Source organism: Uranotaenia lowii, chromosome 2 (genome assembly GCF_029784155.1).
Source record: "Uranotaenia lowii strain MFRU-FL chromosome 2, ASM2978415v1, whole genome shotgun sequence".
In the NCBI taxonomy this organism is placed as follows: domain Eukaryota; kingdom Metazoa; phylum Arthropoda; class Insecta; order Diptera; family Culicidae; genus Uranotaenia; species Uranotaenia lowii.
This window is the reverse complement of record NC_073692.1, coordinates 234,246,136-234,376,457: the sequence shown is the minus strand read 5'-3', so window position 1 is coordinate 234,376,457 and position 130,322 is coordinate 234,246,136. Positions and strand designations below refer to the sequence as shown.

The following is a 130,322-nucleotide window of genomic DNA, read 5'->3' as shown; positions in this document are numbered from 1 at the left end:
ACAACACACGGAAAAAAATATGTTTGTTACTATATGATTATTCATTTTTAAGTACTCATTAATAGTTTTCGTATGAAATCGTAACTTTAGAGAAGGCACAAATGCCACAAGGATGGTATAGTGCCATTAATAAAACCTTTAAAAAGTAACCTCTAGAAACAAAATATAAAATTTGCTTCTATCGATGGTCAAAATTTTTGAGCTTGTTTAAAACTCTGGTAGATAAAAGTTATTTGATTTGAGCATAAAATAAGCTCTTACCTTGAATTTCTTAAATTAATTTCTCAAATCAAACAAGCCTTTTCTTCTAAACTCTTTCACAAATTCCAAGATTCTAACTTTTGATGAAAATAAATAAAATTTTCCACCAAAAAAAAACAGTTAGAGATAAAAAAATTTTGGATCAAATTTGTTTGATACAAACTTGAACTAAACTTATGATTTTCTTTTGAAATTTGGCTTTAAAAAAAATGCAATTTTAATAATGTTAAATCAAACACTGAGAAAATAAAGACTTGTGTGCAGATTTTTAGGCGAAGATCAGATACATGTTTTTTTAACAGGGAACATTTTTCATGAAAAATCAATAACATAATAAAAATCCTGCGGATGTTTTTTTTTAAATATAATTTGGGATATTAGGCATGAATCAAAACCTAGAAAATTTACTCAAATTCTACTTTATATTTGTGATTTTCAGCTGAATTGTATGTACAAATTAATTCTGATTTAAAAAAATGAAATCTGGAAAATGAGTTGACAAGCAAATTTTAAAGTTTATGTTCTTTTGAATTTTTCAACAATTTTATGTTGACTGAAAAACTCATCCACAAGCAAAATCCTTTTCTGAATTTAAATCTGAATTCTAAACCTGAGCTCAAAAATTGAACTTTGAGTTTGTTCCGATTTTTTATAAGATTGCTGAAATGTACAAAAATACGATTTGAGAATCTTAATTCCAGATTAGAATTTTAGGAGGCAAGTCTTTGAGCCCTCATTCATGAATCTATTACATAAATTTTGTATTGCTGGTTTAAGCTTAATTCATTATTTTAATTATTTGACTTTAATCAGTTTTTTGAATCTGATAAAATGTGAATTTCAAATGATGAATCTGAATCTGAGTTTTCATTTTTTGGATCGCCATTTAGAAGTTTAAAATGCTAAAATTTTGTGTTGCAATAAAATTTGGGAACTTCGAATTTGAATATTAAACAAAATTCTTGTTTTTTTTTACATTTTGAAAACTATTGAAAATGCATGTGATTTTCGAAAAACATTATTCAATGTTAATATGAAATGCAGAACCGAATTTGAACAAGGATTTCAAATCAGCTTTTCATTCCTAATTTTTTATGATTATTCGAACTGAAAATCAAGAATCCTAAACTGGACAAAATCAGAAATACGAAAATATGTTGAAATTCAATTTTGGTTATGAGAATATGGAACCAGAACCTTCAAAATGGGTTTAATTTAAAATTTAATTTTCAGAACGGAATTTTTATGATAAGGTTGCAAGATTGCTTGGTTTTAACCGCATTGATCCGGATATTCAATAGAAAATTTGGGAAAAGTCCGATCCTACCCGGTTGCCCGGATTTCATTGGAAAAGTCTGGATTTTACCCGGGTTTGTTCTAATGTTCATTCTTAAATCAAACTTAAAAATACATATTGAGTTGAATTTTTTTTTCCTTGGTTTTGACCAAAATTGCCCAGTATTAACTGGATTTTGGTCGACAATTTTGATATCAAATATCCGGATCTTGCCAGGTTTTTATTTAAAACAGCCCGAATTTGTCCGACCCGGATACGTGCTGAAAAAATCTGACAACTTTATTCTATGAAGAAGTGAGAAAATTTTGAAAAACTATAGCAGAATTTTCAACTTAGGATGGGTTTTTGAAATTTTTGCATTAGTTTTAAAATTTTGAGTCTAGTGTAGAATATTTCGCTTGCTTTTCTGGACCCTCATGGGGGGGGTTTAACCCCCAAAACCCCCCCCGTTCCTACGGCCATGTATATATATATATATATATATATATATATATATATATATATATATATATATATATATATATATATATATATATATATATATATATATATATATATATATATATATATATATATATATATATATATATATATATATATATATATATATATATATATATATATATATATATATATATATATATATATATATATATATATATATATATATATATATATATATATATATATATATATATATATATATATATATATATATATATATATATATATATATATATATATATATATATATATATATATATATATATACATATATATATATATATATATATATATATATATATATATATATATATATATATATATATATATATATATATATATATAGTTTTTTTAATTTTTTTCCATGAAAACGAATTGAAGATTAGTTACCTTCACAAAATTCTGTTACCAATCCAAAGATAGAAGGGACTGAACACTTGTCCATTATAAGGAAAATACACTAATTTTGCGCTTGACGTAACAGATATAACTGATGTAATTTAGATCATACTCTTCTATGATTTCAAATCGGTTAATATTAACAGATAGCCAAAAGCAATGGGACCGTAAGCGATGCGTTTGCGATTCACATTTGAACACTTGTGAAGAGATTTTATTGAACGGAGTTACTAGGAGAGCAAAGAGATTGTTTAAATGAAAAAGCATATTCCTCCAAATTGGTAAAACGAGAAAATATGGAAGAATACAGCTTGTGCAAATGCATGTACTACATATGCACTATTGGCATACCCTTCTCGAGAGAAAATACGTACAAAGGTTAAAAAATGCTAGCAAGAATTTGAAACTGATTCAGATTCAAAACATTTTCTTCCAATGTTTTGAACTTGAAAAACTTCTGAACTCTGCATACAATAATTGACCTTGGCCTATTTTCTCCCCCGCCCAGATACAGCCTCATTGATATCCAATAGACAGAAATATGAGATAAACGTATCTGGGAAGTACCGGATAAGTCGCCTCGTACGACATGGACCAGTATCCCAGTGGCAGTATTTTTTAGGCCGCTGCCACACAGCCGACTTTCCAGTTACTCCAAAAATGTGTCGGATGATCGATACATCTACAGCTACATGATAGTGATGATCAAGCTATTTTCAGGGAGGTACCTGGTGAGATTATTCGCTCACCCTCTTTTGTTGATTTTAATCTTCGATTTTTTATTTTATTCTAGTATTTCATTCAGTGGTAATTTATTATAAATTAATTAAGACTGCTTACATCATCAATATAATAAGCCTAAATGAAACGCATTACTAGACATTTATTATTTGAAACATACGAAAATAACAAAAGATATAAGAAGAATCAGAATGGGGGTAGACTTAATAGCGGCACGTTATCCAAACATACGGGAAAATTGTGCCTATTTACCTGTTTTTTGTTGGATCACAAATTTCACAAAAGATATACTTAAATTGTTGGATTCCTCCAGAGGTATTTCCACAAAAAAAGAATTCATCAAAAACAAGTGTTTCATTAGTGTTCATTCATAATTCTCAATTATACAGTGAAGTAGTTATGAACAAGGCATTTCCAGATCACTTGATGCAACTTAAAAAAATAAGCCGATAATTCTAAAATGATCAGGGGGAACCATACATTCTTATTTAATTTTGTTCTTGAACATGAGTTAAAGTCTTTTTTGAGCTTAAAATAGAAAACAGCAGAGTTATTTTGTTCAAAATTACCCCTCTCGACCCTATTAAGTTGAAATCATATAAACAAAAGTTCAAATGGATGAAGATAAATGCACCAATAAAATATGCATGTTTAAATTTCTTTAAAGATCTTTGGAACACTTAATCTTAACTAAACTACCATCCGGTACTTCAAATGTTCACTTTAGTGTGTGAGATCAAATTAAGCTTATATCTCAAACCAAAATTAACAGTTAAAACCTTTCATTCAAGTAGCAAATAGAATCATGCAAATGTAACCTAGAATCAAGTTCTAATATAAATAAGTTCCTGTTCAGTGGCCACCCGTCCCGAAACACCTGAACACACAGTTCAGCGGGTACGATAATAATAATAATATAACTAATTTAATCAATTCCTAAACTGGTTGATTGGGGCGCTGCCTGACTGCCAAGTTCCTGGGGCAACGCCACGAAGCACCGCGGACAGAACATAAAATAACTGACAAGAACCTTGGGCCAACTCCTTTCAAATATTTGTAAGTGTTCAACGCTCCCCAACCCTCTCTCTGTTTCTTTTCCCCTGTAGAGTTTGCTGCGTACACAGCATCATACGAGTTGGCCCCAATGAGATTGGCCCGGTATAAGGCTGGCCGGCCTTAAGATTTCCGATAACTTACTGGACTACACTTGGGAGTTAGATTTGCGAGAGACAGACGGACAGAAACAGAGGGTGGTTGGTGTTTATTAACTCACTCTCGACATGCTGACTGTAAATGCTATGCGTCGCTAAAGTGATCTAGATTGTGGGGCTTTGGTGCGTTGCTGTTTGGCATTTAGCTAATCTTGAACGGTGTGGCGGAAAAAAGAAATCCATGGACGGACGAGGCTTACAGAACGCCAATTCCACTCACCGCGACCACGAGAGTCTTGTTGGATGTCCGCAAGCAATGTTTGGCATATACCCAACAGACGACGTGAGGCTTCGTCTCTAAGAGTGTCCCGCCCGAGCAAATCTGAACCACGGAAATGTTCTTTCTGCTTAGTCGAGAATATGTTTAATGCCAATCCTTCCAAATTGGCCTGAAGCATTGACTCATAAAGTATGCGTTAATTGTTGTTCTGAAACCCATTATTAAACTGCAGCTGAACAGAATGTACAATTAAGATAATAAATTAGTTATCTAAGATGTTGATTGTGGATTATCTTTGTATAGCGGTTGAATAAGTAAGTACCTTTTTATGATTCAAGGTCATCTTATTCTATGAGGTATTGATTGGGGTTAGTTATTGTTCCTTTTATGTTCATGGATGTACTAAATACGATAGTATTTAGAAAAAGTTAAGGCTTATTTTCTGTTGGTATGATTTCTGGGTTCTTATCACAAGAAAAAAAATCACTCTTTAAAAAAACTATTTTCCATTTGATCCCTTCTCGAAACTCATCTGATGATTAAGCCAATGATATCAATTTAATAAAGTTTAACAGAATTAAAAGTTCTTAATTAAAATCAGTGCCAAATATTTCAGTTTTGCTAATATGGCATTTTAAAGATTGTCAATTGAATGGAATTGATGAGAATTAGTCCGTGAAAAAGTTAAGCAAATTGGATACTGATCAAAATCTGATTTTAAATTAATTTAATATCTTTTGTTCAAATCAAGTGTCAGTTAATGTCTTAAATTTACAATTTTTAACTGATGTCAAGAATTTAAGTGCTGATTTTGGCTTATTTGGGGACGCTAAATTAAATTGGGCAATCAGTTCTACTCTACACCTTCTACTTTTTCAGATTCAGTTAGTTTAATCCCTTCATTGCGTAAATTAAAAAATTTGGATCAATTATTTAAAGCTGTTAAAAGTTCTGCATTCTGCATTTTCGTTAATTTTATAGATTTTTGCTGAGCTAGAACAAATAAAAATGTCGACAATTGGCCGTTAGAACACGTTGCGAATGCATTAGGAAGAAAAGCTCGAGAACTCAAAGATTTTGAGGTTTTATGTTGTCTAGTTCCAATTCAATTCCAATAGGTAAACTTGAATAAAATTGAATTTTCCAATTTCAATGCACCCAAACGACTTCGAAAAACGTTCATTGGCAAACACTCTGCATCGAATCATGTAGAATTAGTCCATACCGATGACAAACATCCACTATATAACGAGTTCAATTAGCGCAGTTGGCAGAGGCAAGCCATGAGTAAGACCGGATGGTAATTGGATAAGTTCGAATCTCTCCTTCCTTCGGGTGTTTGTATTCGCATTTTCATTTAGGATTCTTTTTTTCCTGTAGGGGAGAGCCCACTGCGACCAGTAGTTGATTTTTTTTTGTTTCGATTATAGTCGTTTTACCATCATTATGGCATTCGCGACTTTATCAACGTTGCAGTTGGCGGATCGTTATTGAAAAACTTATCCGGTACAACTGTGTTCGATGTTTACTCTTGGGCTCAAACTCGCGGACATCGGCTCAAGCCAAGTAGTTGATCTATTGTGGTATTTACCCCGCGTTACTATATGCTGTCAGGTTCACCTGCACTATTGATTGGAGAGACAGTTGATTGCTGACTAAGCATTTTATCCCAATCGGGTATGATATCAAAGATGTATGATATAGCCTTCTTAGGGCTGATATGCAAACATATGTCTTTTGCGCTTATTGACTTTGCCCCAAGTACACGCTCTCTCCTATTTAGGAGGGCGCAGCAGTTGCATAGAAGATGCTCTGCAGTTTCTTTCTCGAACGCGCAGAACCGACAGTCATCGTTTTGAATTATGTTTATCTTTTTGAGATGCTGTTTTGTTGGACAATGTCCGGTCAAGAGACCTGTGTAAGTACTTAATTCGTGCTTACTTAAATTCAACATGTTTTTGGAGAGTCGTGCGCTTGGTTCAATGAATCTTTCTTGCCTGAGTTGCTCCCTCCGCTGTTTTCCAGTTGGAAACAATAGTGGTGCTTTCCCAGTTCTTGAGTTCCATAGTCAAGGCACTTCTCGATACTCCGCAGAAAGGTTCAGGTCCAATCAACAGTCCCTGAGATCCTTCCCTAGCTAGTTGGTCTGCTTCTTCGTTCCCTAGGATACCGCAGTGGCCTGGTACCCAGATTCTTAGTAGTAGTCGTATTTTTTCAATATTTTTAAAGGCTTTTTTACTCTGTAGACAGTTCACTTTTCTCATATACATAATGTATATTTTTCATTGAAACATCAACATGAAGATGTAACAACGGGATATTTGAACGAAATAAAGATGTTATTTCGCGGATCTTGTGACCTGTTTGTTTTACCCGTAGTTTAGCTTTTGACACGCAATCAGACTAGGATAAGACAGCTTGTCAGTCTTCCATAAATGCTGTTTTCAAGCCAAGAAATAATCAATATCAGAGAATTTTCAACTCAAAATAGTTAGGATTGTGCTTAGGACATCATCTGTACCTTACAGTATTTTGTATTCAATAATAGCTCAAATAAAAACAATTAAATAGCTTGCATGATAATTTTCTATTAGCACAACATAGAATATTTAAAAACTGAGATCGAACCAGTTTTCGTAGTACCGCTACAAATAAACATACCGCTGCTGCAGAATTTCGACGGGGCCCCGGATTGCTTTCGTTGGAATCTCAAGCGGGCCATAGACTACACAAATGGCCTGTACAAATTCGATGATTCCACGACGATTGTTTGATCTGTGCTCACCCACACACTATACAAACATATTTCACGCGAACACAAACGATTGCTGACGAAAACAGCAACAGCAACAAAAAAAACCATCTCCACCCCGGCTGGGAGGGTGGTTTGTACAAAATATTTCGATCCCGACCGATTTTACTCCAACCGTTTGGGCGCTCATTCAAGCAGTGCCATACACTATGCAAATCGTGTTTACAGCGACAAAATTTCATCGAATTTCATCGCATTTGTACAAATGTTGTGTAGTCTGTGGCCCGCTTCACTCACATTCACTGGCCACTACAGGGAGCAATCGTTGGTGTAACTATCTCCTTCCCCATGTGCCGTTCACAAAAAACACTGATACTTTTCTTTTTCATACGGTGGAGAGGTGTGAGTGAGTGTTTCACAACAATTCTTACTGGTCCTCCTCTACATACACTTACTCCAGCCGTTCGAACTTGATGTACTTTGGTCATCCAACGCCCTTTAGGCGTTTTCTGTGGAAATCAGAACCTAAAAGTCCCTGAAGAGCGATTTTTAGTATGATTTTTTCGTGAATCATCTTTTTAGCGATGCATCATACCTCTGTTGAGGTACTTTCCTGGGTATTCTGAATTTACCGATTCCCCTCTACGTGATGTCGATGGCTGGAGCGATTAGTTAACCACTCCGAAGTCAACCTCTTAGAAGAATATTCAGGCACTTAATTCCCTTGATACTGTGCTACCTATTCGAAACAGCTGATTTGATTCACTTGGAGGCGGGGTAAATCGATGTGTCCCGGAATTCAAAGAACCTTTTGCCCTGCGCAAGAGCTTGAACTTCGATTTGCTCAAGGGATCGTTCTGGAAGGACACACGCTAGACATTCTCGTCAATGTCAGGCAATTCTCACAGTCCATTCCTGTTCTAGTCAACAGTGGTACTTTAGATTACTGGGGTCGATTGACTGACAATTTTGATCCCAAAACGGTCTTGGTTTCACCAAAGCTTTCTAGTACACAAATTTAGCGGCACATATAGTCAGGCTTTACAGTTTGACTTTTCCGTTCTTGAGCGAAACCGGTTGTGACCGATTTGTCAGTTGTAGAGCTCAAGTGTGTGAGTGCTTTGTCGCAGTACAGTAGTTATTCGATTTTTATGCTGAACACGAATGTTTCTCTTTACTGAAAATGCTGCTAATTGATACTCAATCAGAAGTGATGTAATAATCTTCGGTAATCAGATGAAGCCTCTGGTCCCAACAGTGTCCGATTAGCGAATTTTAATGATGACACTTGAGGAATAATGTGTTCATTATGTATCAATATGCAAATTATAGATCAAGATGATGAATCGATTTTAAGTTTATTTTCCAGAGTTCCGAAATTAATTTTTTTTCATCGCCTTGATATTGGAGACAAGTTGGGCTTTAGATTTGACACTCAATCGGATCTCTTCCTTTTCTCCCTTCACCACCAGGCGGTGCGCCATAGAAACAAGCCGCTTTCCATTCTATGGCGCACCGCCTGTACAATATCCCAATGGAAAAGGCAGAATTTGAAGAGGAAAAGCATAAAATCCTTGAGGCGGGTGTTTTGAACGGTTTTGACAACGAATTTGTCCTCAAAATTCTCCGGAAACATGCCAGAAAAAAGTACCGAAGTGATGCCACCACCTTTAGGCCAGAGAAAGAAGAGCCCTATAGAGTTAGCCTGCCGTTCCACCCTAAACTAACTAATGGGATAACAAAAATCCTTTCTCAACATGGCCTGAAATCAGCATACAAGAGCGGCAACACCCTTAAGGATCGGTTGGTCTCCTTGAAGGATAAGATCCCGCAAGATGAGAGATCCGGAATTTATGAAATTCCCTGTGAGAGTTGCTCAGCTGTATACATTGGCCAAACTCGTCGTAAATTTAAAGTTCGACTTAAAGAACACAGAAACGCTGTAGACAACAACAGGGCCAATGAATCTAGCGTAGCTACCCACGCAACGGAAATGGGTCACTCCATTAACTGGGAAAAAGTGACCTATAAGAAATGTGTAAGAAAAGCCTCACATTTGAACGCATGGGAGTCTATGTTTATTAGCACTTCAGAGAAACCGCTAATGAATGAAGATGACCCACCAATTATGTCGCCGCTTTTCACCTTCACCAAAAGAAAAATTTAAAAAGGAACCATCCTTCGACGAATACTATGACACTCGTAGTACGATCCTGCCAGTAATTTCTTCGTGTGATCAGTCGGACATCGTCCTGTAGATGGGCAACATCGAGCCCGAAACCGGTCGACAAAAAAGGTAATTTTGAATCCTTTTTTCCGTTTGTAAGAACGTTAAGTGTCGTGTCCTGTAATACGTCGTGTGTTAATTGTGAACCTCATTCCAACTGAGGATTTGACCTATTGATAAAGTGACGGTGACTAGCTTCTGCTCATCTTGTTAAAGTTGTTTCCCATCACTCAGCTTTAGTGGTCTCACTCGATGTCACTAGAGTTAACGCTCCTACAGAGGAAACCGCTCCCTTCTACCAGGACTTCAAAAACGTCGACTACGAAGCTATCTCACTCGTCCTGGATTCTATCGAATGGGAGAACGAGCTCGATATGTCTAATCTCGATGCAGCCGCTGCGACTTTTTCAAATATACTGAACTATATAATTGACCGTAATGTTCCGAAACGTAGCTTACCCTCCAACCCACGACTCCCTGGGTCACTAATCAATTGCAACATCTGAAGACGGCAAAAAACCGTGCTCTTCGAAACTTCAGCAAGCACAAGTCCCTCTGCACAAAGGAAGAATACCGCAAGCTGAACACGGCGTACAAAAAAACAGTAGGCGTTGCTACCAGAACTATCTCAACCGGCTACAGTGTAATTTCAAGACCAATCTGAGATCTTTCTGGAAGTACGTCAAAAATCAGCGGAAAGAATCCGGGCTTCCTTCTCAAATGTATTTGAACGGCCATACAGCGAACACCGATCTTGAAATATGCAACCTCTTTGCTGAGAAATTTTCTAGCGTTTTCACAACTGGTCCCATTTCCTCAGAGCAACTGGATATGGCTGTAGGAAATATCACACCTCTAGACTCTTCCTTAAACGGTATGCCTTCGATGACGCAGCCATTTTAAAGCCGACAGCAAAGCTTAAAAATTCATCATCTACGGGTCCGGACGGGACACCAGTTATCTTCTTGAAACGTTTCATGCAACATTTGCTACATACATACATCCAAATAACATAAAATTAGATAAAAGATGTAATCATCTCTCAGTTGATCATCGATTAACGTTTCAAATTAGCGATCGCTAACATTGACTCAATAAGCGATCCAATTAGGGCGCTAAGTTTAAGTTGGCGATGCCGGACACCGGATATTGTATGATGATATTCTTAACTTTGAATTAATCCTTGTAGCTCAACTTCAAGCCTGGATACATGATAACGTGCAAAAAAATAACATATTCACGTAATTTTTACTCGTTGACATAAATATTAATTTAATGCTTCGTTTACATGCTCTTAATCATACATGATTGAAATTTATCTCGTCCCTAAAAACCCTTTAATCGAAACCTAATGGAGCAATTTATGTTGATTCGAGTACGAATGACTTCGCTGCCAAGACTCATCTGCCCACACGCTCGATGATCATTCAATTAAAGCGCCATAAAACACCAAATGGACGACGAGGGCCGCCACAAACAATCATCAACACCTGGAACCGGCAAACGAGAGACGAACAAGAAGCACCGAAAAGCCCATGCAGGATTAAACGACTACGAAAACCAATAAAAAATATCAACAAGCGTCGAAAAGGCACCAAAGAATGACAAAAAAGCGCTCATCTTCACCTCGACGACCGGTAGCCACCAAATGACTTGAAGTGGCTTGTGATTTGTCACCAGCACACCAATCGCCACACGACGATGACACAGTGCTGAGGAGCCTTCTTAACTTTTGAGGATGAAAAGGTTGAAGCGAAAAAAAATCAAGCAGCAAATCGGTCGGATGCCATCTTCATTTGCATATATGAATTCACAAAATAGCGACACGACATGAGCACGAGTGGTTTTTGGAGAAAAAAAAATACAAATTTACTTTGGGGATCTTTGGTGTAAAAAGCTCTATTGAATTTATTTGTAAGGAAAGGTTTGTAAAAAAAACCCTTTATTTCTATTCCTAAATTCTAGCGAGACCTTGCTAAAACCTTCCTAAAAGATGGTATCAATATTTCTCACTTTGAAAGAATTTCACAAAATCCCTTCATTGACTAATCCTTTGTATGAATCTGATCGTTTGAGCTCCACTACCCATACTTTCCATATTGATTTTTATCAAGAAACCACTATCTGTCTACTTAAACTAAGCTTGAATAAACGTTTCTTAGCACCAAAATTGACCCCCTAAAAAAACTCTCTAAAGACGATTTCCATCATCGAAATGAAGCTATTAATTTTTATCACCTGCCATCGCCGCTGCTTCTTCTTGGGAGGAGGATAAACAGTGACTCTTGACTCCACTCAAGAAAAAAATAACAACAACAGTACGGTGTGGCGCTAAGCTAAGGTAGCCATAATCATCACCCGAAAGTTGAATGAATAGCAGCAGCTCGTTAAAGAGTGTCGGACCTCCGCACATATCAATAAATTAATGATGCTGCTCATAGCCAATTTGGGCAGTTTCGTTTGCTTGATGATATCCAGCACACGACACAGGGGGTGGTTTTGTTTTCTTCTCAAACTTAGCTCTAGGGTTAGTTCAGCAGGCTAAGTGGATGCGCGATCAAAGATCAACAACAGAAATCAATACCTAGCTTGGTTTGACCCGAAGCGACTTGAACACTCTTGCCAAGGTGGGTGAGGTCGATCGTCTTCGAGGAGATGATCATCGGAGCTTCTTCTATCAGGCACCAATCCGAGTGAATGGTGGCGATGAGTTGTTTGTTGTTTGGGTTTTTTTTCTTCTGTCTACCCATTCTGCTTGACATCTGTTTTGCATTAATGGGTGCTAATCGAGCACTTTGAATAGACAAATTGGCTATTTCTGTCGGTCGACAAATTGGGTGGATCGCCGATTTGGCTTTGGTTTAAATTAATGAAATGTCTTTATCGGTAGGAAAATTATGCATTTTATGGTGATCCATCTTCGGATGATCAAAATATTGATTCTTCATTCACCATTCACCAAACAAGTTCATCTTAGGGAGTTGTAGTACAACATGTATAGTGCACTGGAATGAGTCGATTTGGGGCAATTTCTCAGTTCTTAAAGTTTTAAAAGATCCATTTTGATTCCAAAATTATCCATGGTTTTTTTTTGCAAAATTTTTAAGTTATGTTTACCCAAATGAGTAAACTTTAACTTTTAGGATTGCATGGGAAAATAGAATATTCTGTACTGAAAACTCAACATCATTTTTGTTTCTTCTGTAGAACCAACCCTGGTTTTTGTGCCAATTTATAAATTCTATAGAAAAGTTTCCGCTGATCAACTTTGTGCAAGACCGTAATTAGCTTCGTATCTTATAAGCCAAAAAAGGTATTGGCTTTTTAACAGGGGTATGTCTTTTGGCATTAAAAAACAATAATTTTTATTGAAATAACTGCTGGGTGCTTAGCGAGATATTATATGGCAATTTTTCCCATACAAACCTAAAGGCTCAAATTTTCTCATATATCTAAACATTATTTAAAAAATTAGTAAAAAAATCATGGATAGATTTGGAATCAAAATGATGCTTTTAAAACCACAGTGTTTTAGAAATTAAAAAATGACACCAAATGGACTCGGTCTAATGAAACAAGTAAATGTTCAGGTAAATCTTGCTTTACTCGGCATAAGTGAAGAAAATGCGACTTGAAAACGTAGCGTCGGTTTTCCTGTTGACACTGCAAACAAATGTTGGCTTCAAAACGAAAGGGAAATCGAAGCTACATTAACACTTAAATGCTCAAGGTTGGAAAAAGTCGGCTCTTCAAACTCAAATAATTCTCTGGGCTGAATTTCACCAAACTACTTATATTGAGATACTTAAAGTGTTGATATTGAACTTGTTGACCATTTATCAACCACACATTTTGGAATTCTGAGCAACGTAATGAAAAGTAAAGTGACTATTTTTTTTTTGGAAAATTATCACTACTTTGCCCCTGTTTGCTTGAATTCATCACGAGCAAATGGTTATTAATTTTGTATTTGCTTCAATTTCTATGATTCCTTATCCTTTATTTTCTTTTGAATTTCAATAATATATAAAATTAAAATAAATCATATAAATGAATAATATTTTAAGGCTGAAAAACTTTGATTTTTTTACTGATGCCATGAATTGCCATGGTATAGGCAATCAGTATCAGTATCTTTTTAATTCGCTTAGATTGAAGAAAACGATATGTTCGTAAATTACTTTTGTATAAACGGAATCATATGATTTGCCATTTTTTTTTTCAATTTAAAAAATTTCTACCGTGTACCATCAACAGATCTTGGGGCTTCCAAAAAGTCAAAAAGCCGTTGGACCTTTATGTGTTAAAAATACGGTTTGCAACCTTTTCATGTTCCAGTCAGAAATACATTAACCGAAATATACCACTTAACGAGAAAACAGGAGACACGAATAGGGCTATCTGGCGGCAGAAATGGAAGTATTACTCAGTTATTATTTTCGAAGCTTTGTCAGAGGTGCCAGGCGCGCTGATTTATCAGGATTTGTCCTGATTTTCGAGAAACCGTCCTGGTCTTTGAAAATCTCTCGAATTATCCTGAATTTTGAAAATGGGTCTTTAAAATGTCCTGAGTTGTTCTGGTTTTCAAAAAAAAAAAATTAAATCGTAGTTAAGTTAGGAGAACATCGAATAAGTCTGCAATAAAATATTTAAACCCCCGAATGCCTGGCAGTTGTGCCGTTGCCTGTATTTTTGGCGAGAATTTGTAAATTTTTGCTACCTATAGTGGCTTACCTAACTCGGATAATTTGCGGGAGGGAAGCGATACACATTTATCAATCGAAAACGTTCACTGAAGAAGATAGTAAGTCGCTATCGAAATACCAGTATCTGAGCATTTCTTATACCGTGGTTGAATTAAAGGAAATTTTTCGATTGCTTTGATTCTATAGAATTACTTATCCAAGTAAGCTCACATCAAATATTTGAGTTAAACCCATTTAACCGATAGTAATCTGCGGATCAGATGATATTTGAATGATGTATTTCAATATGAACTGCAGTCCAGCCAAGAAGATGCTCGCATTCGTGGCATATATTAAGGCGTCTACATGACCTATTTATACTTTGCTTATGCAATTGAGTATTATCTTGAATAAATCTTACTTTTTTTTTCGCGGTGTTTTTTTTCTTGTCAAAACCACCTGACACCTTTGGTCTGGGTTGCCAGGTGCCCAGATTTGTCTGTAAAACATAGACTTTTGACCCTTCGTCCAGATATTGGTCAGACACAGATTTTGCCCAGATTGTTGCTCAGAATGCCCAGATTTTACAGACTTTCAAAATTGAGTGATCAAACCAATATTCATGTAGCGGATATGATCCGTAAGTGCCAGATGATCCTAAAAATCTCGCTTGTATGTATTGTTATTTCACCAAACATCCATTAAAACTTAATTTAAAAAAAAAAAAAGATCGGCGTGGCACGTGGTTGAAATCAGTGTGTTATTTAGTTCTCAACTCGAAATTAAATCGAATAAAATACAAACCCCACCAGCCTTTCAACTTATTCAAAAGTCTTATGTTTGAAGTATCTCAAATCTACACTCAAGATTCATAAATCCACAATCATAAAGAATACATGAAAATTATCAGCAATTTATTTTATGTAGAATTGTTAGCTTTTTGTTTTTTTTTCTCGGCAACCATTTGTGAGCATTAAATTGTTGTACATGGTATAAAAATTAGAAACATTGAAAAAAAACTGTCATCGTCTATGACAGAATGTTAGAATTTTATTTCTTTTCTATTTGAAAAATGTTTTTAATAAATTTTTTTGCCCTTTTAACCAACACACCCTTTAAATTTTAACATACCTTGATTCACCATAGACTTTTTGATTAGGTTTAACTAACTTGTCAACTAGTATAGAAAAAGTGGTGATACGTAGGGGAGATAAGGTTTCTACGAGAAATTTCCCAGCAAAAAAGAAATCCACTTTTCATCTTTACAGAAATATAAAAAAAACAACTAGATTCACAAGTGCATAAGCACTCAAAAATAGCCCTTAAGCAACACTATATGCGACATAGCGGGCGGAATGAATGCTATCACAACATAGCCTTTAATAAGCAATACAAATGCTGAACTAGAGCACCATCAAAACGTCATTTTTCGCCAGCCGGATAAAGGCATTAACTATGCATACTTAGAAAATCTTTTAATTATTCAATTGATTGATCATGATTGATGTGAAACGGAAATTCAAAATGGGAAATTATTCTTTGATTAATTAAAATGAACAAAAATTAAAAAATAAAATCATTATCTACAAAATCAATCAACCTGCTGAATGAAGGATTATGCCTGCTTAATGAAAGGTTCTTTGAAATAATTGAAATCAATGGAGCGATTAAAATTTAATTACGAATTACTTTGATGAGTCTCGAACCAAGAATCCCGCAGCAGCCTTTATCATTCCTTGCGCCTTTACCATTTCGACCACTCTTGATGCTGATAAGGTAGGTGAAAAAATCCGTACTTCAAGTACTGTTCGGGTCACACCACTTCAAGCTTTATAAAAGCTTAATAAAAGCATTTACAGGAAGTTTTAGTGCTACAGTCTTATTGATTGTTGACTTTATATAGTAGCTCTATATGTGCATATCGTGCTTTCATAAGTGCTAATTTTTTTTGAATTGCTTCTATGCATTAATAATGCTTATATGAAACTTAAAAGCATTATGAATGTAGATACAGACCCCGTTCGTTTTTGGCAACACGCTCGTAAATTTTATGTTGCCAAAATCGAATGTTGCCAAAATCAAACGGTTTTTTTTTGTCACTTTTTTATTTTTGATTTTCATTTCAAATTATTCAAAATTGATGTAAAACCTTATATTAGCATAGCATTTTACAATTAGGCTCAATTATATTAGTTTTAAGCAGTAAAACATGGAAAAATTGTACGTGTACATGTACGTCTCGGTGGTCGAGTGATTAGCGTGGTAAGACGGTAATCGCTGGTCCACTGATGACATGGGTTCGATTCCCATCTCGGTACTGGGTGTTAAATGTTAATCTTAAGTTGTCCACGTCATTTATTCAGTCTGTAAAGCCTTAATCGGCTAAGACGGTGTATGTCTTTTTAAAATTGATGTTTTAACTGTGTAAAACTATTATAATTAAACCAAATTGAAAAATTTCAAGCTAATATTACGTTTTACATGAATTTTGATTAATTTGAAATGAAAATAAAAAATAAAAAAGTAACAAAAAAAACCGTCTTTTTTGGATGTTGCCAAAAACGAACGGTTTTTGCTCGGATGTTGCCAAAATCGAACGGGGTCTGTATAATGCTAACATGCATTAGAAATGTTGATTTAATGCTGATTAAGGGTTATGGCTTAATGCTTATGGTTACTTGGGTTATGATCGTTAAATTATTCTGATCCATAATGTACGCACTGCACACACTGCACTGTACACATTGTTCCTCAATTTTTACCATCATTAAATTTTTGATTTTTCACTAAAATCAATTTAAAAACGCGTTTTTACTTCAACTTGTTGCCTCGGTGCGAACAGAGCACCATTTATCGGGATACAATAAGCATTTTTGCCGTTGAACCAAGCAGCGAATTTAACTCGATGAAGTTGAGGGGATGAATAACACGAGAGAGTTAAAATCCCTGAAAAACAAAAAAAACAAAAACTCGGTCGGAGGTCGGAGAGATAATCAGGAGACTCGAGATCGATTCCTGGTCAAGTGATTTTTTCATCAACTATTCATGATCGATCCGCCAAACAAAGCATCAAAAATATAATGTATGAGTGTGTGTGAATTGTTTGTATTCTCTGAACAGACAAACATTATTTTGTTATTGCTTTGTTTGATATATCTACGACTCACCGTTTAGTGCAAAATGCATCGGGCGTGAATGCTAAATGAAAAAAAAAAATCGACTCGACCAGGAATCGAACTCCAGTCCTCTGATTAGCTCTCCGACGCCTTTATATTTGGCCAAATCGTCAGACGAAACAAGTTAAGCTGTAGCTCTAAAATTTAGTTGACTTTATCGAGTTGCATTCGCTGCAAGATTCTACGGCAGAAAACGCTCCGAATTTAGGTTCTCATTATGCCCCTACAGTGACTGATTTTCTGCTTTCAACAAAATATTTTAAACAGCATTTTTAAACTTTTTATTCACTTTTTTAATTTTTGCCAGTTTGGAAAAAGACTTTTTTAGTTTATGAACACGAAACAATGATGTAACTCATATATTTTATCTGATTTCTATGGTTAAATTAGCGTCCTTCTTAAGGTGGCCTAATTTGCTCCGATATTGTCCGGTTTTGATTGACAATTTTAAAATCAAATTCCAGGATTTTGATAGGTTTTCAAAAAAAAAAAGTCCGAATTTACTCGGCCCGGATACGTGCCATCAAAATTCCCGCAACTTTATTATAAATACATGTATGAAATGCAGAAATGCCTCTCTGTGTGGGGCAACATCTTCCTAAGGCATGATGAGCATTCTTACACGCAAACATACATTTACCCGATATTTCTGTTCAATATTATTTACTATTTACATTTACATTTACATAAAAAGTGGTGATACAGGAATTTTCTTATTCAACGATTTTCAATAAACATAACTACTTTGGCTATATCTCATGATCATTGACGTTATCGTGGATAAACGAGTGCAGAATACCTAAACTTGTCTCATACTAAACCGTATTTCCTCGTATTTTGTAAAAATATCCAAAAATAGGTGCATGATAACAGAATCTCACTTCAGCGGTGATCATTATAGTGAAGGATGGAGTTTTTTCATCATTAATTATGTGCTTATGTTACTTTTGTTAGATTTACGTTGAAAAATCATGGGTCCAATAGTTATAATAAAGCACATTTTTCATGAAAATACATGATTTACATATATGAAGGAGGAACTTGAGGAACAATGTGAACATCATGATATAGTAACGTGGTACGGGATGAATTGATGAGTAATGAATTGAGCCATTTATTCATAAAATCCCTTGGGTGCTCGATTCTCCTCCTGTACTCCTGTTCTCTTTCTTAGAATAAACAGATCTGAATAAATCTTTGATATCATTTTTCAAACATGCGCCTTGGCGTCCCCTGGTCATAACTTTGGATTTTTTAAAATACTGTTTTGTTAACATCGTATTATTATGACATGTTTCAAAAGCTATTCATAGGGAAGCTTCAAGTGGTGCGTTGGACCTCTGGAAGTAACTTTGGAAGTAACAAAAAATGTTACACAAACTTCAATGTTATTAAGTTTAAGTTATTTCCTTTTTTAAAAACCTAAATTGAAAGTTTTCTTTTAAACCATCAACCAAATCACTTGGCAATAGTGGTCTGAAAAAGCAGCAGCAGTCCTCGAAATCTGCTGAGGCATGTGATGTCGATCGATTAAAGTCGAGCACGTGGGGGATTGTATGTTGTTGTAGCCTAAGTGTGACTTATCTTAGGCAGGGCACTCGTTTAATGGCAAGGCAAACCGGGTAAACCTTTAAGCTGAACAAGAATGGAGAGCGAGAAAAAATCGACAACAACTACGAGCACCACTCCAAACAGCCACCGCAGCCACACGCTAGTTGTCATTATATATTTTATGCTTTTGTTGAGCCCTTACTTCCAATGACTCGAGTTGACTATTCTAGTTTTTTTTAGTCTGTTGAAGTCCTGTGTTACCGCGCTCAAGAACATGAACCTCGACAAACTCGAGCACCAATCGATGATTAAGCACAGATAACCTTTTGGTGGACTACTGGGGTCGTAAATGTTAATTTTTTTTGCGAAGGTTGGGTTTCTTATCCTCTAGATTTTTAATGTTTTGGGAATTACTGACAGTTGTTGAAAAAAAATTCAAAAACTGTAAATTTTCAAATTTTAAGTCTCCTATTTTGGAAAAGAGTCATCAAAAGGTTGAAAACCGTTCGATCTGGTCCAACCATAAACCTGATCCGAAAGTTGATATATTCATCTACTTGTTGAAGCCACAGAATCCGAAAGGGGGGAGGCCTCTAGGAACTGTGTTCTACAGCTATAACTCAAATGACAGGGGCCGTTTTGTAGCAGCTCTAAACTGTAAACTACTTCTTAGTTCCTCTTGCCTCATCCCGCAGCATTTCCAGCTAGAGTAACTACAGAAATTCATGTGATTTTAAACTAGCACAAAGCACCGGGGTGTGGTAATTCAACTTAACAAGTCACGGCAACGACGGTTCCTTGTACAAGTTCTAGTGCTGCAACCTGATTGTTTTACATTCTACACGCCTAAGCAAGTTCGAACCTAGGAACTGTTCGAAGGAGCGAAATAGAAAACGTAACCGACCTGTACAAAGTGCCGCATGGGATTGGATTTATCCTAACGTATATTTACTTGTTCTGTAAGGTTGACATTGTTGAACTGTGCTAGATATAAACGTGTTCTGTTCACAAGTTACTAGTTTCAAACACTTCAAGTAACTTTCAAGTGAATAGTTTAGTTCAAATTACAATGAATAGTACAAGTTTTTTTAGTATTAAGTCTTAAATTTGAATTTGATGTTTCTCAATTCCTCATAAAGCACCAATTGCAGTTATTTATATTTTTTTCGAAATAAATTTTATATTTTTTTAAGGAAAAGGCATACGGGCGCTGCATACATTTAGGGGTAAAAATACTAAAAAGTTCTACTGGCTGAAATAATATAAAAATAATGTTTGGATGGATGAAATTTTGAAATAAAAATTAAAAGGTGAATCGTTGATTTGCATTTAATGCATTTTAGCCCAGAATGGTAGCTCAATTATAAAAATATTTATAATATTTTTAATATCCATACTGATAGAATTCATATTATGTTGTACGATATGAATTCTATCCCGAGTGAATGATCTGAGAATAAGAGAAAATGTGATCTTCGAATGATTGGCAGTATTTTAAGCCTTTTTTCAAGCCTCTAAAATACTACACACACACGGTGTGATTTTCAGAACAATTTCAAGACGAAAATAGTTGACATCTCTGAAAATTTGTTACATTTTAGAGAAGACTGTCTCCTATCCAACGCACCATTTAGAGAAAAAAATCGATCGGAGGGTCTAGGGCAACTTTATCTTACAATATTTGCGAAAAAGATACTCGAGCATTATTTTCAAGTTTTCACTATATTTTTTTCTATAAAACTTCACATTTCCATGTGGAAAAAGTCATTCAAAAAGAAATATTAATTTCAAAATTTTAATACAAATCATTTCTATTCATAAACTTTGGTAAGAATGGTAAAATTCGAAGAAAATTTGAAAATAAACAATAAAATTCACAGGGTCGCTAGCAAACAGAGAAATCCCTGAAAAATTTTGGAATTTCATCGCGTCACCGGGAAACCGGAAAAAAAATCGGGAATTTTGGCACCTCACCGGGAAAATTGTCGTGTTCAAATTTTTTTACGGAATTTAATTCAAATTCAAAAGCAAATGTTTGAATTTTAATTCTTCCAACGTTAAACTTTTGCTTAACGTTTCCTGCGCTGTAATGACTTTTGTAAAAATTGTATCGAAAACAAGCTCCTGTAGAATTCTAAGGTCTGTACACTGATACAAAATAGTATCTTACATTCAAACGATTAAAGTTCAGCCCTGTTTTATGCACGATTTTCTATATTTTCAAGAATCTTTATTTCAAATGACTAGGGCACTACTAAGGTTATTCATTGTTTTGTATTTAAAAAAATAACATTTTTTTCCAAAACATGTCTTTGGATTTGTACAAAAAAATTTGCAATCTGCTGATTTCAAGTTTTGTAAGACAAATCCTAATTCAAGTTGACAAGCTGATTTGGTATTATGTATGTTTCGATGTTTTTTTTTAAACATTTTTCCATACAAACTACACAATTTTTTCTAGAACCTAATAAATATTCTAGAATATTTCGCAGTGGCTGAGATCAATTGGCCCGAACTTATTTTTACGAAATTGTTGAAATTGTGGAGCAAAACTACAAAGATGCTAATTTCTTTAGGTTCGTTTGTAAAAAATCTTGAAAACCGTCAATTTTATACGAAAACACTACGTGTTAAAAGACGCCGAGATATTTGTCATGATTTCTAACCAGTTAACATTTGGGGTTGGGATACAATTGTTTGAAATTTGAGGCCATTTCAATTGAATTTTTTGTTCACCATGATTGTATGTTAAAAATGGGTATGAGAAATGGGAAAATCATCATTTATAACTGGGATAAACAGGAATAGAATCTGAAAAAACTTAGGAATTTCAAAACGAAAAATCGCTAGCAACCCTGAATTTATCTTGAATTTGCCTTAAAATGATATGACGACACTGCAGAAAATTAACAAGAGCATGGTAAATGGTAATAAAGGCATATTTTCTATGATTATTTCTTCCGGAAGACAGAATTTTGTTTTGAATTCAGCGAAGAAAATTACAATTCAATCATTCAACACTATATTCTCACTGTTGTAATAATAACCGTGCTCTTTCTCATTTGCTACACTGCTGCCAGTTTATTTTAATGCTAACTATAGATAGTTTTTATTGTAAATGTCAGTTCTTTTTAAATTTTTGTCAAAATTTTTGATTTTAAATAATTTTTATCAAAATTTTTGAGGTTATGATTTATGTATGAAGAAATTTTTACACATCTAAGCTCAGAATGAAACATTTCAAGTTCTCAGGAAGTCCTAGCTTCGGCTGGACATATACTAAAATTGGAACGATACAGAGAAGGTTAGCATGGCCCCTGCGCAAGGATGACACGCAAAATCGTGAAGCGTTCCACATTTTTATTCATCTCGAACTTTTTATCCAATCGAACTTTTCAAGTTGTTGTGGTATGAGCCTACTTGGTTGAATGATTCAACTGAATCAAAGCAATCGAAAGATTCCATTTAATTCAACCACGGTAAATGAAAAGTTCATATACCAGTATTTCGATAGCAACTTACTACCTTCTTCAGTGAACGTTTTCGATTGATGAGTGTGTATCGTTTCCCTCCCTTATATTGTTCGGGTTAGGTTTTCAAGTTGTGGTTGGGGAATCCTTCTCTTCAATCAAACGTGAAGAAAACGGTGTACCACAAGGATCAGTATTGGCAGTTACCCTTTTCTTGATCGCAATGAACTCGCTTTTCTCTGTCTTGAATAAAGGGGTCAATGTTTTCGTATACGCATATGACATTCTAGTTATTGTCACAGGAAAAAGTTTGAAAATAAACCAGCGAAAATTACAAATAGCAGTGAATCGAATTTCGAAATGGGCCAAATCGGTAGGGTATTCTATGTTTGCTGAAAACAAGTTCCAGAAGTTACATTTGCCTAGGTAACCACCGTCCGTGGAAATTCAAAATAGAAATTGACGGAAAAGCATTCCCTACCGGAAAGAACCGAAAATTCTCGGCATAACGTTTGACCGTAGATTTTCTTTCGAACTGCACTGTAGACGAGTGAAATCAGATATTTCAAGCCGCTCGAGTTTGATAAAGACTATCAGCAATCGTCACAAAGTAAACAATCGCCGCACGATTCTCAAGATCGGTAACTGTGTAGTTACAAGTAATCTGCTATATGGGCTGGAGATCACATGTAGAGCATTCGATAAACTTGTGGACATTTTGAGTCCTGTTTATAACACAATGATCAGAAATGTCGGAGGCCTTTTACCCGGTTCACCAGAACTAGCTGCCTGCACAGAAGCTGGAGTTCTACCATTTTATTTTATAGTGGCTCTAAATATAATAAAAAAAGCCATTAGTATATCCGAAAAATCGCTGGAAATTCAAGAGGAACACGCGTTGTACATTCATGCAAAAGACATTTTTCAAAGATACACGGGTTTGGAACTACCGAGTACAGCATGTCTAGAACGTTTAGGTGACCAACGTTGGGACGCAGACAATCTCAAGATAGATTTGAAAATAAAAAGAAAGATTCGCGCTGGGGACCCTCATAAAAAAGTGATCGCTCATTACAATTCAATTGTTGAACAGATTTTTTTCTTTTTCGAAAAACTCTTCACCGATGGCTCCAAATTGTCAGACAAAGTCGGAATTTGCCTGTACGGCCCTTCAGTGACCATCGCAAAAAACTTACCAAGCCAAGCTTCTGTATTTTCTGCTGAAGTCGCCGCACTACTTGCAATTCGTCACCACAGTACATCTGGTGGAAATACCGTAGTTTTCACAGACTCTGCCAGTGCTTTAAGTGCCTTGCAAAACCCAAGAAATCGGCATCCTTGGATTCAAAAAATACAAAAACTTAATCCACCGAAAATCACTTTCTGCTGGATACCAGGCCACGCTGGAATTCGTGGCAACGAGGAAGCAGATAGACTAGCATCTGTTGGCAGAGACGCACAACCTCGCCCATTGAACATTCCTGCTTCTAACCTTCATTTGTGGGTAAAAAATATGATCTGGCGAGCATGGACAAATATCTGGGCATCAAACCGAAATCTTTTTTTTTGGCAAAAATCAAGGGAAATTCAAACATCTGGACTGATATAAAAATAGGAAAGACCAAACCATATTATCACGACTTCGAGTTGGACACAACAGGCTTACGCACCGATACACCGTTGAAGGAGGATCCGCACCGATTTGTGAGCAGTGCAATATGAGACTTTCTGTACAACATCTAATCACACAATGCCCCGGTTTCCATGACTTTAGTGAAAAGTACGATATAGACCAATCTATCCGCAACGCACTTTCCAATGACCCAGTTAGTGAAAACAAAATGTTAGAATTCCTTAAAGAAGCAGGTTTATATTTCTTCTTCAAATATCTTGGCGTAGTCAATTTTTTATAATTTATTGTTGACTGAGAGGGGGAAATGAATATAATTAATACTTTTTTTTGAAACCATATGCAACATGCTGATTAAGCTTTCCCCTGTTCATTATTTTAAATATGCCTTATTAATCCGTTGCAAAAAATGACTTTTTACTTACATATGTTTTTTTGATGTCTTTTGGGTCACCAAGCATCAGTGTAAAATTTGTTGGTTCCTTGATTAGCGCAACGCGCTTTAGTTTTGTATGGATTTCATGCTTTGGTAACATGATAAGAAGCTAAGTCTATCACGAAAAACGTTATAACCATTTCAAATTAAATAATCTGAAAACAATGACAATGATATAAAAATATCAGGTTTTGCTGACTAGAGCTTTCACAAATTCCAAGCAATGTTTTTGTAAATGATAAATAAGTCAAAAAATTCATTGGCTATTAAAAGCAGTTTTTTGTGTTTTCTATTTTCATCCTTCGGGTCAACAGCTTTGAAATAAACAGTCAACAAACGCTAAAAATTAAAAAAAAAATGTTATGAATTTTATTTTTGCCTAACATCAAATATCTTTTTTGGGATAAAAGTTAGGTTTAAGGTTTGTTTACATCAAATGTACTGCAACTACCAAGAAATATTAAAAATCCAATGATATGTTATTCTAAACTTTCAGTACATTTCTGGTGTTTTTTGAATGAAAATTTTTATTGTCTCATAAGAATTTCCATACAAAATAAAAACTCGTTTCGATTATTCAGGAGTAAATGAATCACTTCTAGAATTTTTATTGCTATTTGTGGCGGTGAAAACAACCAAAATTAGTTATGGGGGGTGTAAAAATGTTTCAATTTGAAATTTTCATACAAAGCTTGCAGCTGTTCGATATTCCTCATCACGCATGAAATGTTCAAATTATTTTTTTTCCAAAACGATCAATTCCATCTTAAATTTTGAAAATTTTCTTGTTTAATTTATTCTAATACGTTTTGAATTTTCTGTACAGTCCAAATGTCATTATATCAGTTTGTTTTTGATTTATGATGCTAAATCGTGAATTCAGACGCTTGTTTTCATTCTTTATATATTTTCTTCGGGATTGTTGTTCCCAAGGATGCTTCAACCCTGTCACATGAATTTGGCGTATTTTAATATGCCTGGTCAAATAAAGTTTTTGAAGTATATGGATAAATATGAGTTTCAAAAAATTATTGTCATTTGTGAAAAAACTTATCTTTTATGAATAAACTCGATTTTGTTGAATATTTTTTTGAACTCTATTTCAAATCTTTATAGCTTTAATCATGCCAAACGTAATTCGTATAAGCAGCTAGAGCTAATTTATTTATGAGCATGATCAAGCATTATCGTTTTTTTTTTTAATTTATTAAATAGATTAGATATTTTCTTTTGGTCTTACAAAGTTAGAATCGCATTGCAAATCAGTAATTATTTAAAATTAACTTTTTTCGTGTATACTTTTTCACCCACAAGATTTTATTATAGCAAATTAAATTATCATTCTGCAAACAACTTTCTAATCTCAAAATTAGATTCACAGACTAAAGTTAACATATAATTAAATTTAATAAAACACATACCTTATGAAACCGACTTTTTATCAAAAAACAGCTAATTTCAGGACAATTATTTTGTGCTACATTTTTTGGCTGTTTTATTCAACTTTTTTTAAGTGAGCAATAAAAAAGACTTCTTGCTTATTTTCTCACATGACTTGTGGAATGATTGAAGGTGTTAAGAAAATTTTGGTACAGTTTTTTCTTCATGAAGAGTGTTGGATTGCGACGGATATCAATCGATAAGCAAATCCTCGATTTTGTAGGAATATAGCTAAAAGCTAAACGTAAACTTTTATTTGCAATTCTTTGTTTATATAAAAATGTCATTACTTACATTTGGTAATCTATCCGTATTTTTAACAATCCAAGCGTTTATATATTTTTTCTCACTTTGTAGGTTTTCTGATCTAATCAGAATATGGTAAACTATAAATCTACAAGTGTTAATAAAAGGTTCGACCACGATGACCACGCAAGTTTTCTCCACTCTGCCCAACGTTCTAATGATGATATGCAGTTTTTTCCTGAACGTCAGTCGTTGCCCTCACGGTGACAGTCGCTTACGTCAATAAGCCCCCACCTACTTAGGGTCGGCCATAGTCGCGGTAACCAGATTGAATGGCATTTCAATTATTAAAATATATATGAATGCTACAAATGTGACTTAGCAGATTTGTGAATTATTTTTTTCAATAAAGGTTATTCTTTTTGCTTTTTTAAGGTTTTTTAAACTGTATTCCAAAACCATCGAATTTTATCGTAAAAAATACTCTGATTAATTTTCACCGATTGTTTTTTGATTCTGGTAATATTGAAATCTTGAAAATGTTCCAATTTGACATACGATTCCGTTCGATATTGGCAACACGCCCATACATTATGTGTTGCCAAAATCGAATGTTGCCAAAATCAAAATTTGACATAATCGAATGTTGCCAAAAACGAACGGGGTCTGTATTTATATTATGATTTTAAGGAACAAACCTTTTTATATAGTGCATACTTTCGACAATTTTGTTCCATATTTATGAAGCCTAATAATTAATTATTCCATTTCTCTCTCATTGCAGGTAAAAATTTGCTTGGAAACACTAAGTCTTTGGAAAAATAGGTGGAATAATGGTAAGGCATTGCATAGTTAAATTTTTTTTTTCAATTTATTAAGAATCAGCCAAAGATGTAAAACAGATGATCAGTTTCCTTCAGATTTTTGTTGCACAATCAGCGATGTTTTGAAGAAGCTTCTGTTTAAAACATTCTCTTCTCGATTCAAATATTTTATTGATTGGTTATAAAAAGTGCCGATGAGTGAACATCGTCATTTAAAGAGACGCTGTTCGCTTTTTTAGTGTTCTCATCATTAGAGCTAATGGTCAGACTTATGCAAACAATTGCCACATTAGATAACAAACCCTAATCAGTACACGAAATTTCGCCAAACGCCGAATCATGGGTACTTTCAAATTGAACCCAAACAAACCGTAAATTAAAAATTCAACTACCCCGGCCCAAATCCATATCATTAGCCAATTAACTGGGAGAAGACAGAAGAAGACGAAAAATCGGTTCAAACTGAATGAAGAAAGACAGCAGACCAGTCGCCTGCACAATGAAGTGGTGAACTCCTGGGAAAATTTAACACCCCCTTCACCAGCTTCAAAGCTGAGGCGGTTTATTGTTATGAGATCACAAGGTTGTTACAGATTTTTTTTCGTTGGTCTCAGTCGATTCATCTTTTCAAGAGATGTTAAGTAATTGTATGCATTTTATTGTTGGTTCGAACAAATCATCATCGTACCGGCGATATTCGATAGGATCATTAGCAGCAATAGTTGCTCTTGTCATCCAAGAAGAAACGATTTTGATTCTAATTTATTAAAATTCAGATACCTATTTCGTGGAATATTACGGAATCGAATTTTCAGTAGAAATTAGTTGTTTAATATCAATTACATTTTTTTTCAAAATCAAAATTTTATTCTGAAGCTCTGAACAGAATACCGATTCGGGTTGAATTGATTGAACGCAGATCAAAGTTACGATATAAAAGATATCACAAATGCGGAAAATATCAATAACTGGTCATCAATCCTGAATTCTCAATGATGATCCATACTATTAAACTTCAGTTCCTCTTCCAAATCATGCTCAACGTAATAACAGGATTTAATTTTTCCTCTATATGGACATGAAACTTCTTCGCAACGGGTTTTCTAGCTCCTTGAACTTTGAGGGTAAGTTCAAAGCAAACTGGAAACCAGATAAGCAATAAAGAGCATCATCATGAACTGAAACAAGAGATTCCCAAAGTTGTAATGAGGAGCGAGAAAATCCGATCAATGGCGGTCACTTGCTTGCTTGCTGAAGGTTGACGCGTTAAGTTTATTGTCCCGAGTGCGTGGCATGAAGGCGCATCTGAAAAATGTCATTCGTCTCATCTGGTATGCACGCTTTGAATGACAGATTGATCTATAACTCGATGCGAAGACGAATACAACAAGTTCAATATAACATTTAAGGTGAAGAATGAAATAAATCAATATTTTGTGAAAGTCACAACAAATCACCCACAACTTGCATCATACCTTAAATTGATAACAATGATTCACTTAATACGTCACATAATGCACAACAAGAGTGTGTTAACTACACGCGATCAAAACATATTAAATTATCCTTAAAAGGGAACTTGCAGTGTTGATTAAGTCCAAAAAATAGCTACTAACTCTTCTAATGAACGCCATAAATCGCAATGTCACTAGAGCAAGTTTTTGCTCTCATTTCGTTTGGTTTTCTTTCCCATCGAACTATCTTAAGTGCACACAATGTTGCAAAGTTATTGGCAATAGACTGTATTTAAGACGAGTAAAATCGAATAAGAAAAAATTAAAAAAAAATGTTTTGAATTGTTTTCAAATGATTAAAGTTGAAATCCTGTTTAGTTGATCACGTTTTAAGAGAACATCCATATTCGTCTACACGTACGAGCAGCAAAGTTGATACTCATTTTAATTAAAACTAATTTTGAAGATTATAACATCTTAAATCAAAACTCGATGTTAGATTATGATGTTATGATACCTCTTCTCAGAAGGGAGCAGCATTGAGCGTATAGAAAGAATTTTCGATAAGTTACATGGGTCTGCTGCAAGTAGCATACTTCCGAAAATAGTCATTTTTGCTCCAGAATCTAGGTAAATTTGACATTTTTTAAGCTGCTTTACCCAAAGCTTGCTATATTTGGTAAATAAAAATTAATGAGTCCGGCTGTATGGCCGTCTAGCCCCGGCCACTTTATTTGCAAAATCAAACAAAAATCTCCTATTGAGACAATATAATGTTTATTAAATTTTGTGTACTTAAACAAAATTTTTTGAGAATTTTTAACATAACAATCAAGAACGGTTTCTGGATGCTTAAAATGCGATTCAAATCTGCTGCCGTGTTTCGATGGAAAAAAAGATTCATGTGCTTTTTTTAGTTTTGTTGAGTAGTGGTTCCTGAACATAGCCCCAATTTTTAGATAAAATAGTCCGGTTTTGAATAACTCGGATACGTGCGGGAAAAAATCTGATAACCTCAATTGAGTTTAAAAGAATTGATATATCCAAAACAACTAAACAGATAACAATGAAAAATTCCATTACTAAATCTTCTTTTCATGTTTATGGTCACACCAAGAGAACGACTTATTTTCAACTTATTTGACTGATAGTCAAAGACAATCATAAACTGATTTATTTGGTTTTTTAAAACGTTAAGAGTGTATTCGGTTGGGTTGAGAATAGAATGATATCAACACATATCAACTTTGTGATTCCTTGAGAATGTTATCAAAGAAAAAACTCAATTAGAAAATTAGGAAACGTTAGATAATCTCCATTTCGTTTTTTCATGCTTAGATGTTTAAAAACTAAACGAAATTTAGGTTTAGTTTTAGACTGAATTTTAGACTCGAGAAAAATATTATCCAAGATCCAAAAAAAAAACAAAAAACAAAATATAATCAAGATTTGCGTACATTTTTTCAATTGCGTTGCTGATTTTGAATTAAAGATCAAATTGTTAAAAAAAAGATTTTATAACTTTTGATTTTAAGTAACTGTGAGTAAAACTTCGATGAATATTTTAATGTTCTAATTGTTTTTTTGTTCAGTGCTTAAGCATTAATTTCTAAATAAATATAATAAGGTTAAATTTTTATTGAAAAATGTTATCATAAAAATCAGTGTATAAAAATGCATTAAAGAGAACGAAAATCATAATGGAATATGAAAATTTTCTCAAAAAAAAAATTGAATGAAAAAAAAAATATAGAAAATATGCAAAAAAAAGCAGAAATGGCACTTCACTACAAATAGTGAAGTGCCATGTCTGCAAATTTGGTATACAATTAAGAACACTTTTAACATGATTTTGGCGAAAAAAAAAGACAAACACACTTCAAAAACGATTCCGGCACGAAGAGGTTAACACCACAGACTGGAAAATCATTTTCAAATTTTATGTCATCATCGATGCTTTCATTCTTTTCAATTCAATTTAATTCATATTCGTTTTTTTTTGCCTCCATGCAGTTCGATGCTGTGCAATGCTGACACATCCTCAAAAAAAAAATAAACCGTAAATTTTGCAGAATGAAAGCAACAATATGCAGATGAATGATTATAATCATTGGAGCAACCAATAAAGCTCTTTTGGACGAATAACTTGTTTCCACCTTGTTCTTAAATTATCGTCATCGAAAATCATTAGCAAACTTATTTCAAATCATAAGCAAACTTTATGATGTAGAAACAGACTGACTGTCTGACCGTTTGTTTGTTCTGAGAATTCACGTTAGGCCGGAACAAATTTTAAATCCTTCTTTTGTCACTCGGAGTTGGAACATCGCGAGGGAGGGGACAATTAAAAATAATGAGAAATACAAATAAATTGGAATAAACTGCACGAAAGCTTGTATGCAACAAAATTGCATACTATATCATCGAACAAAACCTATAAATCAAGTAATTTTTTATCGAAAAATTCAATAAAATCAGGAATTCAATAGTTGAAATTCTCTTCCAAATTTTGTGTTTTAAGGTTTGTTATCTTTCGGATAATTGATTTTTTTTTTAGGAATTTCCATAAAATACTTCAAACTTTATTTATTCCCCCTTCAGATTTTTGGAAATTTCGAAGGGGGGGTGACAAAAGAAGAATTGATATTTGTTCCAGCCCTATTGCTTTATTAAAAAAAAAGTATTTTAGATACAATTCAATGAACAAATCAGTACATGAGCAACGCTTCATCACAACCCCATAGTCTGATAACTTAACCAGGTTTGTTTGCTTGTTTCATAGCTTGATCACCTAATGCTACCACTGATTTGCAATCTTTAATAAAATTTACCAACCCAACCACAATGTTCGATGAAATTGTCCAACGATATTCTGAGGGTTTGGAAAAAGGTGATAAAGTTTACTGTCATCACTACGCCTGGCTGTTTATTTACGCTTGTATAGTAAATATCATAAATTCATGGCTACCATGAATCATTTTGAAAATGCGGGGAAATGTCGAAGTTAGGATGCAGCAGGATAGCTAGATTTCTTAGCTTTACTATTCCGTTGCTTTGCATATGCATTAGTAGGCCAACCAAAACATAGTTATAGAAATTTAAAAGAAATGTATGGAAATTTTTTAAAATATTAATTTTCTAGAAAAACTACTGATTTTAAAATTCTTCAAAAAATATAAAATAAAATGTTAACGTAATTTTTACGCGGATTTTTTATTGAGTTAAAAAATTGCTTTTTGCTAAATTTCCTATAACTGTTTTTTTATTTTGTAGGATCTAAAATAAAGAAGTATTTATTACAAGTTGCAACAAGTAATTTTTTTAGCATATTTTTACAGCTACATTTGAAAAAATGCTTTCCGAAATTCAAAAATATTACAGAAATACTGCTAAATTTCTAAAGAAATACCGTCTTGTAGTCGTTCTTATTGCACTTTTTTAAACGATCGCGTATTGAATTTTCTTGAAAATGAATATGATAACCAGTTAACAAGTTTTGTCAATAAAAAGGTGTCTGTGTTTAAGTTGTTTACACCTATAGGTCCGTTTACACTTCACGTGAAAATGAACGTGAAAAGCCTTATTTCGTCAATAGATCAACAATGCGACAAAACTAGGTTTTGTAACATAGTAGGATCGATGGGAAATGGTTGAAAGATAAAATTCCAGACTCGTTTCTAGAAACCTGATAGAACTTTTTTATTCCGATTCTCCCGCCATGATAAAATTTCTGCGGTGATAACCGATATTTTGGACTTATTAGAATTAGTGATATCTTGTTATTTCATCTGATTTAATTTTAAATTTTAAGCATCCTTTTGCAACATAATCCGTATTTTGACTCGTTCATGTAGAATAACCGCTTAAGGAATTTATTACTGCTTTTCCGATCTCATTTTAAAAGCTAACCAATTATGGATTTATTGTTTAATTTCAAAAACTTTGATTTCAAACTGAAAATGACGAACTTTCAGAACAATGAATTCAACTATGTATGTTCGATCCATAAGCATCTGGAGAAAACAGCTTTTAGTGCATATTTCCCAAATAAATTTAAAAGAAGGAAAATTTTAAAATGTGAATTCAATTATTTGCGCTGTTGCAAAATATTGATAAATTTTAAAAAGATCTTTACTTTTCTTAATACAGAAAACTGTAAACGTTTAATTGTTAACTTTAAATGCTTTCCCTTTTTTGAGACGTCAATTGATTTTTTGCTACTGTTTTCGGTCGCATTTTTAATCAATTCCTTTGAAAGTAAACAAATTATTTTTTACAAAAAAGCCACATTTTTTGGCTTCAGATCGTTTTAATTGGATTGCAAAAAAAAAACCTCCACGGAGAACGGATGCCATGGACCAAGTGATTTGAAGCAATCGAACGGGAATTATTGGTGTACACTCTTCATTATTTTAACCTCTAACTGGACTAAGTCTATTTATAATTTATTTCATGAAAGCAAGAAAAATTAGATAGAATATTCATAGCCCTTTTCTTCAACTCTTAAGTGGTTCCTTCAGCCTCCATAAAATTCTTCGAAAACATCACATGAGTTTTCTATCATTTTGTTCATCTTATTTATGTCACATACTTTTTATGAATTATTAAAAAATAGGTAGAGGAAGTACGGTTAAAAATGCAACATCTTGCGTGCATCTGTGCTTCAACACTTCTTTGAGCGATTGTTTGAAAATGTTGACATAATATCTAGTGAGTTTGTGAGAGGAATCAGAGTTGAAAAGGTGACATCTTTCCGTTGAGAAATTTGTGCGGTCTTTGAATCGATTCCACATGCATAATCACGCCATGATTGTAGTTTTGAAAAAAACGTTGATAGTTTCGATAAATTATGTTATTTTTTAACAAAATTGAAAATAAAAACATATTTGATTTCAAAGAGGAAGTATTGAAGGACTGCAATTCTTGCAAAGCTTGATATTTGGTCAACTAACACTTGAATAAACGAACATTTTGTGGTGTAAAGATACGTTACGTAACTAATGATGGTGGGGGGGGACTGAATATTGAATTTCTTCGTGGTATCTATCTATACCTACTTAAATTGTTCGAAATCTAAAATTGTTATTTAAAAAAACGAGAGATTCATTAAAAAGCATCAAAATAAAAGTCAGAACCTCATCGTAGAGTAGACTGCTTACTGAATTGTACTCTTCCATATAAATTTTTAGGTACATACGTACACATTTTGGGCTTCTGATATAGCTCAGTTGGCAAGTCTGTTGTCTCCTGAGCCGATGTTCGCGAGTTCGAGCCCAAGAGCAAACATCGAACACAGTTGTACCGGATAAGTTTTCCAATAACGATCCGCCAACTGCACCGTTGATAAAGTCGCGAATGCCATAACTACTATAATCGAAACAAAAATAACGTACACATTTTTAACCCATTGAGGACCAAATAAAAAAAACTCAAAATGTATTTAATTTTTGAATCAAACTACGCTTCAAATATTGATGGAAGATTGAAAACTTTAAAAATGTATGCCTAAGATCTATGATAATTATTCCACGATTTTGTTTCACTTGATTCATTGAATCACATATGAATAAATACAATGACATTTGAAAATTCTCAGCAAATACTCATTTAAAAATTCATTGTTTGATTCGAGTTCAATCCACTGAGTAGTTGATAGTTGATACACTTCAAGATTCAAATAAACAAACAAGTGCCAATTATGAAGTTGTGAAAACAAGTTTAATTGAGTGGAGAAACATCAATTGTACTTTGAATAGAGACACCCAGCGATGATCTCTCGCGGATTGCAACTGTCTAAAGGTTTACCTACATTATAAAAGAATCATTCAGTTGCGGTTAGCTTCTTCCAATCCGCGGTCATTCAAAAGAAGATGGGAAGGTAGAAAAGAGAACCTACAACTTGCAAAAAAAAACACAAACGATAGAAAAAATCGACCCATCTGCCAAAACGCTTTTTTCCTCAGAGGTGTCCGGTGAGGAGGTTCCAACCCAGGAGGAATGGCGCTTTCCTTGGACACAGTACCTACTCGGTGAAACGACGCTTCTTTGAATGAATGAATGTATCTGACTGTGAAAATCTCACCGTGTTCTCCGTCTACTGGAGATGACCTCCGTGAATGATTTGGATACGGTTGGATGATGCGTTCGTTGATGGCCGGTAGCCGAAAGAATCAGCAGGGGAGATGACCTTATAGCAAGTGGCGATATTTGTGCCGTCCACAGCAGCCGCCGCCGGTTGGTTGGAATTTTGCATCTTCATTTGCTTCATCCGAAGAAGACGATTAGCGATTAGAGTTCCGCGGTTGAAAGATTTCGTTTAAAAACAGATTTTTTAAATTTTTAAATGCTGTTCTTCTTTGTACTGTTTTTTCCTTTAATATGAACTGACTCAAACATTTTGTCAAAAAACTATCTGCAAAGTGAAAACGTCAATCGTTGTGCGTTTTCGTTTAGTAGTAACGACCTTTCGGGGGACCCTTCAATTTATGTTTCAATTTCTCATTCATGATGGTAATAATGAATTCATAAAACAGCTGCTCGCATAAACAGAGACACTTTTGGTCGCCGTAAAGCAGCACGACATCTTGATCATTTTCCCATTATACACAAAAATTGGAAGTTTTTTTTATAGCCTGGAAGCTTTCATTCGAATTTCTATGGAGATTTCTCATTTTCTCGAGCCCCCTCTTGAGTCCGGCTAATAGTCATTGTTTCAAACGGTTAAATACTGACCCCCACCGATTAGCAAACAAATGTCGAAATGGGGAGAGAAATTCCCCGGCCCAGGTACAACATTTTTAAGCTAAATTGAACAGCGTGGAGAAAACAATTACCCCAAAATTTATCTTAACCTGCTGCTGCTGCTGCTGCAGCATGCGATGAGTCAAATTGTTGAACGGCTGCGCTGTCAGAAATTTTGTTTGTTTGCCATCCATCATGATTAAGTAATTTTCGCAAGGTTCAAAGTCAAGTTGATTTCCCCATCATTAACTATGGCCATTCGGAAACAGATTTCATTCAAACGATGACGCTGTTTGAAGAGTAAAGAAAAACTTGTTTCGGTTGCACTTGTCATGGAATCGTTAGAAAAAATTAAAATTTGTTTAAAAGTTGTAATTGTGACGACATCTATAACAACCATATAAGAAACCTACCAATTTTCGAAATTTTAGAAAATTTGGGTATGAATTGAATTGAAATACATTATACAGGTTGAAGGTTGCAAGACCAAATTTAAAAGCTTCAATCAAAACAAAAATAACAAAATTCAATTAAAATTTAAAATTAAAAAATACATAAATGACAAAAATGACAAAAATGACAAAAATGACCAAAATGACAAAAATGACAAAAATGACAAAAATGACCAAAATGACAAAAATGACAAAAATGACAAAAATGACAAAAATGACAAAAATGACAAAAATGACAAAAATGACAAAAATGACAAAAATGACAAAAATGACAAAAATGACAAAAATGACAAAAATGACAAAAATGACAAAAATGACAAAAATGACAAAAATGACAAAAATGACAAAAATGACAAAAATGACAAAAATGACAAAAATGACAAAAATGACAAAAATGACAAAAATGACAAAAATGACAAAAATGACAAAAATGACAAAAATGACAAAAATGACAAAAATGACAAAAATGACAAAAATGACAAAAATGACAAAAATGACAAAAATGACAAAAATGACAAAAATGACAAAAATGACAAAAATGACAAAAATGACAAAAATGACAAAAATGACAAAAATGACAAAAATGACAAAAATGACAAAAATGACAAAAATGACAAAAATGACAAAAATGACAAAAATGACAAAAATGACAAAAATGACAAAAATGACAAAAATGACAAAAATGACAAAAATGACAAAAATGACAAAAATGACAAAAATGACCAAAATGACAAAAATGACAAAAATGACAAAAATGACAAAAATGACAAAAATGACAAAAATGACAAAAATGACAAAAATGACAAAAATGACAAAAATGACAAAAATGACAAAAATGACAAAAATGACAAAAATGACAAAAATGACAAAAATGACAAAAATGACAAAAATGACAAAAATGACAAAAATGACAAAAATGACAAAAATGACAAAAATGACAAAAATGACAAAAATGACAAAAATGACAAAAATGACAAAAATGACAAAAATGACAAAAATCACAAAAATCACAAAAATCACAAAAATTACAAAAATTACAAAAATTACAAAATTTACAAAAATTACAAAAATTACAAAAATTACAAAAATTACAAAAATTACAAAAATTACAAAACTTGCAAAAATTATAAAAATTACAAAAATTACAAAAATTACAAAAATTACAAAAATTACAAAAATTACAAAAATTACAAAAATTACAAAAATTACAAAAATTACAAAAATTACAAAATATAACAAAATTTACAAAAATTACAAAAATTACAAAAATTTAAAAAATTAAAAAAAATTAAAAAATTACAAAAATTAATAAATTTACAAAAACGTAAAATGCAGATTACGTATAGTCCATGAATTGAAGAATCAGTTTCGAGAAAACACGTTTTTAAAGATTCTGAATTGTGCAATTTTCAAATACAGACCCCGTTCGATTTTGGCAACATGCCCGTACATTTTGTGTTGCCAAAATCAAACCGTTTTTTTTGCTCATCTTGTTTTTTAGTTGTTTTTATAAAATAACTATGATTATTATCAAAAACGTTGTTTTCAGTAAATTTTCGACCATTTGTAGAAATTGTTTTAATTTTTTCATCATGTTTTTGATGAATTTTGCACTTTTCTTGTTTTGTTTATAATATTTGTTTTCTTCTGTCACATTTGCTGTTTTTGTCATTCTTCATCATTTTTCAGTTGTTTTTTGTCATATTCAGTCTTTTTTTTTTCAATTTGTTTTTTAACTTTTTGAACTTTTCAACTTTTTGTCATTTTTGAGTACTTTATAAATTTTTTAAAAATCTTTGGTTTTTATTGTTGCATTTTATCACCATTTCACAGCATAAAAACTTATTAATGATGTTTGTCTGAATTAAACTGGTCCTGTTATAACGAAAACTAAAAGGTAATGTTGTTTCTAAAAACCGTTCGATTTTGGCGCATTTGCCAAAATCGGATGTTGCCAAAATCGAATGTTGCCAAAATCGAATGTTGCCAAAAACAAACGGGGTCTGTACTTTAAAAAAGGCAAATTTTTGAAACTTATGATTTTCGAAGAAAAATATTTAAAAAAAATAAAATTCGAAACAGTTTAAAAAACATATTGTTCCTAGACTGTTCAATTGTCCACACGGTGTCTCTGGGAGAAAACTTTATTTTTCGAAAATTAGCATCGCTAATTTTTGCACCATTCGAAAGCTGGGACTTTCCCCTTTCATTTGAGCCCAAATTTGAAATAATCCACCGGGGGGTCTAGAACATTTTATTTTTTTGAAGATTTTTTAACCTTTCTACCGGTTTTTTCAAAGTCAAAATCGTACTAATCACTGTGAAAACGGTTGTATTTCCCTTAGCGCAAATCCAACATCATATGTCAATAACATGATTTAATAGGAAATTTCCCTGGCTACAATTTTGTAGAAGACATCAAAGTGATACAAATTGAGAGAAAAGAGTTGGACTGTCACAAACAGAGTGATTATTATTTCATTTGAAAAATCTAATAAAACTTCTCACCACTGATTGTACTTAGACCAGAAAAAGTATTCAACGAGCTTAGTTATTGATTGTTGAGTGTATCAATGTTCAAAAAGGTTTATTTACATTGAAAAATCAATCTTTTACATGAAATTGATCAGGATTATCTGAAGTTATGAGCATTTCTAAATATCTTGAAAATTTAGTTATTTATATTCTGAGCTAAGTTAGATTGAATACTTTTTAAACAAATATTTGGGACTAGGAGACAAATCAGATTTACTTCTTACAGTTAAGCCCAAATTTCAAATAATTCACCTGAATTTCAAAATCAAACATCTTGGTTGAAAATCTTTCAATCTTTTTGATGATTTCTGAAGGTTTTCATACTTTTTACTTTTGATTGATTGTTAAACCTTAAACAAGGGTATCACAAGCATGATAAAGTGTCATATATAAAATTAAAAAAAAACTCAATCTATTCTTTATGTTTGATTGCAAAAATTAGTATTTTTGGAACCACTTGCACTCGTGTATGTAAGAATGTGGTCGAGTTTATGTAAGTTTTCAAGCAAAAATTCGAGATTGTTCATTTTTCTCAAACGTACAAGAACTGAACCTAATCTTTCATTACCTTGCATTGATTTTTTTTTTTGATAAAAAGGAAAAAAAGATTACAAAATCTCAACATCAACTTTGTTTTCAACAATTTTAAAAGGTTGATTTGATGTAATACTATTATCTGAAAATATTCTCTCAATTCACTTTAAGTTTTCAGATCTGAAGTCATCACATTTTTTGTCATAAACAGTATTTGAAGCAATGGCTTAAAATGCTTAAAATAATTTTTCTACATATATTTGCCCAGATTAGGAACTTATTCAAAATGTAACTTTGCTCAAAGTATGAAATGAATAACCTAATCTTAGTCAACCAGGTGACTTTTTTTTATATGGCCAGAACAAATTTGAAATCTATCTTTTGTTAGGAGTTTATTAGGAGTTGAAACATCGCGAGTAGGAGAGAAGGGGGGGATTTAAAATAGAAATTAATTCAAATTTTCAATACATTGGAAAAAAAATTGAACCAAAGCTGGCTTGCAACAAACTTGTATACAATCTACATTCCACAAAATCAAACAATCGAGAAAATTAAGATCAAACATTTAAACAAAAAAATTCTAAACGACAGGTGATATTACTCCCAGCATCTTCAGTTTGGTTTTCGCTCTTTCAACTGTTATAATTTTCGAAGAATGTATCAAAATTTTGTTTAAAATACCTTTAACATTATTTATTCCCCACTTAGGGATTTTTGGAAAAATTTGAGTGACAAAAAAAAAAGAATTTGATATTTGTTCCGGAATAATAAAACCATAAAAATGTTCATAACTTCAGATGATCCTGATCAATTTCATGTAAAAGATTGATTTTTCAATGTAAATAAACCTTTTTGAACATTGATACACTCAACAATCAATAACTAAGCTCGTTGAATACTTTTTCTGGTCTAAGTACAATCAGTGGTGAGAAGTTTTATTAGATTTTTCAAATGAAATAATAATCACTCTGTTTGTGACAGTCCAACTCTTTTCTCTCAATTTGTATCACTTTGATGTCTTCTACAAAATTGTAGCCAGGGAAATTTCCTATTAAATCATGTTATTGACATATGATGTTGGATTTGCGCTAAGGGAAATACAACCGTTTTCACAGTGATTAGTACGATTTTGACTTTGAAAAAACCGGTAGAAAAGTTAAAAAATCTTCAAAAAAATAAAATTTTCTAGACCCCCCGGTGGATTATTTCAAATTTGGGCTCAAATGAAAGGGGCAAGTCCCAGCTTTCGAATGGTGCAAAGGCTCACTCAATATTATATTTGAATGGGCCTCACTTTACCTTATCGATATAATAGATGGTTAAGTTTCGAGGAAACGAAGTAAATTTGTGTAGGGTAAACTTCTATAAATACAACTATTGAAAACTGATTGATGCAAGTACACGACTTGAGACATTAAGATTATTGATTTAAGATAATTATAAAAATAACTAGGTATGTTTTTTGTATCACCTAATTCAGAATTTAGATTTGTTTCGCTTGAGTATCGAGTGAAAGGGCACAATTAGTAGGAGAAGAAATTTGTTGCTTGACGCCTTCATTAATCCAAGATGGTGGCTTCTGCTTTTCTTATCAAAGCTTTAAATGACTGACAATCGCACGAAACATCCACAATATGGGAATTGGGCTAAATTTCGTGCGATTTTCAGTGATTTACAGCATTTTCAAGTTAAGCGGAAGTCGACTTCTGCTCGTTAACCCTCATCCGCATTAGAGTGTCATTTTGACACTATTTCAAGTTTAAATGCTTGTAACTTTTTTCAGAAGCTTCAAAAAACAAAAAATTCTTCGGGGACCCTAAATGAATTCAAAAGTTCTTTAATTTTGCATCTTTACTTAATTTATGGACGAACGCTTGAAGCCTGGACAAAAAACTCCCTTTTCCGACTTAGAGTGTCATTTTGACACTCCAAAAGTAAAATCCATTTAAGTCGTTTGAATAATTATGAACTTCAAATAAAACTTATATCAATAGAAACCTTGTAATGTCAGTAAAATATGTTTAGAACATTATATATAGCTAAAGCATCTAGTTTTCTCGTTATTCAGCATGAAAGAAAAAAAAATCCGAAAAACATGCCTCATAAAAACTGGTGTAGTTCATATATTACACGTTCAAAAAAATATTTGCCTGATACATATGAAAGCTGAAGTTAATGTCTACATCATGGAACAAAGAAATATTTTTTAAAATTTTTTTTATGAAATGGTCACAAAAAGTTAAAAAAAAAGTGGTCAGAAAAACCTACTTTTAAATTCGATTGCTAATTAATACTGTTTGAGCGATGATAGAGTTTTTTATAAAATATGACTACAAACTTTATTGAATTTCTAACATTTAGCTGTCTTTAGATTTTCGATGCAACAAAAATTGAATTTACTGGAATTTTTCTAATTTGACTACTTCGCGCAATTTTTTCACTAATTGAAATTTTATCTGTTTTTGTGGTCCACCGTCAGGTTGTACCCGGATTTTCAGTGCTTTCTCGCCGTTTGAAGCAATCAAAACTATATCCATTGAAAAGGGAATTTAATCTACTTTCTAGTGAGGTGCAACAATTTACGCTGTGAGATATCACAAAAATATGAAAATTATAAACGTAAAATCATTCCTGAATTTCTAGAACTAGAAGCAGCGCGTCCAGCAAAACGTGTTTGTTTGCTCTCCGAGTAGGTACGGTGGGTGGTGATTTGGTCAGAGAGCGAAGCCGACAGACGAAATAATGATGCGTGTCGAACGTTTCTTGGCTGGAAATTTTCTATTGATAGTAGTTTACGTCGTGACAAGCAACACGACACGCATCATTATTTCGTTTGTCGGCTTCGCTCTCTGCCCAAATCACCACCCACCGTACCTACTCGGAGAGCAAACAAACACGTTTTGCTGGACGCGCTGCTTCTAGTTCTAGAAATTCAGGAATGATTTTACGTTTATAATTTTCATATTTTTGTGAAATCTCACAGCGAGATTTGTTGCACCTCACTAGAATGTAGATTAAATTCCCTTTTCAATGGATATAGTTTTGATTGCTTCAAACGGCGAGAAAGCACTGAAAATCCGGGTACAACCTGACGGTGGACCACAAAAACAGATAAAATTTCAATTAGTGAAAAAAATGGCGCAAAGTAGTCAACTTAGAAAAATTCCAGTAAATTCAATTTTTGTTGCATCGAAAATCTAAAGACAGCTAAATGTTAGAAATTCAATAAAGTTTGTAGTCATATTTTATAAAAAACTCTATCATCGCTCAAACAGTATTAATTAGCAATCGAATTTAAAAGTAGGTTTTTCTGACCACTTTTTTTTTATTTTTTTGTGACCATTTCATAAAAAAAATTTTAAAAAATATTTCTTTGTTCCATGATGTAGACATTAACTTCAGCTTTCATATGTATCAGGCAAATATTTTTTTGAACGTGTAATATATGAACTACACCAGTTTTTATGAGGCATGTTTTTCGGATTTTTTTTTCTTTCATGCTGAATAACGAGAAAACTAGATGCTTTAGCTATATATAATGTTCAAAACATATTTTACTGACATTACAAGGTTTCTATTGATATAAGTTTCATTGTAATCGGTTAGATATAAAAAGAGACGATTTTAGCTTGGAGTGTCAAATTGACACTCCTAGTGCTGATTAGGGTAATGAAATCTAATGCGGATGAGGGTTAACACGTTCGTCGCCACGCTCATTTTGGTAGTTTTACTAGCCGGGCCCAAAGAAATTTTCAGAGAGAGAAAGCAAAGAGGGAGAAATCCCATATTTGAAACGCGTGGCGAAGCTGAGCGGTAAACTCAAGTAAGAGAGCGTCACACACTTTTTGATGTGACGGGGCCCCCCAGGAAATACATCCGTCACCCGAATATGGGTGCCGTGACGACGAACGTGTTAAGGCCTTTCATCCAATGCATTTATTCTGCGGGTTTCATGTGAGTTTAAGTCATTTACAGCACTTTAGAGTTAACCGGGGGCCGTCATTTTGGATTTCAAGCTTTTTCAAACTTGATTGATTCCTTATTCCAATTAAATACGATAAATTTTTCCACTAGATGATGCTTAATTTATTATGAATTTGCAAACAAAAAGCATTTCAAGATATTTTAAATCTATTTTTTTGTACCAGTAACTCACCTCTGAAATACACACCATCTCCAAAAGTGCCTGTTTTCCGATCAAATCATCAATTAATCAAGCTCATCAGGCCGCGTAATAGCCGGGCGTCATCATTGTCGGCAGTCAGACCCTGAAACCATTTAACCATTTTACTTGATTCATCAGGTCGCGGTCGGCTCAAGACAGACACCTCACGCCAATTAACGGATCGATTTGGGCACCCACAGCAGATCATCAACAACAAACTGACCAACAAAAAAAAAACCGCTCGCTTTATGACCATCTTCAATTGTGGAGCACTTACCAATATTGAAACCGTTAGCGCTTACAATTGTCTGACAACTTCTGTGGCCTCAGCCCAGAAAGAGGTAATGAAATTATTCAAAATGGCACATTGTTCCGCCAGCAAAAAGATTCTCCGAATGCCAAGTCCAAGGAAATCTCAAACCAAATCTCTCGTTTGGCTATCCTTGGCAAGTGGCGAACACGACTCTGCAGGAGGCTTATTTGTTCTTACTGAACAATTTCAAATTGTACACCTAAAAAAATTCAAAAAGTTCCTTTTATACAATTTTTTTCAATGTTGAAAAACGGTAATGTTCTAAGTTAATCAATTCAAAATTTCGATATTCATAAAACTTATTTTTGTTTTTATATGAATACACTTTTAAAATAAGTGTATTAACCAAAAAGTTGCATGTGGTTCGCACTTCGTGATTATTCCACTGATTATTCTTCTCCACGTGGTGCATGTAAATCAATACCACTTCAGAGTAAATAAGAGAGCAGAAGAAAAACTGGCAGTTCTTGGCAGTAATTGAAGGTGAGCCCATCGCGCGTCGTCTTCGTTGTTGATAATTGAGGAGCAGCGATTTCTGCGGCTCAACTGGGAGCGACATAATAATGATCAATTTGCACGTTCCAAATTTGGCGTTAAGCCTGCCGGCCGGCCCTGTGGAAGTACTTATCTTTGCGTGTATACATTCGTATGTACAAATGTTCATCTTCGGAAGATTGATGCCATCTGATCACTGATCATCTTAACGGGTTTAAAGCTGCCTGATGCAGATTGGATTTTGCCGTCTATGGTGGAACTAGTTATTTTTTTTACATTTGCAGCTCATTTTTTACGTCTCCTGATATCGATCAAGGAGATCTCGTTGATCGATCGATGATTGGTTGTGAGAAATGTTTTTGTAATAATCTTAGATGGATGATCATGATCCATAGATCATTTACAAAAAAAATCGAAATAAATACCTTCGTTAAGAATTTCTGAAAGGTAATAGGATGAGAGTTTAGTTAGTGTGAGAGCTACCGGGTATTACTTGTGTGGCCACAACACGTTTCTATAAATTAGAAACCGAGAAAAATGGAAAGAATTATCTTCATTTCCCCACACAAATCTATTATAACTTTATTTCAATATGTTGTATAGGTATCCTAAATTTTCTTAACAATTGGAGGAAGGTGTGCTCAAAATGTAACGAGCTTAATCTTGTGTACGGTATTCATTTCTTAATTTCTTCTCTCCTATAAATCCATCGGTCTATTTTGTGTGGGCTCAGAACATCATAATGCGGTTACCGTTATCAGCCTTTTTTCCCTTCGTGTATCCATTGAGTATCGGTTATCCTGAACTCGCATCACACACAACACACGCTTGGGACTTCTGGAGACATCTTACATGGACTTGAGAGGCTCATCCTTCGTCTAGAGCCTCTAAAGCCTTAAGATGCCGCAAATAAGCTGGGTGTATCGTTTACAACCGTGCATCGAGCCAAAACACGAGCCAGACTGTCGACTTACAAGAAGGTAGTGACTCCAAATCGCGATGATAAACAAACGACGATGCTGACGAAGTTTGACTGCGTGGTAATGGACGACGAAACCTACGTCAAAGCCGACTACAAGCAGCTTCCGGGACAGGAGTTTTATACGGCAAAATGAAGGGAAAAGGTAGCAGATATTCTCAAGCACATGAAACTGTCAAAGTTCGCGAAGAAATATCTGCTTTGGCAAGCCATCTGTACCTGTGGCTTGAAAAGCATCATTTTCATAACTTCCGCGACTGTCAACCAAAAAATTTACGTGAAAGAGTGTTTGGCCGGATTTGGCATCTTGCCATTTCGGTAAAAAGGCCATGGAGTGGTACGCCGCCAACAACGTGCAGGTGGTTCCCAAGGACAAGAACCCTCCCAACACGCCAGAGCTCCGCCCAATTGAGAAATACTGGGATATTGTCAAGCGGAACCTAAAGAAGACCAAAAAAACTGCTAAGGACGAGCAGCAGTTCAAGGCAAAGTGGCTTTCTGCGGCGAAGAAGGTGGACAAGGTGGCTGTACAAAATCTGATGGTATGGGTAGAGCTTAAGGTCCAGCAATTTGGATTTGGAAATGCGGAAGCCTAACTGAAAATTTTTCCTGAATTTTATTCTAATTAAACTTGAAAAAGAAATTCAATTTGATTTTTAAACGAATTTAACCGATTTAACCGATTTGCACGCGTTTTCTCTTGACCATATTTTGACCGTATCACCCTTTATTCTCCCAAAGTTTTTTCCCGAATACCGCTATCCTGCAAGATCCTCTTCGAAGATGGTTTAGTTATATACCCACATCTTCCTAGGAGGCCATTCTTAATCGATCGAAATTTGCTGCAGACCTTTACAGGGTCAAATGTTGATGTACTCGCACATTGCTCTACACCACATTACCAGCTGTCAAACCGAGTCCACAAGCGACACATCCCAAGCAACTAAAAGTACGGAGCTTCAAAAAGCACTTTTATCGGTGGAATCGACGTAAAATTGTCGAAAGTCTTATGAAAAAAACTTTGTTTTGAGTATTTACATACTTTGTTCTGATAAACATATAAAAAAAACGTCAAGTAAATTCGTCCCATCGTAAAAAGTCCATTCGGCCCAATCGAAAAAAAAGCATCACATGTCGTGTGGCTTGAAATATCTCGTTGCTACTGTAACAGTTTCATGTGCTGTGCAGCCTACAGTGACCTGTTCAGCAATTTATAGCATAAGGTTGCCAGATTGCCTGGTTTTATCCGGGTTTGCCCGGATATTTAATACAAACTTTTAAAAAAGTCCGGTTCGGCCCGGTTGCCCGTAATTCATTGAAAAAATGCCTGGATTTTTCCCGGATTTATTCACATTATTTAGTATATTAAACAAATAAAAGTAACAAAAAACCTCCAAAACGAAATTTTTTGAGCAAGTTTTATAAAATAATCATGGAAGGTTTCTTCGAAGCCTATAATAAGGTTCAAAATCTATTGATAAGTAATGATGAAAAAAAAAATTTTTTTCTTGATTTTTGTAGAGGCATTTTAGAGTTTCGTCAAAATTTTTCAAGATATTGCCCGGATTTATGGTCGTCAAATTGAAATCGAATGCCCGGATTTTGCCGGGTTTTTATATAAAAATTGCCCGGTTTATCCAGCCCGGATATGTGCTGAAAAAATTCTGACAACCTTATTCTAGCATGTTATCAAAAGTACAAGTAATTTTTACAAAGATCTCTACTCTCTCTTAAGTACTGTAAACCAGTTTTGGCGAAATAAACTGTTATTTGAGTTACATGGGAAGAGCTCCTTACCCACATTCCTCTTTATACCCTAAAAATAGCTTTTCTTAGCCGGGCACATCGGGGCATTTTGACCCAAAAATCTGACAAAATCGGGACCTTGGATTTAAAAATTTCAAACTAAAATACCGGGCAATATCCGTGAAAAACCGTCCGAAATCTAGGTTTTTTATTGGATGGAAAAATGTGAAAAATAAAGACATGAATAACATTTTTTTACTAAGACATATCAGCCACATTCAAATCTTATCTTATAATTTCAAAAAATGCATACGAATTTATTGAACTAACATGATCTGGAATGCTTGCCTTAGATCAGGGATGAGCAACCCGCGGCCTGCACGTGGCCTTCGAAACATGTTTGTGTGGCCCGCGAAGCTTTTCTCTAATTGAATTTGAACTTTTCTGTGAACGATAGATTTTAATCATCATTAAATGCCGGTCCTAGAAAAGGGTTCAAACCTTTTTCGAACGACAGAGAGTTGAAGGTCTTCCTGTGTTGTTCGAAAAAGATTAGCATTTCCGTTTCTAAAAAAAAAGGTAAACAAACAATATTTTTATTTGTAAGAAAAATCAGTGAAATGAAGATCGAATCGATAAAAAATTTAAATCATTCGAAAATGATCAAGATTTACATAGTTATACAGGGAGGGGGAAGTGTTCCTAAAAGCGCATGTTGGGTAATATGCGCATACAGCCGATTGACAATATGGCTGGAGATTCATCATATCTAATCAGCGCAGTTTGAGGGTAATACGCTTTTAACACATGGCATGAAAAAATCAAATTGTTATATAAAGTCGAAAAAAAATAAAAATTCAAACAAGATTTTTGTTAGTTTTGTTAAAATATATTGAACTTTAATTATCGTGCGAACAGATTCTGTGAACAAAAATTTTAATGATTTTTCTTTCTTATTCATCTGGAAATCTGAAATTCAACAAATTGAAGCTTTTGGCAAAGTTGTAAATGATAAGATATTGGAATAAGAGACAGGTTCTGAATGACCATATCAAGGCCGGTTAAATACCTATATCGAGAAAAAATAGACTAGTCTTATTTTTTTTGCTTTTTATCATTTAAACATTAAATGTACGCTCAAATCATGATCTTACAGCGAAAAAAGAAGAACTTAATACTGATCCGATAAAAATACGATATTAACAAAATATTACCATGAAATATGACCATATAGCATTCTAAACTATGTTTCATGCAAAAGAACTAGTGATGTAAATAATTTCAAAAAAAAATTCAGCCTTGACGTATGCTTAACATCCGTTTCTACCATTTTCAATTAAATAATATCAAAATATTGCAAGTGTAAATGAAATGTAGCAAAAAACATAAATATGCGCATTTAGCCCGCCAGTTTCGAAAATCGGCTATTTTGACTTTTTTATTATAAAATTATTTTTTCAAAAACTGTAAGAGATTTTAACAGAAAAATTGCTCTAACGTATATAAAACAGATGGTCGCTCATGTGTATATAGTTTTCAGACTCCTATCTATTGGAACATGGGAGAAAATGAGTGCTTTCCTTAATATGCGCATATAGCCCGCCTCTCCCCTATTTATTCAATTTTGGCTAATACTATTCACGTTTGAAGTCGGCCTTCACATATGTTTCGTCGTCCGTGATGCATCATTCAACTTTCGTCAGCATGTTGAGGTGCAACTTCCTGGCACGGGTTATGGCGAACTTGCTCTGCTTCTCGTCGCGATAAGGGGCCTTTTGTACCTTGAACGTTCGAAGCCCAGCCTTAGTTTTGGCCTTCTGGACAAAACGTCGGCTTAGGTGCAGCTTCTTAGCCACATCCCGAACGGAGGCGTTCGGGTTTCGGTTGAAGGCCCCAACTACGCGGTTGTGATTTTTGGTGTTGTACGGAATACTTTTTCCTTCACTTGCGATCGGTGGTCAATCATTGCTCGAGCCGCTTATTCACTCGAAACACCGTGGAATTCGCGATTCCTAACGTTTTAGCGATGGAAAGATGCTAGAGTTCCTTGTTCTCGTGATGAATGCGCAACAGGACTTTAAAACTTACAGGGTGTAAACAATGCACTATGAACTAAATCCACCCAAATTTCCATTAAATTCTGGCTATCGGTTAAAAAGTTAGAGCAATTTCATAGTGTGTCAATGTCATCATGGACACCTTTTATGTGTGATGTCATAATGCATAAAGCAACAACTGTAGTAATTTTTGGTTTAGTTCGAATTAAATTTTACATTTTTTACGGCATCAAAAATGTGAAAATTTGTAAATCTATTTCTCATTTTAATAATTTTCAATCAATTTTCTTCTTGAATTCTTTCTAAAAGCAGTCTTGTTTTTGGATTATGTTTTGATGAAGCATTACCCAATGCCTTCTTTTTAGAAATAAACTTAAGAAAATTGATTAATTAAATACGAACTGGGCCAAACAATCCATCTAAGGTTACAGATATCCCTGCATAACTGGTTAGATATTCAAGCTTACGTGCTGTTTAAATAATTTGCTAAGTCTTAAAACAAATCATCTCTCACGCTAAAATTCACTTGGTTTGTAAATAAAATCCATCAACTTGGACTTGGCTTTTGACTAAAAATTGGTTCCAATAGCGTTAAGTAGAAACAACAGGGTTCTCTAATCAGTTCCGTGCCTTAACTTTGCCTAAGAACAACTTTTCAAGATCAAGAATTCATGTCATTGTCAGATCGTGAACTCAACAAAAAAGACCTCAACAAGACTCTCTTCAGAACTCCACCGGACTGAAAAAAAACCCGAGACTCTCCTCGAAGCCGAAACAATTGTAACGATTGTTGGTTGGACGGCAAAAGGCGACCACACTGCGAGAGACCTCAAATCCTGCCACGACCTTCAATTCTGAAGGGTAAACAATAACAAAGGCACCACAACAAGAGCGGAGAAAAAATGCGCGATAAGTTTTGCGATGCTCTTGAACCAATTACACCGTCAATCTCCAGCAGTTTATCTCATTCATTCCGCCTAAGTAAGTACTTGGCAGCCCCAAGATTTGCTTTGAAAACGAGCCACATTTTTTCCTGGCTTCGGACCACCATTCACAAATCTCTCGATGGACCGAGCCCGCACTTTTGGCGCGGGACTTGGAATCGTTTTGTTATGCTGAGGTCCGTCAACGGAGCCGGCCAATGTCAGCAGCATATGATGCTTATCAAAGTTGGGCGAAGTTGGTAGAGACAAAAAAGTTGAAGAGTTTAAGAGTTGGAACCTTAACTTATGGTTTCCTCTGCAAACACATTTGGGCTGGCTTGGGTTCGTCGCTTTGAAAAAAAATTAGTTTGTTTGCAACAGTGAGTAAGTTAATCGAGGTTTTTTTGTGGCTACTCCATTCAACATCTTTCTCGAACTTGGATTTGGCTCGTTGTCTGCAAATCCTGAAGGTCATCGAAATTGGCCATTTTTTGGACAGCGGTAGTTAGATATAGTTTTGTCGGACATTAAATTTGACATTTGGAGGAGTGTGTTGATTTGAAGATTAATATGTCATTTTTGCCTTTTTGAAATATTCGCTAATTTTTTTTTCTCTTTATTTTCAGGTATGTTCGTGAGCTTCTGACGGAAATCAAAACGATATCAATTTGCAATATTCAACATCATAATTAGGTAGGTAGAATGGGGATGCATAATTCATAATCCAAGTCTACAAAAAAGGAAAAATGCTATGTCGTCTAACTGGGAATCTTACGTAGGTCGCGTTTCTTTGCGATGTCCTTTCTTGTGTTTTTCGATCTGAGACGGTTATTTGATAATTTCTGTAGATATTGAAATTATCCATATTTTTTACGCTATTACACTATGACGCCGCCATATTAGATAATAGAGCAGTTTGCAAGCCCTTTAAAAAAAATCAGTTCAATCGGACGTGATAAGAGAGCGCCTTTTGATCTGCGTAAATCTCCAAAATATCAAACCGTCACAAGCTTTGTATGGGAAATTTAAATTTATAAATTTTCACTCATCACATACTTTTTTTCGTTTTACTGCCAAAAAAATAATAATATTTTTGGAAGTGATCCATCCAGCTCTGAATAAGTGCAACAAGTTTAGAATTTTGTGGATATTTGAATGGGAAAACAAATATATTCGTTAAAAAATCCTCATAGATGTACTTAAATTTTCCAAAAATTAAATTTCGGATGATAAATATTCCTTGGTTTTAGCAAAAGTTTTCATGTGATCAAACTTCATACCTGACCTGTGGCCACTAAAAGATATTTACTGTTGTTCAACAGTTTTTTTTTTTTAATTTTTAGCTTCCTTCAATATTATTTTGAAAGCTGTTTAACCTAAGGTTACCAGATTGCCCGGTTTTATCCGGGGTTGCCCGAATATTTCAAATAAAAGATGGGAAAAGTCCGGTCCGGCACGGTTGTCCAAATTTATTGACTTAATTTGCCAAATAATACAAAAAAAAACAAATTGTGTTGTAAAATTTTATATTATGTGGATAAACCGAATTTTTAGGCAAGTTTTAATATGAAATTAATAAGGTATTTCGGAAGCCAGAAAACGATTTAAAATCTTCTGATGATTGAATGAAAAAAAGTGATATTTGTTTTATAATTTGTGGGTTTTGACCAAAATTTGCCGGGTATTGCCAGGAATTGTGGCCCACAATTTAGAAATCAAATGCCAGAATATTGCCAGGTTTAAAGATAAATCAACCCGAAAAATTCTGGCTACCATAGTTTAACCGTAGGATGAAAATTAAAAATCACAAACGAAACTATTGATTGTAAAAATTGCCATATTTTTTTTTAAATTTTCTAAACGATTCTGATTTTTTATGTTGATATGGTTATAACTTTTTCCCAGAAATATTCAGCTTCTTCTCATGTTTGCAAAAAATGAAGCTTAAGAAAAGACAAAAACAATAGTTAAATAGAAACTTTATAAGAGCATTTGTATCCGTGACCCAAAAAGACAGTTTAGACCCAAATTTAGACCAAAGCAACCACACTGCAGTAATAACCAAAAACATTTCCATTTAAATTCGTAAAAACGCTTTAAAAATTGTTTAAAGGTTCAAACGGTATCATCAAATATTCCCTTAAAAATACCATTCAATAGCTCGCTTGATGTTGCAACTTTCATTTGAAGACACCAAAACAGAAAATTCTTTCCTTGAGAAGATATGAAAGAATTATTAACAATCAACCTCTATTTTCTCGTTAAAATCTAAGAATTCAACAAATTGATGCCGACCGTACTCAAAAACGGGCGCGTGAAGACAAGTAGTTTCTGGCTAAGTTTGTAGAACTTGAATCATACTTCAAAATGTGGTATTTAGTATATGGATCCACTTGCCCCATTTTACCCTAGAAATTCTTGAAATTAAGGAAAAATAAAACTTGAAATTGCGATAACTTCTGAAGACAATGTCGTAGAGACTTAGGATTTAGTGCAAAATGTGCGTATTGAGTATCGCAATAAATGTTGTCATATTTATATAAGTTCAAAATTTACAATAGTTAAGTACAAAAAACAAATTTTAAGTATGTTTTAAACTAAAAGCTTTATAACTCGGCACTGAATAGAGATAGAGCTCTTATTATTTCAGCAAAGTTTCATATTTTGATGACATCTACAACTTTGTAGAACAAATTTGGTCTCTATCTCTTCAAACAAAAAAGTTATTGTTTTTATTTTTATTGTAGCAGGCTGTGACTAATTTTTGATTCTTTCACGTTATGGGAAACAATCTTACTAGTAAATGTTCTGAAGACAACTTATTGCTAAAATGATAGAGAAAAGCACCAGGAAAAAAGTTCCATTTCAGACCCTTTTGGACCACTGTGCACTGGTGGTCAATTATACCAGTTTCAACTCAACTTTTTTTTTAAACTGGTATAAGGATCGGTCCACAACTGAGCAGATTTGGATCAAATTCTATGCAGTTCTAAACCATTTGACAGTTAATAGATCACGAAAGGGGTTGCCATTTTTTCACTGGATTGTATCTTGTATAAATTAGACCCAAAAATAGACCACGGATACAGATGCTCTTACAAATGCATTTGAAATTTTGGATTAAATTACTAAGCAAAAAATTCTTTATTCAAACAAATTTCAATGAAAAAACTGAAACTCGTAGAGCTCATATTTTACAATGATGATAGGTGACCCAAAAGGTATTGAAAGAATATATATGGGAGCTAAAAATCTCTTTTGCAGCGGTCAAAAGTACATACAAGTAATCAGAAAACTGAAAATAAATTTATATCAAAAAACAATCGACTTAACACGATCTACTGTGACTTTTTGTAGACGTTTAATTACAAAACAACAAAAATATTAATCCTTTGCTACTTTGGTTCTAAAATCCCGAAAAATTTATATAGGTAATTGTATATCGTTGCCGGTGCTTACTGGAGCATCTCCCCCGAGGCCGCCAAGGGATGGGGAAACCTGTTCCGCTGCTGGAAAACATGCATTAAAATATTCCCTGCTGGTTGTCGCGCAGGCCGCCAAAGGTCAAGATCCGAGGCGTAGTCGATCTGGCGTCATCATAAAGTTTTTTTTTAAAGTGGATTTTATTGATGTATCCAACTTGTTGAAATTATTTTCAGGTTAATTGACAATCAATATGTTGTTTTATGACGTCAGTCTTTAAACTAAAAATGTTAAGCCGATTATTTGGTCAGTGAATGAAATAATTTTTTTTTATTCTTCTCCATCTGCCCCAGATTTTCAACCAGTTAAAGTTTTCAAGTGTCAATAATATACCCGTCGTTAAATCACGTTGAATAGAATAAAACGTGAATATTCAGCTACTATCCTTTTTTTAAGATGTTTTTATTAGCCTTTTGATCCAAACATTAAAGGTACCCATTTCATAGGTAAACAGTCTTCTTCATTGTTCATGTTTTAATAACTGATTTTGGAAGATTTCAGAGAATTTCAAACATTTGTCAAATTTTGTCTATCACTCCTAGTTTTAGTGATGTGACGAGTGAAAATTTTTAAATTGGTCTGTTTTGTGTAATTTCGAATTTCGATAACTGATAAACCAACAAACCTACCAGAAAACTAAAAGTTGATTTTAAATCAATGGATTATTTTTCATTCAATGAAAGATTCTGATTTGTGGAGAAATTCTCGTTTCAGATAAACATCGATAGACATCGAATTTTGAATAGATAAGAATACAACTTTCTCTGAAATCATTCAAGAAGGTCTTTGAGTATTAAATAGTAAAGACTTTAACTCATCAAACAATTTGGTTGAAAACAGCAAAACGCTTTGACTTTTGGTTTTAAAATTATCATAGATTCAATTTAGTGATTCATATGGCTGGCCATGTCAATGAAGTTTTAAATAATAGGTATTTAACCAATGCAATTGTGGAAATGGTTTTAATCAAAGTAGCCATATTTTGGAGGTAGCGTACAGTAGAAAATGTTTTTTAATGAAAATTTTCCGCCTTTGCATGAATATTTTCTTACATTCAGGGATCTTTAGGATTAAAGAGTTTTTTGGTCCACAGACCAAATTTTTTTTAGCTATTAAAACACCTGAATCCATGATGATCCATGATCCATGATGTGAAATTTTCATAAAGAAATTCATTTTCTGCTGTACGCTACCTCAAAAATATGTCTATTTAGGTGTAAATCTTGGCCGGCTATGGCTTAAATCTTATTGATAACATCATAAAGGTTCCCGTTTTTAGCACATTTTGGAGATATTACCAAAAATGACCCATCGATAACTTTTTCCCAGAAGTCAAAATCTCTCGCACTCTTCGGAATAGTTGATTATTGAGTTAAAACTGGAGATATGCTGGATATATAATAGTTAAGCTAGGTATTCTTCCGAATAGGCAAAAAAAAATATTTTTAAATTTGATATAATGACAGACTATGATAAGCTATACGATCATCATAAACTTATGGTTTCAGTAAAATATCTTAGGTGTATGTATCTTTCAACGTAGATAGATTTATATCTTTATTATCGTTTATTTATTCCATATTTTTCTGGTAGGGGAGAGGCGGACTATGTATATGCGCATATTAAGGAAAGTACTCATTTTCTCCAATTTTCCAAAAGATAGGAATCTAAAAACTCTATGCACATGAGCGGACATCTGTTTTGTACACATAAGAGCAATTTTTGGGTTAAAATCTCCTACAATTTTTGTGAAAAGTGGTAAAAACTGCCGATTTCCGAAAACAGCGGGTTGAATGTGCGTGCATATTTATGTTTTAAGCTGTATTTCATTTACGCTTGCAATGTTTTGTTACTATTTAATTGAAAATGGTAGAAACGGATGTATAGCGTACGTCAAGGCTGAAAATTTGGCGAAATTTTAGTTATTACTAGTTCTTTTGCATGAAACATAGTTAGGTATGGCATATGGCCATATTTCATGGTAATATTTTGTTCATATCGTAATTTTATCGGATCGATATTATGCTCTTCTATTTCCACTGTAAGAATGGCATAGATTTAATGTTGCAATGATAAAAAAGTCAAAAATTTTATAAGACAAATCTATTTTTTCTTGATATAGGCATTTAACCTAGGGTTACCATACGTACTCTTTTAAGAGTACATGTACTCTTTTTCGGTCGAGAAATGGGCGTACTCTTCTTTTTGTGAAATTTCATCAAATGTACTCTTTTTTTTGTTGAAAAAGATTTGATCTGAAAAATCTACGTATTTTCTCCATTTTATGAGGTTATTTCACATCTTATGCTAAAACAACGAAAGGAATACGACTTACAACAAATTACTTTAACATCTTGTTTTCAAACATGCATTTTTAGTCGTAATAAAGTCAGCTCGATAGGCGCCTTTGAGTATGCAAACAGTACTCAATATATAAACAATTTAACTAATATGCTAAAATGCGCACAAATCTCAAATATTTTTTTTTTTTTTGAAACTTTACCACCGTGTCTAATCTCAAATAATGATTGTTAAGTAAATGTACGCGTCAATAAAAAAAAAGCTCTTTTTGAAATGGATTGTTTTATAATGTTTTTTTGTGGTTTGTCAGCTTTACACCTAAATACTTCTATATTTTCGAATAATCCAATTTTGGAATTACCTCGTCAAATTAACAGAATTTGATTGAATGGAAATATCTCGGTTTCCAATTACAGTTGAACCCCGCTTGTTCGAGGTAGTTGGGGCCTCCTCAGATTATTCGAAATGTATATATCATTTTCTTCTATTTTTCATACCATCCGGGAGCAAAGCTCGATAATAAAATGGATCTGGTATCAACCTGATGGCTGGAAGCTACAAAAACCGAAGTTATATCGTTTCTCCTGACTTTTTGGGTAAATGATCTCGATGTACTCTTTTTGGTGTTGCGGGATCTGGTAACCCCAATTTAACCTGCCTGATATGAGCATTAAAAACCTGTCTCTTATTACAATATCTGATTATTTACAACTTTGTCAAAAGCTTCAATTAATAATAATAAAAAAAAGCTTCAATTTGTTGAATTTCCGATTTTCAGATAAATAAGAAAGAAAACTCGTTAGCATTTTTGTTTACAGATTCTGTAGGCGTGATATTTAAAGTGCAATATATTTTAGCATAACTCTTGTTTGAATTTTTTTAACTTTTTGGACTTTTAATAACAACAAAAATTTTTCATGCCATGGGTCAAAAGCGTATTACCCTCACACTGAACTGATTTGTTATGTTGAATCTCCAGCCATATCGTCAATCAGCTGTATGCGCATATTACCCAGTATGCGCATTTAGGAACACTTCCCTATATATTCGGACTTATCCATAAAATATATCAAATTTATTTTCTCCTAAAGTAAGAACAATACATAAACCCGTAGATGAGAAAGAAGCATTTTCGTCGTGGGAGGAAAAAAAATTAATATATTTGCAAGTTTAAGGAGACTTCATACTTTATTAAAAGAGACTTGATCCTTTATTCTAGATGCTCATGCTCTTCAATGAATCAAGCAAAGTCTAAAAATAAAAGATCCAATGACTTTTTTCGACCGATATGGTTCTAATTTCACAGATTATAAGCGTCAGCGGAAAAAGAATTCCAAAAGATTGTATACTTTACTAATGTCTTTGCATACTGAAAGGTGCAATTTTCTAATTTTTAGATGAAAACAATTTTCTGAGTCCTCTTTATCAGTCAATTATTGGATTAATTTTTAAAAATATATGCAATTTCATGCTAAGTAATGGTCAAGTCTAGTTATGATTAAAGGCTTAAGCCTAGGATCCAATAAATAGATAAATAAGGTTGTCAGAATAAGTTTGCCAGCAGTTTTCAGCACATATCCAGGCCGGACAAATCCAAGCAATTTCATCTATAAACCTGGCCAAATCCGGGTTTTTTTTATTTTAAAATTTCTAACCTAAAATCCGGGCAATACCCGGGTAAATTTGATCAAGACTCAGGAATTACTCATCATCAAAACATCAAATAGAACTTGAATAAAATGTTTTATCATCAATATTTATTAGCTGATTCTAAATCGTATTTCAGGCTTCCAAAAAACCTTTCATGATTATTTTTATGAAACTTGCTCAAAAAATTCCTTTTGGACGCATAAATAAAAAAATGCCATCACAATTTTTTTTAACTTGCTTTGAGGATGAGAATGAGAATAAACCTGAGCAAAATCCATGATTTTACAATGAAATCCAAGCAAGCGTGTCGGACCGGACTTTTCCTTACTTTTATATTGAATGTCCGGGCAAACTTAGCAACCTTACAAATAAAATTTCAAATACATCTTCCTATCATTAACACAGACAGATTCAAATTGTCGGGTATATTTTCAGTTGTTATCCATAAGCAAATAGAAGTTCATTTTCATGATTCATAGTCTAAGTTTTTTTTTTCAAAATTTTAGTAGATTTCCAAAATGAAGGACACAATAAATTGATTTTAAATTCTATTTAACACTTCATTTTTTTTATAAAATTGGTGTTGACAAATATTTTTAGTCTTAACAATTTCAAAATTAACACGATCAACAGTTTACTTTTTACATTGGTTTAAGAATTGATTTTAAGACGTCAAATTTTGAACAATTTTAATCAATATATTCCATTGAAATGTTTATTTTCAATATTTTTTCCATTGAATTCCAAGATTGTTCTCAGTTAGTTTTATCAATATTGAATATTGACTACAATGGATTTTCTATGAGTCTATAAGAAGTTTTAGACCGAAATTTTTAAATCCTCATCCGTCCGAGAAATGTTTACTCGTGACAGTCCCGTTGCAGTGTCAAATTGACACTCATGACCAAAACCACTAAATCTCTCTTGTTTCGTAACTGGTTTTTATGAATTTATAGTTTTGGAAACCTCGTAATGTAACTCAAGTAATATATCTCTCAGAAATTATTTACCTTCAACACTTCAATTTTCCGTTATTCAAAATCAAAGACAAAAAAATCCAAAAATACATGCTTCGTAAAAAGAATGTAGATAAGCTACTGAATATTATTTCTTGTAAAGTATCATCTCTACAGTATGTAACTACACCACTTGAATCGGTAGGCAATTGGCTTTCTGATGAACATAATTCATGCGGAAATCTTACGTTTAAAAACACAAAATCCAACGCAAATTTATATTTTATGCAAGAAAATCGGACAAAATTGCCAATTGACAAAAAGTTCGAAAAACAGCTACCTTTTGTAAAAAATCTGTGCTTCGTATTTTGACAATCCAAAATGCAAAAATGTGCCAAAAAACGTCAACTTTCCAAACCTTTTTCAAAATTTATTTAATGTGACTTAAAAAATTTTTACGGTTCTTTGATTAAAAGTACGGTGCTTACAGAACTTTTTTTTTAATTTTTTGTTTTAAAAAAATTTAAAAAAAATTATATACTTAACGGATAGAATTTAACTTCAGCTTTCTTGGACACTAAATGAAATTTTGTTTTGAGCATTCCGTAACTGACCTTCAGTCTTTTTCCGAAGCATGTTTTTTTGGAATGTTTTCTTAGACTTTGAATAATGGAAAACCAAAGTATTGTAAGTTAATAGGTTGTCTAAGAAAAGTATTTGAGTTACATTACGAGGTTTTCTAAACTATAAATTTGTATTTTGTAATTGGTTAAGAAACAAGATAGATAAAGCGGTTTTAAGCTAGGAGAGTCAAATTGACACTCAAGATCTGATGAGGGAGTTTTTTCCTGGGCTTCCAGCGTGCATAAAAAAGTAATGATGCAAAATTATAGATTTCTTGAATTTTTTGAGGTTCCTCGAAGATTTTTTTTTTATTTGGATTCAACCGAATAAAGTATCAAGCAGCCAAACTTCCAATAGTGTCATTATGAACCTGAAAATCATTCAATTGATTCGTTTGAGCGTTAATCATGTTTCTAAAAGGGCTGCAAATCAGCTATCAAATACTTACAAACGATTTACTTTGTATAGTACGTTTTTACCTCAGTAAGCGGAAATAAAGAACCACATTTTTTTTAATTTGTGATGCACATATGTTTTCAAATATATTACAACGCTTTAATTCTTCTTCTTCTATGATAGGGTTTTGAACCACCTTTTTCCATTTTTGATTTGATAGCTTACTTACAGCATTTATTGTGAGCAATTTTTTTCACAATTGCGAATAATTTTATAAAACATTTTTATTAAGGAATATTGTCTGAGAATTATAGATTCAAATAACATTACAGGGATTTTCAAACAATTAATAAAGTACAGATCGTATGTTTTGAGTTTCAACCAGAAGAATCAAATTGCCAAAGAAGTACTGATTAGGTATTTTTTGAGGCTATCGGGAAATATCCATTATTGAAAAAAAATTCTAAATAAATGTTTTGGATGTACCTGAAAAAAGTAACAAGTCGTCATACTTCTCATGGTGCATTTTTTTCATTCTAGACCAGCTTAGGTTCAATCAATTTAAGCTTCGCTAACTCTAGGAACTAAATGGCCAAACGGCCAAATAATCCAATTAGATTCACAGATTTCAACAGATATAATCGTAAGGTGGTTGTTTCTTAAACGCCATCCATCAATCATGCAGATTCCTAGGACCCCAAAAATCAAAAGGTCAGCTCAGCGCTAACACCTCCTCTAAACATAATTTTTCGCTGGAGCTTTTAAGAGGATCAATTTGCGCGTGAAATGTTTACTCAGAAACGCCAAAATGTCATCGTCTTCGTCTTCGGCAATCGCATTCATCAGCCCAATCAAACCTGACACAAATGGATGTGCTCTGTCATTTCGGTGCACGCCCTCCTTTGCCTTCTTTCTTGGGGTCCGAAGATCACATACCGATCATACACAGAAGCAGCTAGCCAGTAGCTTAAAGGATCGTTGCTCGGATGATTGATGATCCCCTACGAATCCGCTCAGCTGCATTCGTTCCGTCTTCGTCCACTTACTTAATCTGGTTGATCGGTTAACAACAGTTCATGACAGAACCAGATTGAAAGCTTGTTCTTGATCTGAGTCTCGATTTAGTAGGTACACGAATTGTGCTTGTTGTTCGATCATGTCATAAGGAACTACACCCGATCAGCTCGCCCCAATCCAACAAGTCACGGTCGAAGAATGACAGCTCGAGCCGGATTCCCTTCCTAAGTCCAGCGGTCAGCTAATTAAACTCTGCGGTTCCGCTTTTGGGTCCGTTGCCGGTTTAGTTTGACTTAACAGTGCCGGATTGTGCGTTACGGGTGAACTTCAATTTATGCGCGTACAACAACAATAAAAAAAAATCGAAAACTAGTCGCCATACGATTTTATTTCCTTGAAACAACTATTTCATATAGCATTGTTTTATGTTCGTCATACAAACTTACAGTGTGGTTCCACACTTGGTAACAGTTTTCTGGTCGTTGTTGCTTTTATTGTTTGTTGTCATTATTATTATTATTAGTGCCATTGTTAATGCTGCTGGTCGGGTCGAATCACGCGATCATTTGAGTGCCGATCGTTCGTCGAAAGTTGTAACGAGACGACCTTGAGGTAGGATTGGATGGCGAGCAAAAAAAAACTAGGTTTAAAGGACGCTCACTTTTACTTCCTCCATAAGCGAGTTCAACTCGGATTGGAACGAAAGAATTTATGCAAGTAGCTTTTTTTTCGAGCGCTGATGGAATGTGGAGTTGCAAAATGGTCTCTGATAAAGCTAGTTCATGATGATTTATTTCTTTGTTCTTACTGTTTATTTACTAACTGTTTCAAGATCTGAAGAAAAATAAAAAAAAGAGCAATGATGTAGAAAAACTGGTTTTAATCATGTTTAAAAAATGTTAGGTTTCAAGAAATGCTAGGTTTTCAATGACGAAAAAATATTATTTGGTACCTAGATGTTGAAAAAATATCGACTGCAGTAGGGTGATAATCAACGCCGGATTAAAAAGGCCTCCAAAGAGAAAAAAAAAAGTTTAGCTAAGGGTTGTCATCCGTCTCGCAAAAGCGGAAAATGTTCCGATTTTTGTTGAATGTCCCGCTGTCCCACTTTTCCTCTAAATGGCCAACTTTTTTCTTGGAAAATGGAAAATGAAAAATGGAAAAAGTTCACTGACCAACATTGGAAAAAAATCTAACTTCAGTCAAAATTGGTATTCATTGGTTCAACATAGAAAATCTTCAAATACGTACGGCATTACTGAATAACTCTAAAGCTCTTAGCATTACAGTAAAATTCTGATTCAGTTAAGCATTCTTGGAGCTCGTTCAAACAATATATGAAAAATATTGTTCAAGTTGCTTCCAAATAATTATAGATTACTAGCAGACCCGGTAAACTTCGTCTTACCATGTTAAACTTGGCGTCTATTTCCATTTTTTCTTCGCTGTTTAACTTCAAAAAAGCATCAAATCTTGAGTTGTCAATCGTCTCGCTTTCTTGAACATGTCCTAGTTTTTTCCCATATCCAACTTTTCTGTTTGCTCGAATCGTCCCGCTTAATTATATCGGAATCAAATCTAAGAATTTTAACTCAAATCTACGAATCTTTTCATAAATTATCGAAAAATTTGCTCCAATCAATCCTACATGCATCTTACATGAATGTTTTTCATTTACATTTCTTTGATTCGGATGCTTTTAATATTGACAAATGTATCAGATATCAGCTTCCCGTTGCAAATTCGATTTTTTCAGCACTCAACGTAACCATCAAACTTGGCAAGCCTTATGCTAAAAGAAATCAACTCTTTGTAACTTGTTCCATAAATAACATATGTTGATTATATCCATGTTTCATTTATTGTATACAATTTAGTTGATTTTCTACGCTTTGATCAAGGATGAAACCGAAATCACAAAATTTTCATTTATTGGAATATATTGCATATGAAACTTTATGGAAGAAGAATTTTGAATATCGGGACAATTTTTTGAGTATTTGCCCAATATTCTGCCTAGCGCAGCACTTTTAGCTTCCGACAGCTTTGGATGGTACATTTTTTTTAGAAATGAAGAAATAAAAAAACATTAGAGAAGATATTTTACAAACCATTTTCAAGCAGCTTGCTGTTCACTATCCTCACCCTTGGAAGCAGTGGTTATTAATATCCACATTTTCATCAAAACCACGTCAATAAAAAAAATCGCCCTTTTTTATTTGTCGGAGCAAAAATTGCAAATTTTATTCCATAAAATATTAACTCAATAAATCAAGTTTTCTTGATTTATTGGTTTAATGTTCAAAGGAATTTAATTTGGTTTTGAAAGGAGAAAAATATGTTTAATTTTTTTTGTTTTTAACTGTGTTGAAGGTGATTTACGATTTCATTTAAGATTATTTGATATTTTCAAGATTCAATAACATTTAATTGGAATGCAGGTCTAGAAAAATTAAAAACATAAAAAGAACTAATCTGTTAAGGCTACGATGATTTCATGTGTTCATTCTATTTTCTAGAAATTTTCATGTAAATTCACCTCAAAACCTTTAACATTTAAGTGTCTTTCTTTATTATACATTGTTATTTTTATTAAAGAAACATCGGGGCAAGTGCAAATGGATATCATCACAGTTCAACTTTCATATTCTTTCAAAAAGAAAAAGAAAGACTTTAAAATGAATTTAAAACATGTTCCTGTTTGTCTTTTTTATCACCTTTCATTGATATATCTGCAGTTTTTCTCCAGAATAAAATAATTTTTGGTACTTCAATTTTTCTGAATACTGTTTAACCAAAAGACCTTCATTTACAAAGACATTTATTAATTTTTGAATATCCGCTTCAGATTTAACACTCGGGATACCCTTTCTGACTATTTTAGAGAAAATTGGTAGGTATATGTTTCATGGCTAAATAGCGCGCTGCCACTTGTTTCACCGTGTGAAATGACAGGAGTTAATTTTGTTTTCAACACTTTCAGGTCATCATAAAAACTTATCAAAAAAAATTCTGCTTCTGCTATCAAAAAAATTATGCTTCTTGAATATCATTAAAAAAAGGACAGGCTTTTGTTCAGTTCATGTGTCTGTTCATTTTCAACGGATTTTGTAGTTGTTCTGTAAATTTAAAGGCGCTTGATACAACTTCAGTGAAGCACATTTGTACATGTTCGAAAAATGTTTCTAGGCGTATTGGATTATAAACCAAATCTTTCGACTTTTCTTTTTTCAAATGTCCGTGAAGAGTCATACCATGGCCGTAGGAACGGGGGGGGTTTTGGGGGTTAAACCCCCCCCCATGAGTGTCCAAAAAAGCAAGCGAGGTATTCTACTCTACACTCAAAATTTTAAATTCATACTCAAATTATGATAGTAGAGCAAAGATATTCAAGAGTAACTATCTGGAATAAAAACTAATACAAAAACCTCAAAAACCCATTTAAAGTTCAAAATTCTGCTACAGTTTTTCAAAATTTTCTCACTTGTACATAGAATAAGATTGTCAGATTTTTTTATAGCATGTATCCGGGCCGACAAATGTTTTGAATCTGTGTATTCGATTTAAAAATTGTTGATCAAATCCAGGCAAAACCGGGCAATTTTGGTCAAATCCCAGAAATTACCCAAAAAAAATCTAGAATGATTATTCTTTCAAACTTGATGCAAAAATGTTGAACACATAAAAAAAATTACAATACTGTTTGTTTTTTTCTAAGTTTCATTTGAGAATGAGAATGAGGACAATCCCGGGCAAAATCCGGGTATTTCCAATGAAATCTGGGCAATCGGGTCGGATCGGACTTTTCCCAAATTCAATAATAAATATCCGGGCCAATCTCGGCAACCTCATCATAGAAATTCAGGTCTGAATATTAAATTTTAAATTTAACCCATTTTGGAGGTTCTGGTTCCATATTCCTATAACCAGAATTGTATTTCTGCATATTTTCGTATTTCATATGGTGTATCAAGCTTGGGATTCTTGATTTTCAGTTCGAATAATCATAAGAAAGTAGGAAACCCGTATTCGATTTCGGTTTTGCATTCATATGAAATTTGAATCATGTTTTTCGAAGATCAAATGCATTTTCAATATTTTGATAATAGTTTTCCGAATATGGAAAAAGAAGAGATTTGTTCTACATTCAAATTCGAAGTTCTTAAATTTTTTCTAACACAAATTTTCAACATTAAAAGCTTCTAAGAGGCGATTCAAAATTGAAAACCAGATTTAGATTCATCATTAGAAATTCTCATTTTCAATCAGATTCATAAAACAGATTTGAAATAAATGATTGAAATAATGAATTAAGATTAAAGTAGGACTAGAGAATTTCAATAATAGATCCATGAATGAGGGCTCTAAGATTTGGCTCATGAAATTCTAATCTGGAATTAAGATTCCTAAATCGTATTTTTTGTACATTTCGAAAATCGTATAGAAATTCAGAAACAGATTCGAAGTTTAATTTTTGGATTCAGGTTTAAATTCAGATTTAAAATTCAGAAAAAGATTCAGCTTGTGAATGAGTTTTTCAATCAACATAAAATTGTTGAGAAATTCAAGAGAACATTAACTTAAAAAATTGTCAATTCAATTTCCAGATTTCAAAGTTTTTAATCAGAATTAGTATGTACACACAATTCAGCTGAAAATCACAAAAATAAAAAAGAATTTGAATCAATTTTCTAAGTTTTGATTCATGCAAAATATTCCAAATTATATTTGAAAAAAATCAAACATTTGTTCTTTGTGAAAAATATTTCCTGTTTCAGAAACAAGAACCTGAGATAACTTAAAAATCTGCACAATTTTTTTTATTTTTATGGTGTATTGTTTAACATTATTAATATAGTAGCTTTTTTAAAGCCAAATTCCAAACTAAAATCATAAACTTAGTTCAAATTGGCATCAAGCAAATTTGATTCATATTTTTTTTCTCTTCCTGTTTTTTTTTTGGAAAATTGTGTTTATTTTCATCAAAGGTTAGAATTTTGGAATTTGCAAAAGAGTTTAGAAGATTGGGCTTGTTTGATTTGAGTATTGAATAAGTTTATTTTTAAGAAATTGAGGGCTACCCTAAAAAGAACTTATTTTATGATCAAATCATACATCTTTGATCTAAAAGACTTTTAAATAAATTCAAAAAAATTATCCATCGATGGAAGCAAATTTCATATTTTGTTTTTAGAGGTTTAATAAAAAAAATAGCTCACCCTTTAGGCTAAGACCACTTTTCTAAAGCTACTTTTTTAAAGGTTTTGTCAATGACACTTTCCCATCCTTGTGGCATTCGTGTCTTTTTGAGTACTTAATAATGAATAATTATATAGTTACAAACATAATTTGTTTTAATTTTTTTTATTCCTGAGTTGTTAAGTAAAAAATCATAGGTAAACATTAGTCACCGAAACCCCCCCCATGAGTTGGTTCTTCCTACGGCCCTGAGTCATACCATTATTTTATATGCATCAGTACTAAATTCATATTTTTCATACAAAAATTCCTTCTTTAAATAACACGAATTCAAGTTTTTTTTTAATCGTTTAAATGGTTTTGACTTGATCGGCAAAATATCAATTTGGGTCACATCTAGGCGTCATTCATTGCTATGTGCTGTACAAATGATCTAGGAATCAAGAAGAAAAAAAACACATCTAGGCTTCATATGGCCACCACATGCATTGAAATTATGCTTGGTTGAAAAATGCGCGCCCAAATATTCCCACTAATCACAATCAGTATGCTATGCCATGGTTACTACCCTCTCTCGACGTTTGCTCGCGATGCCTCGACCATGGAGACGAAAAACAAACCGCCCGGCCGGCGCCCAAAGGAAAAAAAAATCTCGAAAAAATGGAAGCCATGACTTTAATTTGATTGAAAAAACTACAAATTTAATTAAAACGGACAATTGATGCGACTTTTGGTTATTTTTATTCGATATAAACCGATTCGCATGTCTACAGAATATTCTAAAAATAATTTCATTTGAATCGTTTGGGCCATTTCGGAGGAGTAGTACTACAAACACCGTTACAAGAGAATTTTACATAATAGATAGAATTTCCGAACATAGAACTACCGATAATATTTATTTCGCCGGAATCTTAATTAATATGACTTTATTATACACCACCATTATCGATTAAATCGTCCAAAAGATAAAAAGATGGAAGTTTTCTTGAGTTTTCAAATTTTTAAATTTATTACCAAACATACAAATTTTTAAACAAATTCAAAAAAGGTCTCTTACGCGGTTTCAAATCCACCGTTAACATCTACGTCTTGAAATTATTCTTTATGAAAACGTGTTAATAAGCGAGAACCGTGGAAAATAACAATGTATAGGTTAAAAAAACATGTAAATAGAAGTCGAGTATGAAAATCAAGCAAAATCTGAGCAATCCGCGTTAAAAAAACTTTTGTGTACTTTCTTTGAACAACTTTGGCTGATGCATATAAGTTTGGGTATAAAAACAGCTAAGCTTTTTAAAGAGTTTCCTAAATGTCCTGCTTTTTTGTGAAATGTCTCGCTATTTTCTGAAAGTATCTGCCTAGTCTAACACTAAACATTTATCAAAACTAGTGAACTATATTTAAAGTCCAAAATTTATGAAATCTTAAACAGCTATAGCATATTTTCAATCAAATTTTCCTCAGATGCCTCCATTACTTGCTAAAGAAACATACACAAATTTTCATTTTCATAATGTCTCAAATATTAAGTGGGAAAACGTACATTGGGGATAACAATTTAATTCTTATTAGATAGTACGCTATACAAGTTACATACCAGAGAAAACGCGCTTCAAAGTTTACTTTATTCTCGTTTTTCAAATAGTTTCAGAATGTTGAAAGTATGAAAGAAAATTTTTATAAATCTGAAATTTTCACCAAATTCAAACGGTATTTGGTCAAAAATTCAGATTTATAAAAAATTTCCTTCATACTTTCAACTTTTACTTTCGACAAATATTTACAAAACATAATTTATATGAGGCACTGGTCAAAAATCATTTGATATAATGGAAAGTATATAGTTTTTCACTATTATGAGATAAATAACAAATTTCACAATTTTAAACTCCAATTGATCAATAATCTTAATTCATATTTTTTTAAATTCAAGTGAGGAGCTTGACCCCCGAGATTTTTTAAATCTGATGTAAAATAACGATTACGGTCCTAACTTCTCAAAGTTTAAAATTCATATCAGCCAACATTCGGTATCCGAGTTTTGTTCAGAGACAAAATCAATGATTTGATTAAATATTACAATAGACTGGGTTGATTTGAGGTCAGTCTTAAAATCTGGGCTTTTTTTTTTTGGTTCAACACTCATCCATGATTTTTTGCGGAATTTTAAGCAACGTTTCCATGAGTAAATTTGCACTATTATGTTTGTATGGGAAAACTGAGTATTTTGTACTGAAAAATCAACTGATTTTTGTTACCGAGTCTGCTTATGGTTTTTGTGCCAATTTATAAATTTTCTATAGGAAATTCTCCGTTGAACAACTTTGTCGAAGATCGTAACTTTGTATCTTATTAGGCAAAAAAGTTAATAGTTTTGATCAGTATCATCATTCTTGGTTCACCCTGACATGATACTTAGACGCCTGAAGGTATACATGCTGCCTGAACTTTCCGACTAACCTTATGTAGCCTATTTTCGTACTCGATTGAATTTATTGTTTTTCAATGCCAAAAGACTTGCCCCATTCAACACCTAATAACTTTTTCGTCTACTGAGATACAAAGTTACGGTCTTCGACAAAGCTGTTTAGCGTAAAATTTCCTATAAGGAATTTATAAATGGGCACAAAAACCATTAGCAGACTTGGTTCCACAAATGAAACAAAAATGATGTTGATTTTTCAGTACAAAATATTGAATTTTCCCATACAAACCTAAATTATCAAATTTACTCATGTAAACGTTGCTAAAAAATTCCGAAAAAATCACGGATGAGTGTTGAACCAAAACAAAGCATTTTAGGCCCCAGGGTTTGAGAAATTCAAGAATGACCCCAAATCGACTCAGTCTAATACTAGTATGCTCATTATTTTCTAAAATTCTGTGCCGTTTCTTATAAAGCAATGACAAAAATGCTCTTTTTTCAAATTATCCATTCATTTTCTAAAGTGAGCTGTGATTCAAGTTTTGAAAATAATAGATTGTTTTTGAATTCTCATCTGAATCTGGATGACTGAACCTAGCTCTGGCACTCTATATTCTTATGGTAATTCCAAGGAGAAAAAAAAATCTCCATCGTTCTACTACTTTTGTCGATCATTTGTATTTTGTAATTTGAGTCATTCCTTTGAATGTAATTGAGATTCTGCTCTTCAATACTGAACTTTGTATAAGAAAGCTAATAACGATTTGTGGTATTTTTTAATGTTTTGAATATTTATCAGAACAAATTTTTAATTCGTTTTCAGAACTTTAACTGTGATTTTCGATTTCCAATTAAGAATTTGAAATGCTGAAGCCACTTGTTTTCTTTATTTTCACTTAGAACAATAATTTGAGACTTGAGCTCTCAATTGTGTTTTTGGGGTTCACAAGTTTATTTCCAAAGAAGATATTTGATTTTAAAATTTGACTTTTACTTTTTCAATTAGAACTTTATTGTAAGGATTAATATTTTTTCAGGTTTGATGTTTCTTGTTTTATTAACGATCTGCAGTATTTTTTACATTTTATTAAGCAAAAATATAGCTTGTTTTTAGAATAAATAAACATATTTTTTTTTACACTGCTACAGATGTATCTTTAATTAAAAATGTTAATTTAATTAAACATAAGTCCCCTTTCCCCCTAGACAAGTCCAGGTCCCCCCGACAGCTTTTTCCAGCCCTGGTGGCAATGATGGGAAAATGTATGGGAAAATGTATGGGAAAATGCCAAGATCGATTTTTAATGAGCGATTATATAAATTTTGTAGATTAGCCCAAAAACTGACCTGTGCAAATTTCAGCTAAATCTGACTTGATTAAGGGCTGCCTTACGGCGCTCAAAGTTTCGGTTTTTTTTGCCCTCATAAATCATCAAAAGAGAAATCTAAATTTTAATTTATATGGAAAATGTCTTAAATTAAATTAAAAAATTAAAAAAAAAAGAATAGGCCAAAAACACGAAATTTAAATTTTAAACCCAATTAACTTATCCAACAAAAAGTTTGGCCGAAATTCGACTGTCTGGGATTAAGGAGGTTCGCCGAAAAAGTTCGACAGTCTTCTTAAAAAAAACGGCTCAAAGAAGAACAATATTTTACCAAAGTTTTTTTTTAGTTTTTAGTCTAGATAACACCAGACTCCGACGTTTCATGTATGTGTTTCTTAGTCATTTGGAAACAAAATTAAAAATTTAAAAATTTAATTTTCCGAATTTTCTTTGGCCCTCCCTTGGGTAATTTTTAAAATTTTGAAGTCGATTTTCACAAAAGATTTGTTCATTGAATTTTGACAAACATTTTTTTCGACATTACACCAAATCTTGATGTTTGAGCATTTTTTAAATATTTTGCATCAAATTGAAAATTTGCCAATTCCATTTGGTCCCACCTTTGATTATCATTTAGAGTTAAAATCTCGAAAATTTAAGAGCTTTGAGGCACCCCTGAGTCAAGTCCGATTGAGCTGAAATTTTGCACAGGTCAGTTTTTTGGGCCAATCTACAAAATATATATGGTCGGTTTTCGAAATTCGACATGACCCATTTGGCTACCACCCTACTGTCCAGAGTTAGAATCTGTTATCTTTGGCTTTTGAATTTAAACCAGAGCGAGAGCTTATTTTATGTTGAAATCATTTTTTTTTCTACACAAATCCCCTCTTTTCCACATTCAATGTCAGTACCTGGAGTAAAGTAGGTTTTCGTGATATTTATCCGTCTTTGCCCCCCAAAAAAAATTTTATGATTTTTTTGTATGACATCTTATTTTTTTTTTTTTGGTTCGGTATTTTTTAAACATTCAGTATATTTCTGATGATTTTTAAATGGCAAATTTTGTTTTTCCATACGGAATTTAAACTCTTTGCGCAAAATCAGGGCCAAATGAATCGATTTCAACATTAACCGGGATTTTTGTCTTTTCTTGAAGTTTTTCATTCAAAACTTGCACCGGCCTTATGTAGATGTTCAATGTATGTACATAGATATATTTTATACCAATAAGACCTTGAAAAAAAAACTGGTTTTGTCATAAGATAAAAGTGTTTGAAATAATCGTTTTTTTAAAGAAATAATGGGAGTCTTCAATATAATGAGAGAGGACTGAAATAAAAATTTTAAAAGTTTTTCTGAATTATATTTCTAATTAACTTTAACGGCTCTTGCAAACTCAAAATTGAGCAATTTGGCAAAACTTCTAAAAGGCAGTAATTTTGACTCAAAGTATTGGTCGGCATATTTCCAACAGAATGTGGTTAAAAATGTCCAAAAATTGTAAGTCTTCTAAAACATAAGATGACTACATCTTCGTAACGATAAGTTCAACAAAAATGATGTAAAGTTTGCAACCCTATTTGGCTAATGGTAGAGAAATGATTTGGAAAAATCTATTCTATTTTATTTTTATTTGTTCAAACAGGATTTTATCCTTCGTGATAATTTATAAAAAATCATTTTTCATGCATTTTAATTGTTTAACAAAGATTTTTGACCGATTTTACCAAAATATAAATAAATTTATAATTTTGAAATTCTTCATCACCAAAACTTGAAATCTCGAATAAAATGTTGCTTCAGCATTTGGTACCAGGTACAATCCAGATAACAGGTTTATGTTTTTGGGTAAATTTTTTTTTCGAGATAACATCAGATCTCAACTTTTCATTTTGCATAAAAATTATAAAATTACGATTATTTTTGATTCCATTCGTCCAGCTTTAGATTATTTTTGATATCCTCAAATCGATTTTTGATCAAAACATTTTTTTTCCAGATAACACCAAATTTTGACGTTTGGGTTTTTTTTATTATCTGACAATTTGCGCCGGCGTTCTTCAGATCTTCCCCAAAATCGAAAATTTGATTCATTTTGACGACTTAAAATAATTATTTTTTTCAGATGTCTAACATTTTAATTTTTCGAGTTAGATTCGGTTCCATTTTTTTGTCAATAAAAATATATATTTCAAAGTTTCATAACTCTGTTATTTTCCAAAGGAAGTCAAGAAATAGCACATAAAAAACGCATTCAAATTTTATCAGCTTTCCAAATAAAATATATGAAAAAAAAATTAAGTAATAAATGACTTTAATAATGAAAATTCTGAAGAACATTTCAATGTTGTCTAAAAGTACCGTTTGCATCACCAACCCATCTGTTAAAAGTACCATTGTTTAGCCCAATTTATGATGCAACTTTAATCTAAAGACTTCAAATTGGGCCAAAACTTCAATTCAAGGCTATGAATAAAATAATGACAATTAATTTATTTATTTTTTTGCATCGAAAATAAACAATGCACAGTGGTGCATCGAACATCGAGCTAGCTGTACGAAATTAACAGCGCACAGGGATGAAGAGATCGACATTTGATGTCTTTAGCAAAATTGCTCAATTTTACAAAGAGCAAATGTTGGTATACAATTTTTTGCCCAGGGATCCACCGATAGCGAAGTAAAAATGCTAACTTTTTTGTTATTCCAACTAGGTCTTCGACAAAGCTGTTTCTCCGATCAAAACTATTACATCACTCTCAGGAGTTACAGTAAAAGTTGAAAATACCTCGAATAACAGTTTTTTGAATCTGACACGTTGTAGATTGGATTGGATTGGATTGTAGATTGAACAAAGTTGCAACAAGCCATGATCTACATTCTGAGGTTTTACGACGTTATACACAAAATTCATATATTTAAGAGAATTTTTAACTTTTAAAACTTATAAGACAGAATATTGTTTAAATTAGTTTTTTAAACTCATGTTGAAATTTCCATTCCGTATTAGTTTAATAGAATTTTCCTAATTGCTGATGTAAGAACCTCAACTTTAAAATTTACATCCCATGGGTATTATTTCTTTTGAATTTAAGTCCAAAAATCAATATTATTATGTATTGTAATAAGACAAATTTAAAAACTACATTTTAAAAGCGTTTTAGGTTAAATGTATAGAATTATTAATACAAATCAACTCATCTATAAATAAGCTTTCAGTGCTTTTCGAGAGAATGCCATCACTCTGGGAAAGCTTGTTAAGCTTCAATATTTTCAACATTAAACTACTCGCAAACACCATCAGTTCCAAATACAAGCTTCCAGTAGTGTATCGTCTATTTTTTTTTCTCTTAACATCATTTTTTCACATTCATTCAGTTGTATGTTCCCAAGGCACGTGCCTTGCAAAGAGTCATTGGATTTTTTTACTATTCCTCCTAAGCATTTCATCCTCTCGGGTTCTTCTATAACTTTTTCCAAATCGGGTTCGTCACCTGGTGCCCCCGAAATCATTGTTCGATTTCTGGCCCATGTCTTCATCACCCACTCCAACCATTGATTGGAAGATTGTGTGCGCGCTCAAATGAATGAATGAGTTTTGTTTTGCCGTTCTGTTTTTTTTTTGCGACACACGCCACTTCGAATAACTGCCGAAGTAGACCGCAAATTGTGTCATGAAAAGGAAAAGCCGAACCGGTAATGTGCAATTTGAAACAATTGAACGGCTCATTTTTTTTCTCTCTCTTTCTCATTGCTTCTGAGTTGGCTGAGTTTTTGAAATTATGTAAGATTTCTTGCTTTGGAATGTTTGATTATTTTTCTCCATACCCATCTACTGGTGGAGGTGGTTTTTGTAGGTGAGAAAAAACTAATCGGTGGTGGTTCGATTATGTGGTGATTTCGATTTTGAAAGGGGGCGATAATTGACTTTTGCCATTCCTGGCCTAGACGCGATTCCAAAAATGTATTGCGCAAACAACTGAATTAGGCTCTCGATAACGCCAAATTTGGCATTGGCTCCAAAGAATCGGTTCAAGGCGAAAATGTTGAACAATCTGTAAGTTTGAATCACAACCGGAACAACAAAAGTCATAAATCTGCCAGTCAGAACATCTCAAAGAATGAAAAACCAAGACCTCCACAAGGCAGTTTTCAATTGTTTACAAATTTTCAACCAGCATCAAAACAGTTGGAATTCATACAGCATCAGATGAAGTTGGAGAATGAATTCAAACAAAAATCCGGACAGATTGGTCTGACACCTTCAATGGAAGCCGGACTTCGCTCGCATACAAAAGTGCGAAAAATTAAAAGCATGAATTGAATATTCTATTATGTTTGTAAATAGCTTCCGCCCACGGAATTGAGTTTCCTGCTCTTTTCGCTGCCAAGTTTGCTATAAAAGATTGAAGCGATTTGGTTAAGGTATCTCACACATTGTAATACGGTGCTCATTGATCGGCAATTGGGGTAGTTGGGATCTATCGTGTTAATGAACACAAATTTGAATAAAATAGGAAATCAAGGATTTAGTCCTTATTTACTATTTATAACAAAAAAAAACAAGAAAGATCTGAAAGAACAAGAGGCTTTATAAGTTTTCTTTAATTGATGAAGATCATTCTAGTTTCCCGTCAATCGATGAATTCCACAACAATTCAATTTATTTGTTTTATCAAGTTGCGCCGTTGTATTTTCATGCATCATGCAAGACATTTTTCCCCTCTAGGTTGGTTTGACCGCCAAAAATAATGTTCATAATTGTCACAGTTTGAGCCACAAGTCGTATTTATTTTAGGGCGATTGTTAAAAAAATTATGTCTATCATAGTCTCGCACTGTTTGATTTCTCAAGTTGCGATTCGAGATGGCGATTAAACGGATCTTACCTTAAACTCGTACATTGAGATGTAAAAAAGCGTGAAAATAGAGTCTAATTCGTAGTTGATGCGTTATTACAGAGCTGAAAAAAAATTGAAATAAACAAAAACTTAAAATATGTTAGAATCTTCATAAGAATCAAAAGCTTTTTATAAAAAAAAAACAAGCTACATTGAAAACAATCAGTGATCTTCTATCACAATATTGGAATCTTCGTTTTGATCTTTCTAAACTTACAGGTAAATTATTAATTGCATTTCGTTGTCATTTTAACCAAACCTTTTGAAATCAATCGAAGTTACAAAAATGTTGAAAAAGTGAACCATAAAAGCATCAAACTTTCATCTAAAATATTTCGTTTTCGTCATTTTGAACACACTTCCACCTTTGAAACAGGAAACATTTGAATCAAGTTTCAGTTTTTAATACAATTTTTGTTATAAGTTAGTCTTTACACCTTCATTTAATCAACTTTCAAATTTGCCTCGAGGTTAAGCAATTCTACCTCTAACATCAAGCAAAAATCACAAATATTCTACTTTTTTATGTTTCTTTGTAACAAATTATTTAAGGGTTCATTATTATGAATAATTTTGCCGAATTAAAATTTTACAACAGGCATCAACAGGCAGTGGCTAATCTAAGCATTAGACGTGTTAAAACTTTTATTTTTTTCATTTCTCGTTAAACTGAACAATTTGGTCAAGAATTTTAGCTACATCAGCAGAAGATATTTTTTCCAAATTTTGTCTGATTAAATAAATAAAATTAAAGTTGTTTGAACAATTTGAAAATAAATGTAAAAATGAATATGAAAATAAAAATGAAAATGAAAATTAAATAATAGTTTCAGATTTGAAAATAATAATACCTTTTTTTACATGATTCGTTATCTTAACTCAGACGAATAGTTTAGTTCAAAACTTTGTGTTTTGTGTCCTTATCGGGATAGCGCATAGCACTCTTCCAAATAAACGAATTCCAAATGAAATTAAATCAAGAATTTGACCACTTAAAAAATACAAAATTAGAAATTTGATCACATATATTTTTTTTAAACAGATGCTGTATTTATAGTTAAAATAAATTTTTCATTACATTTTCAGAATGAACTAGGAATAAGATTTGAGTTTTGCAATTGACACTTAAATGTAGAACTCAAATTTCAAATACAATAAACCAATAAAATCAATCGAAATTCAGTTTGAGCATTCCAAATTAAACCTTTAAATTTTATTTCAAGTTCAAAAGCAGATTTCAGAATTCAAGTCCGTTTAAGGCACATTTTTAAAATTAAAGACGATGGCGAACGACATGAAACTTTGATATAAAAGCTACTGATGCTCCAAGAGGGAGGTAGAATTTTACCAGAATATTGGAACTGAACATGATCCTGGGAAATAGAAAGGTTGTAACGCACCTCGGCATTCCGATCTAAAAAAATTAACAGATTTGAAAAGATTTTCGATAATTGCATAGCTGAGAAGTAGTTCTAAAAGTACGCTTCGATAGAATTTCAGTAAAATGCAGTGCTGTATTTGTACCATATCATATTATTTCAGTTTCCAAATTTCCGATAACTTGCTTTTTACTTTTTAAACTCCCAAGTAAGATTTTTTTTTCCAAAAAAAAAAATATGAATTTCAGGATAAAAAAAACTCAATAAATTAGAGACAAATCAACACTTTTTATTTATTTTTTAAAATTACAATTCGTTCAGCCGAAATTTTGAAATCTAATTTACAATTGAAAGTGAATATGACCCTGAAATAATCTTCCATACTTTGAACATGATTAAAAAAACTGCAGAACAGGTACGATACATTCAAAACAATGTAACTGGAATCTGAATTTTGAGGCCATAAAATGCATAATTCAAAAACTCCTTATTACAAAAAAATTATAAAGCGGTGTAATAAACAAACATTTTCAATCAGTATTAACCATGCAATGCAAAGCTTACATTATTCAACTGAATTTCCATCGTTTGTATTTTAAAACAACTAAACGATAATTTTTGTTTTTGTTTTCGGAAGGCAGACATTTTATTGGCGGTTTATTATCCTATTTTTGTTTAAATTGTTTCCATTCACACATCTACATCTACATTCATCTAAATTTTCAAAGGGCTAGGGTATTTTTTTTTGTCAAATTTATCATGTGGTCATTCAAATTTTAAAGGGTTATAAATTGAAGTTTTGTGTTTAAAACAATATACACTAAGGGTTTTTTTTACAAAATTAACAAATGTTATTTATATTGAAGTTTCTAGCAACAGCTTTGCCTAAAATTGCAAGGCTATTAGGGTTGTTGGAAAAGGTATAAAATTTCCAAATTTTAGTATTAAAAAAATGTAGTAAAGTATTTCAAATATATATAAAAAAAAACTTATTGAGGATGTCGCAGCAATCCATGCTTGAGAACGGACGTATTTTTTCCGTCGTCACGTTTTCCCGTTTGTTTATTTTTAGCGAATAGAAAATTTGGTGAATTATAAATACTGCGTTCGCAGAAAGTGTTTTAAGTTTTAAGACGTTGAAGAGTAAAGTTCATTCGGGAACAGGCGAAAATTTAGTTTTTTGCAAAGTGTTGTGAATCCGGACTAAATCAGGTCCAGAATATTTGTTCAGGAAAGAGCGACATACAATTCAACCAGAAGTAAAGCTGGCATACTCAGATAAGTAGATCGATTCTGTTTTCTTTGACAAAGTACCAGGGTCAAATAGTATTTATTTAACTGACAAAATTTTGTAGCTTATATTTTTCATACAAGTTAGGTAATTCATGCTGTATGATCGTATTTATTTCAATCTCAACGCTAATTTTTGTGCAAAAAAGCTTCTCAATTATTTTTTCCAGCTAAACATGGTTTGGTAGTTGCATACCTTTTGGCAATTTATACTTGTCCAAAAAGATATGCAATGATTTCATTCGAGGTTTTTAATAGCTGAAAAAACTTTTCGAAGGGTAACTGAATACGCATGACCATTTTGATAGGTAATTTTCTATCTTTCGAATAATTATATATTCTTATTATGAATTCTATTTGTTTGGAAGTTTTACCCTAATTCGTTATATTTCGCATGTTTTTATATTAAATCATATAGACTTTTAATGATCGAATCAAAATTTTCTTATGTTTTCTTATAATTTATGTAAATCATTTTGTTCCCGTACAAGTTTTTATAACGTTTATCATAAAAAAATTATCAAATATCAATTTTTCTGTCAAAAACACATTTCTATTCTGCCTTTCTCTTGCTTCTTTAAACATGTTTTTAAATTGCATCATCTATAACAGTTTGAATCTTTTTTCCTTGTTTTTTTTGTGTTTATTTGTGTTTTCTTTTCAAGAGTCATTTCAAGAATCAGTGATGTGTTAGAGATTAAAGTGAGGAAACAGCTAGCTTCTAGGAAATTCGAAAAGTTGCTTTTCCAATTATTTGAGCGTTAATAATTGTTTTGAAATTTTCTTATAAAAACACCTCGCAGATATTATTAGGAATTTCTTTAGGAAAAAAAAAAAAATTCGCAAAAAGTGCAAGTTTGACACCCTCAAATGTACAATTTACAAATTTGTATTTTGATGCATCCTAAGAGCACCTGTATCCGTGGTCCAAACAACCGGTTTAGACCCAAGTTCCGACTCGAGCAACCGCACTGGTGATCCATTATACCAGTTTCAACTCAACTTTTTTTAGAGCTGCTATAAGGATTGATCCAAAACTGATGAGATTTGGATTTGACACAGTTCTAAACCGTTTGACAGTTAATGGAACGCGAGTGCAGTTGCCAGTTTTTTTCATTGGATCGGATCTAATTTCTTTGGTTCAATTGTATAAATTAGACCCAAGAATAGATCACGAATACAGATGCTCTAAGGTGGTAAGAAAAAAAACCGTTAAAACATGCTTCGGAAAAAAATTTTAGATCACCTACGAAATGCTCAAAAAATTCACTAAGCTTCATGTTTATGTAAAGTATCACAGCGCTAATAAAATAATAACTCTAGAATCGGTATAAAATTTTCATTCTTATGAATGTAAATTGATTGCGAAAATCTTTAGTGAATATACTTAAATCAAGTGCAAAGTTGAATTTAAGTACAAGAAAATCGGAGAAATTGCAAATTAACCAAAAAGTTTGAAAACCAGCCTTTGAAAATTTGTCAAAAATTCTTTGTTTAGTATTTTGACAACCTACACCCAAAATAATTTTGAAATTTTTTCTACGGGATTTTTCACGTAAATTGAGATTATGTTGCATCATATCGATTCTACGTGAATTTTGTAGTAACCACAGATTACCAAGGATGCCCTGGTAAAAGCCACTTTACTTTCACATAGTTTACACATGATTTTCACGTAAATTCCAAGTGGATGACCTAAATCCGTTTTATGCAATTGTCTCAAGCGTGTGGTTGTTAATTCTTATCAAAAAAGAGAATTATCAGCCAGCTGTTGTGAAAATTTGTGTGTCCCCGGAAGAGGAACTGTATTGACAGGCATAATTAGATTTAGCTTTGTCTTTTTGGTAAGTACCTTTGACTTTTCGATGATTCTGAATAACAATAAATTGATTTTTGTTTCCATATTTTGATAATAAGGCATGGATCTGGATGCATGTGCCCTTCCGAAACTGGTGCCGGTTACTGTTTTTTTGGTACGACTTCCCGGAACACGGAACACAGGACACCATATAGGCAACAACGGACAAGGTAAATTATATTTTAATTAGATCATTTATTTTTCATTACTGAATACTTTTCCATTTTTTTTTAGCATTCCACAAAACGCCCTGCGATGCTGGAACTGCGGGTTTTATTGTGGTAAAAGTGAAGTGTAAGCGAAAAATATTGTGAAAATAAAGTTTGTTCTAAATGAAATTTTGTTATATTTTCATTATAAACATAAACAAAAATACAAATTGACCTACATTTCACTCCGATTCTAAAAACACTCCTCGTAGCTTGAAACACGAATTCTTATAGGGACGTATTTGCATATTGATCTCGTAGGATCTACGTGAAAATCAACTGGATAAAAATTATGTAGTTTTTCACGTAGCCACGACGTGCAGATTATTTTGAGTGTAGAAATTCAAAAAGGTGCCAAATTACGTCACATTGCAATCCTTCTTTATCTGGTATGACATAGATAAATTTTAGTAGTTCATTGATTTAAAAGTACCGTTTCAACACCACATTTTTACATATTTTGAAAAAATGTTAAAAAAGTGGTATAAATCCGTACTTTCAACGTATAGTTTCTTACTCCGATGTTCTTGAACACTAAGTTAACTTTTTTTCGAGCATTCCAAAGCTAATCTACAGTCTTTTTTCCATAATATATTTGAGTCACATTATAAGGTTTCCAAAACTATTTATAAATATTTATAACAATCGGTTGAAAAACAGGAGAGATATAGCGGTTTTAAGCGAAGAGTGTCTAATTGACTGTCAAGGACTCTCAGTTTATTTTCTGGGCTTTCAGGGTGCGTCTTTAAAAAAGTCAGACCCCGTTCGATTTCGGCAACATCCGAACGAAATCCGTTCGTTTTTGGCAACATCCAAAAAAGACCTTTTTTTTCGTTTCTTTTTTATTTTTTATTTTCATTTCAAATCAATCAAAATTAATGTAAAACGTAATTTTGGCATGAAATTTTTCAATTCAGCTGCATTATAATAGTTTTAAACAGTAAAAACATTAATTTTTCCATGTTTTACTGCTTAATACTAATATAATTGAGTCAAATTGAAAAATTTTATGCTTATTTAAGGTTTTACATCAATTTATAGTTATTTGAAATAAAAATATATAAAAAGTGTCAAAAAAAACCGTTCGATTTTGGCAACATTCAATTTTGGCAACATAAAATTTACGGGCGTGTTGCCAAAAACGAACAGGATATGATTAAAGATTTCAAGAATTCATTGAGGGTCTCTGAAGAAATTATTTTATTAGGATGCACCCGAATAAAGTAACAAGCCGCCAAATTTCCAATAGTGTCAAATTGACACTCAAGAGCGAATTTGGGTTAAATAGGCATTTTCAACATGGGTAAACAAAAACCGAAGTGAAAACCCAACTTTTTTCATACTCTTAGACCAGGCCCACCAATGATTGCTAAACCTCGAATCTAGAACATTCAGCAACAAATATATCAACCCATCATCGCACCAACAGTCGCTAACTTGATTCGAAAAATGGCATTCGAGCAGTAGGTATGTTTTATCAAAATAATCATTTTTTAAATCTTAATATGATTGGAAAGAAGACGATTTGAATTGGTTAAAAAATTTCTTAACAAATGAACAAATTGTTTCTAGCTTACAAGTCCAATTGAAATTGCCTCTTCAAGAATACTATCACATGAAATACTCCTCAATGTATACAATTCAGATAGTTTATTTAAAATCTTGTTCTTATATAAAAGTCACATAAAAATGAGAGATCAGAATTATGTTTTGCAACCATTACTGAAGCCCTTCTATTTGAAAAATGTTTTTGTCACGATTATTGAACACACAGATTCTAACATTGAACAGGCTGTGCTCCAATTATTGGATTCACAATATTTTGCGGGATTTGATTAATTTAGATCAAAAGGCGTTGAAAGAGTTGAAAAATGTAGGTACACGCGAATAATTATTAAACCATCAAAAGAAATCAGGCAATGCAAAACTATTTCAAAACACCAAAACTGCATCGACAATGCAAAAATGCACTCTAAAACTGCACTCTAAACGTGTACTCACGCGACATTAAAATGTCAAATCACTTTGCAGTCTACCCACCGAGTGAGACTGCCCTTTCCTGAATTAACTACCCACATATTTCTGGCTAAATGCAGCGATTCGATCCAAAGGTACCTTCAAAATTTCCTCGACTCTAGAGAGCTATAAGAAAATTAAACGACATTATGCACTTGAGCTCCCCAATTTTCGATCCGATGTTTGTGGGACCCCTTAAAATCTTCTCGAGCCCATAAAGCTTTGCTCAGCTCAGGCTCAGCCTTCAATAAATTCAACCTTTGCTGCGCGACAAAACAGGTGCTCCCTATTTTTCAAGGTGTCATCAGCAGGCATCATCGACGGTTTCTTGGAGCTGGTAACTACAGTGGAACCTCCAATTTTCAGAGATTTTGTTTTTGACATTTTATGTTGAAGCTACCTGCTATTAAGTTTCAATTCTTCATTTAAATTTATTCCACAAATGTTCAAATGAAAAAGTTTGGTTTTTTTTCAATTTTTAATTTTTATAATTAAACATTCGATTATTTTTACTACGCATCAAGATCAGTATCCAAAAGAGACAACTGTATTTGCTTGATGCATGTCGCATTGGAGTAATGCCACACAAATCTACCTTGACATTTTGTCGCTCGATCCAAAAGGGCTTGCCTCCTGATATTCCCTTCCGTTCCATGCCGTCCACACCTGAGCATAGGGTACTCATCATTCGTCATTCATTTCGTATATTCGACGACGACCACATTTGTCATTCATTATTTTCCGTTCCCTCATTGAGAAACGGCATGAATTTTACATCGTATAGCATGAAATCGAACTGACTCCACAATTGCATTTTGACGTTATTATTCGATTTGCTGATGACGAATCGGAACCAAATTTATGCGAAATCTTGTGAAGGACTCGAGGCTTAGCTTGTGTTAGCTGATGCAAGATACTTATCATGAGCATTTGTCTCTTGAAGAATTGCTGCATTTAATCGCGAAGATTGGGAAAATTGTTTGAAGTCGTGACAAAATTCCCATGCACGTTGAATTCCATTACATTCCAAGAATTCAATGCTTCTTTAAAAGAGCTGCTTTTTTGATAAATATAAATTAAAGTTTAAAAAATCTTCACTGCCCAATTTTTTTTATTGAAAAATTTCAGCTTTATTTTGAGCTTCTTTTATACAAGAAACATGACTTAAGGAACATGCAAATCAATTAAAGTTTTTTCAATCGAATTATGAAGTTTCCATTCAACAATCGATTATTGAAATTTGATAGTAGTGTTTTTGGTTTCCAGTTCGTTTTATATAATTTCAAGTTGAAAGTTTCATCTGTAAATTATCAAAATTTAGATTTCACAAGTTTAATGATTGTACTTTTAACGAATAAAAACTTTAGGAAAAGGAAGAGTCTATATTAGTGTTAAATATAGCAATTGTATCGGTAGCTCTTAATTAGCTCGGAATCAAGCATAACAAAAGCACAAAGCATTTGCTTAGTTTGTTATGAATAAACATTAGCTTAGCGGATGGGTACTAAAATTTTAGAAAATAGGTTTTACTTCGAAAAATAAAGCTATCCAACCTCCAGAATCTGTAGTATTCGTAAGTGAATTAAAATGAGACGATTAGAAAATCCATCGACATCCAATCACCAAAAAAAAACTTGGAATTTAGATTTTGGTTTTGTTTGACTTTATTTTTATCTACTTTTGTGAGGCTTAAATCTGAAATCAAAAATTATTTAAAAAATCTATTTTAATCCCACATTTCAATGACAAACGTCAGAAAAACGACTAATCTAATTCAAGCCTTCATGAATAGCAAGCACTACAAATTGTTATGAAAATTTACATGGTTGGTTCTCCAAAATCAGTAATATTTCGATTAAAATTTATGACCGTCATAGAAGGGATGAATTAACAACATTGACATAGACATAGACAAACCATTTTCAAATTTGAAATCTGGATTTCGAACTCAGTTTTTAAAGGCAGTACTCAGATTCGGAATCAAAATTAAAAACTCAGATTCAGCTCAAAATTAAATTTTAAAATCAAAATTAAAATATCAATGCTTCAAAATTTTGATTCTATATTCAAAATTAAAATTTTATATTAAATCAGAGTCAATTTGAACCAAAAACCAGAAGAAATCACAAATTTAAAAAACAATTTTAGGATTTTTATTGCTCAGGAAATAAATTATATCAATGATATTTTATGGGGCCAAAGAACTTGAATTTTATTTTCAAGTTAAAACTCAACTGAAAATATATTTTACTTGTTTTTTGTTTAACATTATTTCTTTTGCAGATTCATCTTGAAAAAGTTTCAAACTAAAATCATAATTTTGGGAGCAAAACGATTAAAAAATGCTTAGAAAGGGTCGTCCTTAAATGAATCTAAACAATGTCATAACAATTAAGCATACCAACAATTTGAAAAAAAAAATATCATCTTTTTTTTAATATTTTGATCGTGAAATTTGTTATTAGACAAGCTAATTGATGTGCACGATCCTATTTAAAAAAAACTTGAGAATTCTGATCAATTACCCATTTACATGTTTTATTACCTTTGTTTGTGTTAGTAAATCAGAATAAAACAGGTACTATGGTACACGGCAGGGGCATAGGAAGAACTGCTTCATGAAGGGGGGGGGGGGGGTGCTGCTGACATACGTAAAGAATAGTATCAACAAAAAATGATCATTAAAAATTTATTTCATTTCAAAAATCCTGTAAAAATGATTTGAATCGGAACTTTTATTTTCCAAAGAACGTAACCATGAAAATTAATTTAGATCTTATTTTCTTAAAGTAGTTTTCACCAAATTTGTTTTTTTTTCTGGGCAATTTTGAATTTTATTTCTATTCTGAATTATGCATTTTAAGCCTAAATCTAATCTGGATCTCAGTTAAAAACAAAAATTCCCAATAAAATAATTAACCAAAATAGGCATTTTATAAAAAAAAATCCTTAACCAGAAATCACTTAATTATTTTGAATCTTTGATTTTCTGTATGAATTCTTCCTTCAATTTGTTATTAGTAATTCAACTAGTGAATCTGAATGAAAATTCCGTATGATGAAACTCTGATATTTCAATTCTGAATAACCATTATGATATTTTTTAAAGGTTCAATTCTGCATAAGAATAAAGAGTAAAAATCAAAAACTCAAAAATTAAAAATAGTTTGTAAATTTATTTTTTTTCTTTCAATGTTCCGGAATGCTGATCCTTTTCAAACATGAAAAAAAACAATTCCATTTTAGTTTCAAATGCAAAATTTAGATTTGAATCAGGATTTTGTCCCAATAATGAACCGAACGAAAATCAAGAATAATAAACTGGAGACAGATTTCAAAATCCGATCACAGGCAACAAATGATTTTTATCAATAGTAAAAACCAGAACATCGGAAATGATTCAAAGCTAAGCTCACCAGATATTTTTTCACACTTGTACGGAGCAGATTCAGTTTGTTTTATTTAAAAACCGTGCAAAACTTGATTTCAAAGTTTTACAACCCAATTCTGGCAATATGCAGCCAAATTTGAGAGTTATTCGAAATCAAGAAGAAAAAAAAACTCGAAACATTGTTTTAATTTTTTGTTTCGAAACCCAACAGCAAGACATGCTCAAAATATTGTTCTGGACGCAAAAAACATAATTGTGATCGCGCAATTTTAATTTTAAATATTTAGTTTTCTCAGAACTAAATTCAACATTTTTAGCTTGATGTTAACAAGCTGTGATAAGAAAATGCTTAAGACTGCTGCATACATTCAGGGGTCAAAAAAATTCTACAAAAATTATAAATAAGTGCTTGGATGGATGAAATTTTACTGTTAACAAACTCGTTATGTAAAATAATCATATTCCAGCATATGGAAATTAGATTTACTAGGTGTTATTAAAATTTGCATTATTTTGCATCTTACCCTAAACTGGTAACTGAATTGAAAAAAAATATTAAATTAAATAATTTGGGTATTCTGCGAAAAATATTTATACACCAAGTGCCGAAAAATATTTATCCACCAAGTGATGGTAAAGAATAATGAAACCAATCTAAAGTTTATACGAGAAATCATTCACTCAATCCGTCATCCTGGTAAAAAAAATTTAAGGCATCGAAACGTTTTAAAATTTGGGCATCTGTTGCTCGGTATTTCAAATTTTGTATGAGAATCAAAAACTTCAAAAAGCTAGCTTAAGATGTGAGTAACCATGTGATCAGTATTGTATTATCATTTACTAAATCACAGTTATTGCATCTTGAAAGTTTTAAACAATTGTATTTTATTAGCTGAATGATAGTTCAAAAACGAATCATAATATATTTATTTTAAGATGGACTTCTTAGGGCTACGATTCTTAGACGCTTAATCATGTTAATAAGCCATATATTTTGCGTACATAATAGCACTGAGGTGTCAGTACGAGATCTGATTCTAATCCATCACGAACCTACTTAGAAGAGGAGATTTGCGGTCATAGAACACTGGATGATGAAAAAAACCATAGCCAGACTTATGTGACGCCGCTCGTTGCTTTTTACGTTCAAATTACTCAAACAAGCCCAGCTTCAATAATGGCGGTATAGCGCGTGGGAATTTGCCAAGATTTGGGCGCAATACGCGCGAGGGATGTTAATTGCTCTTTTATTATTCTGGGCGGAGGTTTGTTCGGTGTTAGGTTTGTGCCAAAGCCCCATCTCATATATGGACAAAATACGGCTCCCTCATCCAGCCAAAGTTGCGGAGAGAACTTGGCCCGCCTACGCCTAGCATAAGTTGAACTCCATGCGGACGACGACGAAGCCACACACTTTTGGCATGCCGTCGCTAGTTTAGATATCTCATTAGCACTTCATACACCCATTTTTGCATGCAAATTCTTGCCACGGGAGCGCAAAAAACAGACATTCACTTCAATATGTACGAACATTTGCAAGTTCACACTAAACATTTGTATCGGTGAAGACAAAATCTGTTTATTTTTTCCATTCACATTCTCCTACACGAGCGATTTAATCTGAAACGGTTTCATGTTAATTTTTCATGTTTCGTGACTTCAATACTCTAGCGGTATTTTATATCTACCTACATACATATATTATTAATATTCGCAAATGTTTGATTGCACAAGCATTCATCGAACTTTTTCGACTTTGATCACTTATAAATACTTATTACTTACAAGTTTGAAACTGATAATTAATCACTTTTTTCTGTTTATTTTATTTACAGGTAAACTTCACTGGCCTATAACTTTGAGATAATTTATCCATACCTTATGTAAGTAAGTTGAGTTCTTTCAATTTGATTCAAATATAGTAAATTTTTCATTAAAAAAAAACTCATTATTGTTCATACCTAGAAGCAAGTTCTAACAATTTCCTGTGCATTGTATAGCCATAAATACCGAAAACGAAATTCATGTGGTTCCATTTTGGATTAGGATCCTGATATTTCAAAATCACATTAGGCAGTTCTTCGGCAAGCAGCTCTAAATCTTCAACGGCAACCAGAGGATCATTCAGGCCATAGTATAATGCTACCGGAGCAACGATATTCTGTAATGGATATTCCGGAGGACTCGCTCGACCGTAACGCTTCATGTTTTCCGTCTTCCCGAAATCATACTGACTGAACGTTTCGGTTTTGTAGGTTTGAGTAAAATGAAGAGCCTGCCGAATGGAGGCTCCTGCTGGGAAAAATTCCATTATAGAATCCAAGGAAGATTGATTGAATCCTTTTTCGTCCTTCCCAATTATCATCCAAAGTCCTTGAAAGAAAAGATTTTTCGTCACTGATCCTCCGCCCTTGATGGTTGCTGACAATCGTTCGTAAAATTCATCATCGGATCTTCCAAAGACTTCACAGTAGCCGGCGTCATCCAGAAGGTGTAACACCTCGATCAGCTGATCATCAATTAATCTGAACGGAAGTGTATTTTGAGACCAGAAAGCTACCGGTGCTGACAAATGTGCACTAGCAATCCTGGAGTTGTACTGTGGAAGCATCGAGGTCAACACCAAAAAGTTTACCGAGCCTTGTGAATGGCCCACATAATGTAGCTGCTGTTTCTGCGTCACATTCAACGTATAGTCAATCATGGCCGGAAGATCGTAGACGCCAGCCTCGTGGAAACTGAAGCTCCAAAATTTCCGCTGATTGGGATCAATTGTACGATGAGCTCGGGAAAATGTGTTGCCCCGACCATTGCCAAGCCAAACGTCGAATCCTGCTTCAGATGCCAGAAAAGCCAGTGATTTTTTCGGTCCAAAAACCGTGTACTCAGCAGAAGAGCTCAAAAATGAGTGCATACAAAATAATATTGGTTTTCCGGGAGCCGGAATCCGAGCCATCATCAGTTTGTAACCATCAATCGTCTCCACCGGATGAAGCTCAACTGGATAATTGAATCTGCTGATTGAAGACCGCTGAAAAAAAAACTTATAACAAGAATAATTTTTAAAAATTGATTTATATCTCACCAATAACTCATCGACACCAAATTCCTGTGCCGATACGATTTTAAGTCCAGCTGAAACAAGCAACAATGTCAAATGAATCAGCGAGGTCATCGCGTCACAAAATGTTGATTCGGAATGATTGCCACTACAACCAAGTGTGGAAGTCTCGAATTCGGAGCCACACTGATGTTCCGCAATTAAAAACTCTAATTTTCCAAACCAATAGCTCCCCGTCAATATCAACATTAGGTTGGGTGCAAATGGTAATGAACTTTTAAATTATTTAATCTCCTTTCCATTATATTCTAAAAAAGTGTTAAAATGAAATTTATTCGTGCACATCTTAGTTGAGTAAGCTTTATAAAATATATAGTGAAGTATTTTTTTTATCACGACGGTACACTCTGGATCTTTTGAAAAGCCCTATAATTATGGAGTACTGGTACATTTTCTCCTGTAGATGGAAAATACTCAGTGTTATTATTGAAAAATTAGCGAAATACAACACATCAACACTCCAAAAATTAAAACTTGTTATTTTATCGAGTTTAAAAAAATTCAAATCAACTTTAAAAATTTTCACTAGTTTTCTCTTTAATGATCATGAGTTATCAATTGTTTTACACAACTTCATCCATCAAGCTTTGCATAGCCTTCTTGGTTTCCATGCCGTAAACCGACAGTTTCCTTAGAGCACATGTATCCGTGCTCCAAACAGCCGGTTTAGACCCAATTTCCGTCCAAAACATCCGTGGTCGATTAGATCAATTTGATGCAGTTCTACACAGTTTGGCTCAAATATATGTTTTTCACCCATTATTCACCTACAACACTTCAATTTTCCGTTATTCAATGTCTTAAAAAAAACCAAAAAACATGCTTCGAATGTTACGTCAAACTTTTGTGGATATGGGAAAAATCAATTTGTTTTAATAAGAGATAACACCAAAAAAAGGATTTTTTTCTGATTTAAAATAACAACTTTACCCGGAACGGAACGAATACAACGATACAAGAAGATATTTATCAACGGAGTGGCAACAATTTATCGTTTAATACATGATGAAACATAGCTTGTGTTCTTTAAGGCTTTATTCATTCCAGGGTGACCGATACATTCGAGATCGAACTTGATAAAAAGACTGTAGATCAGCTACGGAACGCTAAAAAAACACTTAGTGCCCGTGAAAGCTGCAGTTAGAAGCTATAAGAATTTGCAGATAAGGATATATTTTTCTTAAGATCATGACCACAAAAAATGTTTAAAAAGTGCTGTAAAAACCATACTTTTCAATCAATGAACCTTTAAGACTGTTTAAGTCCCACCAGATGAATTTTGAAAGGAAGATTGATAAATTGACGTAATTTGGCACATTTTTGCATTTTAAGACTGCCAAAATACGAACACAGAATCTTTGACGTTTAATGCAAAAGCTTTAAAATGTATGAATTTCTGTAATTTCATTATTGTGATTTTCTCGAATAACTAGAATCGCATGAAAATTATTCACTCTGTCAAAAATTTACATACATTTTTCTCTCATCATCTTTTTGTACGTTCTTGAATTATTTGTTTACACTTATAAGCAGACATCTTTCTATGTCGACAAAGTTTACTTCATGAAATTTCAGCGTTCATGATAGACTGAAGGTTATCTCAGATTGAGAAATCAGAATCGGTCTAAAATTCGACCGTTGAAATGGTCAAAACCCAGACGAAGAAACAAAATAGTCCGTGTCGTAATCTGAGGGATTTCCTGGTCCTGATCGTTGGCCGTCTTCTCGTGGTCGCCTTCCCCCGTTTCCATGGAGTGATGTTGCTTTCCAAAATTCGTTTTAAGAATGACACGATTAACACAAATGCCGTTCTATTTATAGGTAAAAGTTACCGCACAACAATGAACGCAGTGAACATATTTTTCAATCGAAGTAGCCAGATTTTCTCTAATTTCGCATGTTGTTCATTTGTCTGTCAATCATTAGTGCGTGTTGAGAAATTCTGAATTATTAAATTACGTTCTTTTCTTCTTACATAAATTATTTGGTTTTATATTTTCCATTTTCTCATATCTATCCTTCAGTCCGTTTTTGGATCGAAACAGTTTTCATTTTCTAACATTTCTTTGACCAGATGTCATAAGTGTTTTGTAAGAAAATGCTGAATATTTCCAAATATGTTGATTAAAAAAAATTTAGTTTAAAATTTATTTATTATGCTTCGCAACATCATGTTTTGTGGTACGAAGAATAGCCAAAGTGTTTTCGCTTTCATTTTCTTTCGATTCCTTGAAAAACCGAAATATTTTATATGGTTGTAGACTGGTTGCACGGTTCCGGAATAGATCATTGAAATCAGTTCAACTTTTTAAAACTGGATATAATATAATGACAATTGAAAAAATCACTGATTTTATCACAATTAAATTTCAACTTGACACTTCAAACAGATGATTTATAACTGGAATTTTTCCTGGAAGACTTCATCGTTTTGGATTCTCTTCTTTGATCTAGAAAAACAATTATTATCAAAAACAGTTTCACAATAAAATAATACTAACGAATTATATACCTGAACCTCAAAAATGTTTATTTTCAATCGATTATTCCAAATAGGAATAGACATGATTGCTGATTATTCAGTTCTTTATTCAAGAGACGGTGAGAGAAAAAGTACGAAATCGTAGAGCGACATTTGAGGTCGACGAAATTTTTGTGTGAAAACTCTAGCGCGATAAGGGCATCCGCAGCAATCGCGAGTATAGTGAAAATGCTCACGCGTTTGATCACTCTCATACCGCAACGGGTATGAGATTATGAGGGTGTTAGAGCAAACGCACCAATAAGTGAGTAAACGCGGCCCGGTTTTGCTCATTTCAGCGGCCCGGTTTTAGGATACACACTCTTTCGCGCACCGGGCGGTAGCAAAATTATTTTCAAATTTAGCATTGCACTGAGAAAACTTTTGAAGAAAATCTTAATCTTTAATTAATACGGACCGAGTAAATTTAAGTCCTCAGTTTTTTCGCTAAAATTTCGATTAATGTTGGTCTTAAAAGGGCCTGGGGGTTGTTGGCAGTTATTCGACGGGTTAGCTGCTATCCGTAACGTGACGTCAAGGTCTAAATCCTGGTTGAACATACCGTACAGCAGCAGCAAGGCCAAGCAGCTTCGACGACCAGCAATCGGGTCTGATGATGGATGCAGCAAGAACTTCCGAGCAGGATGTTTGCTTCGCTTGACCTCGTCATCATATCAATAGGACACCGCTTTTAACCGGTGGTGGTTGTTTTCGGCGACCGATTTAACTTTGATCCTTTCGGTAAAGCGTTCAGTTTCCCTACCGGTGTTTCCAATTCCGTGTCACCCGTTTGCTGGATTGTGATTAAAAACTTATTGAATTGTAGAACGACTTGATTGAATAAAATAAGTTCAGATAAGAATATATTTTCGAGTTAAGCTCGATTTTGCTTTCAAAACGCCGGGCACTTATATTTCCTAACACATTGACCCGAAATACAAAATTCAACAAACTAAACAATTGAACTAAAATTCAACTTTATTTGTTTATTATATTTATATTAAAATCATACTTTTCAAAAAAATCTTCAACTTCTTTTTCTATTAAACGTGCTGACTGAAATAGTTGCTGCTCCGAAAAACTGGGTCCCATTTGTTGCAAACTTATTGAGACTTCAGAGACCTCGAGTTTCGAAAGCCGAATCGGTAGGGACAGTTCTGGAATGTCACCCATATTGGCCGGTTGGATACAAAAATCCTGTACAGCGCACTGATGGTCTCGATTATTATTACAAGCAATCGTCGCTTTTCGGAAATATTTTATGGAAGTAGTTTTTGCGCAAAAAAAAAGTTTCCGCCCAAGATGCGATTTTTAACAACTCCGTTGAAGTCAACCCCCTGGCAACTTGACAGCTCAGGCGAGTTTCGTGTGCCTGTTCCAAAATCGCTGGTGTCGCTGGTGTACCGCTTGTTTACATGCTTTTTAAGTCATGCATATGAAAAGGGCCCATCATGAAATGCGGTGCAAATGAGGTTTTTTTAAACTTTAGAATAAATAAAAAATGTATCACCAAAATTAATATTCTCATTCAGTTTTCTACCAATTTACCTTTTGAATAGGAGTACTCATTCCAAAAAAGGGAAAATTTTTGCTTTAATTTGATTTTGTGGTCCTTCTGAAATATTCATATGCATGTATTTAACGAAAATCAATTGAAGATTATTGCGGTAATTTTATACTTGACGTTTATTGTATACAATAGATCTCATAAAAGGTACTTGTCCCAAAAACTGCCGGATATAAGGTAATTATTTTGATCAGACCAGAAGTTTTAGAGCCAATGAAGAACACACAAATTATCGTGCTATAAATTTGCTTGCTTGGAACTTTTTCAACTAGTTTCCCTTTATTAAAACTAAGCTATGAATTTTGAATACGAATCATTTTCCATTCCATTGAATCAATCAATGAAATCATATTTCGTTATGGGCCCATCCGACATGTTAAGCAAGTGGATTTTCGATTTGACAGAACCAGAGAACCAGAAAAAACTGGCACACGCGATTTGTATGGGAAACGTCAAGTTGCCAGGGGGTTGGTTGAAGCCCTCGGCTCGTGTTTTGACATACAGTTGATCGCTACTAGCATCTTCATCAGACCGATGGCCGTATTCGTTTCCGTCACTTCGAATTGATTCAGCATCGAGTAAACAAAAATTGAAGCCGAAGTATAGGGCTAGAAAATATTCTTAACGGTAACTCCACTTTCTTTCAACATGTCGGCAACCTTCTGCCATATGTTAAAAACTTCATCAGTTAGCCCCTCACAATGGTATTCAACTGGAATACTAACCTTAAGTCCAGAAGTTGAATCTGTAAGAAATGAATTTTTGTTTAGAAAATGACAAGGAATGAGAAGATTCAATTTTAAATATCAAATTCGCATGTGTCATCGCTTGCTTGATGTTTTTGGAAATTCCAGTCAGACCCCATTGCGTTCTTCGAAATAAACAACGGTACAAGGCTTCGATGTAAGGTTGTTCATCCGGCAACGGAAGCTCATTCAGCACTTCCACATAGAATAGAGTGAGAGAGGAAAAAATGTTATCAAAATTCATAGGTAGATAAAAATCCAAAACAATATAAAATACAAAATGAATAACTTACCATCAGAACCAGCATTTGCATTTTCTCGTTCAATTCCTGGATAAACCCGAAAAAATGTAACGAAATTGCGAATTCAACTGGTTATTAAAAAAAATCCATCCACAATTTTAATCTCATTTAATTTTTTCCTTAAAATAAATATAAACAAACATCTACACGCTGCGACGTCGTTTGTTTAATTCTGCTTAAAACGGTAGAATTTTTTCAGTGCATGTTTGCTCTCGCCCCTTTCTAGTGAGCAAATTTGGTGATTTTGTCGGTTCCGACGGCAACGGCCCTATTTTGCTCACCTTCATACTAACCCCCGGTGCGGTATGGAAGTGATTAAACTCGTGAGCATTTTCACTTTGCTCGCGATTGCTGCGGATGCCCTTAGTATGAGGGCGAGCAAAAAAGGGGCAGTTGCCGTCGGGACCGACAAAATCACCTAATTTGCTCACAAGAAAGGGGCGAGAGCAAACATGCACTGAAAAAAAATCTATCATTTAAGGCTAAGTTAAACAAACAATATTAAGCGTGCAGAGTTTGTTGACATTTATTGGAATTTTGTAATTTTGGTATAAACAATTTGTTAATTAACTATCCAATTGTGGCTCTTCTTTTGATTCGGTCGAATGTGCGTATGGATTTTTTTTCGCGGTGGGATCGGAAATGTGTCGAAGATTATAATATAATCTTATATTATAGAGCCATTTTGGAAGTATTCTGTGCTGAGTCGAAAGAGGCGAAAATTTAGGCCCCCGGAATCGGTGGCCCAGGGTTTGTTCTTTGCAGCCGAGTGCGTCGTCAGAATTAGCATAATTTTGAACGGTGTAGAACTTGCAATTGACCAGCATCGAGTAACAACAACGTAAGCGATGAAGGTAAGTGAAAAAACTGTTTATTTAGCGAAAAAATTTTTTTCAAATTCTTTTCTACCCTCCATACAGCCTGGAAAAGTACGCAGCAGATAGAAGAAAAAACTTCACTTCACAGGAAGACAAAATGAGGCTAAAGTTTCATTTTCTTCAGTTTAAATCAGAGAACTTTGTAAAAGTTTTCCCAGAAAGCGAGACATTTGAAGAAAAAGCGGGACGAAGGGACATTCAACAAAAAAGCGGGACAAGTCCAGCTTCTGCGGGACGGATGACGACCCTGGGTTATGTCCCTCAAGCGATACGCACGGAAGCAGAAGCTGTCTAGAACATTAATCCGCTTCGAATCCGAGTATGGGCTTTCGAAAAGAGCATTCACAGATGAGGAGGAACAAATGTTGGAGCAATATGTGCCTAAAGCAAGTAAGTTGAATAATGGCCTCACTCCTATTTGCGTGCGGAAACTTGCCTACCAGTTTGCAGTTACCAATGGAAAATCAATTGTGGAAAAGTGGCACAAAAATTTTTCTTCATACGAATGGTATTATGGGTTCGTGCGGCGTAGAGAAAGATTGCCACTCCGAAAATCTCAGGCCACAAGTTAAAGTCTGGCTACAGGCTTCAACAGGTACAATGTTGGGATGTTCTTTGAAAATTTGCGAACTATAAAGGACCGGCATAATTTTTGACCAATTTTTGGAATCTGGACGAAAACGGAATAACAACTGTTCATAATTCAAAAACAAAGTCAGCGGCAAAGGATGCAAACAAGAAAGTAAGGCTACCTCAGGTGAACGATGTGAGCTGGTAACAGCATGTTGTGCTATTAATGCAGCTGTTGGTTTCATACCTACCTTCATGATCTTCTCACGTAAAAAACTGGCAGGATAGGATGCTGAATAATTGTTTCCCTGGAACTGCTGGTAGCACTCATTCTTCTGGATGGATTGATGGATGGAATTTTGTAAAATTTTCGGAACATTTCGTGAAATATCTAGATGTTCCAGATGGCATGCCTTATGGTGATGGATAAACATGATAGCTCTGTGATGATAGTCACATAAGTCTCGATGTTTGTAGTTTTGCTAAGTCTAACGGCATACATCTGTTGATAGTTCCACCGCATAGATCTCACAAGCTACAGCCTTTGGACAGAACGGTCTTAGGGCTGGTAAAGGCATTCTATAATAGAGCTTGTGATGAGTGAATGTCCCTGCATCCTGGAAAAATTATGACTATCTATGAGGTGGCAGAATGTTTTAAGACAACTTTTATCCCAGCATTTGCTACAAAGAACATATACAGTGGATTTGAAACAACAGGAATTCATCCCTTCAACTCGGATATTTTTACTGATGATGGCTTTCTAAGCTCTTAAGATACGGATAGACCTGAGCCAGAGGCTACGGAATCATCTTCGAAATGTTACTTGCGGAAACTCAAACTGCTCGCATTAACGAGCCATCAAAAAGCAGTAATACGATAGGAATTCAAACTTCACCTCAGGTTGTGAATTTCCCAGCTGCTGGTATCGCCACCAAAATAATATCCCCTGAAGATGTGCTTCCATCCCCAAAAGCTTAACCAATAAAAACAAACAGGGGTGGAGAAAGCGTTTAGAAGCTCAAATTTTAACCGATATACCTGTAAGAAAAAAATTGAAATAAATCTTGAAAATAAAAAAAAAAGAAATACAACAGCAAACAAAGGCTTGTTATATAGCTCAGTTGGCAAGTCAGTTGCTTCTTGAGCCGATGTCCGTGAGTTCGAGCCCAAGAGTAAACATCGATCACAGTTGTACCGGATAAGTTTTTCAATGACTTGTCCGCCAACTGCATCGTTGATATAAGTCGCGAATGACATAAAGATGTTAAAACGACTATAATCGAAACAAAAAAAACAGCAAACAACAGGAACAAAATCGAAAACTCATCGTAAGCTTTAAAACCCTTTAATCTTTTTTAAAAAAAAAATAATTAAATCTGTTTTCCAATTGTTATGATTTTGTTTCCCATTGCATTGAATAGATCCAATTAAATAAATTAAAAATTTTTTTTTACTATCCTTCATTTGAAAAAAAATGCCCAAGATTTTATGAACCATTATTTTCCTAGTCTTAAATCGTTTCAAGCTTACTTCCCCTAGATATTTTGATGAAGGATCAAGTTTTCCTTAATGAGTGATCAAGTCTCCCGTATATAAAAAAATCAAAAATAGCTTCGCGAAAGATGCTATCAATCTTATGTGATGCAATGAATCTTCGTTAATTTAGGATATAAGTTACTGTCAATTACAGAGTATCCAATGATCTTAATTTTTTTTTCAATTTTTTGATAAACAAAATATCGCGAAAACAAAAAAAAAAGATTAAAGTATCCTCATTCTCCTTTATTTATGTGCAACGCATAGCTTCTAACTTCAGCTTTTTTGGGCACAAAGCGAAATTTAATTTGAGCTTTCCCTAGCTGATCTACAGTCTTTTATCCAAAGTATTTTTTCCGGATTAGGGGGAAAGCTATATAACGCCCCATGTGGATAATACGCGCATCTGTAACATTTAAAGCCTGAAAAATGTAACCAATTTGTTTGAAAATCCGAGATTGACCATGTCAAGTATATTTTTTTCCTAAATATCATAGTGTCGTAAATTTCACAATTTAGGTTCTTCTTCATTTCGAAGTAAATATGGAAACACTTTTAATAAAGTGTCACCAAGCAGAGAAAATGGATAAGACCATTTTTTCTGACGCATCGATAGAAGAGAATCTAAACTATGATTTTATGCTAAAAAATCGCACTGAACTGGCTATAATAGCTTTTTTATGGGTATGCTTTATCACGGCCCTAGCGCTCATTATAACGCGCCAATCGTAATATGCTGAAAAAGCATTAATTTTTGATAACGGCCAATTTTCATTGAAAGTGAACAAAAAGTTTGAAATCATTTTTGAGCGCTATTTCAGTCCAAAAAATCAACGTTTCTTTTTTTTTAAATTTCGTTTAGTATATTTCAATTTTATTTCCAGTCAAAGTGTCTGTCATGATTAGTGTGTTTTCGGTCTTCGGCTGTTTTAAATCAACTAAATGAACTTGAGTGGTGGTGGTGAAATGTGGTAAAATTTGTAGAAAACACTTTTTTTCAACGAGTACATTCATTTTTCTCAAAATGTACGAGGAATAGCTTAGCATATCAGCGATTTGCTTAGGTGAGGCATAATGTGTAAGCTCTCGAGTTTCTCCTCAAAATAATGTGCAATAGATTTTTCCGGAGAAGAGAATTCTCTTCATGAGCGAATGGGAATGCTCTCTTTCACTCTTATGTCTAGACAATCTCACTCTTAGTTGTAGTGCTATTTTTTCTCCCCGCACAGCTTGGGGGGAGTAGACAAAAAAATTGCACTCTTTTCAATGGACCATCTGATAAAATTTCGTGTGTCCGGATGATGGAAAATGGGTGCTTCTGGAGACATTATTATTTATATTTTTGCCTTCAAATGTTTCAATCGTTATGAATTTGCTTCCCAAAGATCTCCGTCTCATCTAAGATTTTTTTAGAAACACAATTAACCTTCCATTTCATGGACTTTTCCTGAACATTTAAACGTTAAACTTTTGGCCTAAAATCTATTCGACGTACGCTGAAAATGGATATCTTCGTTTATTACGAGTTATTTAACACGTTCGTCGCCACGTCACCCATATTCGGCAGACGGGTGTATTTCCTGGGGGGCCCCGTCACATCAAAAAGCAGGTGACGCTCTCTTACTTGGGTTTACCGCTCAGCTTCGCCACACGTTTCAAATATGGGAGTTCTCCCTCTTTGCTATCTCTCTCTGAAAATTTCTTTGGGCCCGGCTAGCAAAACTACCAAAATGAGCGTGGCGACGAACGTGTTAACAAGTTTAAAACAACACAATTTTTTTTTTCTAGATTATAGTCGTTTTACCATCTTTATGGCATTCACGACTTTATATCAACGTTGCTTTTGGCGAACAATTATTGAAAAACTTATCCGGAACTCTTGGGCTCGAACTCGCGGACATCGGCTAAGCCGGCAACTGACTTATCAACTGAGCTTTATCACATTGCACACTACACAAATTTAGATTTGAGCGCGGGATATGGCCACTGTATTTTGTGCATTGATTCATCATTCGGATTTACCTTGTAGATTCAAAAAGGTTTGTTCACATTGGAATTACATTTTAGGTTAGTTTCACAGAAAAAAAGCATTATTTTTAATATTTAATAAAAAAAAAATTGTAAACTGAATAAAGTGCTGCATTTTTTCAGCTTAGCTTTCAACCATACCGCGTATTTCGGTGCACATCTCGCATACTTTCCAAAATTTCCCGATAAATATGGTGGGCGTTGAATCCAAATAAAAAATCTATGTGGTTCCATCCGTAGTACGAGATCTTGTACCTTCGAACCATTCCGGGCAATCGACGCACCAGTTCTTCGACATCTTCAGGCTGATTGATTGGGTCTGAATCACTGTAATACAGCGACATTGGAACCCGAATATAATGCAAGGGATACAGAGAGGGTGGATTTACTCCATAATGCCGCATATTCTCCCGATTGCCGTAGTCGTACTGCTGAAAGTCCTTAACTCTGTACAATTGAGCGTAATGAATCAGCTGATGAATCGATGCTCCCGCTGGGCTGTACTTCATTATCTCCGGTATCAATTTACGATCGATGGAATTATGATAACCAAAGTAGTACCAAACATTCATTAGGATCTGTTCCGGTTGAATGAATCCGGATTGAACGGCTCGAGTCATCAAGTCTACAGGAGTTCCCACTCCTCGATTTCCAAGTTCCGGAGTGTTCATCACCCTAGCGGCAGCTTCCAGTTCCTCACGACGGTTAAGGATATCGGTTACTGGCGATGTCATATGCCATAGGAAGGCTACTGGAGACGACAAGTGAACCGAGTAGAACTTGTCGTTGTATTCTGGCCGGAGACTGTTCAGTACCAAAAATTGCGTTGTACCTTGTGAATGACCTATGTAGTGAACCTTTGGATGCTGAGTTACTCGACTGATGAAATCAATCATCGCGGGCAGGTCAAAAACTCCCATCTCATGGAAACTGAACTGCCAAAATTGCTTCAGGTTCGAGCTCATCGATACGTGATCCCGCGAAAAAGTGTTGCCTCGATTGTTGCCTAGCCAAACGTCAAATCCATTTCTATAAGCGAGAGCTGCCAACGAGAAGTTCATTCCTAATGCCAGATAGTCCGCCGAGCATCCGAATAGCCCATGCATGATCAGGACTGGAGGTTTGCCCGGATTCGGTATCCGGACAGCTGTCAAGATGTATCCATCGTCAGTAACGATTTTGTGAAGTTTCACCGGTAAACCATGGCGTAGAACAGATTGTTTCTGAAATTGAAATTGATCCTCTGGAAGTTCTGACTTGAGGCAGAATTGAAAGTTGCTACCTACCAATAACTCATCCGGGTGCACACTAAAAATTTGAACGGTGTTCAGCAGAAAAACAAGAACCAAAGGCAGCCAACCGTAGCGTTCCATTTTGCTGGCCAAACTAAACTAATTGCTGTCATCTTTCATCGATCCAATGGATGGGTGATGCATCGGAACGGAAATAATTAAAACCGAGTTACAACGCTCCCGTTAATCAGAGATCAACATTTTCTGCTGAATTTAACATGCAGTCACTTGAATGTCATTCAATTTTTCGCTTCACAGCAAGGTATCGAACATATACGTGAAACAATCGTTTGGTTCGTTTTTTGACAAGCAATCAATCGGTTACATTGTACAAACATTGACTTTGACATGAGAGATGCCAGTCTTAAAATGAGTGATTGAAATTAATATACGTAAATAATTCTTATTGTAGGTACATATATCAATGATTGTCCTCCATCAAATTGAGTCATGTTCCGACAAATTTCATGTTTCTTATTGACAACTGGAAGATTAAGAAATCTTCAATCAAACCTGAGATTTTTTCATAAAATTGATCGCAAGAAATGTCGAACGGATTGAGATGAACTTACAATAAAGTTAACAGTTAAGGAGATTTTCGAAGAATTATTCTGAATATGTTTTATCAAGCTCGTAAGTTCTGAGAAATTTAATTTCAAAATTTATTTCTTAATCGAAGAAATCATGAAACGAAATGCAATTCACGTGTTTATTAATAATAATATACCTTTCTAATCTCTCAACTAACCTCCCCATAATCTGTCCTTGAGCTATCGATTGATACACTTTAAGTCTCCCACGCGTTTTGAGGCAACTGTACATTTGCACTAGATTAGCGCCAGATGGATAACTTAGGCGGCTTTCAGTTGTCAATGGTCGCCATTCCGGTTTCCTGCATTTAGAAAAAGACACCTCCACCCATATAATTAGACCTGGTCAGTTGCTCACAAGCTGCAGCTAGGAGTTGACAGTGCCTTGGTTCGCCCAAACGTCGTCGTCATTCATCAAACTCGAGGGGCTAGGCAATGACAGAAGTTTTCCACCCAACGGTTAAAATTTCAACATTCAAAACTTCCCTTCCATCATGGACCGATCTTAGGGCGGGCGGCTTTTCGCCCAAGCAAGAGAACGGCCATTGAATTTGACTAACGGCGTTTTCTGAATCATTTGAGCGACTCATTTTTTCCCCCGATCATTAAAACCAAACCAATTATTTGTGGTGCTTGAAAATTGGTTAATATTTTTAAGGCCCTGCAGCTGGTCCACTGCGGAGTGACGGACGATGATTAGGAGGCCAACACGTGGAGCTGCCTGGCTGATGAAACGCCTCCATTCCGAGAGCTGATGGCCCTGCGAAGATTGCCACCGCGAATCGGTAAAGATCGAGATTTAACCCAACTGGGCCGGTGAAAACTATGTATATGCTCAGCTTAACCAATTTTGCAGGTTATCATTAGTCGATCAAAGAATATCCGGAGGGTGGATTCGTTCTTGAAGGTCGGCTCTGCCATTAAGCATTTGTTCAGACTGAGAATAACTGGCATTCGAATGTAGGAAAGGTGTTATCGTAAGCTTGCCAGATTGCCCGGTTTTATCCGGGTTTGCCCGGATATTTGATGCAAAATTTCGAGAAAGTCCGGTCCGGCCCGGTTGCCCGGATATCGTGAAAAAAGTCCGGATATTGCCCGGATTTTTTCACAATTTTCAGAAAGAAACCAAAAAAAAATCAAAGTTTTGAGTAAGTTTCAGCATAATCGATTAACGGTATGGAAATTTTCAACGGTTATTTCAAATAATTTCGCTGATTTACTTTTATAAACCTTTAAATATTTAAGTGTTCCAAAAAGTTTCTGGAAGTCTGCAATTACATTAATAAAATATTAATTTCATTTTTTTTTTGCATTTTTGCTTTGCTTTTATGTATAATAACACCTAAATTTTGCCCGGTTTTTGCCCGGTTTTTGGATTTGAAAAATTGAAATCCATGCCCGGATTTTGCCAGGTTTTTTTGAAAAAATGCACGGAATTGCTAGGCCCGGATGGGAGTGGAAAAAATTCTGGCAACCTTATGTTATCGGGTAGTAAAATCATAACGCTCTGGTATGGAATTTGAGAGTATTGTTAATTATGGCAATTGGAGATACTTTATAATGATATTCAAAGTAGTTCAAATGTTCTTTAAAACGCTCAACATATGATTTAAAATATTTATAATTTAATTGATTTTTCGGTTAATCGTTTACAGAATTTAGACTTTGATGATAATGAAAATCATCAATTTTCACTTTTAATTTTAAATTCTAATAGCAAGATTACTGAACCGATAGCCATTCTATTGGATTGTAGTTTTGAGCTGTCTATAACACATCAGTTTGCTGTGTTAAAAAATTACGACAAATTATGAAGAAATCAAGTTTTGCAACGAGTTGCAATCACAATTATTTGGCATACCGCAAAAGACCGTTCAGTCTGAAGGCTTTAGAATCAAGTTTTTAACCACAAAAAAAAGTAACAGTAGAGATGATAATGAAAAGATTATATAATGTTGGTTCCGAATTCGAGGAGTTGGAGCAGCTACATTGTTCCCAAGAAACACGAAAGTTCTATCAGAAACTCCACGCATCCCCCAAAGCCTTCGTGCCGCAAGCCGGAATGTGCCACGATAAGGACGGGGTCATGCTGACGGACAATCGTGAGGTGATCAAAAGGTGGAAGCAGGTATATCGCCGGCGTAGCCAACGACACAGAGAAGTCTCTCCCAACGATGAGTGAAGTTGAGGAAGCCATTCGCCAGCTGAATAGAAACAAATCAGCTGGAAAGGATGGCATCGCAGCTGAACTCATCAAAATGGGCCCGGACAAATTTGGTCGATTGCCTATACCGGTTAATGGTCCGGATCTGGGACACAGAGCAGCTTTTCCGGGAAGCTGACCAGACTGATCAAGGCGACGATGGATGGAACGCAGTGCTGTGTGCGGATCTCGGATGAATTGTCGCGGTCATTCGGATCACGCAGGGGGCTTCGACAAGGCGATGGTCTATCCTGAATGATGTTTAACGTGGCGCTAGAAGGTATTATTCGACGAGCAGTCGGCGAAATGCGGAATACTATTTTCAGCAAATCCAGACAACTTATCTGCTTTGCCGACGACGTTGATATAGTCGGCAGATCATCTGCGGCGGTGGAGGAAATCTATCGCAAACTGAAACCGCTTGTCCAGTAATATCAAGGTCACGATCGACGACGACGAGCTAGGGATATTCAAAGACTTTGTTTATCCCGGCTCACTGGTGACCGCAGACAATGACACCAGCCGTGGGATCCGGCGGCGAATTATCAGCGGAAGTACGTCTCGGTGGTCGAGTGGTTAGCGTGGTAGAACGGTAATCACTAGTCCACTGATGGCATGGGTTCGATTCCCATCTCGGTACTGGGTGTTAAATGTTAATCTTAAGTTGTCCACGTCATTTATTCAGTCTGTAAAGCCTAAATCGGCTAAGACGGTGTATGTCTTTCTAAAGAAGTCGTGCCTACTATGGACTTCACAAGCAACTGCGGTCAAGAAGACTTAGCTCTCGCAGGAAGTGTAACCTGTTTATGACGCTCCTTAGACCGGTTGTTCTCTACGGGTACGGGACGTGGATATTGCTCGAGGAAGACCGGCGTACACTCGGAGTATTCGAGCGAAGAGAAGAGAATCAGCTTTGGCGGCGTGCAGGAGAAACATTGCCATCTGTTGCCGACAGATAAGATCCAGGTATTAGTTCAGAATTGAGCGATGTTCCTTGAACAGATGCGGCCGCGTCCTATACAAGACGCACCTTATCCGGCTTACGAGGATTCGTCACTATGTTTAACGGCAAATACCAGATGTTCGCCTTCGGTGTCCCATCAAGCTCTTCTTGGGAGATCACATGAGAGTATCCTTTTCCACATACTCTTGGATCTGCCGCTGTACATTTGTCCTTAACTGCGGGTTCTTAGCCAGTCTTCGAGCCAAGAGAATGGACCTTTTATTAGCCATGGGAAAGCTGTCGGGGAAGTTGCGTTGTTCATTTCGTCAAATCAATCCAGTTTGGTACTTATTGTCCGAATAAGTTGTTGTATTTTACAGAATATCTAATGCTTGCTGATGCTCCTTCGATAGTGGTGGTGATATGTGATTGTCAGCATCATCTAACAAGTATTGACATCTTAGCATATCATGCAGCTGTTGATTGCTTAGGTCATCTGCTTCATGAAAATTTACGGACACCTCGGAGGTTGTTCCGTTCTCGTATGATCCATAGATGGTCCAGCCCAACTGTGACCTAACAGCAATCGGTTCGCCGGGTTGCCCGACCCTAGACTCCAGTGGGGCAAACACGTGCAGGTTGTCTAAACATATCATGATTCTTGCCTTTTCCAAATTATGATCAACAGCTGGTAAGTTTCGTAGGTGGAGGTATTTGTCACGAATTTCGTTGAAACCAACTTTTTCTTGTGGAAGCTGTAGTTTAGAATCCGTGCGAACATCTTTCAAAAAAATCTTTTGATCGGAACCTCTTGGCGAAATAAGAATATTTATTTTGCGAGACTGGTTTTCGTATTTTTCACATTTCCTGTCCAAGACTCTACCATAGGTTCGAAATTGGCAGCGGCTTGAAGTTGTTCAGCCACGAAATCTTCTAAAAGTGTCACTGACGACCCTTCATCCAAGAAGACCAGCGGTTTATTTTACACAATAAACGACCACGACGACATAAATTTTCTGCAATGTCAATCCGACAAAAAGGGTTATCGGATGTACTGGTTTGATCGGCTTTTACTGCACAGTTCGGTCCATTATTTGGTTTAATCAAAGATCTCATATAGTATCAAAATAGTCGGGATGTATTTCTCTCTAACAAATCGATGGCAGCGCTAAAAAATGAGGCTTATTCTGTGACTCGAGTGACGTGGCTCACGACATTTCACTTCTTCGTCCTGATTCCAGAAAATGGAAAGAAATTTGAGTATGGATGAGTTCTGAAGACTAATAACTGCTCATCTGAACGAAAATTTCGAGGCTAAATAGAGAGGCTATTTAAGCCAGCAAAATGAAATGAAATTTCCCAAGTCACGTCACTAGCGTCGCAAAAAAAGCCCAATTTTTATGGTGCTGCCGATCTGCAAAATGGGATCTAAACAGAGGGATGGCAACCTGGTTCTTCTTGCGAACATGAATCCTTTTCTTTTTTCTATCAATCAGGAGAGACGTTTATGGTGCATTCCTGTCAAAGCCGTAAGGAGTTGAAAAAGTCAAGATTCCAACCAATGAGGAACCAAAATAATTGCTGAGAAGTGTGCAATCATTCATAGTTCTCTAGGATTTGACATTTACTCCGGTTCCTTGACAGCACGTCACTTCACTCACACCATGATTGTTTTAATTGTTTACAGTTTTGTAAATTGCTCTTGTGCACGCGTGTGAGTGAAAAGTGTTTAAACCCGAGGTTGAACTCCAACCCTTAGTTGGCGCTTTCTTTCTTTCATTGTTGATTTTGAAATTCTCTTTTTCCCAATTGCTAACATCAAAATTTTAGAACTTTTATTCATTATTGAAAGGAATCTTAACTTTCTAGTGCCAAAACCCGCCTTTGGACGGAATTTACTTAAAATCGGCGTAAAATCGATTTTCACTTACATTTTGTGCAGAATTTCTAAAATTTGTTGATATAACAATCCATGCTAATAAAAAATGTTTGACAAGCAGTTGTCAAAAGCTGCAGCTAGAGAAACTTAAAACATGAGAAAGCTGGAAATGGACATATTTTTCTATAAAAACCGATTTCGATCAGAAAAAATGATTGGCAGTTAAATTGATTGATTTAAAAAAATCCTTAGTTAGGTAGGAGAGATGAAACATCAACTGCGTCTTAAGGCGGGGTTGAAAAACATTGACAACAATTAAAAAAATATGTTTAATATTTACCTTCAATATATATTGAAATATCTCTGATCTTTGTAGTTTAGTTTGCACATAAATTATATACAAATATTACTAAGAATCAGTCTTAATATATTTAAAAATTCCGAGAAAAAATTGTTGAAGTGTTTAAAAACTTCCTCCTCAAAAGTACTGATAGTCAAGTTTCTAAGTCCCTGTGGTTTTGCAGATTAAAAAAATTGCCAAATTTTGCCAATTGGTTAACTCAATGTGAGGGGCTGCTCAACGACGTTCAAAGTTGAAGGGAAATTGAAAACATTTGTTTTGAACGAACTTGAAAAATACTGTTTAGATTACGCATGCGATATTCTTTTTCTTCTCACATCAACATGGCCAAAACTTGTATGCATCCTGAAAAATGAAAAACTTCCGTTCCACATTTTTCATTTCAACTTAGAATCTGATACATAGAACATGCATTGCAGATACTACTACGGCCAGGCCAACCATGTGATGAAAAACGCAAAAGATACGTGAACAAGGGAGGAATTAAGCTTGGAGTTCCCTGTCAAATGCTTCATATGATTTCATATGATACATTATATGATTTTATAGGGTTATGATGTTTGTGATTTTCTTCATATAATATAAATAAGCAAAAAAAATAATAATACAGATTCATCTTACCAAATTAAAGGAAAACGAAGATTACGGATGATTCGGGATGCAGACATAGCTTCAACTGCGGCAAAAGTTTCTGGGAACGTGGCTTGACTGAATCAGGTTATGTTGTGGAAACTGCTGCCTTGCCTTGATGTACCTGTTAACTCATTATGTGAAATAGTTTTTATTTCAAGTTTCTTACATACATGATTTTCCCTACACATTTGTGTCGAACTTTTTCCATTTTCCCTAAATTTTAGTAATTTTAGTTATTCAACCATCTAAAGCTGTTCGGGTCAATATGACCCGAAGCGCAGATTTAAAGCATCTTTATCATCATTCCAATACACTGAAGAACTGAAATGTTTCAGACATCAAGTATTTTCTAGGACAATGATAATCAAATTAACAAGAATATGCTAAAATTTGAGTTTTGAAAATCGGTTTATTGAGTTATGAAATACAGGAAAGCAAAGGCATTAAGATATTTTTCAATAACAAAAAATCTTCATGTAAAAAACGAAACGGATATTTTGCGAAAAGCTTTGGAGGGTTAAATCAACTTTAATACTGACTGGCTTTTAGAATTCTTCCATAGACTATGAAGAGTGTTCCTATTGTATTATTTACCATAACATTTTCAATCGAGTTTTTCTTTATAATAAATGGCTAAACCACATCAATTAATCCTAATACCATAGCACCTTCTACCGTATAATTAATTCCACTATTCTCCGTTCCGTTTTCATTTCCAGGTGAGCCGATCAAAACCGATCAACCCTGAACTCTGGTGAGTCGTGTAGGCGCCAAACGGAAGAAAAAATATGCTTGCAGTTCCGAACGCATGCGCCTCAACTCGGACTCGAACTCAAGCGTCAAAGCTAGTAGTTAGTTACCAGTTGAAAAATGTGGCAGCAAGTCAACCAACCAAGAAAACCATCAACCGACAACTATCGGAAATAAAATATATTTAGGTGATCGAAAGACCCGTGCGATCAGGTGTATAATTTTACAATGTACAACGATCGATGGTCAGCCAGACAGACAGTTGTTACTTTTGTATATCATATAGAAGACATGCATTTATTTCCTACTGGCCCAGTCAATATCACCGGTAGTGTTCAATGATCATTCCGGCAAACCCTTTCAGTCCCAAAAATATACTTCGAAAAAATTGCCAAACTGACAGCTGTTAGCTTTTTTCGATTCAAACTACCGTCTAGCCAGGTCCAAAGTCTTTCTCCATTACAAACATTTTAACAATCGTGTTCGGTGGTTGTAAAATTCAACATTTATAAAGTACCGAAGCATCGCTTCTTAGAAGCCGCCCGCCATGTTTCTGACTTTGATTTGGCAGCTCTACAACAAATTTGTAAGACACCCAACAGGGCTCATGTCGGCGCGGGCCTTTTTTTTCGTACGAAATTCAGCAATATTGGTAATAATTTGCAGCCAACCATCATCGATCGCTCACCATGTCCGGGTATGGTTTGAAAAAATAATATATAGGTATAGCAGGGTATATCAACTAAAAATGTCGGAAATCTGATCCGTAGGTGGCTTTTAAGAGGCCCCTACATTTTTCCACTTGAAGCCAAGGCTGCTTTCGAAAGCTCTGGAGAGTAAGAATAAAATTGCACGTGTCTGCGCTGCTTGATAATTTTCGATCAACACTATTCGTGGTGGCGTGTTAAACAGTCATGATGGTCGATGTTGGGGGTGAAATATTTTGATGGAACGTGGGGTTTTTTTTTTATTGGTTTAAACTTTTTGCCGGGGTATATGCGGGTGTACGATCGCGATCGATTTTGGTGGTCTTCGATTTTGCAAGCGTCAAACTGGTCTAGCACAAATTTTCAATTTCCGTGTAAATGCAGCATGCGGGTGAAGATTAATATCGACATCCTGTTGCTCTGAACTGTTCATGTTTTTCAACCGTTTGTTTATCATAAACGCAGCAGTTGATCTATTAAATAATCTTAATAGTTTTTTTCCAAAAGGTCAAACCTGAACTCTGTTGCATTCAAATGAAAGTGGTCAGTAAAGTGTAGATATATCGATTTACGTAATGAGATTTTAAATAAAAATGAATTGATTTGAAGTTTTGTTGAGTGTAAATCAAGAATTAATAAAGCTCACAACCACGGGTTAGATCTCAGGTAACAATATAGAGTTACAATCAGTGACAAAAGTTAGTATCCATGAACATTTGCATCATAATTTGAAAATTTATATATTAACAAACGCATGATGCAAAACAATCATATTCCAGTTACTGGAATCCAGCATATAGAAATGAGATTTAAAAAGTGAAACTACGACTTGCATTTTAATGTATTTTAGCGCAGACTGGTAATTGAATTATAAAAATATTTTGGTGATGGTCCGTAAATTTTTTTACATCAACAGTGTTGGTAGAGCATTGAAAAAAAAGCAATATAAAGATTGTAGGTGATCATTAGGCCAATCTGCATACTGGGTAAAGTTTTTTACGACTTCAAAAAATGCGAAAATTTGTAGGGGAGAGTGGGGTATCGTGGGCCATGGGGAAACGTGGGCCACTTTTAATATCTCAGCTGTGTGTTGAGATAAAAATCTCAAACCAACTGTCATCGTCGTCGGTTTGCGTGAGCATATATTCTTATATGTTGTTGACTGAAATACGCATCATATGCTTCTTTAATTTATCAAGCTAAAAAAAGTTAGAAAAATTTACTTACATAATTAAAAAAACACCCGCTTATTTCATCGATGGGGAACCTAAAGTGCATAACAAAAATATGCTCATACGCTTATGATCTTAGTTTTGTCATGATCTTTCACATGGAAAAGGAATTTTTGATGAAACATCAATAAGGCAGACAAACGCATCCAATTTGCAAATCATAGCTTGTGGGGAATCGTGGGCCACACATCTTGAATCACCTATATTTTTATGTTTTTATACACATTCAGAACTTAAAATACGTTTTACCTATCTGTAAAGTTTTCTTATGCCAAATGAAGAGTTATGAAAAATATTTTGTCCACCCTATAGAAGAAGTTTTGCAAAACTTTCGCGAGCCAGGTTTTGGAATCTATGCGATCATACACAGCTCTCTTTTTTATTTCATCATTTGAAATTGCTTTAAAATTTATTTAATTGCTTTAAAATAGCGAAATGAATTAGGAAATCACAGTTTTGGGTCAACTCATAAACTTTTCATGTTATTTGGTCAATTTGGAATTAGTGGCCCACGATTCCCAACCATTTTTCAAAATCCAAAAAATATTGCTTTTTTGTTAAACAGTCAGAATTTGGGAAAACTGACTCATTAAAATTTTAAAAAAAATACCTTATGATACCTTGAAAATGTAGAAAACCATTCCATATATTATTTTCATTTTATCTTTTATAATAAAGAAGTTATGGAACAACGAAAAAAAGTGGCCCATGATTCCCCACTCTTCCATACATCTATTGCTCGATTTTTTAAATTTTCTATGAGAATCAAACACTTTAAAAATTATCGCACGATGTGAGAAACTTTGTCATTATCTGTTTGTTAACATTTAATGATAACTATTTTTCATTATAATAAAATAAAAATTGAATAAGTGATGTGGCATACGACATTCCGTTCATCAAACGTACGCCAAACGGATTTTTTATTTGTTAACTACTTTTTTTTTTGTTTTTGATAGGAGTTTAACCCATTTAGGTCATTCTTCCTCGATTTGTTAACTACCTGAAGTGCAAATTAAAGATGTTTCTACAAATATTTTCAAAAATTTTTGATCGACTTTTAACTGATGTTTGTTTTTATGAAAGAGGATTTGAAGCACATGTATTTTTTCTTCTTAGCACCTTAGCACCATAGCATCAATCAAAAATTAAATAATAAAAACAACAAAATTAATAGATTCAATCGTGATTAAAGGAATCACCATTAATTTTTTTTAAGAATATTTTCATATCGGCTTTCAAGATGAGAAATATTCTTTAAAAAAATAGATAAATTTAAACTAAGACAAGCAGAAGATTACAAGAAAAGTTTAATTTTTTTCTCATGACCATAACACGAATTCGAAATAATAATAAAATGTACTGATACAATTCAAAATAAGTCAGAATCAAAGTTCCAAATCGTTTTTTATCTTCGGTAAGTTATCAATAAATAACTCTAAATGATGGTTCTTAATCTAAACTATGTCAATACTTATGTCAATACTTTCAAAATACAGAAAACGAATGTGATTTGGAATTTGAAATGTTGGAGCTTGGAGTGCAAAGAAATGGAATACATAACAAAACACCAGATTTAGAAAGAAATTAAATCCAAATTTCAGATCAGGCCAGTATTAACCACGATGAAAAACTGTTAAGCATAATGATTACAATTGTTTATGAATAATCATATTATTTCTTTTCTTCATCTTCAACTGAAGGGTTCATTGAAAAAATCATCATAAGATGATTATGCCAAGAGTGATCCAAGTTAGAGATATTTTTTAAACATTCAAATTCAAAAGGCTAAAATAGTTTAATTCTTTTGATTAGGTCATAATCAATTCTAAAAAGATGAATTAACAATAGAATAACTATTAATTGGAATAAAAGAAATCTTCCATATTTTCAGGCGAAATAATCGTTAAATATTTCAAGCTCAGAATATTTTGTTGCTGTCATGGAAATATTGGGTCCTGGAAAGGAACTAATTTTTTTTTATTAAAATCTATAATAAGCTTCCAAGAAGATTTTGTTAGCTTAATGAAAAACTTCAGAGTTAAAAAACGAATTTTAAAAAAAATATTTCAAAAAAAAAATCACTAGTTTGTCTATAAAATTCCGTAAATCCGTTTAAGTAAGAATATTTCAAAATAATTAAAATGAATATTCGTTCCAATACAAAAAAAAGTGTCTTATTAAACTCTACTTGCTAATTTTCATTAATTATTCATTTCTTCTTACTTTCTTTTCGCCTTCAATTTTCATAATCTTGAAATTTTCTTACTGAAAGAATATAACTTTCAATAAATTAAATGAACAATTAATTAACGGTAGTTAAATTCTTCACAAATTAAAATTTTATATGAAGATGTAAAAGATGAATTTTTGGTTCCTATGTTTTAATGATTGATTTGGTAGATTTCGGCGTATTGAACTCGATTTTTTTATCAGATTCAGACAATTACACCTCCTTTTGGCGATATATAGTTGGAAAGATTTAAAATAAATCAGTTTTGAGTTAACTCAATGACTGATAACAGATTAACTAAAAAATTTAATTGAAAAAAAAATGATTCTAAAATTGTTTATAATACATTATTCAGTTTTGAAAAAATATTCTGATGATAATAATGATGATGCATGATCGAAAAACATTAAGTTCAACAGTTTTTGAAAAATTTTAAATACAGGTATTTCTGACATAACTGAATAAAATTAAAAAAAAATATTTTATTTCATATGACAAGTTTGTTGCAGACTGTAAAACTTATTGATTTTTACTTATTGAAATATCTTGAATGCAATTTAATAACCTAAAAGTCCTTAAGAAATAAACAAATAGAAAACTTTTAAAACTTTTTTCACAGATGTAATAAATAATTAGGGTCTTGGAGAAAGTTTTCTCAGAAAAGTGTACAATTTTCTTTAATAAATTTTATTTGGTTCTAAAAGTTTCAGGGCACCAAAGTTAAAATAATTTATCAAAATCCCTTTGAATGTTAAGTTGAAGAACAAGAAACACAATAAATAAATTCGAGTCTGAAATTAATTTCTGGAACAACATTTCGTATCTGCATCTTTGTAGTGATATAAACAATTTTTATGTTATAAAAGCAATTAGTAATAACGTTAGTGATGAAGGAAGAGTTTTTGTGAGTCAAGATATCATTTTCAATGCATACAATACAATAACTTCCCTCTCGTACAACATTTTTGATTGGAGGTTGTTGAGGCCAATCCCCAAAGCTGCTATTTTGGAAAGCCGCGAAGTTCCCTGACGTACTTACTTCGAAACAATAATTAACAAACACGGCACTTAGAGTGTGATACGATCACGAGGGAACATTTATTTTTAAAAAACGATAAACTTCGATCCCCTAAAATTCTGTGTTTCTTATTTTAAAAATCTAAAGATGCCAAAAAGTGCCAAATTTTGTCAAGTTTCCAATTCTCTTTTCATTTTTTTTAAAGAATTCCGTAGCTGATCCACAGTCTTTTTTTTCAAAGCATTTTTTTTCGGATTTATTTCTAAGACTTTGAATAACGGAAAACTAAAGTGTTGTAGCTGAATATTGAGAATCTGTTGACAACAGGGGTGCCAGGTGGTTTTTAAAAAAATCAGGACACCGCGATGAAAAATAACAGGATTTTTCAGGACATTACTAAATTGATGAAAATACCATACAGCTCTGCTTAGATTGCATAACTAAAGGCGAAATACAGGTGCTAAACATGCCTTAAACTTTGCAGCTAAAGCGAGAAGAACCTTGGATGGCCTGAAGTTTATATCGAATAACACTATTAAAATATCATTTGAACCAAAGATTATCATCATTTAAACTGGTTTAACTATTTTATAAAAGATTTGTTTGATGTCTCACCATAAATTCAGAAATAGTTTATATATATTTTAAAAATCAGGACAAATCAGGATATTTTAAAGCTCATTTTTCAAAAATCAGGACAATTCAAGCGTTTTTGAAAAATCAGCACGGCCTCTAAAAAATCAGGACAAATCCTGAAAAATCAGGACACCTGACACCCCTGGTTGACAAACATGAGAGCAATATGGAGTATTTCCTCAGACAGATTGTGGTAGGGTAACTTTTTGTTTGTGTTGTGAAAAATGTAAACACCAACTGGTCGCCATTTTGATCTTTGATAATAAGCACTGTTCAATGCTTTCTTTTAAAAACTTCTTCAATAAAAAGCACCTACATACCTTCATCTCTTAACTTGTTATGAATGTACAGTTAATTAAATAAAGAATTCATACTCTACTCACCAAGGTGCGCTTGCAAAACCACTACAATTGCATTGCCAATTCACGTTACTATCTGGTCATTGAACATGCGTAATGTTGTTGTTATGTTTACCCTACCACGATATGCCGAAAAAATGTAAACATGAGAAATCAGCTGTTCGTCTGACAAGTGGGGAAATGCCTTATTGGTTTTAGTCAGGAGCAAGGTGTGTATATATACAGGAGGTGTTACCGAATATCGAATTCCCGATTCAGCCATTTTGGTTATTTCGGATATGCAACTATGCGAAACTCATGAAGTTTGTTTACCAACAAACCATAGAAAAGCTGAGCAAAAAATAAACAAACTCATTGAGAGCCCCGCTCACTCCTCGCCTACTTACTGTGAAAGTCGGAGAACCTCGTGTATCAAAGAACCTTGGTCAGGAGTGTCAAATTGACACTCAAGACCCGATTATGGATTTTTCTTCTTGGGTGTCATATTTACACTCAAGAGCGCATTAGGGTTAAAACATTTTTTTTTTTCAAATTTGTAATTTTTTTAATTTTTTTTATGACCAGTTTATAATAATTTTTTATTTTTTTATTTTTAATTTGGTTTTGGAACTATGAAAATTTCTTTTATTTTGAATTTTGATATCAATTAGGGCCATTCATCAACAGTACAGGTCGGAAAACGTCATTTAAAGTTTTATAAAAAATTATCACTCATCAAAGTTTTGAAAATAGATTTGAAAATGCTAATTCTTTGCAATACGATTAATACTAAACTTTGTACGTTGAGTTCAGGATAATGTTTAGAATTGATCCAAAATAAAAAATTTTTTATGAATCTCTATATATGTAAAAAAAGGAATTTTCTCAAGTAACCTTTAAAAGGAACAAAATATAATAATTACACCTACACCTATTCAGTTTTCCCTCGTTTCATTAAAAAAAATAATGGAAATATGTACCACTTTCCAGTTACTTTATCTCCAGCAAAACTTCAACAAATCGCCCCATTTTCGGAGGTTTGCAAAAAATCTCATGAAAAAGAAAATTACAGTTTTATCTACAGAATTGAAAAAAGCATCTTTTAAACATTCATTGTTTTATGAGATGAGCAAAAACTCATGAAAATCGTTCCAACAGTAACGTATTGACAGAATTCAGTTAGTTGTTTTTTTTGTTTTTCATTTCTTTAGCATCTAATTTTCTGATCGGTTTTAAATTGCGGCAATTGTAAAGAAAAAACTAAAGGGTTCTTGCTATTTTTTTAAATTAAATCATAGTCAAGACATCTAATCATCGACATTGAGCCCGCCACTAAAAACTTTCAAGAAATCAGAACTTCAATTACCTACTGGCACTTGCTACCCCTGCTGCTGGCGGATAAAAATGTTCTACCAAGTAAGAATCGCTAGTACTCGCAATTAGAAAATATTTGTAACCCTTCATTAGTTAACCATTCGACTACGGCCAGCTACCTACTATTTACCATTGAGCTACTAGCCACAGTTGGCGTTCAGAAGACCTTGCTCAAGGGTGCCCAAGAATGTGTTGTTTTTTTTCTTCCAATTCTGCCAATGCTGGGTGTCTTTAAGTTTTCCAACATCTTAGGGTATATGATCATACTTCAGCCAATCGATAGAATTAACTCGGACCCCTAGAAACAAGAAGGTCCCAAATGAGATACCTCACCCCGACGAACGTTTTCAAACGGCGACGTCCTTCAGCTTATTGGTGGATCGGAATCGCCGTCGTTTTGATGGCAAATATTGAGAAGGAAAACAATAATTGCTGGATTGCTGGCCTGTGTGTTGGAGCTTGGTGATGAAACCATTCCAATTATCTTCCTTCCAACCGGGTGATGGTGGGAATTAGTTTCGGTTGATCGGCCTCTGTCTTATTGGTGGTTTAGCTAGTGTAGAACAGAGAGACACACTAATTGTAGGAAGCAATCGAATACTTAATGTAGCAAACAAATCTTGCAAAAATTAATTCCAGTCCAGCCAGTAAGCCGATCAAGGTTGAGACGTGTGGCTTAAAATTAAGGCTTGGAAGTGTGATTTAATGTATATTGCACATGATCGGAAGTGGAATTCAATTTGTACATGCAACCCAGTGGTAGGTAACTACTTAATTTTTCCATATTTGTTTTACAGGTCGATTATCAATTTTTCATAGCAGCGATGCTTATTTTAATGAATGTTATTTCACAAGTTTATCGATGTGTCACAAAAATTGAATTTATTATTGCACCAGGAAAATTTCTTTTCCTAATAGGTACACTGCCCTTACTCGCATAACAGTCCCATAAAGTCTGTTTCACATAGAATCTGGTAAAATGTCATTTTGTAGTGTTTTTATTGCACTTTATGGAAAAAATACATAAAAATCATTCGTCAGCTTTTCGGACGAATTTTCGAACTTTTTTTGTGAAACCACCCATCATTTTCTGCACAGTACTGCTGGTAACCTCATTCGCCATCTTGTTCCATTTGAGCGGGTTTTTTCATGGTTCTGCCACATTTCTTCAGTTTGCCCTTAACTTAACCATTGCCCAATATTTCTCGATGAGACGAAAATCTGAACAGTTTGGTGGATTGATACTTTTTTCAACAAAATTGATCTTGTTCTCCTTATACCACTTAACGACATCCCGGCTGTAGTGGCTGTTTGCCAGGTCCGGCCAGAACTTCGCCGGACCTTTGTGGGACCGAATGAATGGCAAAACCCTCTTCTGGAGACATTCTTCTTTGTAAACATTTCCATTCATTGTGTCCCCAGTGATGGAAATCTTAGTCTTCTTCCCACAACTACAGATCCCTTGCTAAATCATCAACTTACGAGCAAATTTATCTGCGAAAACAAACTTGAATCTACCCGCAACATTCCCTTTACGCTTCGCAAGGTAAAATTTGTTATCGTGTATTTGTCCAAGCATCCGTTGTACTTGGTCAACACTATCTCGTACTACTTCCTTGCCCTGGTTTCGGCAACCAGGTTTTGTTTCAGCGTCCTGTTGGGGTGTTTGCTTGCATGATACGACCGCAAGCCTTCTCGCAAACAAATTCGTCGAGCTGTACTGTGGTTCGTCTTGAACTTTTTCGCCAAATCACGCAAGGAGATTCCAGGATTATTGTGAGCTGATCGAATTGCCTTTGCTCGCAGCTTCCGGTCATATGTTCCACTTTTACGGCTGGTTTGTTTTGCTCGATCCACCGTAAGGGTCTCCCGGTAACGTTGCAGCACCGAATTTACAGTCGATTTTTGATATTTCAGGAATTTCGCGATCTTTACCCCTGACCACGTCGGTTTCTCTACGTGAGTGTGCAGAATTTTCTCTCGCCTTTCGCGTTCCATCGTCGTTAACTTTTGACTGACTGCTTCAATCTTGAGGAAATTTTCACCACTAAGTAAACAAACCATCCGGATCAAAACACTGTCAATAGATTCGCGATGTGACATCTAGGGGCGCTGCAGTAAATGAAAAGAAGCGACCAGATTCTATGTGAAACATACTTTATGCATTTTCGTAATTTTTTGTCCAACATGACAGTTCGTCCTTTTTGACATGGGACTTCAATATAAAATAATAAAAAATAGAGTTTGTTATTGAAATTTAGAATAAAAATTTCAACTCTTGACTGTCTCATATGAAATATACCCGCATAAGGGTCCCTTGTGTGAATTATCACGAATTTAGTCATTTTTTAGATTGATAGTCTAAGTCATTTCTTTTTTCTTCAGATTTTTGCTATTTTTCTCAGATTTGAGCTTTCATCTCCAATGCTCTCAAGTCAAAAAAAAAACTTAGATCTGAGGAAAAAAAACTTAAACACGAGATTCACTAACACTAAGCAAATAGATGTTGGTCACACGATACATAGAGATATCCTATTGCATTGCATCCCTGCGGCTCCCAGCAAACATTTAATTAGGTGGTATACCAGGAACAACAGAATTATCTAAACAATTATACAGGATGAAAAATTTGTATTAAACTGACAAAAATAACATATAGCTACAAAAGTGTAGGCTATATATTTACAATGACAAGATTAAAACAATTCCCCCACAAGAAGCAAAATAAACGATTCTAAGTAATTTGAGTAAAACGAAAAACAAATTTCCTCGACCGAGAGTTGAACGCCAGTACTCCGAGTTCGCTGTCTGGTATCTTACCACGATGCCAGCTCATCAGTCGATATGATCCACGCTATAGCTCTATGGGTGAGATTTTCTTTTTACGGACCGGTCAAAGGAAGAAAGGGAGGGATCGGATAGAGTTTCAATCAATGGACCTCCAATTTATCGTAAATAAGTTCACTCAAATCGTTAATGCTATCCGACTCAACTATTTTTTGGCAAAGCTTGTCGTAAATGAATGATAGAAAATCACTAAATACCAACTTGCTTACGATGGTTATTGAAAATGTCTTGATAATCGATTTGGATTATCATTTCTATTATTATTTCATGTAAGCTGGGCTGTACCGAGGATTTATTGATTGGATTTATGGGCAGAACCCGTCTTTAGAACTTCTTAAAACTTATCTTACATAGAGTTGGTTTCTTTTAACATAAAGCTTCAAGGTTGTCGGAATGCTTAAATTGAGGTCGATTACACTGTTCATATTATTTACCTGCCTCATTAAACGGAAAGCCTGTTCGTTGCGGCTGTAGTTCTTCCTGCGATGTTCAAGTGCATATCTAATCTAATAGATCCCAATCTAGCAGGTAACATTAATGTTCGTATTTTGGGAAACTATCTTCCTATGCAAATATAAAGGAACGCTACTGAACAGCTTCCATTAGGTTTATGTGTACTTGCAACATTGGCTTCTAAACTGTGCTCGCGGAATCGAACCTCGATCTTACTAAGTTAACGTAAAACCTTTTAATGATGTATGGGTAATCAAATTGATCTGTACAACCCTCAAAGTACTCTGCAAAGTGATCCTGAGCAGGATCCAGGAGAAAATCGACGCTACACTCCGACGGCAATAAGCTGGATTCCGATCCGGACGATCATGTGTGGACCACATCACAACGCTACGAATCATACTGGAACAAATCAACGAATTCCAGGACTCTCTTCTGCTGGTGTTCGTTGATTTCGAAAAAGCATTTGACCGACTTAACCATGAAAACTTCTGGGCGGCTCTAAGGCGCAGAGGAGTACCAGAGAAACTAGTCCATCTCATCGAAGCACAGTACGAGGCATTTTCGTGCAAGGTCTTGCACGACGGTGTCTTGTCCGATCCAATCCCGGTAACTGCTGGAGTGAGACAAGGATGTATCTTATCACCGCTACTTTTTCTAATCGTAATGGACGAGATTCTGGATCGATTGACTGTGCGTGCACCGAACCGAGGATTGCCGTGGAATCCTTCAACAATGGAGCAACTGAACGACCTTGACCTGGCTGATGATATTGTATTGCTCGCCCAAACACAAACGGACATGCAGAGCAAACTCGACGACCTCACCGAAAGTTCCAAGACAGTAGGTCTCAAATTTAATGTCGGAAAGACCAAGTCGATGGAGATCAACACAGGAAAACCCTCCAGTTTCATGGTAGCTGGGCAACAAGTTGAGAAAGTGGAGTGTTTCCAGTATCTTGGTAGCCAGATAACACCTGATGGTGGTACCAGGAAAGACAACGAAACCCGGATCAGAAAGGCCCGTTTCGCATTTGATAATCTCCGAAACATCTGGCGGTCACGCCAGATCTCTCTACGAACGAAAATCCGAATCTTCAACTCAAACGTCAAATCCGTATTGCTGTACGGGTGCGAAACTTGGTGCACATATGCGGTAACGATGCGAAAACTGCATGTATTTGTAAACCGCTGCCTGCGGAATATCATCCGCGCTTGGTGGCCTGGCAACTGGATCTCGAATGAGGAACTACATCGCCGGTGTCATCAAAGGGCGCTAGAAATCGAGATTCGAGAACGTAAGTGGAGATGGATTGGGCACACGCTGCGAAAAGATGAAAACGAGATTTTCCGAGAGGCGCTAGATTGGAATCCAGAAGGTCATCGAAGAAGAGGCAGACCCAGAAACTCGTGGCGGCGAAGCCTAGCCGCTGAAATCCAAACTGTCGACGAGAATTTTGACTGGGACCAGGTGAAGACGCTGGCCCCGGATCGTCAACAGTGGAGGTCTTTTACCACGGCCCTATGCACCGGAGGATCGGCGCGGGATCATTAAATAAGTAAGTAAGTAGGTAATTCAATTCTCCAGCAAAACGTCTCACTACTCCGAACAGAGGAAGCCTATCTGCTACTACACTACTGATGTGATTCCTCAAGCTATATTCATAATTCTATTGGATGCCTAAATCTTGAGCACAGGTTACCCTTGCAATATTTTCGTCTTATTTGGATCGGTGTCCTGCTTTTTGTACAAGCAGAACACGCGTTTTGCATTATTTGCTTTTAACTTGGTTCTGACCGTAAACTCCGAGAACACATTTGAATTGTTTTGAAGTTTTTCATAATCTTATATCTTTTTCACTGGCAAAACAAACATCTGCGTAAATAAGTACGAAAGCATCCGAAAGGAAGTTCGGCAAATTGTTCATCCAAAGGAATAAAAAGCAAAGGTCCCAAGGGACTGCCTTGAGGCACTCCAATATACGCTTTGGGTGTAGAGCTTACAGAATTAACAGACACGTACTGTTTTCTATCCACCAGATAAGACTTGATACAAGGTAAGATGTTTCCTCCAATTTCGATTCTCGCTGATGCGTCCAAAATTCCGTTGATTCCTGCTACATCGAAGGCCTTCGACATGTCAGTGTAGATGCAGTCCACTTGGAATCCCTTGGCCATTCTATCTAATACGCGTAATCTAATAACATCCTAATGTCTTAAATACCAAGAAAAAAATCCTTTTAAAAATTCAATATTCATTACGTGTCAAAATCAAATGAAACTAAGAAAAGATGAACCAGTTTGGAGTTATTTAAAACTAGTTTCAATTGAAAATTTTTTTCATGTATTTTTCATTTCCGCAGCTTTGCCAAGAAAAACAATCGCTTATAGATGATTTACATGAACACCTACAGAGGTTACAGCTATAAAAATTATGAGACCTGGCAGTATTTAGGTTCAACTAGCTTAAGGATACTATACGTATTTTCTTAGAGCTTAGCTTAGCTTAGCTTAATTGACTACTCACATCCACCTAAAACCATTGAGTGCGAAATGCTTTATCATCAATTTCTAAGAAAGTAATGCTTATGAAACAATAATCGAGTGGTCCTTTTTTCACTAAAAAGTATTCAGATTTCTTACTTGCATTATAATATTTTTATTTTTTTTTGCATTTCGAAATCCATGTTTTCAGGCGTGGCTCAGTAAAACGAATTTCACATTGCCAATGGTTGCTACTCCGTGATTGACCGAGGCCATCAGTTTTGTGCAACGGTCAAAAGAATAATGCTTGGGAGAAGCAGCTCATTCTCATTGCACAAAGCTGATGCTCTCTCTTTGAACATCAATAACGGCGCCGGCCACGTCCTAGTAGTCAATAGATAGATAAGAAAAAAGAGAAAAGGATGAAAGAAATTAACTCTTGCTTTAGGACCGAGGTCACCTCTGCATCCTAGCAAAATAATTTTGGTTTGGAGATTTGGGTAGCAGGATATTATCAGGAGACACTTTTGACTAGTGTGATCGATAATTCAAATTATCTCCTATGCTCCTATTATTTGTGAATGGACTTCTTTAATACAATAAATATTCTTGTTTCCTAATCTCACACTATTTTTATTCAGGAATTTTAATCAGGAATAATTCAGGAAAATTTAATCATTCATAATAATTCATTTGAATTCAAAATTGTATTAAAAAAAATAAACCACCTAAAAATGTACCTAACGAATAAAAAAATTTATTATCACTTTAAAGAAAATTTACCTTTATAAAATTGGAAAAAAACATTTGTCGAAAAAATTATATTTCTACTTTCGTTGATATTTGTTTAAATGATTTAGTCAATTAAGGTATCAAACATAAAATAATGAAATAAATTGTTAAAAATCACACAATATTATTCGATTTTGGAAACTACACGGAACGAAAAAAGGTGCCTTTAGGGTTCTGGTTTCGAAGAAACATTGTATCTTATCATCCGAAATAACATTAAAATTCATCCGTCATGCTTTAAGGATTTAAGTTTTGTATAGAAAATATTAAAAAAACGTCTTATGATTTTTTCTGAAAGATTCCTCATCAGGTCCCTACTAAGTTCAGCTTAACAATATAAATATAACGCGTTATAGGGAGTTCATCAAAACATTTCCTATCTGTTTCAAGTACATAAACTTATAGGCATATTAATATGTAATTAGCAGTAATTTGATTATCTTGATTTTGCTACAATAAAATGACTAATTGAAATTGCATGCATACATGCCGAGAAAAAAAAACACCAGTGATTGACTCGATTATTTATTAAAAAATTAAATGTCTGAAAAATTTATAGTTAGATAGCCTTTAATCAAATTCCTTAAAAGGTAAGCTCAAAAAAAAATTGTAAAATGAAGGTCAAAATTACCTGCTTCATACAAAACGTTACATGCAATACAGAGAACTTATCAGTTTAGTTTGGTTTTAATTCATATTTTCTTTTACAGTTGACAATTGAACAATCCTTTAAACAAATTAGGAATTTTCATGCGACGAGCGAATTATATGTACAGTTGTGACAATAACTATCCATCTTACATAAGAAAATTTAAACAAAAAAAACCTAATTTATTTATACTATCACAAAATTAAAAAAAATAGTAGCTATATGCTTCAATATTTTGAGATATCAAGCAATGTAAATTATATTTTGCTATCTTAATTTTTTAGAATTTCATCTCATGTCATATTATTTAAAATTAAAAGTAAATGACGTAGTTTAGTTTTGTAGAAACCCTTCAATATTTTCCACATTTTCACAGTTTAGTTTCTCAAGACAAAGACAAAAACCTTGTACACGAATCACTTTGCATTTTGAATGATTAAATATTATCTAAACTTTTGATGGAATATTCATAAATAATTACAAAAATGGAATGAAAATACTTATCTGCCCGTCTGCTACCCCATTGAAAATTTCGAACATGTCATGAAACTCGTTTGCTGGGCTGCTCGCCAATCCATCTAATAATCTGCTCGCGAATTTCTTCTGTTTGTTTTTTTTTTCACTTTCCATCGCAAGATCTGACGTATTCTTGTGTTACGTTCGATTTTCGCGCAAATATGTAACGCCACGCCCAGGGGTACTTACAAAAATTTATTTTTTTTACCGTTATACCTAACTCACACCCGATTCAAACTTCGAATGCTCGAGGACGAAAAATGCTTGGCAGCACGAATTTTCATGAAGGTACAAAACGGAAAGCGGAACGAACTAAAACTCTCGGGACTGGCAATGAAATTACTATTTTCATCACTAAACCAAGCATTGGCTATAAAATCTCAAGACTAACGGATTCAAAATACTTTAAACTGCAATATAGAAGCACTTATCCACTTTAAAACGCTTATTTTCCAGTCCTATGTCGAAACTAACACAAAGCCTAAAAAACAACACTAAACGGCAGCAGAGTTGCCAGCCCCGATACTATACGTATTTTCTTAGAGTACATATACTCTTTTTCGATCAAGAAATGAGCGTACTCTTCATTTTGAGAAATTTTACGAAATGTACTCTAACTAACTTATGTCGCTCTGTTGCAGAAGTTTGTTTTCTTAAATACTATGATTCCAGAACGAATATCAAATTCTTTTTATTCAACAAGGAATTAAGTGAGGATAAATATCTTTGATGAAATAAGAGCACCGTCCGTTCATGCTGTATGTATGTATGTATGTATGTATGTATAATCCATCCAACGACCCCCTGAACTGGCAGGTATGTTATGCAAAAGAGCCAATGTTAATCTATCTGATTAACATTGTTCAATCGCGGGTGCTGATAAGAGCACCGTCCGTTCATGCTACTCGGAAACTTCAGGTTTTTGAGAGCTTTCGTTTAAATTAGAGACAGTTGTGTTGACATTTGGAAGAGGAGAGTTTGACAGGAACTGAAGAAAAAAGACGAATCAGTTTAGTGAGTAATTCAGTGAAAGACGGCTCGCGTTATGTCGCGTGCGTTAAAAACATTAAGTATTGTGGAAGAAAATGGTGGAAAAGATCGTCGTTTGAATGAAAGTAGGAATTTTTCGAAAACCCTGAAGGGAGAAATCTATACCTGAAGTTTTAGGTATTGTATTGAAAAAATTGATAAATTCTTCAAAAATCCAAACAGTAAAAGGATCGAAAGTAAACTATAGAAAATGGGAAATATATCGCCTTTTGAATTCGAGATTTTTTCAATTTTTTTATCTAAAATATCTCTATTTTTTTTATTTTTGTGCTATGAAGATTGTATGCAAGGTTCTTGCATACAAGGTTTTGTTCAATTCGATCCAATTTATTGAAAATTTGAATTATTGATGAATTATTGAATGATATGATCCCAGTCTCACTCAAAGTAAGGAGAAGGATTTCAAATTTGTTCTGGCCTAATTCGGAAAAAATGCTGTTGTTTGCTTGAAAATTAGGATGCCATTGGATGGAATCTCGAATATTTGCTGTTTAAATCGGGATTTTCTGTTAAATCTTAAGATGTTTTGTGATTGATAATAATTGTTTATATCTAAGTAAAATCCAGAAATTCGCCTCAACACAGTCGAACTCGACTTATCCCCGCTCCAGTTATCCGAGGAGCTTCCGCGTTAATCGAGACACCATGGATTTACTGAGCTACGCCCGAAAAATATGCAAAATCAGAGCAAAAGGATAGGGGTTTCAATGTAATTCGTGTAATCTGTAGTTTCCAGTAATTCAAGATGGTCTTTCCCCTGATTATCTCGGATTAGTGGGCTTTTATACTGCATATACTTTTTATACTTTTTAAGAAAGGCTTCTTCGGTGGTTCGAACTAAATTTAAAAGGAAATTAGCGCCTTTGTGTATGCAATAAACACCTAAATAGTAGGCATTACGTGCAAAAGCCAGTTACTCAAAAGCTTCGTACATTTATGTGAATATATGTAAATCGATTTGCCTTACTTTTTTTTAAAAAATAATCTCAACGCACTCTTTTTGGCGCTGCGGGATATGGTAGCCCTAAACTAGTTGAAATAAATATCGTATTTTAGGAAAATTTGAATTTTGTTCCATGATATACGCAAAATGTTTTTAATCCATGTAAATTCCATTTATAGCAAAAAAAAAAAATATAAGCGTGTGTAATAGAAAAGAAGAATATTATAGTAGGTATTGTTTTCTGAATGGTAAAGGATTTGACAACGGTTGTTTGTAATTTTAGAGGTTTGATAGCAAACTCGACGTTCATGTTCAACTGGTATGTTTTAAGCAAACCGAAGCCAAACAGAAAATATGTTCAACTAATGAATGTTCATGTATGGCCCACAATTTACCCTTTTCCCGCTAATCTCATCTGAAGAAATAAACTTTCAAACATCTAAAAATTGAGAACTTGTAGAACTTTGAGATATCTCGGTTATCTTCGAAGTTGTTTAGCTTTTTACAACAGCAAGCCCGTATTAGGGGGAGGGGGTTCAATGGATTCTCCGAGGAAGAAAAAAAACATTACTTTAATCATACTACTTCAATCCCTAGAAATCTAGCCAAAAAAAGATTTGAAACGAGAAAATTGGATTTAAAACGTATTATATAACAAGAACAGAGGCCCCAGTGAAACACACATTTTTATTGGCTGGGCAAATCCGTACAACTATTTTCAAAATCTAGAAAAATCTGGACTTTTTTTTTACACAAAATCCGAACAAATCAAGCGGAATCCAGTGATTATTCAAAACAAAAATCTTATAACAAAGTGACCAAAACCAAACACCTCAAATATTCATTGTACATCAAAATACGTTAACAACGTTCGAATTGTTTTTAAAATAAAATTAAAAACAATGTAGATGAAGATAGCTAAAGAAAATTTAGACTATTTTGAGTTTTCTGTTTGAGTCAGCTCATAGTTTGCTGTACTTGTTCAGTCCACTTTACTGTCCACTGTGATGCCTACAATTCATCCCATTCGACCGAACATCCTTTCGGCCTTGCGTCCTTTCGGTCTATCAGCCTTCGGCTGGATAACCGTTGGCCGAATAAACCATTCAGCCTAGTGGCCTGTTCGGCCAGATAATCAATTCGACCTAACGTCCATACGAATGGCTTTCGGCCGAATGACCCAGCCTCATCAGCGTATACTTGAAAAGCACATTTGTCACATGTATCTTTATTTTTAATTATATTTGAAGATAACACTTTCTATTGTCAAACTTTTTAAACTAAAATGTGATGCTTTCTTTCATCGTGAATTGTTTATGTTTATTAATTTCACATTCACATTTTAAGGAAATAACACCATATTTAATACACTTGATAGAAGATTACAACCTTTCCCACAGACTTTTTGCTTTTTTGTATGTTCAAGTAATTAGTCACGGATAACACTTATTTTTATTGTGTATATATTGCTAAATAACCTGAGAACACGAGCTTAACTTAGTATAAAATTTAAATTTTACTTAGATGTTTTCATAAATTCTGGTGTTAAACTTTGAATTTAACATTCTACATAAGGTAAATTTTCTATCTAAGTTAATTTAAAATTTATATTTTTATATAAACACAGTTTTTTTGATCATGTCACTTCCAACAACTTCGATCAAAACATAAAGAGCCTGACTCTTCCGTTCCAATATTCCCACACTAAGTATTCGATCCCACCGCCCAAAGAAAGTACACGATCTGACAAATGATAATCACCACAATTACCGGAGTAAGTGAAACTGACCTGTGCCATCTCTGGAGGGGCCTTCCGAAAAAACCCTCGAAGCAATTGACCGTCAACTTGAAAAAAGCAATAAAAAGTGTATACAAACTTAAACTTCAACACGGCAGGACTGTCTTGGCTTCTGCCAAATTTTGGCTTCCAGCTTTAGACTTGACTTGGCATGATGGCTAGGGCCAAACGAAAGCCCCGGGAAAAATCCGCCCCCCGAAGGCAGCTATTTTATGTATACCATTTTTTCTACTCTGCTACCCATAAACTTAACATAAGCCTTCGTGATGGCCTTGGTTCGTATTTGTGTGAACTTTTAGATCTCGTGAGGTAGCCGAGAGATTTTTTTTCTTTCGATTTTTTTTGGATTGAACCATTTTTTTCTATTACAACGCCCGATGTCGAAAGTTGAATCGTTAAAAAAACACAAACAAAAAGTCATATTTTGGCTACGTGCAACGTCTGGCAATCGTGACTCACAAAACAAAACACGAGCGACCCTCCTTAGGTAACTAGGCTTAACACAAAGCAAAATAAGCTTGAATGGATTTATAGAAATGGTTCATGTCTTTTCAATAGTCTTGAATTTGAATCTTGAATCTGAATCTTGAAACTGAATCTTGAATCTGAATCTTGAATCTGAATCTTGAATCTGTATCTTGAATCTGAATCTTGAATCTGAATCTTGAATCTGAATCTTGAATCTGAATCTTGAATCTGAATCTTGAATCTGAATCTTGAATCTGAATCTTGAATCTGAATCTTGAATCTGAATCTTGAATCTGAATCTTGAATCTGAATCTTGAATCTGAATCTTGAATCTGAATCTTGAATCTGAATCTTGAATCTGAATCTTGAATCTGAATCTTGAATCTGAATCTTGAATCTGAATCTTGAATCTGAATCTTGAATCTGAATCTTGAATCTGAATCTTGAATCTGAATCTTGAATCTGAATCTTGAATCTGAATCTTGAATCTGAATCTTGAATCTGAATCTTGAATCTGAATCTTGAATCTGAATCTTGAATCTGAATCTTGAATCTGAATCTTGAATCTGAATCTTGAATCTGAATCTTGAATCTGAATCTTGAATCTGAATCTTGAATCTGAATCTTGAATCTGAATCTTGAATCTGAATCTTGAATCTGAATCTTGAATCTGAATCTTGAATCTGAATCTTGAATCTGAATCTTGAATCTGAATCTTGAATCTGAATCTTGAATCTGAATCTTGAATCTGAATCTTGAATCTGAATCTTGAATCTGAATCTTGAATCTGAATCTTGAATCTGAATCTTGAATCTGAATCTTGAATCTGAATCTTGAATCTGAATCTTGAATCTGAATCTTGAATCTGAATCTTGAATCGAAATCTTGAATCTGAATCTTGAATCTGAATCTTGAATCTGAAACTTGAATCCGAATTTTGAATCTGAATCTTATATCTGAATTCTGAATTCTGAATCATGAGTCTGAAACATGAATCTGTATCTTGAGTCTTGAATCGGAATCCTGGATCTGAATTTCGAATCATTATGTACTAGAAAAGTTTAATTTTCATGAAAATTTTCTTCGAAATGCCATGAATCGCCAATTTTTGAGCATTACTTCCGTTGCAAAACGATCTGTTTAATGCAAAAGAAGATAAACAGATGAGGACCCTCATCAAATTAAATCACTTCATTAATTTCTGCTCTCCCCGAAGCTGTTGATCGTTTGAACCTCCGCTGACTAGGCCTTCGCACCTCTAAAGTTCGTGATCGATAATAATCATTATTCAAATCAGTCCCCGCCGATCATTCCGAGTGCCATTCACCGGGTATCATCTTCGATTTTATCTGCTTATTTTTTCTTTCTCCAAGTCTTCGATTCCATGCTTAACGGGGTTCGATGAAGACTCCTCGAGCCTTTTTCCTATCCATTTTCTGTCATGTCGCCCAAAGTGGGTGGTCATGTTTGAACAACTTGGAGCAAACCAATTTGAAGTGGGGGAAGGGATCGGCCAGCAGGAGACAGCTACCCTCGAAATATGGTGGCAATGATGGCACGATTTTCCCATCAATTTGTGCAGACGTTTCGTTCTTCGAGGGTCGATGGATTTTTTTTCTCACTCTCTCTGTTCATTGAAGCATTCGGAATATTTGAGCTCATTTTAAGCGGACGCGCGATAAATGGCACTTGGGTGTTTGATGGAGATTTTTTTCTGAGTCAACGACGGTGAGAAGTTTGTTTGTGAACCAATTTATTGTATCATTCATCTATCAAGTTGACGATAATTGCCCCGAAAAAATGAAAAATTTACTCAAAGTTTCAATAACGCTTCTTCACGATCAAGGTTAAAAGAAATTAAATATAAAATTTAAATATTTTTGTTTAATTTAAGTATCCCAGTCTAATATAAGATTAATCTAGTGCATTTGGTAAAATACAGAAAGAAACGCATTTTTAATAAACTTCAATCGTATTATTCCCCTGAATTTATTATTCCAACTTCCTCATCAAACAATGGAGGTTTTTTTCTCTTAATTTTTCATTTCAACTTGTTCCTCTTTAGAGACATACATATTCCAGGAATAGGCCTACTTTCCTTTAAACTTGACAACACAAAATACACAAGTAATTTTTCCTCGGCAGAAAATCATTTTTTAAAGCCACTCAATATGGAAATAAACTACCAACAACCCTGAGAGTAGAAGCAATCGTACGCGTATACTTTGTATCGGCTAAGGAAAGAAAAAAGGCCAGCCGCAACCTGTATGAATATGATTTATGAAATTGTGCGTGAAATAGCAATTATATTGATTTAATAGACAAACCTCGCAAAGGGAGGATAAATGGTCTAACGCTGGCAGGTTGAGAAGTAGACACTACTGGTAAGGTTTTTTCTTTCTCTCCCAATAAGAGGGAGGAGAAGCGATTATAAAACAGCATGGAGCATGCCGTTCGATTTCGGAACCTTCATCAATCCATCCATTCATCCATCTAGCTAGACTAGACTTGCCAAACCATACCTCATTTGTGTCGTTCGTTCAGATTCAGGTATGGTATGGGATACTGTTTTTTTTGCAAATTTAGTGGCCTCATGCAAAAGTTTCAACAGCCACACGACAATGATCGATCGATGGCGGTGGTCTTTTTTAGGTCGACGTATTTAGTTCACCAAGCTAGTGGCCAGTTTGAGACATTACTGGAAGAAGGTCGACTTAGTTGGAATGTGAGCAGGTGATCATAACGTTCATTTTCTGCAAAGTCTTACGAAAATTTAACCCAAGGATCAGTTATAATTGACCTGCTAAATATTTGTGAATGACGCACCCTTTTTCACATTTTTTTTCAAACAGATAAGATTTTTTGGGTATTGCCACATCAACGGTCCATTTTTTTTTTAGTATAAAGAAGGTAGAATTCCTTAAAGTGGATACAGTGAGTAAATTCTAGGATCCTTCTAGGAATTCTAGGAATTTTATTTAACGATATAGAAAATCACGTTGGAAGAAATTTGAACACCATACTTTTCCTCATATCTTCAAACGAAGCCATTGGCGAAAGCTAGTTGCACAGCAAAAATTATTTTCTGTAAAATTACAGCAAATATCCTGTAACAAAAAGAAGCAGGACATTTACCGTAGTTTTTCAGGTCGAAAAAAAATTTACGGGTCGAAAAAAAAATCTGGTGGCAGAATTTTTACAGGCTTTTATAAAATTATAGAACTGTAAAATTTTATGTCCTGTATTTTCTTTTGCTGGATTGTTCCATTGTTCGTTTTTGAATAATTTTAAAGTCAAATTCATCGTAATTTAAATCTTTCATGTAACTTTTAATTAAATTAAAATCCAAAAACATTAATTGCAGAAATTTAGAATTCACTTGAAACACGATTTGTGGACAACTAAAAAGTTTTTAGCTTCTTTTGACAATCGACCTTTGACCTAGAAGCATTACTTTTCGATCTTCTTTTACCGGGATTTGAAACGTTTCTGATTGAGTTACCATTTAGTCCATCAGTATAAAGCGCTAATTTTTTTTATCGTAAATTTTGATGGAAAATCGACGCACTTTTCCGATGCCCGTTTAATTTAGCCGCCAGTTTTCTATTTTGCTGTTACGCTTCAGAGCCTATCTCCTGGAAACTCTATAAGTTGAGTTTAAAATTGGGAAAAATTTGGTTTATGTTTGAAAATTTCAAATGTTAGTAAAAACGTTTTTTCAAAATCTGGAAATATCTTTTTTTTTTTCGAAGACTCGTAAAAAACACTCTATACGGTTTATAGTTTTGGTGTGGTTTTTGTTGTATTTTGAGGTTTATTTATGATACTTAAGAAATAGGGACGTTTTCCAAGAATAAGCCAGACAAAGACAAAAGGCTAGCAACCCTATCAAAAGGTAAAGTTTGAAGAAAAAAAGGGGAATAGTGCGAGGGCATAGAGAATTGAATCAAAGCTAAATTCCATATATTTTTTGTAGTTAAAATTTTAAATGTTATATTAAAAAATTTAGCCCCTTAATCTATGCAGCATTAATGGTCCATCTTTCGATTTTAATGGTTGTTCGGCTTTAACACACGAACTGCCTTAGTTTATCAATAACTAGCATTTGTGAATATTATGAAAGTGTTTGAAGATGATCATCTTCTGTGTGACTGCCCTTGTCTTATATCAAAAAGAACAAAACTACTCGGAAAAGGTATGTTGGATCCTTCCGAAATATATTCTATAAGTTCCAAGATGGTTGTCAACTTCATTCGTGTAGTTCTTCCAGATTGGGAAAATGCTAAACAACAAGAAAGTGACACTGTAGAAATCAATCAGAGTGATCTATCTTGATTAGCCACATTGAACAGCGGACAAACCACAAAAGATCTAACATCTGGTCGCAGTGGTAGAAACCCAACAAGGAAAAATAAATGAAGGTGTTTTGTATCCTTTATGATCAAGAAAACTCGATAAAACCGTCAGAATAGAGACTAATCAATGTTACCCCAAAGCATCGAATCCTTAATAAAGACGAAATTGATTTTTCAATCAAATTTTAAGTAGTCTGTTAAATTTCTGACACGTTTACGTTTATAGGAGTCCAGTACTGGTTTAAAAAATATGGAACTTGGAACTACCATCAACAGAAAAAATAATCGAGAAATATTGAAAAAAGTAATCAATCCCAAGCAACCAAAAGTCCCCTAAAATATGTACAAAAACGCTTACTCAGCCCCATCATTGATATGAAGTACGTTATATGCAGCTCAAAGTTTAAGTTCTTATTGATACATTCAAGTTCCAAAACAAGTCTTAATGATCTTCTATTCAGCTTCCAGCGGCCTTTTAATTCAGCTTCCAAAAAATCGCAAAATGAGCAAAAAATTTCTCTCTATTTCAACTGCACCCCCCAAGCAACCAAAAGTCGCGTTTTTACTTAAAGATGGAACTCCGAAGTTCACATTTGGCTGAAAAAATGTTTTACG

General features: G+C 34.1%; 3 protein-coding genes and 1 non-coding gene across 4 annotated transcripts; 2 read left to right on the top strand and 2 right to left on the bottom strand.

Moving 5' to 3' along the window:
- The first annotated feature begins 8,919 nt into the window (after positions 1–8,919).
- On the top strand, positions 8,920–9,552 carry LOC129742416 (uncharacterized). Its single transcript, XM_055734314.1, has one exon. It carries the CDS (start codon positions 8,920–8,922, stop codon positions 9,550–9,552), a length of 633 nt encoding a protein of 210 aa, XP_055590289.1.
- Positions 9,553–22,279: 12,727 nt separating this feature from the next.
- On the top strand, positions 22,280–22,386 carry LOC129750257 (U6 spliceosomal RNA). The gene has a single exon (XR_008738373.1). It is a non-coding gene; the product is annotated as a U6 spliceosomal RNA (small nuclear RNA).
- Positions 22,387–34,618: 12,232 nt separating this feature from the next.
- LOC129742415 (lipase 3-like) lies at positions 34,619–87,067 on the bottom strand. The gene is made up of 3 exons (XM_055734313.1): positions 86,978–87,067; positions 85,961–86,923; positions 34,619–34,786 (listed from the first exon to the last, which is right to left on the bottom strand). Exons 1-3 carry the CDS (start codon positions 87,065–87,067, stop codon positions 34,619–34,621), a joined length of 1,221 nt encoding a protein of 406 aa, XP_055590288.1.
- Positions 87,068–97,295: 10,228 nt separating this feature from the next.
- On the bottom strand, positions 97,296–98,537 carry LOC129742413 (lipase 3-like). Its single transcript, XM_055734312.1, has one exon. It carries the CDS (start codon positions 98,535–98,537, stop codon positions 97,296–97,298), a length of 1,242 nt encoding a protein of 413 aa, XP_055590287.1.
- Between the last annotated feature and the right edge of the window lie 31,785 nt (positions 98,538–130,322).

Coding starts and splice junctions, on each gene's coding strand:
- LOC129742415 (XM_055734313.1), bottom strand. CDS start 87,067: ATGACCTCGCTGATTCATTTGACATTGTTGCTTGTTTCAGCTGGACTT. Junction 86,924..86,977: donor TTGGTGTCGATGAGTTATTG/GTGAGATATAAA, acceptor TTTTTTTTTCAG/CGGTCTTCAATCAGCAGATT. Junction 34,787..85,960: donor TTGCCGAAGAACTGCCTAAT/GTGATTTTGAAA, acceptor CTTCGGATGAAG/CAAATGAAGATGCAAAATTC.
- LOC129742416 (XM_055734314.1), top strand. CDS start 8,920: ATGGAAAAGGCAGAATTTGAAGAGGAAAAGCATAAAATCCTTGAGGCG.
- LOC129742413 (XM_055734312.1), bottom strand. CDS start 98,537: ATGGAACGCTACGGTTGGCTGCCTTTGGTTCTTGTTTTTCTGCTGAAC.